We start from the raw sequence: 121,896 nt of genomic DNA on the forward strand, positions 1-121,896 counted from the left end.
AAAAACTTCGGATTCTAGAAGTAAAATCGGGAAATCGGTCTATATGGGGGCTATACCAAAATATTGACCGATACTCACCATTTTCAGCACACCTCTTTATGGTGCTAAAATACCTCTAGATTTCCAATTTCAGACAAATTGGATAAAAACTACGGTTTCTATAAGCCCAAGACCCCAAATCGGGAGGTCGTTTTATATGGGGACCATACCAAAATATGGACCGATACTCACAATTTTTGGCACACTTATTTGTGGTCTTACAAATCTAGATTTCCAATTTCAGGTAAATTGAATAAAAACTGCGGTTTCTATAAGCCCAAGAAGTAAAATCTATATGGGGGCTATACCAAAACATGGAACGATACTCACCATTTTTGGCACACCTCTTTATGGTCATAAAATACCTCTAGATTTCAAATTTCAGGCAAATTGGATAAAAACTACGATTTCTTTAAGCGCAAGACCCCAAATCGGGAGGTCGGTTTATATGGGGACTATATCAAAACCTGGACCGATATAGCCCATCTTCGAACTTGACCTGCCTGCAGACAAAAGACGAGTTTGTGCAAATTTCAGCACGATTGCTTCATTAGTGAAGACTGTAGCGTGATTACAACAGACGGACATCGTTATATCGTCTTAGAATTTCTCCCTGATCAATAATATATACTTTATATAGTTGGAAATCGATATTTCGATGTGTTACAAACGGAATGACAAACTTATTATACTATGGTTGTGGGTATAAAAATAGTTTGAAATCAAATCTTCTGTGTTTTTAACACTTACTAAATTTGTTACGTTCTAGATAAGTGTATGGCGTTTTCGATGTTTACAACTTTTTGACAGAAGAAACCCAAAACAAAAATTGCAACTCGAGCCATGTCTGCTCCCAATGAATATTTATCTTAATGATGATAAATGAATTATCGCGTACACTGAAAAACAGTGAACGCACCGGGAAAGAAAATTTTAGTTAATTTTAGAGAAATTAGATTAATTTTAGAAAATTTTAACTAAATTGTAATAGAAACGCAGATGTCACGCCGATTTCACAAAAATAAGTACATAAATAACTTTCAACAAATTCAAGAAAATTTATTATTATAAAAAATAATATTTGTTAATGATTAAGACAATTTCGTAGTCTGTCTTTAGTGCCGTACGAAGTTGATGATGGGTGCATTATTGGTAAAATTTACAACTTTTAAGAAATTCTGAATTATTTTGCGATAGACACGAATTTAGTTATTCTTTATGCTTCATTTGTGCATAATTTTGCCTCTGTTTTAGTTAATTTAACTAACGTACGCAAAATATTAAATAAAATATTAAAGTGACGCAAACTTTCTTAAAACGTATTAATTCCATGAAATAAAATAGAATTAAATCGGCTTTAGTGAAATATAGGGTTCACTTCTTTTTTATTTATTTATATATTTACAATCATAATGAATTATGAAAATAAACAGGTAATATAGGTGCTAACAACATAGGTTTTCGACCTGTCACTTCTTTTTTGAGTGTAATAATAACAACAAAAAGAAACATAATCTGCGCGGACGGTTGTGCACTACAAAGATTATAGATTTGAGGAAGATGGGAGATTGGCTTGCGTCATACCAAATGTTGCATTTGCCAGATTAGTTTAATACATGTTTGTAATCTTTTAGTTGTTTTTAGTTTTTATTTTTTAAATGAAAAATTTAAATTTCTTTATAAAACAATGTTAAATTTTAGACAACAACAAAAAACTACATTTCCCCCTTTATGGAAATTAATTTCGTGCTCTTAATTTCTTTTTATTTGCATTTTAATGCTATGTCAATACTAGTCGTATACGCGTTTGTTTCGAGTATTAAACTAATGTTGTAAATGGTGTTATGTGCTCAGTAGCCAATCTCCCATCTTCCTCTTCTATAATCTTTGGTGCACTATATTTGCAGCTGTTTTTAGCAGACTTTTTTCTATGAGTGGATTATTGCATAATCAAAAAAAACATTTATTGTTTGTAGTTTACTAAAGGTCAAATGTCATTTCATTTATTTATTTGTACCATTCGACAATTTTGGGCTTATTGCAACAGTAATTCTGCTATCAGATAGACCGGAGAGAATTTATAATTTCGAATCAACGGAAAATTTCAGCAAACTTCTGACTTTTCACCAGTTTGTCTGTCATTCCAAAAAACTGCTAAAATAGCTAGATTTGTCGGTGAAACAGCAGTCAGTGTTTACTATTGACATCAGTCTTTTTTCTATGAGTGCAGATGTTCCCAGTGGTAAAAACGTCATTACCAAATCGATTACATCCTACCGATTTTGTCCAGACAACTACTCCACTACTCCGACCAATTTTCCTTATTACTTTACGATGACGTGTCATAAACATTCAAGTACTTCCCAATCTACATGACAAAAAAAAAACGAAAACATAATGATAACCCATTACAACGTCATTACCAAATGCGTAAGGATTTCGGATGCCGTTTATTGAATATTGTGTTTTACTCAGTAATGAGAATGATGGAACAAACCAGTTTTACTTTCTATTTAAAGCAGTAATCTAGAGCTAAACACCCCCATTTACCACCCGATTTTTGAATTTTCTTTGCAGTCGTAAGCACTAGTTATCCCACTATGTAACAACTAGATGACAATGTCGTAGCATTTATTTGTTTAATTTTTGTGGGCATTATGTTCTGTTCGATTTTAATAATAACAATTTCAACTCAATTTTCACTTATACAGAACATATTTACTTAATCTTTTAAGTTTCGCAAGAACATAATCGATTTTTTGGTAAGTGGTTTGAATTTTTACCACTGGAATATTTCTTACGAATATATAAATAGGGTTATTTAGAGTATTTGTTTATATACACCCCATATAGACCTATTTTGAAATTTTAATTTAATATTTTCGATTTTTTCTCATTCGATGATCTTTTATATTCTCGCCATTTGCGTTCCCTGTCCTCTAAGTTTTTTTGTTAATGGGCTTCGGATTTTTGTGTTGTGTGCAAGCAAATTTCAAAAATCATATGTGCACTTCGTAAATGGCACTTTGGCCTTGATATGTAGTGTAATAATTTAAAAACATTCAGTAACTCAAATGCAACCAAGATTTTCAGCCTAATCATAAACTTTTCAAAATTTTAAATTTCCATTTCCCCAATTTAAAGGGATATTAAATCTCTAAGATTGGGTTTAGGTATTTAAGAATTATTGGATTATACTTAAAAAAAACCCTTCTGTTAATCGCCATTCTCCGATTATCCATAAATGAGATTTGTCTTTAATAGCGTTCCTTAACAAATTTAAAAAGTTCAACGCTTACGTGTACAAACATAAAACTAAAGTTCGCATTTATTTGGTGTCTTATAATACATTCATACAGTACTTCTAAATTCCACAAATGTCACATCTCAGTAATAGCCATTTAATAATTTAAATAATTCAACTAAAATGTGCAGTGTATTTATTTGCCACTACAGCACATACAATTTTCGATAGCCTTGAGTCGGATGATGATCTTCTCACAATTCAGTATGGATATATTCAGTCTCTTTCTCTTTAGGTACAATGAAGAGACCTTCAGCTGTTGTCCATCTTGTACCATGCTGGGGATTGCTTACACCCACTACTTCCATTTGGCCAGAAATTGGGCGACCAAATGTTCTTCCAGATATCGATAAATATGCACCGGTATCTACGTGCCTAAAACGCACATGGGCATCACGCATCCAGCTATCGTTTGAGCATATAAGTTCCCAGTGATCACCAGAATCTCCTACACCATTTTCACCATATGCAGACACTTCTTGTTCTCCCGACAATGGTGACGAGAAGAAATGAGAATGGAGATTTTTATGCGTACTTAGGTGTTCCAGTCTTATGATATCTCCACATTTAATAGGTTCACCCCTCTCACAGTGCTTATTTGTAGCTGCTTTTATGGTCCAATGGCTGTTTACGTCTTCCTTCAATTCTATTGCTGTGACCGATTGTTGTCCCGAGCCGGAACCGTATTTCACATCATGAGAATGAAGACGCATACTGTAATCGGAGTTTAGTAATTTTACAATGGAACCACATGTTACGAAGTTCTTTTTGGCCGCTGTAAATATAAAAGGAAGGAAAACAATCACGATTTTCATTGATAACAAAGACACATTTTGTTTGAGCTAAAAGGGGGCCGACAACAACCAATCAGAACAGACCACAACACATATGAACTCAACTACGGAAGATAAACTCACCAAAAGCCGCTGGAAATTTAGAGAGAAGTGCAACTATTGTAAAAAGCGCTATTTGATATTGTTCGTATTTCATTTTCTTAAAGATAATAATAAACTATGTCGATATAAAATTATCGTATACCGTCTCGAATTTAGCAGAAATCTAAAAACACTTTTAGCAATGCGAAGACACGACGCAAACAACTTGTCAAATTTTGTTATGACATAAACAACAAATCCAGTGTTGGGTAGCGAAAATCTATAACGAGGCGAAATGTTTGTATTGAACATCTATGATGAGGCGTAAAATGAACAATAGATAACACCGTCTCTAGGAAATTACGGTAGAAAGGTAGGTGAACATTTCTTAAGAGTAGCGAATATTTGGTTAAAGGTGCATAACAGGGTACACTTTTGGTGTACCCTGGGTTCATACAGCCTTCATATAATTGGATGATGTTATACATTTTCTTTTATGAGAAAAACAAGAGCCAGAATTGCATAATCGTTATGCAAGTTAAGTGAAAGTAATGTCAACACTCATTTATATACACAAATCATTCAAACAAGATATTTCTTGTCATAGTACAAATATCGAAAACGGAATAGCACAAAAATAAAAATCCCTTCGTCTTGAAAGCCCGGTATGTTCCCTAGCGAAAATTCCTATTATACACCGATAATATAGCAGAACCGTGTTATTGGCAAGCAAACAAAACCCGCTGTGCCAAAAATTGGGAGCAAATTCAATATGATCGATAATAACACCTCACGGAATTGTTGGTACCAAAAGTGCGAATGGACTTCTCAAAGACAGACGATTGTGTTGGAGGTGCATACCAGACTTAAAGATGCATTCCGGCCTTAAGTCCAATATACACGCCATTAAAGCAGTTTTGAAATGTATTTTTTATTTAAAAAATTTAAGCAGAAATTTCACCAGACCTACATACCGGTTCTTAACCCAGAAATGTGCTACAATTTGTTTTACATGAACGTACATCAACGGCTCATGAACTGCTTGCCTACCGACGCTACAATTTAGGCAGCGACACTGTTTGAATGGAATCAGCTGTTTATTACATTGTTCGTGTAGGACGACGATATCCCCAACTCTATATTGGCGTTTCGACGCACACATACAACAAACAAAGATTTTTATTTGCACTTGTCTAAATTTTACTTTTTTTAAGATTTACCTTTTTCGCAAGTTAATGGAGTATAAACGCCTTTTTCTGTTTACGGTCTTTTTGGCGATATGTTATTTAATTGGCGTGACATGGGTGAGTGGAAATATATCCAGTATTAATGAATCCCTATATATTCTAGTCGAACAATATTTCAGGCTGACACAGGCATTACACCCAATAATGCCACTAAAAGCAAATCGCCAAAACCTACAACAGCGACTCCCCTACCAAAAGTATTAAGTTCTGCTGTTGTTCCTTCAGCGAATACAACTTCAGCTCCGAAATGGTAAGTTTTACCAATATATGATAATAATCGGTTAATACATAGTATAAGCATATGTGTATGGATGGATGTATGTTTAATAGTGCTAATTGACAAACGTACCGAATACCAGTCATTTACCATATAGGTGATCTGCGCTATAAAGTTAACATTTCTATTTTCAGTGTATGCGATGGTGCTTTGCTGCCCCGATTAGGGGAAAATGGCAAGGAATTGGAAATATGTCCAGAATGCAAGTGCAAACATGAAGCCCGAAATACCACTTTGATCAAGGTATAGTATACATCAATTTATTACAATTTGTAAGGGCGTATTGTTTTCAGGATGTTGATACAAATAGACTTGGATAAATTTGTATTTTTTAGGATAAACATGTAGAATATCACTTTAAAAGAGGTAGAAAACGCCTCTGATACTAATGGAGCATTTTCAATCGTTTGTCCTCATTATAAAGAGAACTGAATCACTTTATTTATATAGGATAACACTTTTGTCAAATTTGTTTCGATTTGCAAAATAAACCAAATTGATTTACTCAGGGTGCCTAATAATAATAATGACTACTAAACATGAACAAAAATATACTTAAGATCTTCTTAAGTGTTCACAAATGTAAGTTAGATTATTTTAAAAGCTCTGTTGACGAAAATTTATTTGTCCTGCTTGTACAGGACTGATTGCAGAGATAGAAACAACTTTTCATTAGAAATAGTATATGGATAGTTCTTGGCTTTATCTTTCTCGGAATTCTAAACAAATTGTTGATTGAACATTCGTTATTCGTTGTGCTTCATAAAAGCCTTTTGTAACTAAGATTTTCTTGAGAAATCCTTTAGCACTTCCATTACAATAAAATATTTTCCAAGAGGTGTTATTTTGAAAAACCCGATTTTTCGGAAATTCGGAAACTTGTCTCCGAAATTTGAAAAATAGAAACTATGCAATTACTAGAAATAGAAAATTCACTGCAAAATTACTGAAATTTGCAAAATTAAAGCATGCAAATATGGAATCTAAAACCACAGGAATAATTCTTCTGAAGCCTCTCCATACGAAATATGTGCCCATTACGCGTGGTTTATAGTCCGGCGACATTACATTATATACGACATAGGACAGAATTAAACCTAAACAATAAATTGACAATGTGATTGCGTTGGCTAAAATCAACTAATCGACATTTAATGAAAAAGAGAAATACGATGCAAGTATTTTTTTGGTATCGCTGAGAGCGTGTGCAAACCAATTCATTTATTTTAAAGAGGATATATCGATGTCTACATTCCAAAGTGCGCTAAGTCTAAAAAGTGAATTTTACAGGAAACAAGTTTTTTTTTGAAATTTCTCAAAACTCGTATAAGATAGAAATTCCCTTATTTTCGGTCTTAAAATCATATTTTTTATAATTTTTTTTAGTATGTACGAACTCAAAATAGTGATAGTAGAACATGGCTAAAAATGACTTACACCACTTTAGACCGAACAAAGCTTTTTGCCCTTTTTGGATTGGACATTTTTTACGTACAATATTAACCATAACTTTTGATACAAATGTCCAATTAATTCGAACTTTTGACAGGATGCAATTCGCATCAATCCGAATAAAAAACAGCGAACACCATCAAAACATGCTTAGTCGACTTAGCGTACTCTGGAATGAGAGCATGGATATATACGTACAACATTCGAAGAAAAAAATTAAATAATGGAGTTATTTTATTTAAAAAATATCGAAAAATCCACGCTTTCAAATTTAAAAAAGTCGAAAGATCGAACTTTTCCATATTTTGAAAAGTCGAAAACTCGAAAAGTTGGCTTCCAAATTTTGGACAATTTGAGAGGTCAACTTATTCAGATTTTAAAAGAGTCTAATTTTTCAAACTTTGAAAACTCGAGAAATTAGCTTTCGGAATCTGATTGCAATCGTCTTCAATTTATTTAAGCAATTAAAGGATTTCAAGGTCCGATTTAGCGAATTAGAATGAACTAATCTAATGACGTTGGCTATAATCGCCTATTCGACTTTTAATGAAAAATTTAACAAGTCGACATTGGATCAAAAGAATATGATGAAAATATTTCCATTGTATCTCTGAGAGTCTACAGACGAATTCATTTATTAAAAAATATATATATTAAAGGGATATATATGTACAATACAATATACCGTGAATAAGTAAATATGCAAAATTAGTCAGATCAAAAATTTTAAAAAGTCGACTTTTTCAGATTTTGAAAATGCTGATAGCTGGAAAAGTCTACTTTTGCATAATGTGAAAAAATCGAAAACTCAAAAAGTCGGATTTACCAAATTTCGAAAAATTTGAAAAATTAACTTTTCAAAATTTTGAAAACTCCTAAGATCGAAAGTCGTCTTTTTGAATCTGATTACAATCCATATCAAAGATGCCATTTAAGAAATTAATGGATTTAATAAAATGTATTTATTCAATTAATTTAAACAATACGATTCAAAAGGTTCCACTTCGTAATTGGAAATATTTTTAGGAGTTTACACCGTTGAATGTCATCACCATCAAGTCCATTAGCTGATTTAGGCCAACATGAAAAAATGAATCGTATATTTGGTAGGTCTATTAAAAAAAGAGAACACAGTTGATTTGCTGCCTTGTAAAGATTTATTAGTTTGCCATTCATTGCCAGAAAGAGATGCTCGCTGTGAGCCATCATTACACTGTAGTTGGACAGAAATAATAGTTTATATCAAACCAAGTTTCTTAGAGAGTTATCATAAAAACCTCACATTAACAATGCAACTCATAAAGTGATGAAATGAATTTCGTCCAAACATTTTTGGGGTCTTTGAAAATTTTATATTCCTCCCATTAAGCAATTCATCTATTTGATTTTGTTTTCACATACTTATACATAAATCTTATAATTATAGTATGTGAATACTAGTGGTAGAAATAAAATTGGGGGTGTTATTTTAGTATTCAATGAAAAATTAATTTTTTTAAATAGATCTAAAAGGTCATCATTATTTGATGGTCACCACGGACACTTTTACTTTTTCATGGCCAAATAGCAATGTAGCTTTCGCAAAAGTAAGGTCCAATGACTCCGCCGGACCAAGCGATTATATTGACAGAATGTGTCTTTAATCTTAATTTTTTTATTTATTTTCATTCCAGGTGGTCGTCATCATTGTTATATGGATAATATCAATTCTTGTAATATATATGCTATTCCTGATGTGCCTGGATCCACTGCTCAATAAACGTGTGAAAGCCAACTATCAGGAGCACACAAACGAAGATGTACATATGAACCGTTATTCTAACGTTAAATATAGTTTATTAGTAGATGACAATAAAGATTCCGACTGATTTTTTGTTTCCACTTTTTGGTTATTTGTTAAAAAATCAACATCATTTTAGTATTATTGTTATTATTTTGGTCGTAGTTTTCTTCCAATTCCTATTACCCTTTCTGTTGTATTAACTGCATTTCTTGGTGTCATCATATCGTTTTGTTTTTATTTGTTTTTCTATTAACACTCTACCAAATTACTTGCTATCATCATCGTTACAGTTTTTCCGAAATTATTAAACGAAATTTTTCTCTTCAATTTTCTTCCTCATTTAGGATGATACCACTTCTGCCTCTCCTCCTATGACTTCGACGGCAAATCAAGAGCTCAATTCGAGGGCCAATGTTCTTAATCGGGTGGGCCATCAACAGGACAAGTGGAAGAGACAAGTTCGAGAACAACGTCGTCACATCTACGACAGGCGTACAATGCTTAATTAAGGCAATAAAATAAAAATATTAAAATAGTTTGTCCGGTAATGGCAAAATACATACGTATATGAAAATCTTTCAACATAGATTTAATAGATATAATCGCTTCCTTTCGATATAATTTAAATAAATAGAAGAAATATTTTTGTTACAAATTTTTCGTTGTGGAATAACTAACTGTCCGCAAATCAAAAGAATTTCAAATCTAAATTACTCTTGCATAAATCGGAAGTTATTTTACTAACGTTTTTGGATTTGTATAATTATTTTGTGTTTGTAGCAAAAAATGCTTTCTTACTTTTTTCGATATTCAAATTTTGTCCAAATAGTTCATTTATTATGGATCCTTTTGGTTACAAAATTTCTTTAGAAAAATTCTTCCCTATTTCGAACAATAGTAATTATAAAGATCGTTTAGGTATTACGGCAAAATAAGTATCGGAAAAATACAATAAACAATAATGTAGAATGTATATTTAATAAACAAAAACCAAATTTATTAAAATTATCTTTTGAGTGTGGTGGGACGATTTTTTTTTCAAATCTTAACCAGATTATTAAGTCGATACGACAGGCAATTAGAACAATTACTATTTCTTTGATTTTTTGTTTAAGTTTTCCTTTTACCGCGGATTCCAAAAACATGGAAAAAGAACAAGAATGGTAGGATTCCTTCGATGTCTTGGTTTTGGAGGATAAATCGCTTAGCGAAACCAAATGAATGCTACATATGTTGGTTCTTCGACTTCGAGGGCTACCGTCAAAATTTTGATTTAAGCAATTTTATCGTGGTTGGGCGTAGTTTCCAGGAGCTTCGTTGTCACAGATGATGAAAGGTAACTATCAGGAGCCAATTTCCGGTAGCATTGTGCCGGAGTGGTGTTGGCAAAAATAAATAAGATTAACTGCCTGTTCATGGAATTTTCGTTCGCCTCTAGACGAACGATTCGTCAAAAATCCCATATTGATATCTCGAAAACCAGAGTCTTCTGTGGAATACCAATTATTTCGGTGTTCGATAGTAAATCATTAATAATGAGTTCATGACAAATTTCAGTATTTTCTAGCAAATATATCTAAAGTTATTTTAGTTTCAATCTAGACGAACGATTCGTCTCGAGTCGATTTTGGGTTTCATGAACAGGCAATAAAAATAGACTACCAAAAACGGGGTAAGTAGTTGAGGTGAATAACTGCTTACCAGCAGTATTTATGCCATACACCCAGCATTACGACGTGCCTGTGAATAATGACCTACCACTTCATGAGTACTACCACGTAACCATTAGCGTAGCTAGACAATTTTCCTAGGGGGGGGCTATAGCCCCCCTAGCTGAAAATTTATAGGCTGAACTTATAGGTTCAATTAATGTTTTATTTCATAAAAATGAATACCAATATAGGCATCAAAATAGCTCGACAATTAATTTATAATAAAGCAACTAAAAGTAGTTCCACACTTTTCCCAGCAAAAAAATTGGGAGTTGTTCTAAAGGCACACCTTTAAAACCACTTCCAAAAATGTCCTCACGAAGAAGTTAATTATTTTAACTACACAGGAAGTTTTTTTACTTAATTTTTTCATATTTTAATGCGTAATTTTTTGTTTTCTTTAAAAAAAAGTAAGAATAAATAAAATGGTACAAATTATTCAAATTTTGCCACAAAAATGCTAAATTCATTATAGAAATTTTTATAGAATTTTTGCAAATATTCGAGGGAAACGTTTCAAACAAGCGTTAGAATGCATTAAAAATCATAAAAAATATAAAAATTAATTATTTGGGAAAATATAACAAAATTTTTTAATTCACATTCAAAACACTGAATTTGGATCACAACTAAGAAGTGATGCAAATTCATTGAAACGGTGGACATTCGTTCTATGACAATTTCATATTACATTCATCGCTTCTCCGCCAATTTTGCACCACTTCCGGACCCAAAAAGAACATTTTCACTTTTTTTGGCTATGCTTTTTTGCAGCATTATTAAGATATTAATTTATGAAAGAATAGTATCAATTACTATTTTTTAAATTAAATTGACTAAACCAGGCTAAACAAAATAATAAAGGAGCTTTAGTTATTCAACTAAATCAAAAGTTCAACCACAGATTTATTTTATAAATATCAGATTTCAACATTGCCATCGGCAACTGCTACCACAACCAAAGTAATTCGATTGTGCATGAAAGTCTTTAGCGGAACTTTGTACGGTTCTATATACTTGTTTAATTTTTAGAAAAATGTAAAATCGTAAATAGGTTTTCAAATTCTGGGGGGGGGGGGGCTAAAATTTTTCTGGGGGGGTCTAAGCCCCCTCCCCAGAGGCCTTCCTACGCTTATGCACGTAACTAATAGATTTGTACTTTTTTTCTCGGAAGCCATGTTCTTTGCTCACATATCGTTTGTTTAAAATTTAGCTCTTTTAATGCAGCAGAGAAGTACTTTCCCCAATAGACGTATCCTTGTGAAAGTAACCAATATTTCCTTTTAATGGTAATTGCTTACCAATTTTGAACTAAGTTAACACCAAGGTTATTTGGAATTTTGTGCTGGAATGGTAGATGCAACTCTAGTGGACAATTGTGGGAAACGCATCATGAGCTTATGGTGGGTACTAAGTTCGAAAAATCTGCAAAAACATAATAAAATAATATTTTGTTGCAAATTTTATTATAACTTTATGTGGCATGATCCAATGCAACAATTGGAAATTTTTATTTTCTGTGAAATGAGTTATTAAAGAAAAGTAACCGTGAAAAAATTGCAAATTTAGCGCGATAATGCCAACTTAATACTGTCCTTTAGGGATTACCACATCAGCTTCTCCAAGATGATACACAACAACAACGTAAATAAAAATCCAAAAAAACAACTATCTCTTATGCTATGGTCACACTGGGCAAATATTTGACAGAAATCAAAAAAGAATCCGTCGCCACAGCCAAACCAGATAACATATTAAGCTCATATTGGATATATAACGTCATGGTACCAAAAACGGTATACAGATATTTGGAAACTGGTTCTGGAAAAATGTTTGACACTCCGTTTGATCAAATATTTGCCTAGTGGCAGACCGCCGATTGGAAGTGCTCTGCTTCGGTTGGTTCATAACGAAATTTTGGGTATGAGAAAATTTGCGGTGCAATTATTACTCGTTCCGGACAACGAGCGCAACCACCGGATGACAGCGGATTCTCTATACACACAAAAAATTTTTTTTTTGATTTCAATCACGAAAATCGCGGATTCAATCATTTTTTTAATTGAAATGTCTTCAATCACGAAAATGATAGTATCAATCACCCATTTTGATTGAAAACCAACACGATTTTCAATTAAAAATTTAATTGACTTTTGTCACGGAATCAATTAATTGTGTGATTGAATCAATTAAAAACGTGATTGATTTTTAACATAAAATTCAATCACAGTTTTAATTGAATCAATTAAAATTTTAATTAATTTCGCGACAAAAATCAATCAACTATTTGATTCATTCAATTAAATAATTAATTGAAATTGGCTATAAATTTCAATCAAAAAATTTATATATTGCGACCCCCAAATTGTATTTAATTTTATTTGAAATAAAAGAAAATATGTGTTTCTTATAAAACATATTTAATATTTTATTATTTTTTGAATTATGCAATAGACAAATAAATTTGGTTTTTGTCATTTGTGGTTTGTTCTAACATAACTTACAAATACAATTACATAAATTATATAAATCATTATCTTCCTTATAATAATAACCATGTTAGCATGGTCCTTCTAAAGGGTGATTCTTTTGAGGTTAGGATTTTCATGCATTAGTATTTGACAGATCACGTGTGATTTCAGACATGGTGTCAAAGAGAAAGATGCTCAGTATGCTTTGACATTTCATCATGAATAGACTTACTAACGAGCCACAACGTCGAATTTTCAGTGAATGGGCCCTAGAAAAGTTGGCAGAAAATCCGCTTTTTTATCGACAAATTTTGTTCAGCGATGAGGCTCATTTCTGGTTGAATGGCTACGTAAATAAGCAAAATTGCCGCATTTGGAGTGAAGAGCAACCAGAAGCCGTTCAAGAACTGCCCATGCATCCCGAAAAATGCACTGTTTGGTGTGGTTTGTACGCTGGTGGAATCATTGGACCGTATTTTTTCAAAGATGCTGTTGGACGCAACGTTACGGTGAATGGCGATCGCTATCGTTCGATGCTAACAAACTTTTTGTTGCCAAAAATGGAAGAACTGAACTTGGTTGACATGTGGTTTCAACAAGATGGCGCTACATGCCACACAGCTCGCGATTCTATGGCCATTTTGAGGGAAAACTTCGGAGAACAATTCATCTCAAGAAATGGACCGGTAAGTTGGCCACCAAGATCATGCGATTTGACGCCTTTAGACTATTTTTTGTGGGGCTACGTCAAGTCTAAAGTCTACAGAAATAAGCCAGCAACTATTCCAGCTTTGGAAGACAACATTTCCGAAGAAATTCGGGCTATTCCGGCCGAAATGCTCGAAAAAGTTGCCCAAAATTGGACTTTCCGAATGGACCACCTAAGACGCAGCCGCGTCTAACGTTTCAAATAAAGAACCGATGAGATTTTGCAAATTTTATGCGTTTTTTTTTTAAAAAAAGTTATCAAGCTCTTAACAAATCACCCTTTAATATGTAGATGCGCCTAGATTTCCAATAAATCAGCAGCCTGTAAGCTAAATTAGTTTTTCTGAAAGTAAACAGAATAATTCGAATTTAATTTTGTTCAATTAAAAGTTAATTTTGTTAAACATTACCTGCATAGAATATCAAGTTCAATTCTTAGTTCCAGGTTGCAGATTTATAATCTTCTTTTGCTGTTGTAGTCTTTTAGCATAAAAAGGTGTATTAAGGAGCTCGGTAATTTAATTTTAGTAGCAATTCCTTTCCAAAATTTCCGCACATTGAAATCGTCTATTAAAATTTGAACCAATCATAGACAAAAATAATGGGAAAGCAATGTAATATTTGGTATTATATTGATGATACTTTGCAAATTCTAAAAATAGAAAAAAAATATATAAATGGGAAATACATATTTTTATTATTTTCGGATATTTTTCATATTTTTAAATCCAAAAGAAAGAACTTTTTTACCATTACATATTTCAGCTCATTAGTTTATATATCAGATATACTGCTCTCTACTTGGGTTCAAACTGAAAAAGGCAGGTAAAACAAAAATACAATTTATTCCCAACGCCACTTCGCAACTTCAAGATGAATCTTCACTTTTCACTTTTTTGTTGCAAACATATTCTTACATATTTGATAAAATGATGGAGTTGATTGGTCAATTTCACGAAATAAAATTGGTTACTAAAAGAAATGAATAAAAAATATATTATTTTAGTCCGTTTAATGTAAACAGGATTCAATGGAAAACGGTATTCACATTTCACAATTTCTTACCTTCAATAAACGTAGATTGTTTTCCATTTTTACAATACCACAAAACACAAACACAGGTCATTTCAAATGCGTTCTCTCATATATTTTTTCAAACCTTTACCACGTGGCCATTTGTTGTTGCACACTTTATTTATTTCAACCCTTTGCTATGATTTGTTGTTGCGTTCAAAATATTTATGTACACATTTTAAATGCAGCAGACAGAATGTCGCCAATCATGTTTTTCAATTTACGCGAAAAACAAAAACCCAACCGTTCGTTACAAGTTACTTCTACAGACTGATCTCTCCATCATACATTGTTGAATAAATACCCATTCTCTTGTTCTCTCTTCGCTCTTTCCATTGCTCAATATTTTTCAATTTCAATCACAAAGGTGATTGGATCAATCACATGTGTAATTGGAAACGGAAAAAATTTCAATCACGTTTGTAATTGAAAATTATTTCCGAATTGATTAACAAATTGATTGAATCAATTAATATTTTAATTGGAAACGTAACAAATATCACTCATTTTTTAATTGGTTTTTATTCGGATTTGATTAAATAATTAATTGAATCAATTAACATATTAATTGAATCCGTTTCCAAATTCAATTAAGTGTTTAATGTTGGTGATAATTTTTTGTGTGTACTGAATTGACCTGATGGGTGCAGTTAATCAAATAGTGGCAATTCATGGTAGTAACCTGGTTTTCTTTGTATATTTTCAGGCAGTAAACAAGTCCGCGTTAATACCGTATGGTATAAAATGTGATCCGAAGAAGACGAAGACTGTCGAAACGATCGATAATCTCATGTTGACAGTGTTCCACAAGGATAAAAACGATCGTATTGGTGTGTGCTAATTATTTAGTAATTTAATCTCTACAATTAAAAAAAAATACGACTCTATTTAGTGAATCTCATACGTTCACCCCTCCCGACACGGTCGAATAAAGCTATAAATTGTTGCCCCATTCAATGATTTGGTTAGGTTAGGTTAGGTGGCAGCCCGATGTATCAGGCTCACTTAGACTATTCAGTCCATTGTGATAACACTTTTTTGAACTTCTCTCTTATCACTGAGTGCTGCCCGATTCCATATTAAGCTCAATGACAAGGGACCTTCATTTTCTAGCCGAGTCCGAACGGCGTTCTACATTGTAGTGAAACCACTTAGAGAAGCTTCAGAAATGTCACCAGCATTACTGAGGTGGGATAATCCACCGCTGAAAAACTTTTTGGTGTTCGGTCGAAGCAGGAATCGAACCCACGACCTTGTGTATGCAAGGCGGGCATGCTAACCATTGCACCACGGTGGCTCCCGTGGTTAGGTTAGGGTAATGTGGCATCCCGATTTAGTTTCATGCTCACTCGACTCGAAAAAATCGACGCCGGTGGTGGTCACAAATATAAGTTGAATAAAAAGGCCATCGCCACCCCGGAGACTGTACCACATCTCAAGAAAACACATTTTCCAAACGTGTTAACCCTTTCACTACCGAAATAAACCTAATGTTAAAAACTTTAATTTTTCTTCTGTTTTTACTTGTACTAACGGCATGTAGAACAAAAATTGCCATTTTGAAAACCGACCTCAATTACTTCAAGAGCTTGTTCTGAAAACTTGATTCTTGAATTGTGACCAAATGGCCTTACGAAAATAAACGCTATTTGGCCTATAATATCCTTCAAAGTGTGAGAAAAAATACAAAAAAGAATCCGAAAAAGTATCAGTTATAGTTTTTGTATGAATGTCCATTTACTAGAAACATGCAGTATAAAAACTGTCTCAAATTTTTGCATTTTCCGTTTATTGCTAAAGAAGTTTATAAAAATGTATTTTAAACCTCACCAATATGGAAAATATTTATAGCTTATTTTGATTAAAACCTCCACTTTAAAATAACATCGAGAAATAAATCGAAACTAAGTGGAAAAATAGAATTTTGTGTCTTTCGAATGTCCTTCTAAGTGGACATCGGTACACACAAAAAATTATCACCAACATTTTTTCAATTAAACACTTAATTGAATTTGGAAACGGATTCAATTAATATGTTAATTGATTCAATTAATTATTTAATCAAATCCGAATAAAAACCAATTAAAAAATGAGTGATATTTGTTACGTTTCCAATTAAAATATTAATTGATTCAATCAATTTGTTAATCAATTCGGAAATAATTTTCAATTACAAACGTGATTGAAATTTTTTCCGTTTCCAATTACACATGTGATTGATCCAATCACCTTTGTGATTGAAATTGAAAAATATTGAGCAATGGAAAGAGCGAAGAGAGAACAAGAGAATGGGTATTTATTCAACAATGTATGATGGAGAGATCAGTCTGTAGAAGTAACTTGTAACGAACGGTTGGGTTTTTGTTTTTCGCGTAAATTGAAAAACATGATTGGCGACATTCTGTCTGCTGCATTTAAAATGTGTACATAAATATTTTGAACGCAACAACAAATCATAGCAAAGGGTTGAAATAAATAAAGTGTGCAACAACAAATGGCCACGTGGTAAAGGTTTGAAAAAATATATGAGAGAACGCATTTGAAATGACCTGTGTTTGTGTTTTGTGGTATTGTAAAAATGGAAAACAATCTACGTTTATTGAAGGTAAGAAATTGTGAAATGTGAATACCGTTTTCCATTGAATCCTGTTTACATTAAACGGACTAAAATAATATATTTTTTATTCATTTCTTTTAGTAACCAATTTTATTTCGTGAAATTGACCAATCAACTCCATCATTTTATCAAATATGTAAGAATATGTTTGCAACAAAAAAGTGAAAAGTGAAGATTCATCTTGAAGTTGCGAAGTGGCGTTGGGAATAAATTGTATTTTTGTTTTACCTGCCTTTTTCAGTTTGAACCCAAGTAGAGAGCAGTATATCTGATATATAAACTAATGAGCTGAAATATGTAATGGTAAAAAAGTTCTTTCTTTTGGATTTAAAAATATGAAAAATATCCGAAAATAATAAAAATATGTATTTCCCATTTATATATTTTTTTTCTATTTTTAGAATTTGCAAAGTATCATCAATATAATACCAAATATTACATTGCTTTCCCATTATTTTTGTCTATGATTGGTTCAAATTTTAATAGACGATTTCAATGTGCGGAAATTTTGGAAAGGAATTGCTACTAAAATTAAATTACCGAGCTCCTTAATACACCTTTTTATGCTAAAAGACTACAACAGCAAAAGAAGATTATAAATCTGCAACCTGGAACTAAGAATTGAACTTGATATTCTATGCAGGTAATGTTTAACAAAATTAACTTTTAATTGAACAAAATTAAATTCGAATTATTCTGTTTACTTTCAGAAAAACTAATTTAGCTTACAGGCTGCTGATTTATTGGAAATCTAGGCGCATCTACATATTAAAGGGTGATTTGTTAAGAGCTTGATAACTTTTTAAAAAAAAAAAACGCATAAAATTTGCAAAATCTCATCGGTTCTTTATTTGAAACGTTAGACGCGGCTGCGTCTTAGGTGGTCCATTCGGAAAGTCCAATTTTGGGCAACTTTTTCGAGCATTTCGGCCGGAATAGCCCGAATTTCTTCGGAAATGTTGTCTTCCAAAGCTGGAATAGTTGCTGGCTTATTTCTGTAGACTTTAGACTTGACGTAGCCCCACAAAAAATAGTCTAAAGGCGTCAAATCGCATGATCTTGGTGGCCAACTTACCGGTCCATTTCTTGAGATGAATTGTTCTCCGAAGTTTTCCCTCAAAATGGCCATAGAATCGCGAGCTGTGTGGCATGTAGCGCCATCTTGTTGAAACCACATGTCAACCAAGTTCAGTTCTTCCATTTTTGGCAACAAAAAGTTTGTTAGCATCGAACGATAGCGATCGCCATTCACCGTAACGTTGCGTCCAACAGCATCTTTGAAAAAATACGGTCCAATGATTCCACCAGCGTACAAACCACACCAAACAGTGCATTTTTCGGGATGCATGGGCAGTTCTTGAACGGCTTCTGGTTGCTCTTCACTCCAAATGCGGCAATTTTGCTTATTTACGTAGCCATTCAACCAGAAATGAGCCTCATCGCTGAACAAAATTTGTCGATAAAAAAGCGGATTTTCTGCCAACTTTTCTAGGGCCCATTCACTGAAAATTCGACGTTGTGGCTCGTTAGTAAGTCTATTCATGATGAAATGTCAAAGCATACTGAGCATCTTTCTCTTTGACACCATGTCTGAAATCACACGTGATCTGTCAAATACTAATGCATGAAAATCCTAACCTCAAAAGAATCACCCTTTAGAAGGACCATGCTAACATGGTTATTATTATAAGGAAGATAATGATTTATATAATTTATGTAATTGTATTTGTAAGTTATGTTAGAACAAACCACAAATGACAAAAACCAAATTTATTTGTCTATTGCATAATTCAAAAAATAATAAAATATTAAATATGTTTTATAAGAAACACATATTTTCTTTTATTTCAAATAAAATTAAATACAATTTGGGGGTCGCAATATATAAATTTTTTGATTGAAATTTATAGCCAATTTCAATTAATTATTTAATTGAATGAATCAAATAGTTGATTGATTTTTGTCGCGAAATTAATTAAAATTTTAATTGATTCAATTAAAACTGTGATTGAATTTTATGTTAAAAATCAATCACGTTTTTAATTGATTCAATCACACAATTAATTGATTCCGTGACAAAAGTCAATTAAATTTTTAATTGAAAATCGTGTTGGTTTTCAATCAAAATGGGTGATTGATACTATCATTTTCGTGATTGAAGACATTTCAATTAAAAAAATGATTGAATCCGCGATTTTCGTGATTGAAATCAAAAAAAAATTTTTTGTGTGTAGTGAAAGGGTTAAAAAAATTCAATATCGATTGATAAAAACCAACAAAAAAACTTAGTTTTCATAAAAAAACTTTATTTTAATTAAATTTTATCACGCTCCAATGTTGCTTTGTATATAATTAAAACTGATGAGAAAAATATTTAATAACCCGAAACCATAGATGCCAACTGCCAGTTCTCATTTACATTGAATGGACCCTGTACAATACTTCCATCTTTAGTGCAAACAGCGACAGTATACTTGGGCATAGATCTACAATCGCGATAGTACAAAACCTCCATACATTTGCGAAGCTGAAATTAGCGAAAACAAAGTGAGATATAAATAAATTCCTTCTCATTAGCTTAGTGTTTATTACCACTTCCGAAGCTTGAGCTTGTGTAAGTTTTTGGCCCTCGACTAGATGCTCTCTGACCAAAGGTAATGCCAAATGTTTTCCAAATCCAGTGGCAACAACATCGTCTTGATATGCACGACCTCGTAGGTCAACATGTCCCAAGAAAGGCTCGCCATTGTCCAAACCTCCTACAACCACCTCCAACCACAATGGATTGATGCGACTACGTCTGTTATACAATACGCGAGTCAGCCAGTTGTATAAAGCTTTTGGTTTCATTTCAAGCTCGTCCTCGTGACACATGTCTTCAACCATTTTCTGATCAATAGATCGTTTAAGGCTTTGGAAATCGGCAAAATCACCTCCAGCCCCAATGACTGTCTTATTGTTCACTTTGAAAACACGCTGAACATCTTGGTAACGGGCCATTGAGCCATATGAAACCAAATTGTCGGCAGCGATCATAACACCACCATCAAATTTGATTCCTACCACTGAGGTACCGGTGGTAATTGGAGAGCTATCAAAGAAGTGTGTCAAAGTTAACGATAACCAACTTTGTTATTATTAATTTCAAAACTTACGAACTATGTTGGGTTCCAAAAAGACCAGGTGCTGTGTATTCCTTGCAATTGTTATTGCCTGCAGCAGTGGCTGCACCATTATAACCTCCTGTGAAATTGTAGAATTGTCCGGGGACTGGTCCATTTCCCCAAAGTTGCTGTGAAAAAATTTGATTACCACCGTACATTCTGCTCTTGAAAAATCCGCAATTTAATTTTGTTTGAATTTATGAAAATTGCAAGTTGTCGGCAAAGATGTTGATATTGGATGACAAACAGAAATTAAAATCCATAGATGCAAAATTTAGGCATAATAACTGATGAACCTAAATACGAACGTTTCAATGTTACTACGGCCGCAGTGTTTTATAATATTTGCAATAGCTGTGTTCCCCAAGGCATATTAATTAATATGCCTTGTGTGTTCCCATCAAAGACTTTGTAATTATAACAAGATGTCCAAATCAAAGACAATAAACTTGAGGAAGATAGGAAATTGGCTTGCGTCATACCAAATGTTGCATTTACCATATTAGTTCCATACATGTTTGTAATTTTTTATTTGTTTGTGTTCGGGGGACCAGTAATGTGTAATAATTTGTGACTCTTAAATTTTTCGTTTGGACAAAAACACGAACAAAAAGAGATAAAAAACAACAATTGACAAATAAAGAAGTTAAAAGAGGGAAGGTTAGGTTAAAGTGGCAGCCCGATTAAGATTCAGGCTCACTTAGACTATTCAGTCCATTGTGATAGGGACTGAATAGTCTAAGTGAATAGTCTAAGTGAAAGAGGGAAACATTTTGAATTGGCCGCTTCTACGGGCGTGTTTCCAAAATTAAAACTGTAAAGTAAAAATTCCTATTTTCTTAGAAAAACTGTAGAAAACTTAACGCAGAAAGAACACCAGGAAACATAATAGACATCTCTTAATGATTTACATGTTAAGGTGGGTATTAAATTCCAGTTTATCCGTTAAAATTGCCATTTTTTCATCGTATAATTATAAATAAACCATATTAGGCATTATGTCTTGTATGGCAATGCAATACGGTACCAATAAAGACACAACAAAATAAAAATAAGCACAATTTACTTGAAGTAATTTCTTTTGGCATAAATGTTGAATGAAAAGAGTGCAGAAACAGGCCTATTAACCAAATTGAAAATTCTTCATTTTCTTTTCTTTTTTAAATTCGTAACATCATACCCATATTTTTTCCAACTCTCTCATACATGTATGGACCTAAACTCATGAGTCTATTGGAAAAAAGAGGAAGCATATAGACATCTTGTTATTTCAGATAATCTTTGGTTCCCATGTTTGTCCCTTATAAAATTTATGGTGTGATTCCATAGTGGTGAATTGCTTCCTGGTAAATCGAACTTTGCAATGCTGGCAGGTGTTTCACAAAAACTTCAAAATTTTACTACTAACAATAGAGATGGCAAAATATTTTAAAAATTGTATGGTACTTTTCGCATCACAACTGACGATTATTTTGGGATAGCGATGTGGATAAAATATAACTCTGATATGCTGACTGAACATAAGGACATTCTAAACCATCTGCATTATTACATTACAATGATCTAAAGGCAATATTTTTTATAGATTTTGATATTTATAGTTTTACAAGCTGATTATATAGTACACTTCAATGTTTGCATAATAAAAATACTAAAACAACACTCAAAATTTTTTGTTAATCAGCAAAAAAAAAAAAATTGCTAAAACAGCAGAATTTGTTTTCTGAAAAAAACAAGAAAGCTGTCAAAGTAGTTGTTTCACCTAACATTCATCCGTAAGTTGATACAGCAAACAGTGTTTTGATGAAATAGCAAATAAATTCCGAAATAGCAAACAATTTCTAAATTAGCAAAAAACACTAAAAGTTTTTGACAAACATCGCTGCTGAAATGCGAAACTGCATTAGTTGGAATAGCTGAACATTTTCATAGAGGCATTGTGTATGAAAATCTCACACTTTTAACTAAAATGTAGATTGCGTTCTCCATGTGTGTCACATATCAAACATGGCGATTTTCAACAAATCTTATTGCATAATCTTTTAATGTTTGACTTTTTTGGCTAACTGCAATAGTAATTATCTTATCAGATAGAACGGAGTGAATTTAGAAATTTATACGGATCAGCAGAAAATTTCAGCAAACTCACTTTTCAGCATTATGTCTGCTGTTCCACTTTTTTTTGCTGTTATTGCAAAACAAACTGCTAAAACAGCAATTTTTGTCTGCTGAAAAACAGCGGTATGTGTTTGTTTATTTAGATCATAACTACACCCAAAGAAATTTGTTAGTAGAGACAGCAGAAAAGTCTGCTAAAACAGCAGAAAGTCTGCTGAAAAAGGGACAGCAGTTATTGTTTGCTGAAATAGCAAACATTTCCTGCTATTTTTGAAGCTCGATTACAATAAAAAAGTTTTATTTTGGCTAAAACAAATAAAAATGTCTACTTAGGAGCTATCCTAACATAATTAACATAATATTTTATGAATATCTATAGTATTTGACCAAAAAATCTGAATATTTATCGAATTGAGGCATAACAGCAAACAAAATGTTTGCTGATCGTATTTAGGAGCTTGTAAGTATATTACAGTGCAAAAATATACCAAAAACTACTTTTGGTTCTTAAATAGGCTTTGGCGAAAATTTTATAACCTAAAAATTTTATAAATTGTTGTTCATTACGCCCTGAAGTACAAAAATATAACAGCAGACATCGACTGCTGTTTTAAGCAGACTTTTTTCTATGAGTGTAGATATCCCCTGCGGTTGTTTTGTTAGATTTTTCTTCTGTAAGTCGGTACTACGATCGGCTTTTTGTTAATATCAAATTTGAGCGAAGATGAAATATCCAACATTTCATCCAGTTTCAAATAGCAGTAATTTTCAGCAAAATACCGTCATTTTAATATCAAGTCCGCGCCGAAATTTCAGATGTGTTGCAGTTACAATAGCTGCTATTTTTAGCAAAGAGTTACTGCTTTTGCTTGGTGAATTTCCGAACTCCGTGTTCTCTCACGAGCAAATCGTAGCCTCCTAAAATGATCGTGTTTACTTAACATATGAGAATTTGAACGTATATACAGTCAGCCAAAGTAACTTTCCATATTTAGAGTGGGCATTCAAATATTTCGGTCATAGACCACGAAGGTACTTACCAATACGACTCAGCACTGGCTAGAAAACATGCTGTTCGCAGCTAGTTTAGTCCACGCAGCGACTTCTTAATTCGCCATATGCCAAATAGATCCATTTGGGTATGACTTACGTTGATCTTTTATTAAATTTTTAGCGTTTCTTTGAAGATTTCAAACTTTGCAAAAGCAATATTTTTTACCGATTTTAAATGGAAAAAGCTATTCATCTGCCAAAATATTTTAATCACTCATAGCTATAGTCAAAGCCGGATGTTGTTATATCGGGCAAACAAAAACGGATTTTGAACCAATCAAAAATATTGAGCAGATAACACTTCGTGCTACCCTGTATTAAAATAAAACAAGATTTTCAAAATTAATTTTACAAACATTTATTGATACATAAAATAAAGTCAACACATATAATTTGGAATGTTACAACTGTAAGTAATATAAATATATAGTAAGTTACAGTATTTTATTGATTCGACCCATTCACGTTTTATGTTTTTCTTTCGTCGTATAGTGTAGTAGAGCGGAAAAAAAGAAATATTGCTTTAAGTGTAAATTATAAAGGGTATGAACCCAATTGGCATCTTTTCTATGTAATTAATATCAATAGGATCATGTGTCGTTTTTTTGTTGTTTTTTTTCTTTGATGCATATAAATATCGTTAATTATGATACAGTGAATAAAATAAAAGCAAATCACCACAAACATGTTTGGATATAAAATAATCTAAAATTTACTTTGCTAGGATATTTCACTTATTAACCAATCTATATAAACAATGAAGTAAAAACAGCCTTAACATGTATCACACATCAATACTTAGTATTATTTTTAATAATATATTCTCAAGGGTCCAATACCCTCCATTCGTATGTTTGTGCAGTGAAAATCCTTATGTGTCCGAGCGACAGCAACAGAAAATCGATGTATTGTCTGTATTATTTGATGTTTTGCTATAAATATAGGGACCACGCATGAAGACATCGATTAGCTGCCTATGAGACCTAAAAAATAAAACAGAGTATATGAAAGATAGCAATTACCAAAGAATTTTGTTAACCAATTTTTGAGCAAAAAACTTTCGTAGACAGCAATAAAATCAGATATAATTCCTACTCTGCTCTCAAATATATTTTTGCATTTTTCAAAGAAATTTATTAGTAAACACAGCAAAAACTTCTGCTAAAAAAGCAGATTTTTTTTTCTCAAATTAAAAGATAATGGTCAAGAGAATAACACTTTTAACAATTTTAGGTTTTAAATGTTAAACTATTTTTTTTTTTTTGTAAATTCCAAATCTCTAAAAACACTTTGAATCCTTGTCTTACGCAGTGGTGTGACTAAAGTTCCTTTGGGGATATAACCGAATTTCAAATAACTATTAAATAGCTTTGGAAGAGTCAGGCCCTCAGAATGGGTATTGCAATTCCCTTTGGTGAGTGTGCAAAATACCTTGGCGTTATTCTGAACTTTAGGCTAAATATTGAAGCTGAACTTTAGGCTAAATATTGAAGAAAGGGCGAGAAAAGCCACAGTAGCTTTGTACTCGTGCAAAAAGGCAATAGGAAAAAAGTGGGGCCTAAAACCAAAAATTGTGCATTGGCTATACATGGCAGTGGTTAGACCTATAATGCTATATGGTGTTGTAGTCTGGTGGCCGGCACTTCACCAGCCGATATGTTTAGACAAAGTTCAGCGTATGGCGTGCTTGTGTATCTCAGGCGCATATAGTAAGACAGGAACAAATTCCCTTAATGTCATGCTGCATCTATTGCCTTCAGACATTTTGGCCAAACAGGCAGCTGCCACAACGACTGCGCGGTTGCGCGAGCAATAACTGTGGTCGGAAAAAAGGTACGGCCACAGTTCGGTCCTCAAAATAATGTCAGATGTGCCTAACGTAGTGGATTACACTCTGGCGAAACCACTTTTCGACAAAAAGTTTGAGACTCTAATTCCCAATAGTGAGGCGTGGTGTACACAGACCCCGGGGAATAAAAGATATATAGATTTCTTTACTGATGGCTCCAAATGGGTGGACAAGTGGGTTTCGGAGTATATTCTAAAGATCTGGAACTGCGAATACTTTCGGTATTCGCAGTTCCAGTTACCTATTCACTGTAGGGTTTTCAGGCTGAAATATTAGCAATGAGAGAGGTGACGAATTGGCTGAGAAGTAATGCTCCAAAAAATGTTGACATTAATATATACTCAGACAGTCAACCTGCAATAAAATCCTTGGACTCTATGTTCCTTAACTCGAAAACGGTCGTCGACTGTCGCAAATCTCTCAATGAGATGGCTGAGCAGCACACAATATTCACCATATATGGGTGCCTGGCCATAAGAACATACCGGGGAACTGCGAAGCGGATGAGTTAGCAAGGCTAGGGACTACCTTACATATTCCAGGGGAACTAGAATCTGTTGGTATGCCTCTGGCTACCTGCAAGCTCTTACAGCGTGAGAAGGCTGTTATGATGGCAAATGTTCGATGGGAGAATTGCAAGGGTTGTAACGACACCAAGCAAATATGGCCCCATTTAAACTTAAACCGAACACTATATATGCTAGTGTTCGCAAGACATCAGCTATCACTCCTGATATCTGCTATAACGGGTCGCTGCCTGATAGGCGATTTTGCAAAAACTATTGGCGCGAAGTATAATGACTATTGTATGAGCTGTCATGATGCGGAGGAAAAAGAATCAATTAAACACCTCTTGTGTGAGTGTCCTGCATTTTGTATGAGGCGTAAGCAAATTTTAGGGACATATAGCTTTAGATTACTGGCGGACCTGGAAAATATTAACTTAAGCAGTCTGCTAATGTTTTTGGAACAATCTGGTTGGTTCAACAGAAGAAAATAATGGAGAAGGTTCAGCGGTTAAAACTAGAAGTGCCCATATGTAATAGGTACTTGGTATCACAATGGACTAAATAGTCTAAGTGAGCCTGAAAATTAATCGGGCTGCCGTTTTAACTTAACCTAACCTACAACGATTAGGGATTATGTTTTAGTAGACTCGTAAACCCGATGTTCTCAACATCTCCAAACACTGCATTTTTTGTTTATTTGTAATGACAATACAATTAGATTTTCTTTTAAAAACTAACCGGCCATGTTGGTTACTTTCTGTTTTAGAACCGAATAAATCTGGCTTACGGTCGGTCACTCTATACAGGACCTACCTTGGTGGAAGATTCACCACTGCTTTCCCATAAAAGGCACTGCATATATTTTTAAAGCATTTTATTTGAGTTAGAAACGATTTGTATTCCCTTGCTTTTCCTTATGGAATGGAAGTGCGATCACAGGTAAATGATTCAGCAGACACTCGAACATATGATGAACTTAATGATTCCGTTACCTTCGTCTTGCAAGACTTACGTACTTCCATAGTTGTGTTATATAAAGCAATAGAGACCATCGATTTCGAGCACCACACTTGGAGATGGTTTAAAACACTCAGAAATTGGACACACACAACTACAGATTACAACTACAGAAAAAATAACAAAAATCTGCTAAAAAAGAGAAATTGCTAACATTGTCTGTCTATTTTCTAATTTCAGATATATTAAGAATGACATGCATTTGTTCAACATTTATCTCTTTTGGATAACATTTTACACCCAAAAAATTGTTATTCATAACAGGAAAAATGTTTGGTAAAACAACAGTTTTTGTCTGCTGAAAAAGGGAAAGTAGTCACATTGCATTAGTTGAAATAACTGACATTTTTTGTCCTGGCAACAACTTCTGTGATATTTTATGTGAAATAAAATCAGACTTTTGTAGACCAGCAATATTTGTGACTACCGAAGAATGTGACACGTGAGATTTTTGGGTCAAGAACAAATAATTCTGCTTGACACATTTTCATTTATATGGCCATACTTATGCTGACCACATAAATTACGATATCCGTGTGGTTCATAAATTAAAAGGGCCAATTGTTTACAAATATTATAGCATAATAAAAAAAGTACTAATTGTTCGATTTTTTGATGTTTTTTAGTCCAATGTGTACCATTCGCAGTAATTCTATTATCTATTATTATATAGATAAACCGGAAATATATAGTTTTATTCGGATCAGCAAAAATTTTCAGCAAACTACTGGCTTTTCAGCAGCATGTCTGCTAATCTAAATACCCACCACCGGGCCGAATCATAAATACCCACCACCTTTGAAAATTTCAAGGGAGTTTGATGACAGATATTTTCCCAAGCAGATCAGTTCATTCAGTACGCTTCCCTCAGATAAATGTAAAGATTTTACCTATGAAGACTATACAAGATTCTGAATTTATAAGAACCATTTTTGTATCAGTTTTAGACGATGAAATAATGCCTTGATTTGAAATCTATAATCTGTGGATTTTCATCCCAATTATTTAAATGACTACGAGAAGTAAAATCTGGAAATTTTGCATTCAGTTTCAAGCAGTTTTCATGATCAGTGCGCCTTCTGTGAAATCGGTCAATATGGAGGCCTTACCAAATGGACCGATAAAACTAAATCATATACACTTTGTTATGGGTCTAAAATGCCAGTATATTTAGGAGTTAAATCGGGAGTTCGGTGTAATGAGGGCTATACCAAAACATGGAAAGATACACACAGTATTCAGCACATTTAATTGTAGTTCTAGAACCTAAACACCAAATCGGAGGGCCGGTTTATAAGGGGGCTATATCAAAAACTGTACCAATACTCAATATATTCGGCACACCCCTTTATGGTCCTAGAATACCTCTAGATTTCCAATTTCAGGCAAATTGGATAAAAACTACGGATTCTAGAAGCCCAAGAAGTAAATCTGGAGATCGGTCTATATGGAGGCTATATCGAAACATGGTCCGATAATCACCATTTTCGGCACATCTCTTTATTGTCCTAGAATACCTCTACATTACAATTTCAGGCAAATTGGATAAAAACTACGGTTTCTAGAAGCCCAAGAAGTAAAATCGGGAGATCGGTTTATATGGGGGCTATACCAAAACATGGACCGATACGGACCATATCGGATAGAAAATACAGTTTCTAGACGCCCAAGAAGCAAAATCGAGAGATTGGTCTATATGGAGGCTATACCAAAACATGGACCGATACACCCCATTTTCAACACACCTCTTTAAGGTCCAAAAATACTTCCAGATTTCCAATTTCAGGCAAGTCAGATAGAAAATACACTATCTAGACGCCCAAGAAGCAAACTCGGGAAATCGGTCCATATGGGGGCTATACCAAAACATGGACCGATAGGCACCATTTTCGGTACACTTTTTGATGGTCCTAAAATACCTCTGGAAATCTAATTTCAGGCAAATTGATTAAAACTACAGTTTTTATAAGCCCAAGACCCCAAATCGGGAGGTCGGTTTATATGGGGACTATATAAAAACTTGGACCGATATAGCCCATCTTCGATCTTGACCTGCCTGCAAACAAAAGACGAATCTGTGGCAAATTTCAGGACGATAGCGCAGTTATTGAAGGCTGTAGCGTGATTACAATAGACAGACAGACAGACGGACAGACGGATATGCTTATATCGTCTTTGAATTTCTCCCTGATCAAGAATATATATACTTTATATAGTCGGAAATCGATATTTCGATGTGTTACAAACGGAATGACAAACTTATTATACCCCCGTCACCATTCTATGGTGGTGGGTATAAAAAAATAGCAATCAGTGTTTTCTGTTAACAGTAGTCTGTTTTTTCTATGAGTTTAAAAATTTTACGAATTGTTATTCGCAAGAATCGCCATAGATCACAAAAATATGCTGTTTTTAATATATGCACTTTTACATGTGTAGTGGTCTAAATAAGAATTGCGAATTTATATGGAAAATTCTTCGACCAGTTGGGATTATTTGCAAACAAGCTTTTGGTACTTTAGCTGTAACAGCATCAAAACTTACGATATTGTAATTTCAAGATCGTTTATCACTTCACCATCACAATTCCACGATGAGTAAGAACTATCCGTTCTATTTGTATCTGATCCGGCATATGAGTCGGCAATGGGTTGGCAAGATCCGCGAATACTATTGTAGTCTTGGTGTGTTATATTGGGCTTAGCTTTGAAGATGAATTGTTTCGTACGATAAACTTCAATAAAAGGCAAGTTACGCTAAAAACACAATTAGAATAATTAGAAATTTTCTCGCTGTGATTGACCTATTGGAATACTTACTATGTCACCATTTCGTCCCATTGTATTGATGACAAATCGTATATTATTAAGGAGACTTGTTTTTCGTACCAATACAACATCCAAATGACCATCGCCTAAATGGCAATATTTTGACATGCCATTTGGACTTCGACTGCAGGCACATGTAATATTTGTGGCGGTGATCATGAAAAACTCTCCACGAATGATACGCCATTTTTGAGCATTATTAGCTCTTTGTAGGCTAGTTGGGTCAATCTGTACATCGTGGTTTTGTTGAACATTATCACTACTTGTTGAAATACTGCTGGGTGATGTGGGCCTTTCTTGGTCCGCAGTTATTACATCATCATAATCCTTTTTTATTAAATCCTTTATCTGTGTTTGTTTTTCTATGGGTTTCTTGGAATAATCCTTAACGCAGTTATTACGATCAAGATTACGGGAATGTTCTACGTCCATAGATTGGTCCGTTTCATACTTCGTCCCAAGATTTAATGAGGAATGTGATGATGACGGTCCATCAACATAAATATCGCACTTTTCCTCTTTGCGACAGGTTGCACAATTCACATGACATATCACCTCACCTGGCGATGGTGATAAAGTCCCGTGAGATTCATCATCTGTAAGCAGCATTTTTACTTCGGCTTCATAGCCACGATTGGCTAGGAATGCTTTAACACCTGCGGGGAAAACTACGACATTATAGTATACCTCGGGGAATTCAATGATATCGATAAATACCTGTGTACTCATAGCGTTTTGTACCCATCCAACGATATTTCTCACTTTTAGCAGCCACATCACCCAAATATCCATAGCCCATAGCACTGGTGCAAAAACGAATTATTCCTTCATTATTCCTGATACTGCAAACGTCTAGTCCTCGTCTTTGGCCCAGGACCATATGAATAGCTGCTGTCTGGGGATCGGCAGTGCCATGTAAACTGTAGACTATGGCATCAGTGCTGCCAGCGGGTATAATGGCTATTGGTAAATGTGGTTTAGGAATGTTTTCCGGTTGTCGCAAACAAACATTGCTATCCTGCATCGATCTAAATATGAGACCATTGATCATTTCAGCAACGGTACCATCGCCTCCTACACAGCAAACTGCATCGAAGGGCGTTAGGTCATGAGACATTAAAATATCACGTATCTGGTTAGCTCTCTGGGTAATAATACAGGAGGCATCAATTCCGGCCAATTGTATGGTAGGTTTGCAAGATCGCTCAAATATTTGCAAACCCATTTTACGACCGCCATAGGGATTAATAAAAACCAATAAACGTTTTACTCGTGTTCCACTGTATCTTTGCATTAGACTTTCCAAGTTGTCATACCATTTGGCCACAACATAGGGATCATTGTTATGCAGTGTAAGACGCCTAACATGCCAACGATTGCAATCAGTTGGTGAGGCTACAATCCTTTCGGCATAATATATTGACAAATACTGGTCTGTAGGTGTTGGCATGGCATGATTTTGTGATTCTGTGTTAACTTTCAATGGTTGATGGGCATTGCGTATGCTAGCCGATTTTGAGCTGCCCTTGGAGACACGTATGACTTCGCGTAAATGGACTATATTACTAAGATTTCCATATGTGCCTTTTTGTGAGAGTTGTTCTCGCTCGTATTCCTCTTCTAAAATTAAAAATTGAAGAAATGAAATGAAATATTTATTGCAAATTTTTATATTATAGAGCTATATACACTGAAAGGAATTTGTTTGTGAATACAGCAAAAAATCTGCTAAAAACAAACAGTCTGCTGAAAAAGGGTAAGCAGTCACTGTTTGCTAAAATAGCAAACTTTGAATGAATATTAATTTATTTAAAACTATTTTTGGTTCTTTAAAATTCTTTTATTTATTTTTTATTTTATTTTTATTTAACTCATTTTACAACCAAGCCGAAATGGCCATATACGGTTACAGGGATACTCAAAATAAGGAATTACATTAAATTTACTTAAAAAAGAAATTATAAAAATAATTAGGACTACAATCAAGGACTGCAAAAACTTGACATTATTACACCTTATTACTAAGTATATATCTTACTACTATATGTAGGCTACGTTACAAAAACCATTTGATATATAAATATAAAAATTTAGGAATTGATTACTACTCTCAATATTTTGAATCGTAAAAATTTTACGAATTGTTTTTCGGTCGACCAAGAATTACAAAACTATAATAGCTGACACCGACAGCTGTTTTTGCAGACTTTTTTCAATGAATGTACGAAAACTGGCCTACCACAATATCCGAACTCTACAATCATAGAAAAAAAGTCAGCTAAAACGGAATCGAACGCTAATACTCGTAATACTTCCATCACTCGGCGGTATTGATTATTTATCTAAACCCAAAGAAATTTGTTAGTAGGGACATCAGAAAATTCTGCTAAAACAGCAAAATGTCTGCTGAAAAAAGGAAATCAGTCACTGTTTGCTGCAATAGCAAAGTTAACTTCTGAGCTATCCTAACACAATTAAAACAATATTTTATGAATATCTATCTATCTGAATATTTGTATAATTGAGGCATAACAGCAAACAAAATGTTTGCTCATCGTATTTAGGAGCTTGTAGGTATATTACAGTGAAAAAATATACCAAAAAATTACTTTTGGTTCTTAAATATGCTTTGGGGAAAAATGTATAACTTAAACATTTTATAATTTGTTGTTCCTTAAACCCTGAAGTACAAAAATGTAACAGCATACATCGACTGCTGTTTTTAGCAGACTGATCTGATAAACAAACCAAGAACGCTTATCTGTCCCTATTTCAGAGAATGAAGCCGCCGAGTCGCGCCGCCGATTTCAGTCGCCGCCGACCATTTTTTGCCAGTCGACGCCGCCGCCGAATATGTCGACTCATCTCGACTCAAATTTAGCCGCCAAGTAATCAAAAATATCGATTTAAATCAGAAAAATGTTTATTAAATTGTCGTATTTTTTCCAAAATTTTGAACACAACCAATCATATTTAATCTGCTATAATAATTTAGCAAAAATTTAGCTCAGAAAATTTGAACGAAAAGTAAATTTGTTTGTAAGATAGGTTGTACAACTAATCTCATTACCATTCGATTAACTTCAAATTGATTTTATAATGGACAATTGTCCGCCGCCGAGTGAACAAATTTATATCGGCTCAGCCGTCAAGCCGCCGCCGCCGGAGGCAAAAATTTAGTGTCCGCCGCCGCCGACAAAAATGGGTCGGCTTCATTCTCTGCCCTATTTACACAAATCAGGTATTTATTGATATGAGTAATATTTTTTGTGTACACCCAAAGAAATTTGTTAGTAGGGACAGCAGAAAAGTCTGCTAAAACTGCAGAAAGTCTGCTGAAAAAGGGACAGCAATCACTGTTTGCTGAAATAGCAAACATTTGTTGCTATTTTTTAAGCTCGATTACACTAAAACATGTTTTATTTTGGCTAAAACAAATAAAAATTTCAACTTAGGAGCTAACCTAACATAATTAAAACAATATTTTATGAATATGTATAGTATTTGGCAAAAAATCTGAATATTTATCGGATTGAGGCTAACAGCAAACAAAATGTTTGCTGATCGTATTTAGGAGCTTGTAAGTATATTACTGTGCAAAAATATACCAAAAATTACTTTTGGTTCTTAAATACGCTTTGAGGAAACATTTATAACCTAAACATTTTATAAATTGTTGTTCATTAGGCCCTGCAGTACAAAAATATAACAGCAAACATCGACTGCTGTTTTTAGCAGACTTTTTCCTATGAGTGTACGTTAGGTCAGGTTGAAAAGAGGATTCAATTTACCATGCCCCATGTCGCCTGACATACACCTAAGCCGGTATTCGACTTGTTGTGCGTTCTAACTTTTTCTTTCCATCGTAACCTAATTTTATGCCAGGAACTCTGTGTCTAATGCATTTCCTAATTTGTTTTTAGTCCCCATTTCTAAGCTGGACCAGGTCCCGAAACATTTCTTCGCCAATATGGTTAACTCTATGCCTAGTAAAGGCAGGGCATTGACAAATGTAGTAGGTCTCATCATCTTCAAAATACGCCTTACATGTTACACCCTCTGCTGCTCCTTTATGACACAGATGAGCTCTCAAGGTGGCAGCCAGACATTTCAGGCTCACTTAGACTATTTAGTCTAGGTGAACTTCTCTCTTATAACTGAGTGCTGCCCAATTCCAAGTTAGTTCAATGACAAGGGACCTCCTTTTTATAGCCGAGTCCGAACGGCATTTCACATTGCTTTGAGAAACTTTGAAACACTCAGAAATGTCACCAGCATTACTGAGAGGGGATAATCCACCGCTGAAAACTTTTCGGTGTTCGGTCAAAGCAGGTATCGAACCACAGATAGTCTGTCGTAAACTGTAAGGTATTTGACATACATTTACGATGTATTTTACCATAGGTCAAAAATGTCGGAAACCTTTGTAAAATACGTAGTTTTTGACAGAATAACAATTTGAATAGTATAAGTTTTTTAGAACCATTTACGAGTATTCCACACTTTTTCCATATTTTTTACGAATGCCTTTTTCTTATTGAAAAAGAGTAACAAATTCTAATATCAAAATTTTCTATAGAAATAAAATTTTGACAAAATTTTCTATAAAAATAAAATTTTGACAAAATTTTCTATAGAAATAAAATTTCGACAAAATTTTATAAAAATAAATTTTTGACAAAATTTTCTAAATATAAAAAAAAATAAAATTTCGACAAAATTTTCTATAAAACAAAATTTTGACAAAATTTTCTATAGAAATAATATTTTGACAAAATTTTCTATAGAAATAAAATTTTGACAAAATTTTCTATAGAAATAAAATTTTGACAAAATTTTCTATAGAATTAAAATTTTGACAAAATTTTCTATAGAAATAAAATTTTGACAAAATTTTCTATAGAAATAAAATTTTGACAAAATTTTCTATAGAAATCAAATGTTGATAAAATTTTCTATGGAAATAAAATTTTGACAAAATTTTCTATAGAAATCAAATTTTGACAAAATTTTTCTATAGAAATAAAATTTTGACAAAATTTTCTATAGAAATCAAATTTTGACAAAATTTTCGATAGAAATAAAATTTTGACAAAATTTTCAGGAAATAAAATTTTGAAAAATTTTCTAGAAATAAAATTTTGACAAAATTTTCTATAAAAATAAAACTTTGACAAAATTTCTATAGAAATAAATTTTTGAGAAAATTTTCTATAGAAATAAAATTTTGATTTTCTATAGAAATAATAAAATTTTGAAAAAATTTTCTCTAGAAATAAAATTTTGGTAGATTATTTTTGGCGATATAGACCAATTTTTGCATGGCTGTTAGCGGCCATATACCAGCGCAATTTACCAAATTTCAACCGAATCGGATGAATTTTGCTCCTCCAAGAGGTTCCGGAGGTCAAATCTGGGAATCGATTATATGGGGGCTATACATAATTATGAACCGATATGGATCAATTTTTGCATGGTTGTTAGAGACCATATACTAACACCACGTACCAAATTTCAACCGGGTCGGATTTGCTCCTCCAGGAGGCTCCAGAGGTCAAATCTGGGGATCGGTTTATATGGGGGCTATATATAATTATGGACCGATATGGACCAATTTTTGCCCATTTGCAATACCATCCGACCTACATCAATAACAACTACTTATGCCAAGTTTCAAGTCTATAGCTTGATTCGTTCGGAAGTTAGTGTGATTTCAACAGACGGAAGGACGGACGGACGGACATGCTTAGATGGACTCAGAATTTCACCACGACCCACAATATATATACTTTATGGGGTCTTAGAACAATATTTCGATGTGTTACAAACGGAATTATATATTTTTCAATATGGCGTTTTCATACACGCAAAAAAAATAATTCTTTCCTCCCAAACGAAATTTTAGACAAACAAAGTTCGTTTCTCATTTGCTTTTCGCTGTAAGGAAGTGTATTTGGAAGAAAAGTATATACTTTTTGTGATAAACGTTTATTCTTTTCCAGGATGTAAAAACAATTTCATAAAGACAAACTCAAAAAAAATTTGTTTTCTTGCTAATTGCATTTTCCCTCACATCCACGAGGTTTGTTAGTTCTTAACACCTTTTCCTGTAATACCAACAATGTAGAAGAAATTATACGATTTTATAAATTTTTTTACCTTTCGCCTGGACGGAGAATCGAACCGCGGACCATGCACTTTGTAAGCCAACACACTAACCACTGAGCTATGTACCTGTTATGGTCATCAATAGATAATTATCCATATAAGTTATATTTATATAGCATAGCTTGCGGCGCCCACGAGCCGAATAAACAAAGTTTATTTAACAGAAACAAACATTTAGTTTGGCACCGTGGAGCAGTGGTTGCTACGTCCGACTTGCATGCCAAGGGTCGTGGGTTCGATCCCTGCTTCGACCAAAGTTTTTTTGTTTTTGTTTTTTTTTTTTTTACATATATTCCAGATATGTTCAGAAGATTCCGAAAAAATGTTCAACATTACATTGTACTATATTAAATTTTGAACTGTAAAAAGTGTCTTATTAAAGACCTAAAGTCAGAAAAGAACAGTGTTTGATATAAACGAAATGGACTGTGCTGTTGTTTCAAAAATAACTTTTTTTATTGAAAAAATAAAAATTTTGTAACAAACGAATTTTTTTGGTGATAAAAGTTTAAAATTTTCGAAGCAATTCAAAAAACTCTAACAAAAGAAAAACGTTTTCGGTACACGTTTTCCAAACGTTTTTTTCTTTGCGTGTACTAAGGTATATTAACAAAAATAGTTTGAAATCAAATCTGAGTATTCTGTAAGTATTTTTGACATTTACTACGTTTTATACAAGAATATGACGTTTTCGACGTTTACAACTTTTTGACAGTGTAAAACCAAAAAATTGTTACTCGGACCATCTCTGGATCGAACCCACGACCCTTTGTATGCAAGGCGGGCATGCTAACCATTTCACCACGGTGGCTCAATCCTAAGTTCTACGTAATTATTCCCACGGACATCCTGATTGTCACCCTAATCTCTTGAGTAGTTCTGTGTCACCCACATTATTTTCGTCCGTTTTCCGACCGTTCAATTGACCCACGTCGCTTTATGTGTCTTTATGTTTATCACAATGGACTGAATAGTCTAAGTGAGCCTGAATCTTAATCGGGCTGCCACTTTAACCTTTATGTGTCTCCCCGTGCCCTTTCATCCAACTCGGCTCGCGTTGCCTGTATGGGCTGTGCCTTTTCTAAGTTTACTTCCCTATGTGTCCAGTTCATTTGCCGTAATAAGAGGAAACTTACTCCGGCATGTCCCGGCACCCAAATGTGTCGGATCCTGCCGTATTTTGAATTTCTTTGATCATTCTTTTGCATCCTAATAGGGTTCACTATCGAACCGTAATGTTTGCTATTGCATTCATTTTCCTCTGGAAATCTGTGAAAATGTTCACGTTTTTAGCTCATTCCATGATTGTGTTGTAGTCCGGTAATCGGAATAGGATCTAGATGGCTGGTCCCCACATATATGCCCAGTTTCGTCCTCTCGGTATAGTAGTTATTTCCCTCTGGTCTGACGTCAGAATGTCACACTCGGCAGTTGTAGCCACCTCAGTTATACAATCACGGATAGTTGCGATATCCGCCATTATACCCACCGTCCCTCTATTATCCTTTGATGATTCCTCATGTTTTGTGTTTCCCTACATTTTCCCAACATCTTCAATATCATCGCAGCCATAGCGATCTCTTAAGGTCTTTAGTCCAGTATCGTCTCCAAGGTTCTGATTGACGTGGTCTTCATTGCCCCAGTTATGCCAATATAACATGTCAGTTGGACGCGTTGTAAAATTTCTATGTTGCACTTCGTCTCCATTTATATCCATCAGAATATCGATGCGTATGTCAGGATTGGATTTATTACATTCCATTATATCTTAGTACATCACCTTTAGATTTAGGCCCCGTTTAGAGCCTAACACTGTTCCCAACATCTATAGGCTTCCTCAGACCTTTCTTTGATGTACCTCTTCCAGTTGGACCCGTTGTAAAATTTCTATGTTGCACTTCCTCTCCATTTACATCCATCAGAATATCGACGCGTATGTCAGGATTGGACTTATTACATTCCATTATATCTTAGTACATTACCTTTAGACTCAGGCACCATTTAGAGCACAACACTGTTCCCAACATCTATAGGCTTCCTCAGACCTCTCTTTGATGTACCTCTTCCAATTCAGTTTCCTAGGTACTTTTGTTTTATTAGACACTGGTATCACCTAGCTCAAAAACTTAGTTTCGGTATATTGGGAAATTGTAGTCCTTTCGGTGAATAGCTATAATTCTGTCTTCTCTGAAACATTCTGCGTTAAAATTTCTTCATAAAAAGTGCGAAACATTTTCTTAAAATAACGAAGAAGTTTCATTGAATTTGTAAAATTTCCGTTCGCGGCATAAAATTGTCTTTGATAATGTGCTTGAGTGTATTCCTTTATTCTACTTTTTATACCCTAAACAACATAGTGGTCAGGGTATAATAACTTTGAACTGCCAAAAAATGTGCCTACCAGAAATATTGATTTTAAACCCATTAAAATATATACCGATCGACTCAGAATCACCTCCTGAGTCGATCTAGCCCTTGGTGTCCGTCCGTCTTTCCATGTATTTGTTGTTCGCAGGATTCCGGTCGCAATTGTTAACCGATTTTGATTAAATTTATTTCAGAGTGTTTTTTAGGCACAAGGACGAACTATTGAATTTGGAAGAAATCGGATCAAATTTAGATATAGCTCCCATAACATATAACATATATGTATCGCCCGATTTCGACAAAGGGGGTCAGATTTCGTTCATTTACTAACCGATCGGCAAAATTGCCACAAAGTAATCCAATTAACCACCCTTTAAGTGTGCCAAATTTCATCGAAGTCGGTCCCGATTTTCAAAAATTTGCTTCTTATATCCTTATTTTTTGAACACAGTGATCTCATTTATTAACCGACCTTACTCAAATTTAGCAAATTTTTGTGATATCGGCATTTGTTATACGGTTTAGTTAAAAGTTTGTAAAATTAAATTTTCCTTCCTGGTGGGTTCTCTTTGTTTTGAGTGAGGGAGACTTCCCAATCTCAGTTTTAATTCTGAATCCGAATTTTGTATTATATATGCAATGTTAAAATTATCTACACTCAAAAAAAAGTTTACTTGGATCCAAAGATTTTGACCTTCCCTTAAGTATTTTGGTATTGATTCCGAGCCAAAGATGCGGCATCTTTAAAATAAAGACATTTTTTAGCGACCTATCTGGCCTTAAACCTGGGATCAATAAAATTAAAATTAGTATGCAGAACTCATTTATCGAATTTTCTTTCTCCTTTCGCAGTATATTAATAAAGCTATTCACGTACAAACAAATGCCAGTTTAAAAATCCAAATTATAACAGATACTTCGAAGTAAACAGCGATTTCTTAATTCCAAAAAAACTTTAAACCGAAGATGCTAAATCCTCAAAATAAGTCTTAGCCTATATTCGAAGCGATTTTATCTTAAATTTAAAGATTCAATATTTCAGTTAATTTAAGGACGATTTCTTTAAATCAAAAATATGTTTCTTTACCTTAAGGAAATTTTGCCTTGGTTTAAAGACACGCGACTTTAACGGAGGGACGCAAATTTCCAAAATGTTCGTACTTAATAAAAAAAGCAAATATTATCAAATTTATTTTAATTAAATTTGCATTATTTTAAAGAAATTTGTCCTTAATATTTTGTAAATTGCACATCCTAAAATTTAGGCTGCGTAATCTTTAATATCAGGTAAATATTTTTTTCAGTGTATATAGATAGATATCCGAAGAACAATCAGATTATCACCTACCTTTTTGAGTTGTCGTACCATTGGCCTGTTGTACCGTTGATGTTGTTGTTTTTCCATTATGATTGGAATCTTTTTTTTTTCTATAGAAATAAAATTTTGACAAAATTTTCAGGAAATAAAATTTTGAAAAAATTTTCTAGAAATAAAATTTTGACAAAATTTTCTATAAAAATAAAATTTTGACAAAATTTCTATAGAAATAAATTTTTGAGAAAATTTTCTATAGAAATAAAATTTTGACAAAATTTTCTCTAGAAATAAAATTTTGGTAGATTATTTTTGGCGATATAGACCAATTTTTGCATGGCTGTTAGCGGCCATATAACAGCGCAATGTACCAAATTTCAACCGAATCGGATGGTCAAATCTGGGAATCGATTATATGGGGGCTATATATAATTATGAACCGATATGGATCAATTTTTGCATGGTTGTTAGAGACCATATACTAACACCACGTACCAAATTTCAACGGGGTCGGATTTGCTACTCCAGGAGGCTCCAGAGGTCAAATCTGGGGATCGGTTTATATGGGGGCTATATATAATTATGGACCGATATGGACCAATTTTTGCCCATTTGCAATACCATCCGACCTACATCAATAACAACTACTTATGCCATGTTTCAAGCCGATAGCTTGATTCGTTCGGAAGTTAGCGTGATTTCAACAGACGGAAGGACGGACGGACATGCTTAGATCGACTCAGAATTTCACCCCGACGCAGAATATACATATATACTTTATGGGGTCTTAGAGCAATATTTCGATGTGTTACAAACGGAATTATATTTTTTTCAATATGGCGTTTTCATACTAAGGTATATTAACAAAAAAAGTTTGAAATCAAATCTGAGTATTCTGTAAGTATTTGTGACATTTACTACGTTTTATACAAGTATATGACGTTTGCAACTTTTTGACAGGGCATGCTAACTATTTCACCACGGTGGCTCAATCCTAAGTTCTACGTAATTATTCCCACGGCCATTCTGATTGTCACCCTAAACTCTTTGAGTTAAATGCATATTATTTTTATATAGTACCAACCTTCAAATGATTCGTGTCAAAATTTGACGTCTGTAAGTCAATTAGTTTGTGAGATAGAGCGTCCTTTGTGAAGCAACTTTTGTTATTGTGAAAAAAAAAAGGAATTTAGTGTTTTGATAAAATACTGTTTTCTGAAGGGGAAAAATGCGGTGGAAGCAAAAACTTGGCTTGAGAATGAGTTTCCGGACTCTGCCCCAGGGAAACAAACCATAATTGATTGGTATGCAAAATTCAAGCGTGGTGAAATGAGCACGGAGGACGTTGAACGCAGTGGACGCCCGAAAGAGGTGGTTACCGACGACAACATCAAAAAAATCCACAAAATGATTTTTAATGACCGTAAAATGAAGTTGATCGAGATATCAGAGGCATTAAAGATATCAAACGAACGTGTTGGTCATATCATTCATCAATATTTGGATATGCGGAAGCTCTGTGCAAAATGGGTGCCGCGCGAGCTCACATTTGACCAAAAACAACAACGTGTTGATGATTCTGAGCGGTGTTTGCAGCTGTTAACTCGTAAGACACTCGAGTTTTTCCGTCGATATGTGACAATGGATGAAACATGGCTCCATCACTATACTCCTGAGTCCAATCGACAGTCGGCTGAGTGGACAGCGAACGGTGAACCGTCTCCGAAGCGTGGAAAGACTCAAAAGTCCACTGGCAAAGTAATGGGCTCTGTTTTTTGGGATGCGCATAGAATATTTTTTATCGATTATCTTGAGAAAGGAAAAACCATCAACAGTGACTATTATATGGCGTTATTGGAGCGTTTGAAGGTCGAAATCGCGGCAAAACGGCCCCATATGAAGAAGAAAAAAGTATTGTTCCACCAAGACAACGCACCGTGCCACAAGTCATTGAGAACGATGGCAAAAATTCATGAATTGGACTTCGAATTGCTTCCCAACCCACCGTATTCTCCAGATGTGGCCCCCAGCGACGTTTTCTTGTTCTCAGACCTCAAAAGGATGCTCGCAGGGAAAAAATATGGCTGCAATGAAGAGGTGATCGCCGAAACTGAGGCCTATTTTGAGACAAAACCGAAGGAATACTACCAAAATGGTATCAAAAAATTGGAAGGTCGTTATAATCGTTGTATCGCTCTTGAAGGGAACTATGTTGAATAATAAAAACGAATTTTGACAAAAAAATGTGTTTTTCTTTGTTAGACCGGGGACTTATCAGCCAAAACTGTTAATTTAAGGACGATTTCTTTAAATCAAAAATGTGTTTCTTTCTTTAAATCAAAAATGTTTTTCTGTTTTGTCTTGGTTTAAAGACACGCGACTTTAACGGAGGGACGCAAATTTCCAAAATTTTCGTAATAAATTTAATAAAAAAAAATTTTTTTGAAGCAAATATTATCAACTTTATTTTAATTAAATTTGCATTATTTTAAAGAAATTTGTCCTTAATATTTTGTAAATTAATTGCACATCCTAAAATTTAGATTGCGTTATCTTTAATATCAGGTAAATATTTTTTTCAGTGTATATAGATAGATATCCGAAGAATAATCAGAATATCACCTACCTTTTTGAGTTGTCGTACCATTGGCCTGTTGTACCGTTGATGTTGTTGTTTTTCCATTATGATTGGAATCTTTTGGAGAATTGTTTCGTTTCGTATTCAATTTCTCCCACACGATATGATCGTAGTTAAGCAGTACTTTATAGCGTTTCTTTTTAATTTGAAAATTATTCAAAAGTATGTCATAGTCGCACTGATGATTTCTCTGCTTATTCTCCACATTTTCTATGTGGCTGTAGTTATTCGAAACCATTTTGCCTTTCACAGCGAATTCGTCATCGCCAACAGATGCTGGATTACTACTGATCATTATCTTTGTGGCGGGCAGGTGTGTTATGATTGAATTATGGATTTCTCCCTCGCATTTCGGATTTGAGTCTCAAAGTGAGTGTTGTTAAATATTATAAATATGTGCTAAAAATAAATGTAAAGAGTAAAACGTGAATAAGTCGTAATTTCATTAGTGATATTACAAAGTAAATACAATACACGGAAAAACAGTCAGTTTTCAAACTGATGCTAAAACAGTCATATGTTTATGTAAAGCAATTTTCATACAATTCTCAAAATAGTAAAAATGAACAAATATGCATTCAAAAACTTTTATATTGGATCCAGATTTTGACCTTCCCTTGAGGATTTTGGCATTGGTTCCGACCCAAAAATAAGGTTTCTTTAAAATAAAGACAATTTGTAGGGAGCTATCTAACTTTAAATATAGGATTTCTAAAAATAAAATTGGAATACAGATCTAATTTTTTTGAATTTTCGAATTATTTTTTTTTAATTTAATTTTTTTTAATCCAAATTATAACAGTTGCTTTAAAAAAATGATTTTTAAGTCCACAAAAAACTGCACTCAAATCCATGATTTGACTTGGGCAAAGGAAAAGTGTAATATTTGTACAGAATTTATTTAGGCAAAGTCGACTATCGAAAACTTTTTTTCGGGAGGTTCGAGTGTCATTCACTTTGGGTTTAGTGAATTACCCGAATTTATTCTGATAATTGGTTGATAGTTTTACTGCCAGTAGAGGATCCTGATGAGGAATGTAGTAATTCCGAAACGGCCGTCCATCCAACCATCTTGCAGACTATAGGGCTTTGTCCAAATAAATTTGGCAAATATAATTTTCCTCTGTTGGTTAAGCTACTTTTGTAGTTTGGTTTTTATGGTTTTATGCTGAAATCAAAACAACAAATATGTCCACAAAAAAAAGCTATTTATTCTTTATAACTTCAGTCGATACCCGTCCACTGAGCCCAGAAGTTACCAACCCAGTTGATGACTTTGAACTTCGCATCAAAGTGGCATAACTTCCCACCACACTTGAAATTCGTAATAAGTACTTATTACGATGAGATGTTGGGAGCCACCGTGGTGCAATGGTTAGCATGCCCGCCTTGCATACACAAGGTCGTGGGTTCGATTCCTGCTTCGACCGAACACCAAAAAGTTTTTCAGCGGTGGTTTATCCCACTTCAGTAATGCTGGTGACATTTCTGAGGGTTTCAAAACTTCTCCAAGTGGTTTCACTGCAATGTGGAACGCCGTTCGGACTTGGCTATAAAAAGGAGGTCCCTTGTCATTGAGCTTAACATGGAATCGTGCAGCACTCAGTGATAAGAGAGGAGTTCACCAATGTGGTATCACAATGGACTGAATAGTCTAAGTGAGCCTGATACATCGGGCTGCCACATAACCTAACCTAACATCTCATCGTAATAAGTACTTATTACGAATTTCAAGTGTGGTAGGAAGTTAAGCCACCACGTTGCGAAATTCAAAGTCATTCACTGGGTTGCTAACTTCTGGGCTCAGTGGACGGGTATCGACTGAAGTTATAAATTTGGGCAATGACCAAGAGTTAGGCCCAATTAGTCGACCTGCAGACGGGTTGCGATAATTTGACAAGTCGAACCCTACCTATGGTAACGGCATCAAAAGGAGGTAATCCCTCAAAACAAGAGATTTAAGGAACGCAGAAATGCCAAGCACGTTGTTGACTGAGCAAAGCAATTCCTTAAAATGGGTGCAAGGAATTCTTGAAGCTGGAAAGAGAGAAAGATCACCGGGTGAATTGCCATCTTCCAAAAGGGATCAAAGATCGTTTGCCTCTGTGGCAAAAAACGGTCTTGTGATGGCGTTTGTTAATAGGGGAGCAGTGGACGGTATTGTTCCAAATACAAGTGGGGGAAATTGAGATTGCTTTGTCTGGCGTCTACTCACAGGTGCTAGAAAAGTTTCCCGGCCCAGATCCTCGACACCAAGAGGCTGGTTGGTATCAAGGACGATTTAACCTAGTCGCATTTGAAGACCAGAGGTCTATAGAATGTTTTAAAGCTGCGTTGATACTAATTGATGAAGTTTGGGAAGGAGCTGCTCTAGAGTTAGTCGAGAAGAGACATACCGGCTACACTTAGAGCACATGCGTGGATACCTGCAAACTCTCCTGACCCTGAATCTATTTTAAATAGACTGAAACAATGCAATCCAGATCTTCCAACAGATGCTTGGAAGGTTGGCCGTTTGGAATCTTAAGACACGCAATTTACACAATATTATGTAGGTTAGGTTAACGTGGCTGTCCGATTAAATGTCAGGCTCACTATTCAGTCCATTGTGATACCATATAAACTAAAAGTACCTATTACATATGGGCACTTCTAGTTTTAACCGCTGAACCTTCTCGATTAGTTTCTTCTGTTGAACCAACCAGATTGTTCCAAAAACGTTAGCAGACTGCTTAAGTTAACGTTTTCCAGGTCCGCCAGTAATCTAAAGCTAAAATGTACTTACGTCTTATACAAAATTCATGACACTCACACAAGAGGTGCTTAATTGATTCCTTTTCCTCCGCATCATGACAGCTCATACAATAGTCATTATACTTCGCGTCAATAGTTTTTGCAAAATCGCCTATCAGGCAGCGACCCGTTATAGCAGATATCAGGAGTGATATCTGATGTCTCGAGAACACTTGCATATCTAGTGCGTAGTTTAAGTTTAAATCGGGCCATATTTGCTTGGTGTCGTTACAACCCTTGCAATTCTCCCATCGAAAATTCGCCATCATAACAGCCTTCTCACGCAGTAAGAGCTTACAGGTAGCCAGAGGCATACCAACAGATTCTAGTTCCCCTGGAATATGTAAGGTAGTCCCTAGCCATCCGCTTCGCAATTTTCCGGTATGTTCCTATGGCCAGGCACCCATATTTAGTGAACTTTGTGCTACTCAGCCATCTCGTTGAGATTTGCGGCAGTCGATGGCCGTTTTCGAGTTAAGGAACACAGAGTCCAAGGATTTTATTGCAGGTTGACTGTCTGAGTATATATTAACGCCAACATTTTTTGGAAATGTAGCCTTATTATAGAAAATTTTAACTAAACTATTTTGCTAATTGCAATATGACACAAATAAGTTTATAATTTTTATCAAATTTAAGAAAATTTATTAAAACAATAATATTTTTTTTAGGAAAATATGAATTATTTTCAACTACATGTAAAAAAAATTCATTAACTTTTTTATGAGGGACACAATTTTAAAATATTCGTATCCAAGATTTCATTAAAATTTCTTTACTTTAAAGGAATTCATCCTTAATACTGTGTAAATTGCATGTCCCTTAGGTTGCATAATCTTTCATATTAGGTCAATATTTGTCTGAGTTTAAGAGGTAATAATCCATTTTCGATTTTTAGAATCTTGCTGGTTTTCCATTTATCAATTTTGTATTGATTGAATTATCGAAATAAGACTTTTCCCAGTGTCATATTTCGAATATTTAAAAGTGATATGATTAAAAATGTGATAACAAAGTACAAATTATTTCACATGTAAGCAAGCGTTCTGTGTAATCACGCAATTATAAAAACAAAGTGTAATTTCAGATTTCTAAAATGTTTGCCATTAAAATTAAAATAATTGCATTAAGAGATAAGCAAAAAACAATACAATTTTTAATAGTAATAATTGTTGAGTTTTTGTTGCACACAATAATTAGACACGTTTTGCATTTTATTATTTTTGTTTTTATTTTTTTTTTTGAAAATTATTTGATAGACATAAATGGATGTGATTCTAAGTCGAGATATTGGATTGATTCTAAACCGTGATATTTCTAAACCGAGATATTGGATATTTGAGAATCGGACTAAGGCTTGCGAAGGCATCTGCCAAAAACCGATTGTGCAAAACAAAAAATGCATAAAAACTTCAATGAAAGAAGAGTTTTCTTTTCTGAGGAGTGAAATTTAAATAATCGAATTTATCGTTTGACGATAAGAAATTTTCTTTCAAAGCAAATAAACGCTTGTTATAAATTACTAGCTCTTGACGAAAATTCTTTATAAAAAGAAAAATACTTTCTTCCGGAACGAAATTTTAGACAAATAAAATTCTTCCTTGTTATAAATCCTTTTTTTTTTTTAACAGCGAACATGCCTGAGTTTATAACAAGCGTTGTAACGAATGTCTCTAATCTTTTTATTTGCTTTTAAGCTTAATTTTTGCCAAAATAAAACTTTCTTTGTCTACACGCAAAGAAAAAAAAAACGTTTGGAAAACGTGTACCGAAAACATTTTTCTTTTGTTAGAGTTTTTTGAATTGCTTCGAAAATTTTAAACTTTTATCACCAAAAAAATTCGTTTGTTACAAAATTTTTATTTTTTTTTTCAATAAAAAAAAATATTTTTGAACCAACAACACAGTCCATTTCGTTTAAATCAAGCACTGTTCTTTTCTGACTTTAATAAGACACATTTTACAGTTCCTAGTAAAAATTAATATAGTGGTATGTAATGTTGAACATATTTTGGAATCTTCCGATCATATCTGGAATATATGTAAAAAAAAAAAACAAAAAAAAAACTTTTTGGTGTTCGGTCGAAGCAGGGATCGAACCTACGACTCTTGGCATGCAAGGCGGACGTAGCAACCACTGATCCACGGTGCCCAACTAAATGTTTGTTTCTGTTAAATAAAGTTTGCTTAATCGGCTCGTGGGCGCCGCAAGCTATGCTATATAAATATATCTTATATGGATAGTTATCTATTGATGACAAAAACAGCTACATAGCTCAGTGGATAGTGTGCTGGCTTACAAATTGCATGGTCCGCGATTCGATTCTCCGTCCAGGCGAAAGGTAAAATTTAAAAAAATTATAAAATCGAATAATTTCTTCTACATTGTTTGTATTATAGAAAAAGGTGCTAAGAACTAAAAAAACCTCGTGGAAGTGAGAAAGATGTGAGGGCAAATGCAATCAGTTAGAAAAGATTTTTTTCTTTTTTTTTTGAGTTAGTCTTTATGGAATTATTTTTACTTCCTGGAAAAGAATAATCGTTTATCACAAAAAGTATATATTTTTCTTCCAAATAAACTTCCTTAAAGCAAAAAGCAAATCGGAAACGAACTTTGTTTATCTAAAATTTCGTTTGGGAGGAAAGAATTATCTTTTTGTGTGTAGAACTTCGTTCGTTTTGCAGTGTATACAGACAATTTTTTAGTTGTGATAACTTGTTTATCAGAGTTCTGGTTTATGAATTCATAAACGCAATGTAATACCCCCATTGCGTTTATGAATTCATAAACCAATTGTTAATTCAGAATGGAGTATGAATATTGTTTGCTTTATGAATTCGTTAACCAGAAAATTGGGACATTCAGCGCTAGAATCATCTTCATCAAAATTGGGTCGAGTTCTTTGAAATCTCATAGTTGAAATATTCGTCCAACTCCTATGGTATGCCCTTTAAAAAAGTGTCAACGACAACTTCAATTTTTTTTACCTTTGACCAAGAAAATTTTCTTTCATCTTACGACTTTCATCTTTTGAGCAGAGAAAAAAATTATATTAGATAAATGTGTCTTCTATGCTAAGCAAAATTTTCATTCGTATTTTAAGGACATGAAATGTTTTGCCTTACGACAGTATTTTTTTCAGGGCAGTGACCACTGGAGGTAAATCTTAGGATGTTTTCGTTTCGCAAAATATATGTTGCCCTGGTGTTACAATACTTGTGTCATTCCAAAGTTATTGTTAATTCATAATATTGTGACAGGATCCAAAACCTTTGACAGCATCCGCATTACATGAACTAGTCAGCTTTATTGAAAGCTCACTATCTGCCAAGGAATACACAATCGTGGCGTTTCTAGACATCGAAGGGGCGTCCAACAAATGATGTAGCGCTAGCAGTCAGGGGAAAATTCCCAGCCACAATCAGAGATATTATTCAGAGAGCCCTCGGGATGACTGAGAAATGGGCGAAAGATAATGGTCTTGGGCTAAATCCTGCAAAGACAGAACTAGTCATGTACTGCAAAGATCGCAAAACTCCCACGGTTAAGCCCATTTCCTTAGGGGGTATTGAAATTCCCTTTGCTGAGTGTGCAAAATAACTTGGCGTTATTTTGGACAAGAAGCTGAACTTTAAACTTGGTATTGAAGAAAGGGAGAGGAAAGCAACGGTAGCTTTGTACTCGTGCAAAACCAAAAATTCTGCATTGCCTATACACGGCAGTGGTTAGACCTATAATGCTATATGGTGTTGTAGTCTGGTGGCCGGCACTTCAGCAACCGACAGGTTTAGATAAAGTTCAGCGTATGTCGTGCTTGGTGCATTCAGCAAGACAGGAACAAATTTCCTTTTATGTCATGCTGTATTGCCTTTAGACATTTTAGCCAAACAGTCAGCTGCAACAACTGCTGTGCGGTTGCGCGAGCTATCGCTTTGTTCGGAAAAAAGTTACGGTCACAGTTCGGTCCTCAAAATAATGCCAGATGTGCCTAACGTAGTGGATTATATTTTGGCGACACCACTTTTCTACTTCTTCTGATAATAGAAATCCAAGTTCGGTTGAACAACGAGTCGTGCATTTTGAAACCGATGAAGACGAACTCGAACGTGAAACAAATTGGATCGTTCAGCGATCCAGAAAATCTAAATCAAAAGCAAAAAACAAGCAAATACAATTGCAAAACAATAACAACCATGAAAATGCTACTTCACAAAATGCAGAACATATAAAAAATACTAATAATGTACGTCAAAACAATCATTCGATACAACATAAACCACCCCCAATAATTATAACAAGTATTGGAACATACTCTGGACTAAAAGAAGTACTAAAATGTGCACAAATCAAAGAATACAAGGTCGTGTCCTTAAATAATAATATCTGGAAAGTGAACACAGCTGATGCTGAAAATTACCGATCACTTTCAGCATATCTAAATGCTTCAGAAATTGAATGGAACACATATGAAAATAAAATTGATAGACCACACAAAGTAATGGCTCGGGGTCTCCATCATTCGTGTACTAAAGAAGAAATAATCGAAGATTTATGTGCTCAAGGTTTCAATCCGATCGATGCGGTAAATATAATAAAAAAAGAAAGAAATGAAAGTGGATATGTCTTTAGAAGGCTACCACTCTTTAGAATATCTTTCTCTAATAAAGATGATATAAATAAAATTAATCAAATTGAGTTTATCAATCAATTAAAAGTTAAAATTGAGCCGCTAAAGCAAAACACAAATCTAATACCGCAATGTAAGCGCTGTCAAGGCTTTAACCATACAAAGCATTATTGCAAAAGAGAACCACGATGTGTGAAGTGTGCTGGAAAACATAACACAAATGAGTGTACCTATCAAAATATAGAATTGCCCAAATGTGTAAATTGTGGAGGAACTCACCCTGCCAATTACAGAGGATGTGAAGTGGCTAAAGAATTACAAAAACTGGGAAAGCAATCACGCTCGACGAACAGATATAAACATGCAGAACAGAGAGAAGAAATTCAACAACCCATGCAGAACACATATGCAAATCATAAACATACCTCGTTAATGGAAAATCATACAAAAACCCCAGTAAGTGCAAGGGCAACATACGCCAATATTACAGGTGGACAAAATATAAATATTTTTTCAGAAATTATGAATAGTATAGAAAAAATAAACCGACGTTTAGACGCTCAAAACGAAATTAACGAAAAAATTCTTGATAAACTAAACGAAATCCACTTCGCATAAAATATATATATCATGCCGTTTCTTCGAATATCCATATGGAACTGTAATGGTTTACTACAACATTTGAACGAAATTGAGCTGTTTTTAATTGAGGAAAAAATAGATATACTTCTGATATCTGAAAGTCATTTCACGAAATCCACATTTGCCAATATTAAAGGATATAATTTATATAATTCTATTCACCCTTCGCAGCGTGCAAGAGGTGGCGCCACTGTTATAATAAAGGAAAACCTTCAACATTTTGAGGATATAAAAATTGAGACTGATATATTTCAGGTAGTTACTGTAGCCGTCAGACTTAAGAAAAATAATATATTCAAAATAGGGGCCTTATATTCCCCACCAAGACATTCCATAAAAGAATCGCAGTACAATGAGCTACTAAATTCCATGGGTGACCATTTTATATTGGGTGGTGATTTCAACGCCAAAAACAAGTTATGGGGTTCTAGACTAACAAATCCCAAAGGATATGAACTTTATAAATCAATAAAGAGCAAAGGATGTAGAGCATACTCTGGAAATGAACCAACTTATTGGCCAACTAATACGTGTTTAATACCAGATCTAATAGATTTTTTTGTAGTGAAAAACATCTCACACAATTACATCAATATTGAAAACTATACTGGTTTATCGTCAGATCATACGCCTGTTATAATGACAGTTGGAGATAGTATACTAGTAAAACCTGAACCAGCTTCATTATCAACGAGAAGAACAAATTGGAATATTTTTAAAACTCTGCTTGATCAAAAGATAAATCTTCGAACACCACTAAAAACAGCAACCGACATAGAAGCTGAAGTAGACAAATTAGTGCAAGATATTCAAACATCGGCATGGCAAAGTGCTCCTCCAACATCAGAGGTCAAGTACAATTGCAATAATTATCCGAAAGTCGTCAGAGATCTTGTCTTAAAAAAACGAAGAGCTCGAAAAACATGGCAAAGAAACAGAACTTCTGAAAACAAAAAAATATTCAACCAACTAACTACCGAACTTAAACAGTTATTAAAAAATATTGAAAACAAAAATATGGAAAACTACCTTAATAGTCTCTCAGCCAGCAAAGAATCTAACTATAGCCTCTGGAAAGCCACTAAAAACTTCAATCAAAACAAACCGCAGATACCACCACTTAAAAGTAAATCTGATACATGGGTTAGGAACACAAAGGAAAAAACTGAACTATTTGCAGACCATTATGAAGCGACATTTACGCCACTACCGCAACAAACAAGGAATGAAAATGTTAACATTTATTCAAAACTAGATTCTGAACTAATAAGAAAAGTAACATTCACTGAACTGAGATCTGTTATACAAAAAGACTTGAGTAACAAAAAGGCACCAGGTTACGATTTAATTACTGGTAAAATTGTGAAAAAGTTAACCGACAAAGCACAGCGAAAATTGATGTACATAATAAATGCATGTTTCAGACTAAAATACGTTCCGTTACAGTGGAAAGTAGGAGAAGTAATTGTAATCGAAAAACCTGGCAAGCCGCCAAATGATGTTGCATCATATAGACCCATATCGATACTACCAGTACTGTCAAAAGTTTTTGAGAAACTTTTTGTTACACGACTTAAAAGTATAATGAATCGAAGAAATTTGATTCCTTCCCATCAATTCGGTTTCAGGGAAAACCATTCAACTATCCAACAAGTACATAGAATTGTTAATATTGCAGAAAATGCTATTAAGAGAAAAGAGGTGTGTTCGGCAATCTTCTTAGACGTTAGTCAAGCATTTGATAGAGTGTGGCATGAAGGATTATTGTATAAACTTCATCATTATCTACCAAACGAGTTTTACGAAATTTTAAAATCATACTTGAGCGACCGATATTTTCGAGTGAAAATAGAAGATGAATACTCATCACTGAGAAAAATCAAAGCTGGGGTTCCTCAAGGCAGTGTACTTGGCCCATTATTATATCTCTTGTATACATGTGATTTGCCAACTACAAGAAATACCATAACAGCAACATTTGCAGATGATACGTCTATATTAGCATCGGCGAAAACCGAGCAGCAAGCAACATTTTATTTGCAAAAGGCTCTTGATGACATTGATACCTGGATGAAAAAATGGAGAATGTATCTTAATGAAAACAAATCTCTTCACATGATATTTACTAATAGGAATACTGTTAATCACTCCCCGATATATATAAACAATATGCAAGTATCTTACGCAAATACCGCAAAATATTTGGGAATGACACTGGATACAAAAATCAGGTGGAAAGAACACGTCAAAAAAAAGGTTCAAGAAGTAAAACTCAAATACAAACAAATGAGTTGGATATTCTCAACAAAATCAAATATTTCAATTGGCAATAAATTGCTTCTCTATAATCAAATCATTAAACCCATATGGTTATATGGAATACAACTATGGGGTTGTGCGAGCCTAAATGAGGTTAATAAAATACAAAAATTACAAAACAAAATACTACGCGCCATAGTGCAAGCTCCCTGGTATATAAGGAACACTGACCTTCATCGTGACCTTAAGATGAACTATGTATCAGATGAAATAAGAATTCAAACATGGAAGCACTATAATAAGCTTCGTCTCCATTCAAATGCTGAACTAAAAGAGATATTTAATAACAACTACTCACAAAATTCTTACTGAAGAATGCCCCATTGAATCAACTAAATCCATCTAAATGATGAATCATTAGAGTGTAATTACTGAATTACTTACTCAAAATTCTTAATGTTATGTATATTCTTTATATAACAAAATGTATTATAGAAAAATTGCTTAATGAGTTGAACTCAGTTGTAGTAAAACCCATAATAAAAAAAAAAAAAAAAAAAAAAAACTTTTCTACAAGTAGTTTGAAACTCTAATTCCCAACAGTGAGGCGTGGTGCACATAGGCCCCGGGGAATAAACGATATATAGATTTCTACACTGATGGCTCTAAAGGTCTGGAACTTCGAATAGCGAAAAGATTACCTAATCACTGTAGTGTTTTTCAGGCTGAAATATTAGCAATACGAGAGGTGGCGAATTGGCTGAGAAGTAATGTTCCAAGAAATGTTGGCATTAATATATACTCAGACAGTCAACCTGCAATAAAATCCTTAGACTCTGTGTTCCTTAACTCGAAAACGGCCATCGACTGCCGCAAATCTCTCAATGAGATGGCTGGGCAGCACAATATTCACCTAATATGGGTGCCTGGCCATAGGAACATACCGGGGAACTGCGAAGCGGATGAGTTGGCGAGGCTGGGGACTACCTTACATATTCCACGGGAACTAGAATCTGTTGGTATGCCCCTGGCTACCTGGAAGCTCATACTGCGTGAGAAGGCTGTTCTGATGCCAAATGTTCGATGGGAGAATTGCAAGGGTTGTAACGACACCAAACAAATATGGCCTCATATAAACTTAAACCGCACACTAGACATGCTAGAGTTCTCGAGACGTCAGATATCACTCCTGATATCTGCTATAACGGGTCGCGATTTTACAAAAACTATTTGTGCGAAGTATAATGACTATTGTACTCGTATGAGCTGTTATGATGCGGAGGAAAAGGAATCAATTAAACACCTCTTGTGTGAGTGTCCTGCATTTTGTGTAAGGCGTAAGCGAATTTTAGGGGCATATAGCTTTAGATTACTGGCGGACCTAGAAAACGTTAACTTAAGCACTCTGCTAATGTTTTTGGAACAATCTGGTTGGTTCAACAGAAGAAAATAATGGAGAAGGTTCAGCGGTTAAAACTAGAAGTGCCCATATGTAATAGGTACTTTTGTATATTTGTATATTTGACATTTGAATACAATTTTAAGTAGTCGACTGTGGTCTCTTGAGGGTGGTACCTCGTAGATTTTATCAGACTTTAAATAATTTTATGGCTGTAAAACGAAATTAATTTGAGATAAAATTTAAAAAGTACCGATATATTCATGACTAGCAAATGCTAACCGTTAGACTAAAATTAAAATAATATTTGTTTTGAATTAAATTTGTTTTTGTATACAAAACGATGAATGGATGACAAATTTTTATTGTGTATTTATCTGGCATGAGTGCCAACATCCAACATTGAATATATGCTAAAAACGAATAAAAGATCTCATAAACAATCGAGAGTTAGTACAAGTTCAAGTTCAGTATGGTTCATCTTACCTTCAAAAACTCACAACTGGTTTGTAAATATGGAAGAGTGAGTGTCTGTATACACTACAGTCATCTATTTCATGGTTTAGTAAATTGGTACTGTGCGGAAATGTTTTACATTAGTTAGGCTCACACAATATTCGAAATGTTGGGAAGGGTTTGTGAAATGATAACACATAGAAAACAATTCAATTTATATATTACTAAACCCAATTTAATTTAGTTTATGAAAATTAGATACACACAAAAACTTTTGTTACGAGTTTTTAGAATTTCGAAAATCGTTTGTTACAAAATTTTTACCTTTTCAATAAAAAAATTATTTTTGAACCAAAAACGCAGTCCATTTCGTTTATATCAAGCACTGTTCTTTTTTGAATTTAAGTCTTTAATAAGAAACATTTCACAGTTTCATAGTAAAAATTTAATATAGTAGTACCCACCAAAATAAGAGCTTCCTAAAAACTAGTTTGGATCCCCAATCTGTGATCCGGAAGTAGTGCAAACTTGGATCATCTCCAATGAATTTTACATGGGCTTGTCATAGGACGGAAGTACAATTTTTTTGCTGGGTATATAATGTTGAACATCTTATTGATTCTCCGTCCAGGCAAAGGGTTAAATTTAAACAAGTATATACGGCCGTAAGTTCGGCCAGGCCGAACCTTATGTACCCTCCATCATGGATTGCGTAGAAACTTCTTTTAAACACTGCCATCCACAATCGAATTACTTAAGTTTCGGTAACGCTTGCCGATGGCAAGGTATCTTAAAACCTCCTAACACCATCTTCTAAATTGTATGTAAGTCCATACGTGGTATATATTAAATCACAAAAGATCGATCCAATACGTATATAATTCAGTTTGACAAAGTAGACATAAAATTTTGACAAAATTTTCTACAGAAATAAAATTTTAACAAAATTTTCTATAGAAATAAAATTTTCACAAAATTTTCTATAGAAATAAAAATTTTGATAAAATTTTCTATAGAAAGAAAATTTTTACAAAAATTTCTACAGAAATAAAATTTTAACAAAATTTTCTATAGAAATAAACTTTTGACAAAATTTTCTATAGAAATAAAATCTTGGTAGATTATTTTTGGCTCGAGTGGCAACCATGATTATGAACCGAATAAAATTTGAACAAAATTTTCTATAGAAATAAAATTATGACAAAATTTTCTATAGAAATAAAATTTTGACAATGATGAAAATTTTATTATGAACGGAATAAGATTTTTAAAAAAATTTTCTCTAGAAATAAAATTTTGACAAAATTTTCTATAGAAATAAAATTTTGGTAGATTATTTTTGGCTCTAGTAGCAACCATGATTATGAACCGATATGGACCAATTTTTGTGTGATTGGACCAATTTTGGTATGGTTTTTAGCGACCATATACTAACACCAAGTTCCTAATTTGAACCGGATCGGATGAATTTTGCTCTTCCAAGAGGCTCTGGAGGTCAAATCTGGAGAATGTTTTATATGGGGGCTATATATAATTATGGACCGATATGGACCAATTCTGGCACGGTTGTTAAAGATCATATACTAACACCATGTTCCAAATTACAACCGGATTGGATGAAATTTGCTTCTCTTGGAGACTTCGCAAGCCAAATCTGGGGATCGGTTTATATGGGGGCTATATATAATTATGAACCGATGTGGACCAATTTTTGCACGGTTGTTAGAGACCATATACCAATACCATGTACCAAATTTCAGTCGGATCGGATGCAATTTGCTTCTCTTTGAGGCTTCGCAAGCCAAATCTGGAGATCGGTTTATATGGGGTCTATATATAATTGTGGACCGATGTGGACCAATTTTTGCATGGTTGTTAGAGATCATATACCAACACCATGTACCAAATTTCAGCCGGATCGGATAAAATTTTCTTTCCTTTGAGGCTCCGCAAGCCAATTCTGGGGATCGGTTTATATGGGGGCTATATATAATTATGGACCGATGTGGACCAATTTTTGCATGATTGTTAGAGACCATATACCAACACCATGTACCAAATTTCAGCCGGATCGGATGAAATATGCTTCTCTTAGAGGCTCCACAAGCCAAATCTGGGGATCGGTTTATATGGGGGCTATATATAATTGTGGACCGATGTGGACCAATTTTTGCATGGTTGTTAGAGATCATATACCAACACCATGTACCAAATTTCAGCCGGATCGGATGAAATTTGCTTCTCTTTTGGGCTCCGCAAGCTAAATCTGGGGATCGGTTTATATGGGGGCTATATATAATTATGGACCGATGTGGACCAATTTTTGCATGGTTGTTAGAGACCATATACTAACACCATGTACCAAATTTCAGCCGGATCGGATGAAATATGCTTCTGTTAGAGGCTCCACAAGCCAAATCTGAGGGTCCCTTTATATGGGGGCTATACGTAAAAGTGGACCGATATGGCCCATTTTCAATACCATCCGACCTACATCGATAACAACTACTTGTGCCAAGTTTCAAGTGGATAGCTTGTTTCGTTCGGAAGTTAGCGTGATTTCAACAGACGGACGGACGGACGGACGGACGGACATGCTTAGATCGACTCAGAATATCACCACGACCCAGAATATATATACTTTATGGGGTCTTAGAGCAATATTTCGATGTGTTACAAACGGAATGACAAAGTTAATATACCCCCATCCTATGATGGAGGGTATAAAAAATATAATAACGAATAATTTCTCCTACATTGTTTGTATTACAGAAAAAGGTGCTAAGAACTAAACAAACCTAGTGGAAGTGAGAAAGATGTGAGGGAAAATGCAAATAGAAAAAGGTTTTGACTTAAAGACTTATTAAGAGGATTTAGCATCTTTGATTTAAGTTTTTTTTTTTTTGGAATTAAGAAAACTTTTTTACTTTAAAGTCCGTTATAATTCGGATTTTTAAACTGGCATTTGTTTGTTCGTGAATAGCGTTATTACTATACCGCGAAAAGAGAACGAAAATTCGAGAAATGAGATCTATACCCTAATTTTAATTTTATTAGTCCTAGATTTGAAGCCAGATATGTCGCTAAAAATGTCTTTATTTTGGCTCGGAATCAATACCAAAATCTTTAAGGGAAGGTCAATACTTTGGATCCAAGTTAACTTTTTTTTTGAGTGTAGTACACAGTTTTAATAAATTCGAATTTAAGTGTGTCTCAAACATTTTATGAACTAAAAGTGGGTAAAAAGTTCAATGACCGTACACATAAGTTCAATATGAACTAAAGCAAAAGAAAATTTCGTGCAATCCCCCAAAATAGTAAGAATGAACTACTGTATGGTTAAAATAGTCATGATTTGGCGCCAATGATTATTTCTTTACTTTTAGTTCATTTTTTTCTATGAGAGGGTGTAATTTCGTGAACTACAGTTAAAAATTACAACTGCGTATTAAACTTCCCCGGTTTTAACAACTCTTTGTGGAAATCTCAAAATGTGGTGTACAATTTAGTTCAATTTTCGTGCGAGGTAGTTCATTCTTCCTAAACAACTGTTTACTTTTTTCTGTGTAGTCATTATTTTTAATGTACATCCAAGATTGCTCTTCGATACACTAAAACAAGTAAGGAAAGTCTAAAGTCGGGAGGGGCCGACTATATTATACCCTGCACCACTTTGTAGATCCAAATTTTCGATACCATATCACATCCGTCAAATGTGTTGGGGGCTGTATATAAAGGTTTGTCCCAAATACATACATTTAAATATCACTCGATCTGGACAGAATTTGATAGACTTCTACAAAATCTACAGACTCAAAATTTAAGTCGGCTAATGCACTAGGGTGGAACACAATGTTAGTAAAAAAATATGGGAAACATTTAAATGTGAAGCAATTTTAAGGAAACTTCGCAAAAGTTTATTTATGATTTATCGCTCGATATACATGTACTAGAAGTTTAGGAAAATTAGAGTCATTTTTACAACTTTTCGACTAAACAGTGGCGATTTTACAAGGAAAATGTTGGTATTTTGACCATTTTTGTCGAAATCAGAAAAACATGTATATGGGAGCTATATCTAAATCTGAACCGATTTCAACCAAATTTGGCACGCATAGCTACAATGCTAATTCTACTCTCTGTGCAAAATTTTCACTAAATCGGAGCAAAAAATTGGCCTCTGTAGTCATATGAGTGTAAATCGGGCGAAAGCTATATATGGGAGCTATATCTAAATCTGAACCGATTTCAACCAAATTTGGCACGCATAGCTACAATGCTAATTCTACTCCCAGTGCAAAATTTCAACTAAATCGGAGCTAAAGATTGGCCTCTGTGGTCATATGAGTGTAAATCGGGCGAACGATATATATGGGAGCTATATCTAAATCTGAACCGATTTCAATAAAATTTTGCACACTTGACTACACTGCTAATTCTACTCCCTGTGCAAAATTTCAACCTAATTGGGGTAAAACTCTGGCTTCTGGGACCGTATTAGTGCATATCGGGCGAAAAATATATACGGGAGCTATATCTAAATCTGAACCGATTTCAATGAAATTTGGCACACTTGACTATAGTACTAATTGTTCTTCTTGTGCAAAATTTTAAGCCAATCAGGGTAAAACTCTGGCTTCTGGGGCCATATAAGTCCATATCGGGCGAAATATATATATGGGAGCTATATCTAAATCTGAACCGATTTCTTCCAAAATCAATAGGGATCTATTCTGAGCCAAGACACATACTTGTGCCAAATTTGAAGTCGATTGGACTAAAACTGCGACCTAGACTTTGATTACAAAATGTGTTCACGGACAGACGGACATGGCTATATCGACTCAGGAGCCCACCCTGACCATTTTTGCCAAAGACACCATGTGTCTATCTCGTCTCCTTCTGGGTGTTGCAAACATATGCACTAACTTATAATACCCTGTTCCACAATGTGGAGCAGGGTATAAAAAGTTATTTTTCGATACACTAAAAAAAGTTATTTATAACAGATACGAGGGCAGTTCGGAAACTTCTTGGACTAGCACAAAAAGCGCGGTATAAACAGAAAAAAGTTAAGTGTTTTGGAAACTTCCATCTCTGTTATGAACACATGTTAAATTTTGTTTCGATCTGGCAACTCCTCCATATAGAAACAGGTGTTCAAAAAAGACGCATCCGTAATTTTTTTACAATGGAAAAATTAGAAAAGCGTGCTGTCTGAATTTAAACGTGGTCGTACAAGCAATGAAGATGAACCACGTAGTGGACGTCCAAAAACAGCAACAACGACAGAAATTGTAACCAAAGTGCATGATATGGTATTAGATGATCGACGAATAAAAGTGCGTGAAATTGCTAACTTCATAACTGTTGATGAGACATGGATCCACCACTATACTCCAGAGAAAAAAGAACAATCCAAACAATGGACTGAAGCTGGAGGAAGTGCCCCAAAAAAGACAAAAACATTCAATCGGCTGGTAAGGTTATGGCAACGATTTTTTGGGACTTCAAAGGTATTTTATTGATTGACTATCTGCAAAAGGGTAAAACAACAAATTCAGAGTACTATTGCAACCTTTTGGATCAATTAAATGTACAAATTCGAGAAAAACGTCCTGGCTTACAACAAAAAAAAAAAAATAATAATTTTTCATCAAGACAACGCACCAGCGCACAAGAGTGTTTTTACAATGGCTAAAACCAACGATTTAAAGTACGAGTTGCTTGACCACACACCTTATTCTCCTGATTTAGCTCCCAGTGACTTTTACTCGTTCCCAAATCTAAAAAAATTCCTTGCTGGCAAGCGTTTTACCTCAAATGAAGATGCAATTACAGTTGTAAACCACTATTTTGAAGATCTTGAGGAAAACTATTTTAATCAAGGGATAGAATTGCTAGAAAAGCGTTGGACTAAGTGCATTGAAGTTTCAGGTGATTATATTGAAAAATTAAAATATTTTTGAAAAACGAACTATTCTCTTTCATTGATAGGCTAAGAAGTTTCCGAACCGCCCTCGTACTTCCAAGTAAAAAATGGTCTCCTTATTCCTATATTTAAAGCGTTTTTATCTTAAATCTTAAGATTCAATATTTCACTTAATTTAAAGACGATTTCTTTAACTTAAAAACGTTTTCTTTACTTTAAAGAAAATGTGCCTAAGCAGGGACGCACATTTTCAAAATTTGTGTGCTAAATTTAATAATTTTTTTAAGCAAGGATTATAAACGTTCTTTTAATTAAAATTTCATTATTTTAAAGAAGTTTGTCAGTAATGTTGTGTAAATTATGCATCCTTAAATTTTGGTTGCATAAAGGATGATACGGCCAAAATTTGGTCAATATAAACTTGACGTATTTCTTTCAATTTTGCATTTAAAAAACCTGAACACCCCTCATTTTGAAGGTGTGTGTGTGTAGAATGTTGCTCCTATTTTGATTTTGGAATTCACTCTTCAGTTGTCAAAATGCCGTCCAAGCAAGAAGAGCAGCGCATCGCGAAAATCCGAGCTACTCGCACGCAAAGCTGGCAAAATCGCTAAAAGTTGCCAAATCGTTTGTCGTTTGTCGACAGCCAGGAAGTCTGGATCGGGGGGAAATCGAAAACCGGAAGCCGCTGAGACGACAAAGAGAGTTGCCGGTAGTTTCAAGCGAAACCCTAACCTCTCTCTCCGAGATGCCGCAAATAAGCTGGGTGTATCGTCTACAACCGTGCATCGAGCCAAAAAACGAGCCGGACTATCGACTTACAAGAAGGTAGTGACTCCAAATCGCGATGATAAACAAAATACGACGGCCAAAACGCGATCCCGGAGGCTGTACACGACGATGCTGACGAAGGTTGACTGCGTGGTAATGGACGACGAAACCTACGTCAAAGCCGACTACAAGCAGCTTCCGGGACTGGAGTTTTATACGGCAAAAGGAAGGGGAAAGGTAGCAGATATTTTCAAGCACATAAAACTGTCAAAGTTCGCAAAGAAATATCTGGTTTGGCAAGCCATCTGTACCTGTGGCTTGAAAAACAGCATTTTCATAGCTTCCGGGACTGTCAACCAAGAAATTTACGTGAAAGAGTGTTTGAATAAACGTCTGCTGCCTTTCCTGAAGAAACACGGTTGTTCCGTACTGTTTTGGCCGGATTTGGCATCTTGCCATTACGGTAAAAAGGCCATGGAGTGGTACGCCGCCAACAACGTGCAGGTGGTTCCCAAGGACAAGAACCCTCCCAACACGCCAGAGCTCCGCCCAATTGAGAAATACTGGGCTATTGTCAAGCGGAACCTAAAGAAGACCAAAAAAACTGCTAAAGACGAGCAGCAGTTCAAGGCAAACTGGCTTTCTGCGGCGAAGAAGGTGGACAAGGTGGCTGTACAAAATCTGATGGCAGGTGTCAAGCGTGAGGCCCGGCAATTCGGATTTGGAAAAGCGAAAGCCTAACTGAATATTTTTCCTGAATTTTATACTAATTGAACTTGAAAAAGAAATTTAATTTGATTTTTTAAATAAACGATTTCACCGATTTACACGCGTTTTCCCTTGACCAAATTTTGACCGTATCACTCTTTAATCTTTAATACTACGTACATATTTTTTCAATGTACATGTAAACACTAAATTTATTTTTGTTTTAATGTTACTGCATATAAAAGATCAGAAATGCAAATAAAAACTGTGATTTAAAAAATTCCTTTTGAAAAGTGTCCCGATAGATTTCTTGACCCATTCACACAAATATGTGCCAAAGTATTTCAGCACGTCTTTGGCTAGCGATTAAAATCGGAAAGGTTTAGAAAATGTTTGATTTTTTAGTTTTCTCTTATTTTTTTTTTTTGTTTGAAAACCTCTCATGAACCTAAGAACAGAATGTATGGATGTTTAAAAAAGTGATTTGTACACTCAAAAAAAAGTGAACTCTCTATTTCACTAAAGCCAATTTAACTTTATATTAGTTCATAGAATCATTATGTTTGGAAAAAGTTTACTTTACTCAAATAATTTTTTGCGTACGTTAGTTAAATGAACTAAAAAACAGGAAAAAATTATACAAAAATAAAGCATAAAGGTTTCCTAATTTCGTATTTCTCACAAAATAGTTCATTATTTCTTTAAATTTGTAAATTTTACCAAAAATGTGTCCATCATGAACTTCGTATGGCACTAAAGACATTCTTGCAATTTTGAACTCCAAGATTTCTCTTAAAACTACAAAATTGTCTTTAACAAGTGCAAAAACTTAGTTATGTCTAATAAATTTTCTTGAATTTGTCGAAAAATATTTACTTATTTTTACCATATCGGAGTGATGCCAGCGCTTGTAATACTGTTTAGTTAAAATTTTCTAAAAAAAATCAAAATTTTCTAAAATTAATCGAAAGTTATCTTTCCTGGTGGGTTCACTGTTTTTTCAGTGTAGCCTATGGTCAGCCCGAGTAAAATGCTTTGCGGCTGATCCAGGTTTGCATAACTTCTGTACCAAGCAATAAAACTTTTTGGCGACGCTTTTTTTGTATTGTAGTTAAAATTTTCTAAATTAAAATAAAATAATAAAGTCAACTTCTTTTACTCATAAATATGATTGGTACACAGTCTGTGAGGCGGTTTAATATTGACATCTCAGAGTTACTTACATAAAATCCCCAAATAATGTACAATGAAAACGGAAGTAAATTGTTGTTTTTCGGGCTGTCATTTTCGCAGATTGTGAATGTATTATTCACTAAAAAAAATGTGTAATTACCAGCAAAAGTTAAATTAACTAAAAATATTGAGGAAGTCCAAAACCATTCACCCTTCTATATGACGACAGTTATGTATGTTATTTTTTCAGATATAATACAATGAGAACCTTTGTTTGAAATGTTAAACACATGCCTGATAAATATTGTTAAAATGTTATTGCAAACAATAAAGAAGTTAATATCTTTAGAATGCATTAAAATTTAATTAATTTCCTTTTTTGCGTGTTGACTAAAGTCACTTATCTCACTGCAATAAATTGGTAAAATCTTTTTACGTCGTTTCTCGGTGTAGTTGATTATTAACTAAGTTCAAAAACCACAGCCACCGACAACAATTATAAGCGAAACGAAATGTTTTGTGAATGCGCAAAACACTTGTGTTATCTTAATTTTTTTTTGTATGTGATATTTGAAATTAATCGATATAAGTAAAACGAATATGGTTTCAATAGTCTGATGGATTTCAAAATAGGTCTACCAGACCAATAGTAGACCCAGAAAAAATTATTACCATATGGGCTCAAATCAGAACCACATGACAATAATACGGAACAGTAAGGGCGGTACTCATAGAATCTCATAGTATGATACATATGTCATTATTAGAATACCAATAGGGTATTAAAAATATTACCATGAAAGTATTGATATATTAACTGTGCACACAGACGAAAAATTCTGTTTTTCATAAGTTTCGGTGTAAAAATTATATGTTTGGAACTCAAATTTTTAGCACTTTATTATTTTATGTGCAAACATATGATGTTCATATACCAGCATAACAGGTTTGGGATATATATGTTAATATGTTAGAACATATTATGTTTGGGACATAAATTTTTATACTCTGCGCCACACTGTGGAACAATCGATTTCAATTTAAGTCCAATCGACTTCAAATTTGGCACAAGTATGTATTTTGGGCCAGAATAGAACCCTATTGATTTTGGAAGAAATCGGTTAAGTTTTACATATAGCTCCCATATATATCTTTCGCCCGATATCTACTAATAGGGCCCCAGAAGCCAGAATTTCAGCCTGATTTACTTTAAATTTTGCACAAGAAGTGCAATTGATAGTGTCGTAAAGTGTGTCGAATTTTGTTGCAATTGGTTCAGATTTAGATATAGCTCCTATATATATCTTTCGCCCGATATGCACTTATAAGGCCCAGATGCCAGAGTTTTGCCCCAATTTGCTTTAAATTTTGCACAGGGAGTAGAAATAACATTGTAACTATGCATACCAAATTTTGTTGAAATCGGTTCAGATTTAGATAACTTCCATATATATCTTTCGCCCGATATGCATTTATATGCCCTCAGAAGCCAGAGTTTTGCCCCAATTTGCTTTAAATTTTTCACAGGGAGTGGAATTGATATTGTATGCCAAATTTGGTTGAAATCGGTTCAGATTTAGATATAACTCTCATATATATCTTTCCCCCGATTTTCACTCATATGACAACAGAGGTCAAAGTTGTAATCCGTTTTAGATGATATTTTGCACAGGGAGTAGAAATAACATTATAACTATGCATACCAAATTTGGTTGAAATCGGTTCAGATTTAGATATAGCTCCCATATATATGTGTTTCTTATTTCGACAAAAATTGCCAAAATACCCAAATTTTCCTTGTAAACTCACTGATGCTAAGTCGAAAACGTGTAAAAATAACTTTAATTTTCCTATACTTGCAATACATACACGCAAAGAAAAAAAACGTTTGGAAAACGTGTACCGAAAACGTTTTTCTTTTGTTAGAGTTTTTTGAATTGCTTCGAAAAGTTTACACGTTTATCACCAAAAATATTCGTTTGTTACAAAATTTTTATTTTTTCAATAAAAAAAGTTATTTTTGAACCAACAACACAGTCCATTTCGTTTATATCAAACACTGTTCTTTTCTGACTTTAGGTCTTTAATAAGACACATTTTACAGTTCATAGTAAAAAATTAATATAGTAGAATGTAATGTTGAACATTTTTTCGGAATCTTGCGACCATATCTGGAATATATGTAAAAAAAAAAAACTTTGGTCGAAGCGGGGATCGAACCCACGACCCTTGGCATGCAAGTCGAACGTAGCAACCACTGCTCCACGGTGCCCAACTAAATGTATTTTTCTGTTAAATAAACTTTGTTTAATCGGCTCGTGGGCGCCGCAAGCTATGCTATATAAATATAACTTATATGGGTAATTGTCTATTGATGACAATAATTGCTACATAGCTCAGTGCATAGTGTGTTGGCTTACAAATTGCATGGTCTGCGGTTCTATTCTCCGTCCAGGCGAAAGGTAAAAATTAAAAAAAAAATTTAAAATTTATAAAATCGTATAATTTCTTCTACATTGTTTGTATTACAGAAAAAGGTAATACAATTCGTGGAAAATTCGTGGAAGTGAGAAAGATGTGAGGAAAAATGCAATTAGCTAGAAAAAAATTTTTTTGAGGTAGTCTTTATGAAATTGTTTTTACATCCTGCAAAAGAATAAACGTTTATCACAAAAAGTATATACTTTTCTTCCAAATACATTTCCTTTCAACGAAAAGCAAATGAGAAACGAACTTTGTTTGTCTAAAATTTCGTTTGGGAGGAAAGAATTTTTTTTTTGCGTGTAGCTATTGACCGATAAATCATAAATACATTTTTGCTAAGTTGCCTAAAAATTACTTCAGATTTAAATGTTTTCCATATTTTTTTTACTAACATTGTATGTTATTCCACCCCAGGGGTGGACAAATTTTGTCCAGGTCAAATCAGATTTAAATGCATGTATAGGGGACCAGAAATCTTTATATATAGCACCCAACACATTTGACGGATTTAATATAGCGAAAATGTGGCTCTACAAAGAGGTGCAGGGTATAATATAGTCGGCACCGCCCGACTTTAAACTTTCCTTACTTGCTTTTAAATATAATATGTGTGGATGCAAACATATATTAATTTAGAAATTACCTATAAACAAATATGTGTTTAGAAAGAGAGAATATAAGGAAAAAATAAAGGTGGCGAATGAGAGAGATAACGAAAGACATCAACACAACACAAAGAAGCTAAATGTCCATCATTAAAGGATATTGAAAATGTAAATGTTCGTGATTGCTTGTTGAATTTTATATTTTGTTTAAAGGGTGATACGGTCAAAATTTGGTCAATATAAACTTGACGTATTTCTTTCAATTTTGCATTTAAAAAACCTGAACACCCCTCATTTTGAAGGTGTGTGCAGAATGTTGTTCCTATTTTGATTTTGGAATTCACTCTTCAGTTGTCAAAATGCCGTCCAAGCAAGAAGAGCAGCGTATCAAAATTTTGATCGCGCATCGCGAAAATCCGAGCTACTCGCACGCAAAGCTGGCAAAATCGCAAAAAGTTGCCAAATCAACCGCTACAAAAGTAATTAAAGTATTTGGGGAACGTTTGTCGACAGCCAGGAAGTCTGGATCGGGGGGAAATCGAAAACCAGAAGCCGCTGAGACGACAAAGAGAGTTGCCGGTAGTTTCAAGCGAAACCCTAACCTCTCTCTCCGAGATGCCGCAAATAAGCTGGGTGTATCGTCTACAACCGTGCATCGAGCCAAAAAACGAGCCGGACTATCGACTTACAAGAAGGTAGTGACTCCAAATCGCGATGATAAACAAAATACGACGGCCAAAGCGCGATCCCGGAGGCTGTACACGACGATGCTAACGAAGTTTGACTGCGTGGTAATGGACGACGAAACCTACGTCAAAGCCGACTACAAGCAGCTTCCGGGACAGGAGTTTTATACGGCAAAAGGAAGGGGAAAGGTAGCAGATATTTTCAAGCACATAAAACTGTCAAAATTCGCAAAGAAATATCTGGTTTGGCAAGCCATCTGTACCTGTGGCTTGAAAAGCAGCATTTTCATAGCTTCCGGGACTGTCAACCAAGAAATTTACGTGAAAGAGTGTTTGAATAAACGTCTGCTGCCTTTCCTGAAGAAACACGGTTGTTCCGTACTGTTTTGGCCGGATTTGGCATCTTGCCATTACGGTAAAAAGGCCATGGAGTGGTACGCCGACAACAACGTGCAGGTGGTTCCCAAGGACAAGAACCCTCCCAACACGCCAGAGCTCCGTCCAATTGAGAAATACTGGGCTATTGTCAAGCGGAACCTAAATAAGACCAAAAAACTGCTAAGGACGAGCAGCAGTTCAAGGCAAACGGCTTTCTGCGGCGAAGAAGGTGGACAAGGTGGCTGTACAAAATCTGATGGCAGGTGTCAAGCGTGAGGCCCGGCAATTCGGATTTGGAAAAGCGAAAGCCTAACTGAATATTTTTCCTGAATTTTATACTAATTGAACTTGAAAAAGAAATTTAATTTGATTTTTTAAATAAACGACTTCACCGATTTACACGCGTTTTCCCTTGACCAAATTTTGACCGTATCACCCTTTATAAATAAATAGTTGGAAAATTAATTGTTTTCTTTGCTTTGCATTTAAGATGCAAAAACACAACAAATTCAAAGACAATTTCTCTAATTTCGAAGAATTTTTCAAAATTATTCGATAATTCAGTCGACCTTAGTCAAACAAAATGTTCTTTCATATAAAGATACCCAGTTTTAAGTCGAATCACTTAAGTACAAAACGAATTCATTGAAAAGTTCATGGGCTTTTGGAAAATGAAATAAACTTTATATCAGAGAAAGGCGTCATCTATGCTAAGTAAAATTCGCATTCGTTTTGTAAGGACATGAAATTTTTGGCCACACTACAATATTTTTTTCAGTGTACATAATAACGGAATGACAAACTTATTATATCCCCATCACCATCCTATTGTGGTGCACGGACGAAAAAGACTGTTTTTCATATGTTTGGGTGTAAAAATTATATGTTTGAAACTCAAAATTTTTTAACACAATATTTTTAAGTGCAAGCATATAATGTTCATAAACTACCATAACCTGTTTGGCACATAAATGTTAATTTGTTAGAATATATTATGTTTGGGACATAGGTTAGGTTAGGTGGAAGCCCGATGTATCAGGCTCACTTAGACTATTCAGTCCATTGTGATACCACATTGTTTCAAAAACTCAAAATTTTTTAACACAATATTTTTAAGTGCAAGCATATAATGTTCATAAACTACCATAACCTGTTTGGCACATAAATGTTAATTTGTTAGAATATATTATGTTTGGGACATAGGTTAGGTTAGGTGGAAGCCCGATGTATCAGGCTCACTTAGACTATTCAGTCCATTGTGATACCACATTGTTTGGGACATAAAATGTTTGTAAATATAATATGCTTAGATGCAAACATATATTAATTTGGAAATAGCCTATAAACATATGTGTGTTTAGAAAGAGAGACCTAGAGAGTATACTGCAACTAAAATAATGGAAGTAACCAATTGGCGCCTTAAAAATATAGCCACACAAAGAAACTTTCATTTCATTTTTTACTACCAGTGCATGCCCTAAGGTGAAACATAATATGTTTGAACAATACAAACAATATTTTGTTTTACCAATCCTGAAAATATATGCTTGAAGCAAAATGTGTTTGGAGTAAATGTTACAGAAGCGATTTTTTTGAGGGTTTGGGTATAACCCAGCTACGTGACGCCTTTTTTCTATCAGTGTAAAAGTATACTTTTAATGATTGTATTCCAAAAAATGATTAAGTGTGGAAAAATTAGGTCTCTTAGGTAAAAGTGATTATTGTAGCTCATATTGCGTGTAGTCAAGATGGAGCTTGTAGACCCTTGTGATTCATATCAAAGAGTGCTTATTCTACTCAAAAATATTGGTTTTGCCATGTAGGTATTAAAGATTACGCTTGAAATATACATATATCTGCTTCTACATATTTGTTTAATTCTCTAAATTACATGTGTAATATAACCTAAAAGTTAGCTTAAGACCCTAGCAGTCAAAGTTTACATTTATATTTATAATTTAATTGTAATTATCAATATATAAATAAATAAATAACCTAAAAATGTATTCGTTTATAAAAAATATATTTTTGTCGGTTAGTTTAATAATATAAGAATAAATATCTTATGACTTCAGTCATGGTATTAGTGGATCCAATTAACCAATGAAAAAAAAATAAAGGATCTAATTAAAAATTTAATTCGTGTTTATTAAAATGATTAAATGGTTCAATTGGATATTTTTGCAAATGCAATTAGAATATTAATGTCGCTCTACGTTTTCTTTTGTGGAGTAAGATGATTTATGCACACGAAATAGCGTGTACATGTCGTATGCCAATACCAACCCAGTGTCCCTCGGGACCACTTTCGTATATCTGCTATGTGGACACCATGGTAGATCGTGCCCTCTCCGAGCATTCCGTTGCAAGTCATTGAGTTAAACAAAGTGATAACAGAGAAGTTCACCACTGTGGTATCACAATGGGCTGAATATTTTAGGTGAGTCTAATATATAGTGCTGCCACTATACCTAACCTAATAGTTTTAGGATGATTTTCCTTGACTTGCTGGATATTACCAACACTGCAATGGGGCTAGCATTGCCAGAATTATTTCACCAAAACCCAAAAGCTAAAAATCCAGAAAAAATGCAAAATATTTTTTATATCAAAAGTTTCTGATTGAAATTTAAAAAAATAAATGCATTTTCCACTTAAAATGCATATTAATTAAATTATATTCATTTTAATTGTATTTTTATGACACTATGATAATATTTAAGTCATATAGGCTCCGCTCGCGTACCCGATAAATTTTGATTGTTATCACTAAATTTTGCTGGAAAAAACCCAAAAAACAGCAAAAATTTTGAGAGATAGGAGGTGATCATATTCCTCCTCTGGGTGTAATAAATAATAACATATATACGCCTATGGCGATCACACTCTTTGTAAATGAAACTGCTTTGACAGTATTTCTTTTTCTTGCATTTCTCGATCCTTATTTGGAGATTAGCTTTACCAATATGTCTACTAACATAATTAGTATCCGCACTGAAAAGAAGCGTCTTTACACTAATTATCTTGGTATTGATTCCGAGCCAAAGAAGCGGAGAATTGAGGATACTCATTTTTAAGTCGAATCACTCAACTATAAGGACAAAACGTTGTCATTTACCATCTATGATAACAACACAAGTTTGACTGTGATATTAGATTAAGTTAATTATTCTTGCAATTAGTAAATATGTGTTCTATGTCGTGCTGTAATAGTGTCGTATTAATAGACGTATATATTTTTTTGCATAAGTAATTGACTAAAATTGAATATCCAATAAATAAATCATCCCTGATGAGGCTGGAAATAATCCCAGCGAAACGTTTGATGGAAATAATGGAATAATTCAATTTTTGCTTTATTCGCATTTTAAAGTGACCTTGAAAGCCCATTAAAAAACAAAAGCTAACAAAACGACTTCATTGAAAAGTTGATCAACTTTTGGACAAGAAAAAAAATTATATCAGAGAAATGTGTCTTCTATGCTAAGCAATATTCGCATTCGTAGTTTTAGGACATGAAATCTTTGGCCTCAAGACAATAATTTGTTCAGTGTGTACTTTATCCGTAAGAATGCGAATATCGGAAACACCTATCATGCCGACATTTCCAATATTTCCCTTCTTTCGTAACACCCTGATATCATATCAACATTTCTTTGTGTCACACGCACAGAAAAAACATGTTTGGACATGGTTGCCGCATCCATTTAATGCTTATCTAGAGTATGTAATTGTCGCGAAAACCATGTATTTTGTCTTTGTAAAAATAATTTTCGAGCGAAGAAAAATATATGTTGGCAATAAGCATTTAAATGGTTCTCAAATGCCGCAAAAATGTTCTATTATATAAACGATAGAATTTGAGACCATTACATGGTCGGGAAAATCATGTACCTGACCATCACATTTTTTTACTTTTTGCAGGGAAAAAAGTATTTTTATGGGTTACGTATAGACATGTCTAGAACCATTACATGGCCATAAAGACTATGTACATTTTTTTCGTGGCCATTTAATTTTTTAACTTCTTTGCAGCGAAAAGAATTTTATAAAAGCATTGAACAGGTAACACGATTTCCATTTTGCGCGTCAGTCGTGTGTTGATTGTTTCTTGGAATGGACGGAGAATACGGAATTACTGTGTTTTGTGTTAATTTATTTATTCAGAAGTGACACGTTGTTTTATATGAACACAAAAAAAGGAAAGTGTAATTGAAAAAAATGTACCTGTTTTTTGTTCTGCTTTTTGATATATGGTATAATTTATTTTTATTTGCAGTTACATGATGTCTGCGTTGGTACATTTGATGGGCACGAAGTAAATATGGAATGATTACTTATTGTTGAAATTGAATCAAAATAGAGTGTTTAAAAATATGTGATGTTTGCTTGCACGACATTATAAATACAAATAAACAATGAATTAGTTTATAAATAAATAAAGTTAATTTTGTGTTTCTTTTCTCAAGTGGCGTCCTTTTCTCGACGACGAAAAAAGTTTTTTCATAAAGATCAAAACATTTTAGGTTGTGACCATGTTCTTTTAACTGGAAGAAAAACTTTTTTGACGAATACCATAACATTTTAGATCCTGACCATTGTCTTTTAATGGAAACAAAATTTTTTTATCAATATAAAAACATTTTAGATGAGGACAATTTTATTTTTCTTAGAACCATGTTCACTGAGCCAACATGGTTGCAGGTGAGAATGTTACATGGTCGCTGATGTAAAGGGTGATTCTTTTGAGGTTAGGATTTTCATGCATTAGTATTTGACAGATCACGTGGGATTTCAGACATGGTGTCAAAGAGAAAGATGCTCAGTATGCTTTGACATTTCATCATGAATAGACTTACTAACGAGCCACAACGTCGAATTTTCAGTGAATGGGCCCTAGAAAAGTTGGCAGAAAATCCGCTTTTTTATCGACAAATTTTGTTCAGCGATGAGGCTCATTTCTGGTTGAATGGCTACGTAAATAAGCAAAATTGCCGCATTTGGAGTGAAGAGCAACCAGAAGCCGTTCAAGAACTGCCCATGCATCCCGAAAAATGCACTGTTTGGTGTGGTTTGTACGCTGGTGGAATCATTGGACCGTATTTTTTCAAAGATGCTGTTGGACGCAACGTTACGGTGAATGGCGATCGCTATCGTTCGATGCTAACAAACTTTTTGTTGCCAAAAATGGAAGAACTGAACTTGGTTGACATGTGGTTTCAACAAGATGGCGCTACATGCCACACAGCTCGCGATTCTATGGCCATTTTGAGGGAAAACTTCGGAGAACAATTCATCTCAAGAAATGGACCGGTAAGTTGGCCACCAAGATCATGCGATTTGACGCCTTTAGACTATTTTTTGTGGGGCTACGTCAAGTCTAAAGTCTACAGAAATAAGCCAGCAACTATTCCAGCTTTGGAAGACAACATTTCCGAAGAAATTCGGGCTATTCCGGCCGAAATGCTCGAAAAAGTTGCCCAAAATTGGACTTTCCGAATGGACCACCTAAGACGCAGCCGCGGTCAACATTTAAATGAAATTATCTTTAAAAAGTAAATGTCATGGACCAATCTAACGTTTCAAATAAAGAACCGATGAGATTTTGCAAATTTTATGCGTTTTTTTTTAAAAAAAAGTTATCAAGCTCTTAACAAATCACCCTTTACTAGCCGATCGTACTTATACGTACTTGTAGCTCTTACATAAGAATATTGCTCGATTTTTACAAATTTGTATTTATTACCCACACTAATTTCACGATTTTCTCTTTTTTAATAATGGGCTCAATATCAGTGGCATACTAACTCCGTAGGTGCAATATCAACAAATCCAGTGTTGCTAGAAGTAGGGGAAATTCCCTATATGTAGGGTTTTTCTAATATTTAGCGTCTTGTAGGGACGTAGGGCCACAATGTAGGACATTTTCACTCAACACAATTTGTAATAATTTTTACATTTTGGTGGCTCTAGAGAAGGAAATTAGAAGCCGGCAAGGCTTGATCTTTAACAATGTGTGGTAAACTTTATTCCTGTAGAAAATTTTGTCAACATTTTATTTCTATAGAACATTTTGTCAAAATTGTATTTCTATAGAAATTTTTTTCAAAATATTATTTCTATAAAAAATTTTCTCAAAATTTTATTTCTGTAGAATTTTTTCTCAAAATTTTATTTCTATAGAATTTATTGTCAAAATTTCATTTCTATAGAAAAATTTCTCACAAAAATTTGTTTATAGAAACTTTTTCCAAAATTTTATTTTTATAGAGATTTAACAAAAAAGATTACTAATTTGGGCAACCGTGGTGGTAATACAAATTTATATTCTAAGTTATATACGTTGCATATTAATGTTTTAAGATAATAAAGTACTTAGAACCATTTTTGTTTTGTAAAATTTTTTAAATTTAACGAAACATATAGTAGGGAAAATTGTTTGGGAATGTATGGGAAAGTAGGGAACTTTTTTTTGTCCTTGTAAGGTAAACCGAACATTTTCCCTGGCAACATTGACTATGAGCTATAGTCAGATTGACACAAAGCACCCTTAATTTTCTTAAATATGCAACTGCGGTTTATCTCCCAGACCTATATGTTACCCCACAAATGCTTATGATTACTAATTCTGTAATGGTGGTTTAGGGTATGATATAGTCGGCCCCGCCCGACTTTCTACTTTACTTACTTGTTTTTTTATATAAATCTTTTCATTCTATTAAAGTTTTTGGCAGACAATTTGAAATTATAACTGCCGATGCGTTTATAAAGAATTTATCAAAACAGCGCTTCGACCGCAACGTCGGTAATACCAAAGCTGCAGGCATTGTGCGACATCTATACGGTTGACATTTGTTGTTTTTGTAGAAGAGAAATTTTCGTCCTCTTGTATTTTTATTCTCTCTGCTGTTATGACAATCGTATTAAACAAAATATCATTGTATGTCCATTTGAAATTCTAAAAATTAAAATTAAATGTCTTTGGAAGACAATTTTCGTTTGCAATAAACGTGGTTAAGCAAGATTTTTTTTATGTTACATATGAAAATTTTAATTACGATTTCTATGGTATAGAATAGCAGACTATGACAAATTATAAAACACAAAAATTTATATCTGGACTATGGTTGAACTTTCCGCTCTAGTTATTTATGGTGGGGTTAAAGGTCTAGTTAACAATGGAAATTACTTTTTCAAGGCTCGTATACCAATAATCCATTAAGTATAGAATAATTAGTAACCATAGCAAACAATTAAATCCATTATTTTGTATCATAACGATGAATACACTCCATGGCTTAAATTTAAATTTGGCTTATTATTTATTTATTTAGATTATACTAAACTCATAGTAACTATATAGGATGAGTATGAAAATAATAGGGAGAAGCTTTGGTAATTGAGGCCATCAGCTAATAAATATGGTTTATAAATATACGATGTTTTTGAATCGAATCGACAAATTAGTTTTGGCTAAAATCTAATTTTTAGATTAGTTGACAAAAAAACCTGTCATTCCTGTCAAACTTCCGCAAGGGAGTTTGTTTAGAAGGGAAAGAAGATGTGAAACCAATTTAATAAAGACTAACATAGACACATTTTTTTATTTTCTAACTAATTGCTTTTTCGATCATATTTTATTTATTCTGTAATACAAACGATGCAGAAATATTCGATTTTATAAATTTTACCGCGGACCATATACATCCTCACATAAACCCATATCCACTAACGATTACTTGAACATAATCTGACAAAGACGGAATGTTATTTAAATTTCTATTTAGAAACAGGTCTTAATCAACTTGAAGCACCCATTTCGATTTACGACCCTTAGGTAAGGGAATAGCCGCAGCCAGGTTTTTTGGATCTCTTAAGTCAATCTTGATACCACCTGTGGTGAACTTATCTCTTATCAATAAGTGCCGCCCGTTTATGGTCAAAAGCTAGATTTAAATATAGATAGGTCTCTAAAAATTGTTAAAATGTTATTTTAAAGAAGCTGCATATTTGGCTCGGAAACAATACAAAAAAATTTTAAGGGTAGTTAAAAATCTTCGAATCCAAGTAAACTTGTTTTTGAGTGATGAAACATTCTTGTTTAATTTTCGCATATTCACATTAGCATTCCTAAATAATATTGATTTCAAACAATTGAATTTATTTCACTAAGCCAATACGAGGGCGGTTCGGAAACTTCTTAGCCTATCAATGAAAGAGAATTGTTAGTTTTTCAAAAATATTTTTTATTTTCAATATAATCTCCTGAAACTTCAATATACTTAGTCCAACGTTTTTCTAGCAATTCTATCCCTTGATTAAAATAGTTTTCCTCAAGGTCTTCAAAATAGTGGTTTACAACTGTAATTGCATCTTCATTTGAGGTAAAACGCTTGCCAGCAAGGAATTTTTGTAGATTTTGGAACAAGAATTTGTACATTTAATTGATCCAAAAGTTTGCAATAGTACTCTGAATTTATTGTTTTACCCTTTTGCAGATATTTAGTCAATAAATAAAATACCTTTGAAGTCCCAAAAAACCGTTGCCATAACCTTACCAGCCGATTCAATTGTTTTTGCCTTCTTTGGGGCACTTCCTCCAGCTTCAGTCCATTCTTTGGATTGTTCTTTTCTCTCTGGAGTATATTGGTGGTTCCATGTCTCATCAACAGTTATGAAACGACGCTTAAAATCCATTTTATTTCGCATAAAACGATCTAAACAAACTCATGTTCATTCTTATGCGTTTTTGATCGACTGTTAACAAATGCGGAACCCACCTTGCAGAAAGCTTTTTCATCTGTAGTTCTTCATGCAAAATGAAATGGACTCGATCATTTGAGATGCCCATGATATTAGCAATGTCACGCACTTTTATTCGTCGATCATTTAATACCTATCATGCACTTTGGCTACAATTTCTGTTGTTGTTGCTGTTTTTGGACGTCCACTACGTGGATCATCTTCGACGCTTGTACGACCACGTTTAAATTCAGCAACCCAATTTTTTACTGTTGCATATGAAGGAGCACTTTCACCTAACACATTCACCATATCCTTATGAATTTCTTGTCCCGATAAACCTTTTTTATGTAAATATTTAATTACAGCACATCTTTCTAAGTTTTCCATTGTAAAAAAATTGAGGATGCGTCTTTTTTGAACACCTGTTTCTATATGAAAGAGTTGCCAGATCGAAAAAAATTTAACATGTGTTCATAACAGAGATGGAAGTTTCCAAAACACTTAACTTTTTTCTGTTTATACCGCGCTTTTGTGCTAAGCTTAGAAGTTTCCGAACTGCCCTCGTATTCTGGTTTGAACTTCTTTGAAATACATACAATGTTACACTCACTCAAAATTGTATGTTACACTGAAAAAACAGTGAACCCACCAGGAAGAAAACTTTTGATTAATTTTAGAAAATTTTGAATAGTTTTAGAAATTTTTAACTAAACAGTATTACAAACGCTGGCATCACGCCGATATCACAAAAATAAGTAAATATTTTTCGACAAATTCAAGAAAATTTATTAGACATAAATAATTTTTTTCACTTTTTAAAGAAAATTTTGTAGTTTGAAGGAAAAAATTGGAGTTCAAAATTGCAAGAATTTCTTTAGTGACATACGAAGTTCATGATGGACACTGTTGTGGTAAAATTTACAAATTTAAAGAAATAATGAACTATTTTGTGAGAAGTACGAATTTAGTAAAACTTTTTACTTCATTTGTGTATAATTTTTTCCCGTCTTTTAGTTCATTTAACTAACGTACGCAAAAAATTATTTGAGTAAATGAAACTTTCTCCAAATATAATAATTTCATGAACTAAAATATAGTTAAATTGGCTTTAGTGAAATAGTGAGTTCACTTTTTTTTGAGTGTATATAGACAATTACTATTATTTTTTTTTATCGAGTTCTGTTGTTCAGAAGGAATGATTTACACACTCGAACAAATTTGTTATTAGATTTATCAATAAAGTCAGCTACAAAAACTCTGCTGTAATAGGAAAGAAGTCATTGTATGCGCACTGAAAAAATTTTGGTTTAATAAGAAAGATGATTTTCCGTTAAAGCCGTATGTCTTTGAAGTAAGGAAATTTATCCTTAATGTAAAAACATAATATTGGTTCAAAGAACTAATCTTTAAATCGATTGAGATTTTGAATCTTTGAGTTACAGCAGTTTCAACACAAAAAAAACTTTCAGATTCAATGACAAAATTAATTGATCCAATTAATTTTTTAATTGAAATGTCTTCGATTACGAAAATGATAGTATCAATCACAGTTTTAATTGAGCATCAAAAAATACTTGATTTAAAAATTAATTGATTTCATTAGCAAATTTCAATTCATTTTTTAATTGATTCAATTAAATTTTTTAATTGATGTTGATTGCAAGATTCAATAATTGTTTTAATTAAAAACTAAACTACTTGTAATCGCTATACTATATTTCAATCACTTTCTATAACTATTTTTAATCCTTTTTAGTTTGATTCAAAAATGTATAGTTTCAAAAAGAAAAATAATTAAGAATTTAAAAATGTATCCATAATTTTTTAACTGTCTTATTCTTCCGAGTTTGATTAAAAAGTTTATTGTATCAATTAATTTTTTAATTGAAAATTTAAAAAATTTCAATCATTGACTTAATGTTTCTACTTTGATTAAAAGGTTAATAGTATCAATTAATTTTTTAATTGAAAAAGTTTTCAACTTCAATCAACTTTTTAATTGAGAATATTTTGGTTATATTTTTTTCTGTGTAACATGGACTAACATTTTAGTTTAGATTATATATCCTTGATTTTTTATTAATATGGAATTTAAGAAAAAGTATTTTATCTTGAATATTCTATGGTAGTTTGGTACCATTGATCTATATGTGAATACCATCGTTAATATATTTCGCAAAATTGAAAATTCGACAAATGGGATCTGTTTATAAATTTTAATTTTATAAAATCTAGGTAAAAAACTGAACTGCTTCTTTAATGTCATTTTTACAACCTGAATATTTGGCTCATTGATAAAACACCTATGGATTTTTTAATCCAGGTAAACTTATTTTTATATTTCGGTTTAGATAAATGTGTATTTAAAAGCAAAGAAATCTTTGTGCTTGCCAAAAAAACTTTCAGTGTACGTATAAATATAAAAAAGCACATTATTTATGTGGCTACATTGCATTATTCTTTTTTGAATTAGAATAACATTTAATAGTTTGTATAATATATCATATTATTTTTAAAGTTGATTGTATATAACGAAAATATACTTCAATTAGAATTGATAATAGACCGAAAAATATGATCATACCAATGAAAAAAATTAAAAATTTTGAATTATAAACACACATAAAAATGTTTTGATAGTGTTAGATGATACTACATAATAATAATGAAAAAATTATACAAAAGGCATCCAGAAGCAAAAGTTCTAAAAGGTGAATGATAACATACTCATTTTTGCAAAATCTCATAAAAATACGAGGGAAATATTAAATCAATTCAGTATTATAGCTTCCCCATCATAGGATGATAGAAGGTACAATAAGTTTATTTTTCCACACTGAAAAAACTATTGTCATGAGGCCAAAGATTTCGCACCCTTAAAATACGAATGGACATTTTGCTTAGCATAGGGGTCGTGATGTCCATATAGTTAAGTGATTCGACTTGAAAATGGGTATCTTTATATAAGCGAAAATTTTGATTGACTAAGGTCAACTTGATTTCATCTTTAAATTTGTTGACTTTTCGATCTCTACTACAATGAAATCAAGCGTTCAAAAAAAAGAGAAGCTTTATTTTAAAGAAGTTTTTTACTTGAAACATAACATAATTTCCGCATGAATTCGAGACTGAATTTGAAAATTTAAATTATCGTTAACACGTTTTTAGAAGACTATGATAGAATATGAAGAAAAAAGCTGAAAAAACGAATATATTATAATTTGTTTTCTATAATCAAGTACGCCAAAGTCAAATTGTGTCTTAAATGTATGCTTACACTCAAAAAAAGTTTACTTGGATCCAAAGATTTTGACCTTCCCTTAAGGATTTTGGTATTGATTCCGAGCCAAAGATGCGGCTTCTTTAAAATAAAGACCTCCTGGCTTTAAATCTAGGATCGATAAAATTAAAATTGGATACAGATCTCATTCATCGAAATTTTATTCTCTTTTGCGATATATTAATAAACCCAGCAAACAAAGCGTCGCCAAAAAAGTAATGAAAATGTTCTTTTTGGATCCGGAAGTGGTGCAAAATTGACGCAGAAGCGATGAATTTACCATGGGCTTGTCATAGGACGGAAGTCCTCCATTAAAACAGCCGGTGCACTGAGTTTGCATCACTTCTTTAGGTGTGATCCGAATTCAATGTTTTGGATGTAGATTAAAAAATTCTGTGATATTTTGTGAAATAAATAATTTTTATAATTTTTTATAATTTTTAATGGATTCTAACGCTTGTCTGAAACGTTTGACCTCAAATATTTTCAAAAATTCAAAATTTTTCAGATTAGATTTAGCATTCTTTCGATAAAATTTTAATAATTTGTACTATTTTATGAATTCTTAAACTGTTTTTAACCAATTTGAAACAAAAAAGTTAAAATTACCCATTAAAAAAGCATGTTATAAAAATTGGATGAAAAAAACTTCCTGCGTAATTAAAATAAAGAACATCATTGGGGTACATCTTCTGGAAGTGCTTTTAAAGTTGTGCCTGTGAAAGAACTTCCAATTTTTTTGCTGGGAAGGTATTCATGTACAAACAAATTCAAGTTTCAAAATTCAAATTATGCCAGGTACTTCAAAGTAAAAACTGTTTTCTTAATGCTAAAAAAAACTTTAAACCAAAGATGTAAATCCTTAAAATAAGTCGTAGACTATATTTGAAGCTTTTTTATCTTAAATTTAAAAATTCAATATGTCAGTGGAGTTAAAGACGATTTCTTTAAATTAAAAATGTTTTTCTTTATTTTAAGGAACATTTGCCTTACTTCAAAGATCTACAACTTCAACAGAGGGACGCACAATTTAAAGATTTGTGTCCTAAATTTAATGAAAAAAAATTTTGAAGCAAGGATTATAAACTTTCTTTTAATTAAAATGTCCTTATTTTAAAGAATTTTGTCCTTAGCATTGCGTAAATTTCGAGTCCTAAAATTTAAGTTGCATAATCTTCCATATTAGGTCAATATTTTTTTCAGTGTACTTAAAATCTCCGCATTTTCGGCTCGAAATCAAATCCAAAATCATTAGTATAAAGACAAACTTTTTGGAACAGGGTAGACCTTTTTTCAGTGCATTTCACTCAAAAAAATGGAACCCTTCTATTTCACTAAAGCCAATTTAACTTTATTTTAGTTCATGGAATTATTAAGTTTGGACAAAGTTTCCTTTACTCTAATAACACTAGTTTACACTCAAAATGTACACTTGATGATAATCAACTTATGTACTTTGAGCTGCTGAATTCGAAAAAAAGTTTAAAAAATTTTTATGGAACTGTTTTTGAGATATCCCGTTATTTTTAAATTTTCGCTCTTTTTTCACAAAACACAATATATTTCGAGGTAGAAATGTCCGATTATAACGTCGTTGGTACTTAAGTGAAAGGTAATAAGATGACGAATAATCGTGTGTAATTGGATCTGTGATAAGTTATGTGGTTCAAAATATCAATGCGAAAAGTCAAAATTTAAAAAAAATCTTATTTTTCAATGGACCTTTTCCGCCAGAAAAGTATAAACAATTAAAAAAATAATTTTCTCTTCATGGTCGTATAGACGATACTGTAACGTAAGTAATAAGACCAACTAGAAGAAAAACGACCGAAAAATGACAAAGTTATATTTTTTAAACATTTTTTCGAATTCAGCAGCTCAAAATACATAAGAAAAGTTGTTAAGTGAACTAAAAAACGAGAAAAATTATATACAAATGAAGCATAAAGATTTAATTAATTCGTACTTCTCACAAGGTAGTTCATTACTTCTTTAAATTTGTAAATTTTACTATAAATGCGCCCATCTTAAACTTCGGATGGCACTAAAGACATTCATGCAATTTTGAACTCCAATTTTTCCTGGTGGGTTCACTGTTTTTTTTAGTGTTGCTACAGATCGAAATATTGCTTTTCGGCTATACACTCAAGGAAAGAATAATTTACTCTGGAACGGAAATTTTTAGAGCATTTTTTAAAAGAGCATATAAAACATTTATTACAAGTGTTGCAAATATTGTCTATAATATTTTTTATTATCTTGTAAAGATTTTTTTTGAGGAGTCAAAAGAAAACTTCGTTTTGTCTAAAGTTTTGTTCCTCAGAAAAGAAAACTCCTCCTTGAATGTATAAAGTAAATATTTTTTGTTGAGGGTGCCATTCTGGGAAGATTGAGCAATGATGATCACGCTGCAGTCTACATTAATGGCATTAAAGTTCTGAAAATTAGTACAAATTATTTATTTATTTTTTTTGAGATTCGAAGAAGAGCAATATCGGTATTCCTCACTACACGCAAAAAAATAATTCTTTCCTCCCAAACGAAATTTTAGACAAACAAAGTTCGTCTCCCATTTGCTTTTCGCTACACTGAAAAGATGGTTCCAAAGATTTTGTCTTTACTTTAAAAAATTTGGTATTGATTCCGAGCCAAAGAAGCGGAGAATACAAGTAAGGATACTTTTAAGACACAATTCTCTTTTAAATTTAGGTTTTGTGTACTTGCTTCCAAGAAGCAAATTTTAATTTTTCGCTTTCTCAGCTTTTTTTCTTCATATGCTATCAAAGTCCTTTAAAAGCGAGTTAACGGCGACTTTATTTTCCAAATTAGGACTCGACTTCCAGTAGAAATTATGCTATGTTTGAAGTAAAAAACTTCTTTAAAATAAAGTTTTGAAAAACATGTCCTATATTTGAACGATTTTTTGCTTTGTAGTCAAGATGCAAAAAGACAACAAATTTAAAGACAATTTCATTAAATTTAAAGAATTTTTCTGAATTATTAATGTCAAGTGGACCTTAGCCTATAAATTTTTTCTTTCATGTTAAGATACCCATTTTTAAGTCAAATCACTTAATTATAAGGACAATACGACTTCATTGACTTTTGGACAAGGAAAATAACTTTATTTTAGAAAAATGCGTCTTCTATGCTAAGCAAAATTTGTATTCGTATTTTAAAGACATGAAATCTTTGACCTCACGACAATATTTTTTTCAGTGTATAAGGAAGTTTTTTTGGAAGAAAAGTATATACTTTTTGTGATAAACGATTATTCTTTTTCAGGAAGTCTATATTCTTTTCCAAGTCTATTTGTCGATTTGACTCGATTTGCAAGAAAATCTAAAGTAGATTATTCGAATTTGAAGATTACAAAAAGACTCTGACTTTTTTGAAAATAAATCGACTAGCAGGATTTTCGCATTTTGTATTCCTAGGTTAGGTAGGTGGCAGCCCGATGTATCAGGCTCACTTAGACTATTCAGTCCATTGTGATACCACATTGGTGAACTTCTCTCTTATCACCGAGTGCTGCCCGATTCCATGTTAAGCTCAATGACAAGGGACCTCCTTTTTATAGCCGAGTCCGAACGGCGTTCCACATTGCAGTGAAACCACTTAGAGAAGCTTTGAAACCCTCAGAAATGTCACCAGCATTACTGAGGTGGGATAATCCACCGCTGAAAAACTTTTTGGTGTTCGGTCGAAGCAGGAATCGAACCCACGACCTTGTGTATGCAAGTCGGGCATGCTAATCATTGCACCACGGTCGCATATATATCTTCTAACAACCGTGCAATTATACGTCCAGATCGGTCAATAACTATATAAAGCCCCCATATAAACCAGATTTGGCTTTTTGAGTTTTCTGGAATCGAAGTAAAAAAAAAAAACATTTTGCAAAATGCAAATAACAGGCAAATACCTGTACCTATCATGTTCCACCAATTCGCTCTATTGACATTCACTGACCATAGCCGATTGCTGATAAATACATTCAAATTCGTATACCTAAAAATATGATTACCTACTGTTATAATATTGTAAGTACATTTTGTTAAACGGGCCAAATTAGACGGGGATAATCAGGATTGCAAGTACATCTAGCCCAACTGAAGAAATTTTGAGATTTGAGAAAAGAATTTTTTTTGTACAAATATCGTTAATTTTATCATGAGTATAAATGTCTTATTTTCAATAAAGTCGCATTTATGGCTGGAATTTGGAATATTTTCTCCTTTTTACCTTTTATTTTACGACAATATTGTTCAGACCAGAATCGATGAACGCCTAAAGATTTTGTGAAAAGAAAAAACAAAGACATGGTATTTGGATTATTCATGCCATAGATTCAGTGGTGGATGCAACGAGAATAAACAAATCAATAGGTGACCTTATTACATGGGCTGATTGCCAGAATTCCGTGTAGTGGAAGTGTGGATGCATTGTTACTAGGGCTGTCACCAGGGATTAATCCCGAATGCCGGGATTTGTTATTTCAGTGCAAATGGTCCTTAGATTTCATACCCGAAAATTGAGTTAACCCTTTCACTACCGAAATAAACCTAATTATAAAAGCTTTTATTTTTCTTCTGTTTTTACTTGTACTACACCCTCAAAAAAAATCGCTTCTTTAACATATGTTCCAAACATATTTTGCAGGAAGCACATATATTATTGCATACTGCCGAAACATTAATATGTTTGTTTTATGTGAACATATTATATGTTTGGAAGCATTTTGAGCCAAAAATATTATATGCTTGGAAGAATTTTTCCCAAACACGATTGTGCTCATTCCCTAACATACTCGTAATTTTCACTTCCACGAAATTTTTTAGTTATTGGAACCTTTCTCTGTAATACAAATAATGTTGAAGAAATTATTCACTTTTATAAATTTTTTAAATTTTACCTTTCGCCTGCACGGAGAATCGAACCGAGGACCATACAGTTTGTAAGCCAACACACTATCCACTGGGCTACGTAGCTGTTATAGTCACCAGTAGATAATTATCGTTTTAAGTTACATTTATATAGCATAGTTTGCAGCGCCCACGAGCCCATGCAAACATAACATTATTTAACAGAAACATACATTTGTTTGCCACGTGGAGCAGTGGTTAGCATTTCTGCCTTGTATGCAAAGGGTCGTGGGTTCAATCCCTGCTCCAACCGAACATTTTTTTTTTTTTTAATTTACACATTTATATTTATACTATATTAATTTTTTTTAAATGAAACTTCGAAATGTGTGTTATTAAAGATTTATAGTCAGTAACAGTGCTTGATATAAACGAAATTGACTGATTTTTGGATAAAATATTATTTTTTATTGCAAAAATAACTATCTTGTAATAAAAAACTGTTTTTGTACAAAACTTTAAAATTTGGAAGGAATTCAAAAACTAACAAAAGAAGAACGTGGAGTCGAGTATAAACATACATACATAATTTTATAATATAAAAATAAATTTATTTAGGAGTGAACAGTTTTTTACTAGCATTTAACACCATCGCTCTAAAATTCCTTTTATTTTTCTTTAATAATTCATTTTAAAGAAAATAAACTTTTTAAATTGTTTTAGCTGCAAAACTCGAACCTAATGCCCGCTTTTATATTTGATGGTGTCCGTCAACTCCTCGTGGACTACTTTTTAATAAAGAGGAACTAAAGTTTGTTTTTTTACATTTTACTGTGTAATTTTTCACTATTTCCTCCTTATTTCATTTTACTGTCCCAACTCTAAAAAGAGTATAGTGCCCTTTCGTTATTTTTATGAAGACCCCTGATTTCTTTTAACGAACCAAGAAAAAAATTGTGCCCATAATGCCAAAATGATAAACAAAACACATGTCCACACATACATAAAATGCTGCTCTCAAGGCGAAAACATAAGCTGTTTGTTTTTCAAATGTCTATTCTCTTGGTTCAGAATGTATATTCTCTTTATTCAAATTAAATAATATTTAGACTTAAACATATCAAATTTTTGGCCTTATCATAAAACAGTTTTCCGAAACAACATACAAGCGGTTTCACAGAAATTGTTCTCTTTTGACTCTTTTGCTGTGTTATATTGATATCTTTCGTAAACTCTCCCGGTTTCCATCTCTATTTCTCTCTATACTCTCTCTGTCGCTTTGAATAAAATATCACAACATATGTAAAGGGTGATTCTTTTGAGGTTAGGATTTTCATGCATTAGTATTTGACAGATCACGTGGGATTTCAGACATGGTGTCAAAGAGAAAGATGCTCAGTATGCTTTGACATTTCATCATGAATAGACTTACTAACGAGCAACGCTTGCAAATCATTGAATTTTATTACCAAAATCAGTGGCAGAAAATCCGCTTTTTTATCGACAAATTTTGTTCAGCGATGAGGCTCATTTCTGGTTGAATGGCTACGTAAATAAGCAAAATTGCCGCATTTGGAGTGAAGAGCAACCAGAAGCCGTTCAAGAACTGCCCATGCATCCCGAAAAATGCACTGTTTGGTGTGGTTTGTACGCTGGTGGAATCATTGGACCGTATTTTTTCAAAGATGCTGTTGGACGCAACGTTACGGTGAATGGCGATCGCTATCGTTCGATGCTAACAAACTTTTTGTTGCCAAAAATGGAAGAACTGAACTTGGTTGACATGTGGTTTCAACAAGATGGCGCTACATGCCACACAGCTCGCGATTCTATGGCCATTTTGAGGGAAAACTTCGGAGAACAATTCATCTCAAGAAATGGACCGGTAAGTTGGCCACCAAGATCATGCGATTTGACGCCTTTAGACTATTTTTTGTGGGGCTACGTCAAGTCTAAAGTCTACAGAAATAAGCCAGCAACTATTCCAGCTTTGGAAGACAACATTTCCGAAGAAATTCGGGCTATTCCGGCCGAAATGCTCGAAAAAGTTGCCCAAAATTGGACTTTCCGAATGGACCACCTAAGACGCAGCCGCGGTCAACATTTAAATGAAATTATCTTAAAAAAGTAAATGTCATGGACCAATCTAACGTTTCAAATAAAGAACCGATGAGATTTTGCAAATTTTATGCGTTTTTTTTTTAAAAAAGTTATCAAGCTCTTAACAAATCACCCTTTATGTTTAGTCGAAATTTGTAAATTTATATATGTTTGTATTCACACATATGATTTTTATGAAACATTGATGCCCCAAACATAATATATTCTAACATATTAACATAGATGTCCCAAACATTTAGTGTTAGTTTAGGAACATTACATGTTCGCACTTAAATATATTGTGGTTTAAAATCGTGCCCGAAACACATTTTGTTTATATCGGAACATATGAAAAACATATTTTTCTAACAGTGTAACAGCATGTATAACAAAAATTTTCATTTTGAAAACCTACCTCAATTACTTCAAGAGCTGTATGAGCTTGTTCTGAAAACTTGATTCTTGAATTGTGACCAAATAGCCTTACGAAAATAAGCGCTATATCTTTCAAAGTGTGCACAGAAAAAGTTTCCGTAGTTAAACTAACGCTAAATTTAACTTATTTGTATTGGAAAAAAATTATTTGCTTGTAGTTAAATTTTATTATTTTTGTCGACATTTTCACAGTTTAATGAAATTTTACTTTTTTAAGTATGTCTCAAAAATGTTATGAACTAAACGTGAGTATAGAGTTCAATGACCGTATAAATAAGTTCAATATGAACTAAAACAAATGAAAATTTTCGTACGATTCCCAAAAATAGTAAGAATGAACTACTACTGAAAATTTTTTTGTGTGTGGTTAAAATGGTCATGATTTGGCGCGAATGATTTTCTTCTTTATTTTTAGTTAATTTTTTCTTCTATGAGATGATGTAATTTCGTGAGCTGCAGTTAAAAAGTATAACAGGGCATAAAAATTTCCTGGTTTTAACAACGCTTTGTGGAAATCTCAAAATGTGGAGTAAAATTTAGTTCAATTTTCGTGCGTGGTAGTTCATTCTTCCTATAAAACAGTTCACTTTTTTCGGCGTGAGAAACAATACAAAAAAGAACCCGTAAATTTAACAGCTATAGTTTTTGTATAAATGTCCATTTACTAGAAACATACAGTACAAAAATTGTCTCAAATTTTCGTATTTTTCGTTTATTGTTAAAGAAGTTTATAAAAATGTATTTTTGACCTCACCAATATGGACAATATTTATAGCTTATTTAGATTAAAGCCTTAAAATAACATCGATAAATAAATCGAAACTAAGTGGGAAAATAGAATTTGGTGTCTTTTTCGAATGTCCTTCTAAGTGGACATCGGTAGTGAAAGGGTTAATAAACATTATACTATAAAAAGCAGAATTTCATCAAAAATTGAAGTAAACGATAAGGTCCTCAAACAATAGGGCTGTTTTCTTTTAGCACTGGGCTGTTTTCTTTTAGCACATTTGTATGGGCTATACAGAACATCGTTGCACTGGTGTTCTATCCAGAACATCTCATCAGTGCAAGTCGCGACGATGTTGCCAGATTGTATTTTGATAAAGTGATGCTTCTTCGATTCACAATAAAAATGCAAGATTTCACTTCTTTTCTGTGATTGTTTTTAAACAGCTGATAACAATGTAGCATTTTTTTGGAGATGTCCTGGATGAACGAGTACTCGTTTTCTTTTAGACCTTCACGGCTTAGGGTATCCAGTGATAGAAAACAGCTCTAATGATAGCTCCGTCGATAAAATGACAAGGTCGCGTTTATCTGTTACATAAAACCATGATGTACAAAAGGATTAACACAAGTGTTTTGCTGAATAAGATAGCGATATGAAATTGCTTTTTTGTCATAATTTTTATTTTTTGAAATTGCTTTTTAATTTTCTCTTATGTTCTTTTGTTAATAAAATTGAATTAAATTAAATTGGTTTAATGTACAGCAATTTTTGGCGCTGTAGATTTTTATTACTTAAAATATTTTAAAAACCTCGAAAATGTCGGGATCCAAAAAAAAAATCCCGAGATTCTATATTTTAAAATCTCGAATCCCGGAATTTATAAAAATCGATTCCGAATGACAGCCCTAATTGGTACATTCGAAATCAAAGATACTTGAAATAACACCACCCATAAAAGTTCAAATAGGTTTCAATGTTTGCTCCTCATCCCCCCATACTTTTATAAAAAGACATATGAGTAAAGATATGTTTGTGTATAATTGAAAAGGGTTGATTGGATTTTTGTTTTGTGTGTTGTGTTTTTCTAGAACTGACTGCAACTACAATTAACAATCCAGCAGCGGTATAAATTTATCCAAGCATATGATGGGAAGGCCTTTTCGTTCCAGCGAACCTCATGTCTGTGCAATAACGATGACCTATACTTTCAAGGTTGAATATAAAATGTAGATATTTAGAAACAAAATATGATATTTGGATGGAGGAAAAGGATTTTGATGTTCATTTTGTTTCTTCAAAAGTAAATGTTTTGAAATTTGCCACCAGTTATTTGGCATTAACGAAACAGCGTTAACAACCAAGGAGAACTTTATTGGTTTATAGTCTTAATCCAGTTTACTATCTCTTTGTGATTTACAATCTGTTTTCAAAATAGGTTATTGTTAGATAGATAGATGTGTATCGGTCTACACTGAAAAAAATATTGTCGTAAGGTCAAAGATTTCATGTCTTTAAAATACGAATGCAAATTTTGCGTTGCACGGAAGACGCATTTCTCTAATATAGAGTTTTTTCCTTGTCAAAAAGTCGATAAACTTTTCAATGAAGTCGTAATATCCTTATAATATCACAATGGGTATCATAACATGAAAGAAAAAATGTTTGGCCTAAGGTCAACTTGACTTTAATAAATTCAGAAATATTCTTTAAATTTAATTAAATTGTCTTTAAATTTGTTGCCTTTTTGCATCTTGACTACAAAGCAAAAAATTGTTCAAAATAGGACATGTTTTTCAACACTTTATTTTAAAGACGTTTTTAACTTGAAACATACCATAATTTCTACTGGAAGTCGAGTCTTAATTTGGAAAATAAAGTTGTCGTTAACTCGTTTTTAAAGGACTTTGATAGCATATGAAGAAAAAAGCTGACAAAGCGAAAAATTAAAAATTGCTTCCTAGAAGCAAGTACACAAAACCTAAATTTAAAAGAGAATTGTGTCTTAAATGTATGCTTTTTTTCAGTGTATGTTTTGGTAATTGAAAATTTGGAAATTACAAATTTAGATGTATTTTATGTTTAAAAAAGAAAACGTGTGCACTGATCATGCAAATTGCACGAAACTAAAAGGAAAAATTCCCGATTTTACTTCTCGAGCCTACACGCAAAAAAATAATTCTTTCCTCCCAAACGAAATTTTAGACAAAGTTCGTTTCTCATTTGCTTTTCGCTGTAAGGGAGTGTATTTGGAAGAAAAGTATATACTTTTTGTGATAAACGTTTATTCTTTTCCAGGATGTAGAAACAATTTCATAAAGACAAACTCAAAAAAAAAAACATTGTTTTATTGCTGCTAATTGCATTTTCCCTCACATCTTTCTCACATCCACGAGGTTTTTTAGTTCTTAACACCTTTTCCTGTAAACAACAATGTAGAAGAAATTATACGATTTTATAATTTTTTAAAATTTTTTTACCTTTCGCCTGGACGGAGAATCGAACCGCGGACCATGCACTTTGTAAGCCAACACACTAACCACTGAGCTATGTACCTGTTATGGTCATCAATAGATAAATATTCATATAAGTTATATTTACATAGCATAGCTTGCGGCGCCCACGAACCGAATAAACAAAGTTTATTTAACAGAAACAAACATTTAGTTTGGCACCGTGGAGCAGTGGTTGCTACGTCCGACTTGCATGCCAAGGGTCGTGGGTTCAATCCCTGCTCGACCTAAGTTTTTTTACATATATTCCAGATATGTTCGGAAGATTCCGAAAAAATGTTCAACATTACATTGTAGTATATTAAATTTTGAACTGTAAAATGTGTCTTATTAAAGACCTAAAGTCAGAAAAGAACAGTGTTTGATATAAACGAAATGGACTGTGTTGTTGTTTCAAAAAAAAACTTTTTTTATTGAAAAAATAAAAATTTTGTAACAAACGAATTTTTTTGGTGATAAAAGTTTAAAATTTTCGAAGCAATTCAAAAAACTCTAACAAAAGAAAAATGTTTTCGGTACACGTTTTCCAAACGTTTTTTTTTCTTTGCGTATATGTGGGTAAAAATTAATAGAATTTAGGTTTCAAATCATATTAGGGCTTTATTTCATCTTGTACGCTTTGACGAGATTTTTAAAATTCTTCTAAAACTCAAACAAAAATGTTCTTATAAATCCAGAATGTTATATAGTCTCCATGTTGTCGCTTTAAGTTTATCTTTGGGAGGCGTACCATTTGAACCGATCTATTTGGGAAAGTATCTGTCATCAAATTTTCTCGAATTCTATGCATTTCCAAGTAACTCGTGGTGATGGATATATAAGATTCGGCTTTTTATATTAAGACTCCCATTTTAAAATCGAATGACCTACACGGACGAAAAAAACTGTTTTTCATATGTTTGGGTTTAGGTTAGGTTAGGTGAGGTGGCAGCCCGATGTATCAGGCTCACTTAGATTATTCAGTCCATTGTGAACATTGGTGAACTTCTCTCTTATCACTGAGTGCTGCCCGATTCCACGTTAAGCTCAATGACAAGGGACCTCCTTTTTATAGCCGAGTCCGAACGGCGTTCCACATTGCTGTGAAACCACTTAGAGAAGCTTTGAAACCCTCAGAAATGTCACCAGCATTACTGAGGTGGGATAATCCACCGCTGAAAAACTTTTTGGTGTTCGGTCGAAGTAGGAATCGAACCCACGACCTTGTGTATGCAAGGCGGGCATGCTAACCATTGCACCCGGTGGCTCCCTATGTTTGGGTGTAAAAATTATATGTTTGGAACTCAAATTTTGTAACACAATATTTTTAAGTGCAAGCATATAATGTTCATAAACTAGCATAACATGTTTGGAACATATATGTTAATATGTTAGAACATATTATGTTTGGGACATAAAATGTTTGTAAATATAATATGCTTAGATGCAAACATATATTAATTTAGAAATAGCCTATAAACATATATGTGTTTAGAAAGAGAGACCTAGAGTGTTTGCTGCAAGTAAAATAATGGAAGTAACCAATTGGCGCCTTAAAAATATATCCACACAAAGAAAATTTCATTAGAATTTGTATGCTCTAAGTTGAAAAGTAATATGTTTGAACAATACAAAAAGTATTTTGTTTGGACCAATCCTGAAAATATATATGCTTGAAGCAAAATGTGTTTGGGGTATATGTTACAGAAGCGATTTTTTTGAGGGTGTAACTAACTAACTAATTGCCTTCATCGAAAAGTTAATCTTCTGTCTGTTAAATACATACGTCTTCTGTTCTACGCAAACAGACATTCACAATTTAAGGTGCATGCAGATGATTTTCTTTTTTAATACAAGTTAAAGCTTTACACCCATATATAAAAACGTTAAAGAAAAGTTCAAGTCTACTTTTAACATATAAAATCCTTCGATAAACTGTCAATAAATTGTTGTCTGCACTAGTACTTCATCCTTATGATTGTTCTAAATCCTTATGATTTTACTAACTCCCGATGTTTTATGTACAAGCTTTTGTTCAAGAATATAAAGAGGTCCACAGTTTCTTGTTGCGTCCGAAATTATTTCGAAATTTGAACCTTCGCCTTCACTTCAACAGAATATTATTATGAATTAACAATTCTTTTCATTACATAAGTATTATTGGATAAACTGAATTTATAGTGATTTTTGTACAATTTTCTATCAATAGTAAATGAAATAAAGCCCAAAAAATCAATTTTGGAATATTATTCATCCCAATCTTAAATTTGAATCAAAGCCCCAAAAAATGAAATAATACCGCAACATTTCTCGTTTGCTTCATACATATATAAACTTTTGATTCACTAATTTAGGAACGAAAACTGGTTTCCAAATTATAAATTATGCAAACTTATTTGCCATACAAAATAGATCCATGCATTTTTTAAATATCACATAGCTGAAATTAAGCGACAACGAATGTTTACTAATAGAAAACTTGTTTATTTTGTTGCTTATACTTTTTAACAATGCGATTATCGTTAAAAACAGAACATTGTTGTTCCGGTTTTCTACATAGAATAGGTCATCAGTACAAACTAACCAGTTAGTGTGAATAACTTGTAAAATAAGAAAACAAGTCTATTAATTTGGCCAAAAACTAGGCAATACACCGAAAAAAAAAAATAAACTATTAAACTGTTTTGTAAGAAATATAAACTAACTCGTGCGAAAATTGAACTAAATTGTTCTCCACATTTTGAGATTTCCACAAACCAGGAAAATTTAAGGCTCTGTTGTACTTTTTACAGTTACACGAAATTACACCCTCTCATATAAGAAAAAATTTACTAAAAGTAAAGAAAAATATTGGCGCCAAATCATGACCATTTTAACCATACAGTAGTTCATTCTTACTATTTTTGAGAATCGTATGAAAATTTTCTTTTGCTTTAGTTCACATTGAACTTATGTGTACGGCCATTTTTAGTTCATAAAATGTTTGAAACATACTTAAAAAAGTAAGATTTTATTAAGATGTGTAAAGTTTCGAAAATAATAATGACATTTAACTAAAGGGTGATTTGTTAAGAGCTTGATAACTTTTTTTTAAAAAAAACGCATAAAATTTGCAAAATCTCATCGGTTCTTTATTTGAAACGTTAGATTGGTCCATGACATTTACTTTTTGAAGATAATTTCATTTAAATGTTGACCGCGGCTGCGTCTTAGGTGGTCCATTCGGAAAGTCCAATTTTGGGCAACTTTTTCGAGCATTTCGGCCGGAATAGCCCGAATTTCTTCGGAAATGTTGTCTTCCAAAGCTGGAATAGTTGCTGGCTTATTTCTGTAGACTTTAGACTTGACGTAGCCCCACAAAAAATAGTCTAAAGGCGTCAAATCGCATGATCTTGGTGGCCAACTTACCGGTCCATTTCTTGAGATGAATTGTTCTCCGAAGTTTTCCCTCAAAATGGCCATAGAATCGCGAGCTGTGTGGCATGTAGCGCCATCTTGTTGAAACCACATGTCAACCAAGTTCTGTTCTTCCATTTTTGGCAACAAAAAGTTTGTTAGCATCGAACGATAGCGATCGCCATTCACCGTAACGTTGCGTCCAACAGCATCTTTGAAAAAATACGGTCCAATGATTCCACCAGCGTACAAACCACACCAAACAGTGCATTTTTCGGGATGCATGGGCAGTTCTTGAACGGCTTCTGGTTGCTCTTCACTCCAAATGCGGCAATTTTGCTTATTTACGTAGCCATTCAACCAGAAATGAGCCTCATCGCTGAACAAAATTTGTCGATAAAAAAGCGGATTTTCTGCCAACTTTTCTAGGGCCCATTCACTGAAAATTCGACGTTGTGGCAGATCGTTCGTCTATTCATGATGAAATGTCAAAGCATTCTGAGCATCTTTCTCTTTGACACCATGTCTGAAATCCCACGTGATCTGTCAAATACTAATGCATGAAAATCCTAACCTCAAAAGAATCACCCTTTACAAATATTTTTTTAGCAATAAACATAAGTTAAATTTAGAGTTAGTTTAACTACTGTTAGGCTGTCCATTACATCTCTTTTAAAGAGAACATGTTCTCTTTTTGTGTTTGTATCTTTTTGTTCACTCTCTTTTTTTGGTGCCGTATTTTTATGTCCAACAGTGCTCTTTATGTACTCTATTTCAAAAAAAATCCTAGATTGATGGAATTTTATTTATTTAGTAGGAATTCGCCACAATTATTCGCCACTAATTGTTTACTGGGTTAAATCTGTTGTCAAATTAAAGGCCGGAACACAATTGCGACGTTTCGACGTACGGCGTTAAAATTAGAAATATATGTAATTGAACGTACGACGTAAATACGCCAATACGTTGTCGTCGTCAATTGTGGGCGAGATCATAGGAACATGTGTGTTTTATTTTTTGAATTTATTTTTGAATTTATTTTGTTTATTTTTTAAGAAAATGTGATTCTTTTTGTTTTTTATTGTTTTATTATATATTTATTTCGTTGTTTCTATCATTAGAAACTATTATTATTTTAATTTTAACATCAATAAAATTATTCATTATTTAATAAAGAATTTTTTTATTGTAAACTCTTTTTTGTTAAAATGTTCTCTTTTTTTAAAGCGAAAGTTCTCTTTTGAAAATTATCCATATGGAAACCCTAACTACTGTGTACAATCCTCAATTTTAGCAAGTGATGGTATGACTCCATATTTTTACTTGTTCTGGATAAGTATGATTGTGCTTTAGTTCGTTACAGCTTAGGTATCCAGCACTAAAAGAAAACTTTGCTATTACAGCAATCCCGCTTAATTATGTCGCACATAATCTCCAAGCTTTTGTGTAGTTATCCGAGTGAGGCTTAATTCCCTCAAAGAGGTAAATAACAACAAGCCAATAAACGGCCGAAAGTTCCACATCACGTTAAAAATATTAGCCTGATCGGTTGAATTTTACTCTTCCAAAGGGCTGCGCAGGTTAAATCTGGATATGGGTTTATATTAATTTATGGAGCCTTATGGACCAATTTTGGCATGGTTGTTGAGGGCGTAACTAAAATTATATACCAAAATTTAAGCCTGATTGTGAAAAATTTTCTCTTCCAAGAGGCTCCGGATGTCATATCTGAGGATCGGTTTATATGGGGGCTATCTATATTAATTACCGTTATGAACCATTTTTGTATGGTGGTTAGGAAATATATACAAACATCGCGTACCAAATTTTAAACGGATTGGATGATGGGGACAATATTCAATATATTTTGTCATTTTTTATACCCTCCACCATAGGATGGGGGTATATTAACTTTGTCATTCCATTTGTAACACATCGAAATATTGCTCTAAGACCCCATAAAGTATATATATTCTGGGTCGTGGTAAAATTCTGAGTCGATCTGAGCATGTCCGTCCGTCCGTCCGTCTGTTGAAATCACGCTAACTTCCGAACGAAACAAGCTATCGACTTGAAACTTGGCACAAGTAGTTGTTATTGATGTAGGTCGGACGGTATTGCAAATGGGCCATATCGGTCCACTTTTACGTATAGGCCCCATATAAACGGACCCCCAAATTTGGCTTGCGATTGCTCTAAACGAATCAAATTTCATCCGATCCGGCTGAAATTTGGTACATGTTGTAAGTATATGGTCTCTAACAACAATGCAAAAATTGGTCCACATCGGTTCATAATTATATATAGCCCCCATATAAACCGATCCCCCGATTTGGTTTGCGGAGCCTCTAAGAGAAGAAAAATTCATCCGATCCGGCTGAAATTTGGTACATTGTGTTAGTATATGGTCTCTAACAACCATGCAATAATTGGTCCACATCGGTTCATAATTATATATAGCCCCCATATAAACCGATCCCCCGATTTGGTTTGCGGAGCCTGTAAGAGAAGCAAATTTCATCCGACCAAGCTGAAATTTGGTACATGGTGTTAGAATGTGGTCTCTAACAAACACGCAAGAATTGGTCCATATCGGTCCATAATTATATATAGCCCCCATATAAACCGTTCCCGAGATTTGATCTCCGGAGCCTCTTGGAGGAGCAAAATTCATCCGATCCGGTTGTTAGTATAAGGCCGCTAATAACCATGCCAAAATTGGTCCATATCGGTCTATAGTTATATATAGCCGATCCCCAATCACACAAAAATTGGTCCATATCGGTTCATAATCATGGTTGCCACCCGAGCCAAAAATAATCGACCAAAATTTTATTTTTATAGAAAACATTGTCAAAATGTTATTTCTATAGAAAATTTTGTCAACATTTTATTTCTATAGAAAATTTTATCAAAATTTTATTTCTATAGAAAATTTTTTTCCAAATTTTATTTCTATAGAAAATTTTGCCCAAATTTTACTTCTATAGAAAATTTCAAAATTTTATTTTGTCAAAATTTTATTTCTATAGAAATTTTAAACTTAATTATATACGTATTTAATCGGCCTTTTTTAGTTTAATATATACCACGTATGGACTATGTGGTATATATTACGGTGTTAGGAAGTTTTAAGATACCCTGCCATCGGCTTCAGTAGAAGTTTCTACGCAATCCATGGTGGAGGGTACATAAGCTTCGGCCTGGCCGAACTTACGGCCGTATATACTTGTTAATATGCTTAGATGCAAACATATATTAATTTAGAAATGTCCTATAAACACATATGTGTTTAGAAAGAGAGACCTAGAGATTATGCTGCAAGTAAAATAATGGAAGTAACCAATTGGCACCTTAAAAATATATCCACACAAAGGTGAAACATAATATGTTTGAACAATACAAACAATATTTTGTTTGGACCAATCCTGAAAATATATATCCTTGAAGCAAAATGTGTTTGGGGTATATGCTACAGAAGTGATTTTTTTTTTTGAGAGTGTGGTCTTATTACTTACGTTAGAGTATCATCTATACTATATTTTTTGAACCACTTAACTTATCAATTGTAAACGATTATTCCTCATCTTAATACCTTTCATTTAAGTACCAACAACGATATAATCGGACATTTGTAACTCGAGATATAATTTGTTTAGTGAAAAAAGAGCGAAAAACGAAAAATAACGGGATATCTCAAAAACTGCTCCATTAAAAAAATTTTAAATTTTTTTCGAATTCAGCAGATCAAAATACATAAGAAAAGTAGCCTCTCATCAAGTGTAAATGAAATTTATTTTTTAACTAGTGTTATGGATCGTAGCTCAAATAATGAGGCTATATATAATTGGTAAGGTATTTATCCGTAGTGGAAAGTGATTTATTTATTTACACAGCTATTATCAGCCGGGATTTAACAAAATATAACTTTGAATTATTTAATCAAATATAATCTTACACTTAAAATGGGCTAGAAAGGACCCCCGGGGTCAGAGGGGACCCTTTGGGTCAATAAGGACCCCATTGAGTCAATAAGGGCTCCCCAACATATATAAACTGATGGGTCAGTAGGGACCCCAGTGACCAGACAAAGTTTAAGAATTGCATCGGAGACAGTAAGGGCGCGGAACACAGGATCATAGGAACATCAATCGGATGAATAGAGCAGGATCAAATTTTCATTGTTGGCAAGAATCAATTCAGTTAAAAAGAAAGCAATGTATACACCGATATATAGTTTCTACACACAACATTAAGTGCATTAAATAATTCATAGTTATACACCCAGAAAAAAGAGCCTTCGAAACTAAAGGAAAAAATTTTCATCAATATAGTTTATCCATTTTATTTCCATTAAGGTAAATTTTTGTGAAAAATAATAAAATTTACTCGTTACAGTAAAAAAATCCTAAACTGTAAGCAGTTAGGAATAGTTCATTAACTAGAATAAGGCATGGAATTTTACTCATACTATTTTCTTCGCTGGGTATAAGAATTTACTAATGAAAAAGAAAATTTTATTCACCGATAACAAAGCATTCGTAAAAATAAACAAAAACCGAACTAAAACCAAGTTTCTTCAAAATTAGTAAAATTTCTTATAAAATGATAATTGCGACTTCCTTTATAATAGAAAGTTTTTCATACATACGAACAACACTTGGCATAGAAAAATATTTTAGTTCATTCGTGCTAAGACGTATGCAATCCTTTCAAAACTTAAGGAAACACACTTGTTAGAATATAGGAAATTTTCCTAAATTTCTATTGTCTACCTGTAATCGATACCTGTCATCGTAATCGATGTGTTTGCGCGTGGGTGTAATCGATATGTTTGCGCGTGGGTTGTTTTTTAGTTGGAATCGCGTTGTTGTGGTATACGGAGAGATTGTTAAAAAATAATATGGTAAAATAATATAATAAATAACAAATAAAATATATAAAATATTTGTTATTTTAAATTAGTGAGAAAATTTTTCGTGTTTTTGAAAATAAATCTATCAATGTTCGTGATGGTGTATAAAGAAAGAAAACACCAGCAGAATAACAACCCTTTCATTTGTCTTCATTTTGGAATCTTCAATTATCAGGTAATATTCAGTGACGCTAACCTTTTGTCACAAAAATGGTTTATGATTTTTTATATTTGTAGGTATTGAAATTGTAAAAGGAGGACAAAATCGTTAGGCAGCAACTTATTAAAAGTGAAAAGTACAAAAGAAGAAGAAGTGCGGTTTACAGTTGACAATTTCACATGGAAATTGGAAATAGTGGAATAATAAACTAATATTTCAATAACAGTCGATGCCGTTGATTCTTAATAAATGTATTCAATATATTAATAAAACATGTCTTTTATTGAAGATAAAATTGCTTATATAAATAAATAAAATTGTATTTAAAAACGAAGGTAAGCAGTTCTAATTATGAAGTAAAAGTTTTACCACAAATATGTAAGATTTGTCCAAATGAATGAAAAAAGTTCAATAAAATCATCCCATATATGAATTCAATTCAGTTAAATTTTTTTCATTCTGTAGGATAGTGGTACATAAATATAGGAAAACGTTAACTAATATATGGAATCCATTATACCTAATTTCTACGAAAATCACATCGTTCAAACAAATAAAAATGTCTTTGGCGCTATACGAAGTTCAACTTTTTTCACAATGAGTTCATTTTAACTTAAAGAAGGGGTCACTTTTTTCTGGGTGTAATGAGTCTACCTCATACTCAAAAATTATTGGCAAAGAAATTCTTAAAAGCAGGAGTAAAAAACAAATTCGCCACTGGGAAAAAAACAGAAAGCGAAGTAGAAACCGCTGACTATACAATTAAACTCATTCTGTTGCTGTTGTACGTCGAATATACATAAGTGGGTAAGTGCTGATTGATGTTCGTTTGGAAAGAGGCATTTGTTCTGGTTTTCATTATTTCGTAAGGGAAAGATATTGAAAGAATATCCCCTTTTTGACAAACTGCTAAGGTTCGTTCAAACATTGATACTTTTTGATAGCATTGTATTTCTGTTTTTCCCATTTTTATCGATTTGGCTTAAAGGCCTTAAAAATAATTACTTGTGTGATAGCGTTGGTAGATTGGGGTGCTGGGTAATGGTGTAAACGAAATCGATTGTTTTTGACAACGCTATCACTTATCTACAACACTAGGCTTTAATTGATAACTTACTTTGTTTAACTAGTTGTTTAGTCACCTCTCTCCCTCTCACTCTTTCTCTTGGTTTATATTTTCAGCTTTCTACTTCTCTTTCAATGTTTGGCAAATATTCGCATATCTCCTCAGCTGTTTTGTGCACACGAAGAGACCGGTTATGGTTATTTGTCTATGTTCAGGTAATGTAATCCGCAATGTAACAATGAAGTTTTCGTCAAATAATAATGATGTGTTATTCGCTAACTTGTTTAACTACTGTTATTATCTTTATTGCTGCTTCATACACTACGAATGTAGTATATCTTCTAGCAAATAAATTTCATCGTCAGAACATCGGTCGTTAGTTAAGACGTACGTATTCAATTATTGCAAATTTAACCTGAATTTTGTTTAACGAGTATAGTTCTTTGTATTTGTATTGAATTAACTTGTACCGACAAGTGTTTTTTTATTTTTCATGGAAGTAGATAGACAAATGCATTTGACGTAGTCGAGTTTTTAAAATGCTGTAAAATTCTTTATATAGAAACGTTCTCAGCCAAGTTTATCGTTCTAGACTTGAAGACAACTATTTAATTTTGTTTCAATGGTGTATCACACTAGAAAAAACTTCCACCTAAGGCCACACACTTTGATTTTTATTTATTAGGATTCGTTGTATCTGATTTATTGATTAATTCCTTAAGAGATTAAGATTTGTATCAGCTTTTGTTACTAAAATTTATTGATGACCATTCATTTAATTATCCGCTTGCAAAAAAAAAAAATATTTTCATATTACGTTGACCTTTTCCATTAAATTTAAACATACAAAATTGTATTTGCTTCCCTTAAAGCCAGCAGAACATAAATGCACAACACCTCACTCATTCACGCGATAGACGGACAAACGAATACATTTCACACCGCACGATTTCCATCATCGACATCACAGTCGGAGAGTAAGAACTAAACTAACAGAGTATTTGTACTGTGCAAAACCCAATGGTTTCATGTGTTATGTTTCAGAGTTGGGACTTCTGTTGAATAACGTATGCCCTGTTAGCCTAAAGTAGCAACTAACATCGAAAAAAAGAAAATAAAAATTTCAACTTGTAATAGAAAAAAAAATATACTGAAAAATTTTGAATTTAAGGAAACATTTCTTTTATACAAAGAAAAGAAAAGAAATGTTTAAATTTTTTAAATCGTCCTTTAATTAAGGTTAAATTAGTTTCCATTAAGCCAATGTGTAATAAAAAACCATTTGTAGGTTAGAGAAATGTCTCTACACTGAAAAAGTATTGTCGTAATAGGAAAGATTACGCAAAAATAATTGTTTCATTAAAATTAGGATACTCGTCATTGAAATGTGTATCCTTCCGTTAAAATCGAATGTCATAGACAAATTGTGCAAAAGAAAGATTCAAAATTCGAAACAATGGTCAAATAAACGGCACCCACTCTTCTCTCCTCCGGAACGAAATTTTAGACAAACTAAAATTATCTTTTGCTACAATGTATTTTTTGAAGGGCAAATAAATCTGAATTTATGGCAAGCGTTGCAAAGATTGACTCTAATCTAAGATTTTAAGTAATTTTATCAAAGGCATTGAGCCTTTGTATTCAAAATAAAAATGTTTGAAATAAGTATAGACGGCCAAAAGTTCGACCAGGCCCAATCTTATGTACCATCCACTATGGATTGCGTACACTCAAACAAACAATTAACGCATCAATAAGGAAAAACGTTAAAACTATTTCAAAAAAAAAATAAGTAAATATTTATCGATAAAAGAAGTTTTTCAATTTTTTTTCCAAAATCGAATTTTAATCGCATATATCTAATAAATGTATGCTTATAAGCATGTGCCGTTAACACCCTGGTTGAGGAGTCGCTCAAAACAAAGACAAAACTCATTATGGGATGTGATGCAAATGCACATCATAGTATTTGGGGAAGTAGTGATACTAATGCAAAGGGACAGACGCTAAAAGAGTTTATTTTGCGTACTAACCTGGTAGTTTGCAATAAGGGAGATGCACCAACCTTTGTCACCAAAAATAGGCAAGAGGTTTTGGACATCACTTTGCCCTCTCCGGAACTGAATGATAAGATATCTGAGTGGCAAGTTGTGAGGGAACATAACTTCTCAGATCATCGATACATCAGTTTCAAATTTGATGTTCGTACCACCAAGACCATATTTACGCCAAATGTTAGGAAAGCTGATTGGAATAAGTATAAGCAATCCTTCAATATGATGATACCGGAAATACCAGAGACAAATATGAGCACTGTTCAAGATATCGAACAGGCAATGGAGCGGGTTACTAAGGCCTTTAACATCTCACTGAAAGCTGTAAGCCCTTGAGGAAAACCAAGGTGGAAAAATCGACCGCCATGGTTGTCTACGGAGTTAAGTAATATGAGGAAATCCTGCAGGAAGCTCTTTAACAAAGCAAAGTCCACAAGAGCTCCGGAGGATTGGGACACTAACAAGATGAATCTGAGAGAATATAAACGAGAATTGAGAAGGGTTCAGCACAACTCTTGGAATGATTACTGCAGCAGTATTGAGTAGACGTCCGAGGCTTCCAGACTACGGAATGTACTAGCATCCACTAACTCCGCTCCAGGTTTCAATAAAACATCGGAAGGCGCAGTGCCACTGCCGCTCAGTGGTCATTTCCTATTGAGGAAATTGAATCAGAATCTAAAATAAAATGGGCTTTAAATAGTTTTGGACCATTCAAATCCCCCGGAGCTGATGGAATTACTCTACCGGAGTTACAAACGGTGACTGACGGAATTATCCCGTGGTTGTCGGCGATATATACAGGATTTATCATATAGCATATATTCCAGGAAAGTGGTGGGAAATAAAAGTCGTCTTCATACCTAAAGCGGGAAAAGCCTCTCATTCGAGTGCGAAGGATTTGCGACCAATCAGCTTATCCTCATTCCTTCTCAAGACTCTGAGAGGATGATAGATATTTATCTTAGAACTAGCGTCGATTCCAGTTTGCTCTCAAAACGACAGCATGCATACTCGAAGGGCAGGTCTACTGAGACCGCTTTGCATGAACTAGTCAGCTTTATTGAAAGCTTACTATCTGTCAATGAATACACAATCGTTGCGTTTTTCGACATCGAATGGAATAGGGGAAAAATGGGGATTAAACCGAAAATTGTGCATTGGCTGTACACCGCAGTGGTTGGACATGTTATGCTATATGGTGTTGTGGACTGGTAGCCGGCACTTCAGCAGCCGACAAGCTTAGAAGCAGATTATCTTAATGTCATTCTGCATGTATTACCTTTAGACATATTAGTCAAACAGTCAGCAGCAACAACATCTGTACGGTTGCGTGAACTATCGCTGTGGTTGAAAAAAAAAACGCATGGTCACAGTTTGGTCCTCGAAATAATGCCAGATGTGCCTAATGTAGTGGATTGCGCTCTGGCGAAACCACTTCTCGACAAAAAGTTTGACATTCTAATTCCCAAAAGTAGTGGACAGATGGAAGGACAAATGGGTTTCGGAATAGATTCTAAAGACCTGGAACTTCGAACGGCGAAAAGTTTACCTAACCACTGTAGTGTTTTCAAGCTGAAATATTAGCAATAAGAGAGGTGGCGAATTGGCCTAGCAGTAATGTTCCAACAAATGTTGGCATTACTATATTCTCAGATAGCCAACCTGCAATAAAATCCTTGGACTCTGTGTTCCTTAACTCGAAAACGGCCATCGACTGCCACAAATCTCTCAACGAGATGACTGAGCAGTACAATATTCACCTAATATGGGTGCCTGGCCTTAGGTACATACCGGAGAACTGCGAAGCAGATGAGCTAGCAAGGAACTACCTTACATATTCCAGGGGAACTGGAATCCGTTGGTATGCCCCTGCCTACCTGCAAGCTCATACTGCGTGAGAAGGGTGTTATGATGGCGAAAGTCCGATGGTAGGATTGTAAGAGTTGCAACGACACTAGGCAAACATTGAACCATCGAAACTTAAACCACACACTAGATAACAGGTTGGCTGATAAGTCCCCGGTCTGACAAAGAAAAACCATTTTTTTTCTTAAAATTCGTTTTTATTATTCAACATAGTTCCCTTCAAGAGCGATACAACGATTATAACAACCTTCCAATTTTGTTATACCATTTTGGTAGTACTTTTTCGGTTTTGCCTCAAAATAGGCCTCAGTTTCGGCGATCACCTCTTCATTGCAGCCAAATTTTTTCCCTGCGAGCATCCTTTTGAGGTGGGTGGGGATCTCCAGATCTGGAGAATACGGTTCGTGGGGAAGCAATTCGAAACCCAATTCATGAATTTTTCCATCGTTCTCAATGACTTGTGGCACGGTGCGTTGTCTTGGTGGAACCACACTTTTTATACCCTCCACCATAGGATGGGGGTATATTAACTTTGTCATTCCGTTTGTAACACATCGAAATATTGCTCTAAGACCCCATAAAGTATATATATTCTGGGTCGTGGTGAAACTTTGAGTCGATCTGAGCATGTCCGTCCGTCCGTCAGTCTGTTGAAATCACGCTAACTTCCGAACGAAACAAGCTATCGACTTGAAACTTGGCACAAGTAGTTGTTATTGATATATGTCGGATGGTATTGCAAATGGGCCATATCGGTCCACTTTTACGTATAGCCCCCATATAAACGAACCCCCAAATTTGGCTTGCGATTGCTCTAAGAGAAGCAAAATTCATCCGATCCGTCTGAAATTTGGTACATGGTGTTAGTATATGGTCTCTAAAAACCATGCAAAAATTGGTCCATATCGGTCCACTTTTACGTATAGCCCCCATATAACCGGACCCCCAAATTTGGCTTGCGATTGCTCTAAGAGAAGCAAATTTCATCCGATCCGGTTGAAATTTGGAACGTGGTGTAAGTATATGGTCTCTAACAACCATGCAAGAATTGGTCCATATCGGTCTATAATTATATATAGCCTCCATATAAATCGATCCCCAGATTTGATCTCCGGAGGCTCTTGGAGGAGCAAAATTCACCCGATCTGGTTGAAATTTGCAACGTGGTGTTAGTATAAGGCCGCTAATAACCATGCCAAAATTGGTCCATATCGGTCTATAGTTATATATAGCCGATCCCCAATCACACAAAAATTGGTCCTTATCGGTTCATAATCATGGTTGCTATTCGAGCCAAAAATAATCTACCAAAATTTTATTTTTATAGAAAACATTGTCGAAATGTTATTTCTATAGAAAATTTTGTAAAAATTTTATTTCTGTAGAAAATTTTGTCAAAATTTTAATTCTATAGAAATTTTTTTCCAAATTTTATTTCTATAGACAATTTTTTCCAAATTTTACTTCTATAGAAAATGTTGTCAAAATTTTAGAAATAAAATTTTGACAAAAAATTTTATTTCTATAGAAACTTTAAACTTAATTATATACGTATAATTTAGTTTAATATATACCACGTATGGACTATGTGGTATATACTACGGTGTTAGGAAGTTTTAAGATACCTTGCCATCGGCAAGTGTTACCGCAACCCAAGTTATTCGATTGTAGATGACAGTCTTCAGTAGAAGTTTCTACGCAATCCATGGTGGAGGGTGTATAAGCTTCGGCTACGTTCGCACTAGGCACTCGGAATTTAGAACTAAAATTTCATTACAAATCTCAACTATTCGGACTGGCAAAATAACGAAATTTCGTTGATTTGCAGTAAGGGGATTTTGAATGGAAAAAGTTTCAAACCCCAAAACATGCTTGGTGAGAACGCCGTATTAATTTTCATTACGCGCGCATCGCAAAAGTAATTGTTTAGTGCGGTCCCTTAAATGGTATTCACAAATCGATTAAAATTAATCGATAACTCACTGTTCTATCGATTACTAAAATATTCCTCGATTTCACATTCATATTTTAACGCGTTCTGGCTTGTTGTTGAAATTGTTTTAAAACTTTTTTTATTTATCAGTTTAATACTAATTTGAAACTTAATAATGGATGATGGAGATTATGACAATGACGAGTAAGTTTTAAATGTAAAAGACGTAATACTTACCGCTGTTGGCAACATACAAATATTGATGCGGTTAATTGACGACACGTTTTCTGGTTCTTTCTAACAAAAATCGTTCATTATTTTAGTGTCGGTGGAGATGAATTCGATGATGTTGACGAAGAGGATAATATCGATGAAATCAATCAAGAAGAGGAGGTAGATAACATTGAAATCATTGCACCCGGAGCTGCAGGTGGTGGTGTTCCAAAATCAAAACGGATCACCACAAAATATATGACGAAATACGAAAGAGCGCGTGTTTTGGGAACAAGAGCACTGCAAATTGCCATGTGTGCACCTATAATGGTCGAACTGGAAGGTGAAACAGATCCACTTCAAATCGCCATGAAAGAACTGAAACAAAAGAAAATTCCCATTATTATAAGGCGATTCCTTCCGGATCATTCGTACGAAGATTGGAGTATAGATGAGTTAATTATTGTAGATCACTAAAGTTACATGGAGACGAAGAAGTTGTAGAGCTTAAGATTAGTTTTAATTGAAATAAAACAAAACTATTTTGTACAAAATTCCTATCACTTCGGGAAATGCAAATGACGCGTAACTTATATTTCTTTAAAATACTATAAGGAACTCGGGACAAGTATGAAATTCTTGAATCTATTTCGAATGCAATATTTTAATTTTGTGCCGTGCACTTCCGGATTGTGTGTTATTTTTTACTTACGTCTTCGATTAAACCGGGTTAGGTGGCAAACATATTTCAGGCTAACTTAGACTATTAAGTCCATTGTGATAGTACAAGTCGGGAACTTCCATGCAATTAAATGTCTTCGGGGCCTTCCGCAACGAGTGTCAATTTCCGTCTATGATGTTAAAAAAGATTCGTTTTGATTGTTGTTGTTTTTGATTTCAGCTTGAAACCATGCATTGACTACAGGTGTAGCTTAACCAACAGAGGAAAAGAATGTTTGTCAAATTTATTTGGGCAAAGCAAGATGGTTGGATGGACGCACGTTTCGGAATTACCACATTCCTCATCAGCATCCTCTACTTGCAGCAAAACTATCAACCAATTATCAGAATAAATTCAGGCAGTTCACTAAACCCAAAAGTGAACCACAGTTGAACCCTCCGAACCTTGCCATCTTCCACAAGCTATTGTTTGGACAATAAATCGTTGTTCTCCTTTGAGACAGCAATCGATTCTGAATCTTTCCAGGCACTACGTCCCCATTGAAACCATATCACTCTTAAGCTCAGTCAGAACGGATTTGTTGCTAACCGTAACAAGTGCATTGATAATTTTGCAGTCAAACAATTTGTTCACATTGTGCTCTCATAAGAAATGCCTAGTTTGAAAAATTAAAACCCCAAAATGGTAACGAAATCTTGAGGACCCATAGCCCGCTGCAAACACTTTCAGACTCACTGCGAATGAAAAATTTGCCGGAGGAAAATGTTTGCTATCCTCCCCATCACCAGCCAATTAATAATATTCCAAACTTGAAAAAATCTTTTTTGTAACAGAGCAGTCTTGGATAGATGCACATTTATTGCCAACATTGAAATTTCACGAAACAAAATGCCTTAAGCAAAAATTAGCTCCACGCATAACCATATTCTCTATCGTAGCAAACACGTTCCAATAGTGTAACAGCTTTATTTCCAGTGCGACACATATTCTCTACTACATACTCTTGCAGACCACAATCCGAGAGATTCTCTTTGCCAAAAACTTGACCCGCAGCATTGTCTTCCTTATTTTGTTCCTCATCTGTAGTTTTAATATCTTGATTCTGGCCAGCAGAATCTTCAATTAACAACTTATGCGTGGCTTTACTAAATGCCAAAGTATTCATTGACGATGCCAACGTGGCGCTGAATGTATCTTTGGTTTCTCCCAACAAGTGACAAACGTATGGGAGAAACGAAGGCAATATTGTGCCTTTTACCTCTATACTACAATAATCCACACCGTCCATGCGTACTTTGCTGGAACGTGCCTGCATATGCTGCATTGTGGCTTTGGGAAACGCCACCGGCGACAAAAGCGTTGGCGGTACTCCTGCTAACCGTCCTACGGAGCTAATTGTACTTTTTGCATTCAAGAGAAAACTAAAGAAACCTTGGCACTCGACACCCTCAATTAATAGCAAAGAGTTGTCACTGAAATCCTCAGTCATTTCTTGGGCTTTTAGCTTACGCTGATGCGCTGTTTGTATTTTACGAATTTCTTTTTCGTCGACTCCAAGACTTTGTAGCCAATCGTCGCCTTCTTCTTCATCATCATCGTCATCCTCGTCCCCATCAATAAGCTTTTCGGATATTTCCTCCTCATTGTTGGTTTCCGCTTTGGTTTGGTTACGGTTTGTAGGTGATGTACTGTTGCTATCTTCTCCTTCCACAGATTTATTGAGACCTCCTGGACCATCTTTCTTTAAAGGCATGCTATATTCAATACCCTCCTGACGTAAGGCTTGGCGCATTCCTCTTGTGGAAGGAGACATCAGGGCATGTATTTCAGCCCTTCCTCCTGTGCCGGCGGCTCTAAATAAAACCGTAAACCCATTCGCGCACAAATAAAAATAAGCACATTGCCTAGCTCGGAGCAATTGAAAGAGTCCCCTGAAACTGTAGTCCCAATCTTCGGCTAGAGCTTTTCTTTCCTTTTCGCCTATTGTAATGCCTGCATTCTCACGAGCATTTCTTGGGAACAGAGTCATCCATGGAATATGCGGATGTTGCCAATAGTACGTAGCCTGATTGAATCGAGTAGCAGGAGATATGTCTAGACCGTTTTCCTCCTCTTTCTGTGTATCTAGGCAACGAACAAAACTGGTTAAGCCACTAGCCATTTGACTTGTCTTCAATTGTGTGGCAGGTAATTCAGAACGACAAAAGAAACGCACCCGAGTTTTTATGCTCCAGTCCATCGGCAAGTGCTTGGTTATATTCTGCTCGACCACATCTGCATCTTCATCATCAGCTACACCAACAGTTTGCTGTAACAATTTAGCAAATGAATTTGGATCGAAGGGTTGTAGTACTAACTTTGCAGGAGGAGGACGAGTTGGGGTTTCTTTAACAAATGTTTCGCTTTTGGGAACGACTGGAGAATTAATGAAACCCATTAAGGGGTCTTCCGCATCCAATTTTATGTCGGTTTTTGCCTTTTTGACATTTTCTGTGGACCTAAATAAAGATTATTTGTAAAGACCCAACTTGACGTTAAATAAAAATTTACTCACTTGGCAAATGGATTTTTTCTCTTCTGTGCCATCTTTGCCTCCAGGAGGGAAGCTTTATCAGATTCTGTGACTGAATATTTAGCATTGTTATTATTGTTGTTAGAATTAAAACGTGCTGCAAGTTGTTTCTTCTTTTGCTTTAATCTTTGCAAACGCATGAGCTAAAACAAAAACAAAATAGTTATAACTCGTAGACAACAAATGCCACTTTTTATTTCATACCTCATCTGGCCTCTTCCAATTTTGCGGTTGACTCCCCTCTCTGGTTGCCATTTTTGCTCTTAAATATCGTAATGACCGAAACTAACGTAATGATGTATTCTTTGTATAAATCAATAGAAAGATAATAAATAAATAAATACGCGCGCAAAATTGCGAAAAGTTTGTCCTAGTCGTCAAAACATTGGGTTACACTCAGAAAAAAAATAAAGTTTAAATAGATACAACAAGTAATCGTTGAACGAATATAGGTTATTGGTATACCGTCTGAGTACAACTAAGACGGTGGACGCTAGGCGTCAAATCCATTTTTGGTTTGCTTGAAAATTTCTAAATAAAGCCTAGTACTAAGATCACGTTTTCGCTCGAAAAACATTTATACTCCATATAAAAAACGTTAAGCCTAAAGGCCGGTACTATGTTCATTCTTGCGAAAAATTTTTATGGAAACTATTATTTCGCACATAGAAAGCGGCGTTTTTTTAGGTAGCTTGGAGCGCTATTTTACAGGGAGCGATATTGGATTAAGTTGGTGGTTGTTGCTTGTTTTACAAAATAACATTTTATTTTTCCTTGGGCAATTGATCTGCTATTCCTTTGATCCTTTGTATAGTTTCGGAACAAAAATATGGTCCGTGTTTGATTTATAAACCCGCACAAATAGTTTTTAATAAATAAATTATTTCTTAATTCACATTGCAAATGGCGCCGTGCTATAAACGTCAGTTTTTCAACACGAAAAAACAAAGTATCACAAATGGAAAAAATTTCGCAAATTTTTCGCATTTTTTGGTTTTGTATGGAGTTTCAACGCGAAAACCGAACAGAGTACCGGCCTTAATACTAAGATCACGTTTTCGCACGAAAAACTGTTATACTCCATACAAAAAACGTTAGCGCGGGATAAATGCGAAATCTTTGTTTTGGGGATTTTCAAACACATATTTATACAACCCTGGATTTTTCGCACGAAATATTTTTTCGCATAAATAAGTTAACATTCCTGGGTTTGAAACCCTATTTGCGGAGATAGATGAAGATATTCGTCTTTCACAGGAACGAACTTAGTACTAAGCATTAAGGTAGGTACTACGTTCGCTTTTCGCGTTGAAATTTTCGCGGTTAAGGTGTGTACTATGTTCGATTTCCGAGTTGAAAATCACTTTATTTTCGCGATTACTTTTCCTGAAATAATCAAAATTATAAATGAAAACAGACATATTTCTGTACAGTCTAGCCGAAATCTAGAGGAACAAGAAATTGCACATCAATTTAGTTAATTTATCTGCTTTATATTGAACTGTTTTAATAAAGTAACCGCGAAAATTTCAACGCGAAAAGCGAACATAGTACTTACCTTTACTTTATTAAAACAGTTCAATATAAAACAGATAGATTAACTCAATTGATGTGCAATTTTTTGTTCCTCTAGATTTCGCCAAGACTTTACAGGAATATGTGTGTTTTCATTTATAATATTGATTATTTCTAGAAAAGTAATCGCGAAAATAAAGTGATTTTCAGCTCGAAAACCGAACATAGTACACACCTTTAAGCCTAGTACTAAGATCACGTTTTCGCGCGAAAAACTGTTATACTCCATATAAAAAAGTTAGTGCGGAATAAATGCGAAATCTTTGTTTTAAGCATTTTCAAACACATATTTATATAACCCTAGGGTTTTCGCACGAAATAATAGGCAGGCATATTATTTCGCATAAATAAGTTAATATCCCTGCCTTTGAGACCCTATTTAGGGAGATGGATGAAGATATTCGTTTTTCGCAGAAACGAACTTAGTACTAAGCATAAAAGTAAAATATGAATATAACATCTTTAAAAACAGAACAAAATTATATATGTTTTTGCCAAATTTTATTATGACTTGTTAGGGAATGATCCAAAGAAACAACTGAAAAAGTTTATTTTCGGTTGTTGTGATAATACCAACTTAATACCGGCCTAAAACCAGAAATTAACATTTGTCCAGAAATCAGAAATATGCTAGATTTAATATTATCAATAATTTCAAGAATGTGTGTGGGTCCATTGAGAACAAATTTCAAATTAGGGATATTCACATCCTATATTTTCTATATATTTGAGTATGAGGAAAAAGACTCGTTTTAAAATAACCATGAAATACAAAATATGCTTGTCGTGAATGCGAATACCCTCTATGCGACGTTCATGTTACATATACTATTTCTTGCTTTTTGGGCGGTTCAAATTTAAGTCCAATTCCGCAATGATTTTACTACGAATGTATTAGGAATCCCTTTGAACGTATTTTAATTGTGTTGCTTTTGTATATGATTACTCGGTACTCCCTAAAGTATGCAACATATTTTTGCCACTGAATACACACACTTGTTGGCAAAGTTTCTTAAAACCCGGAAAATCAATAACGGTAAGATTGTAAAAATGAATATAAATGTTTGTCGTTAAGAAGAAAACATTAGATTTAAACACTATAAGAGTTCGTGATATTTAAAAATTGTTATTAATCTATTTTGTCCACATTTTAAAGGAGCGGATATGGTTATAAAAATTATCAGTCTTTTGGTGGTTCTGACAGCTGGCCAGTTAGTTTTGGCATATGCTCCTACAATTTCTAAGGAGAGCATTTTTGCCGATGTCCTTCTTACAGAACTATTGAATCGCATGGAAAAGGAAAATGACCCTCTTAATAATTATTTCGATATAGATTCTGATTTGCCAAAGAGTTTGGATTTGGTGTCACGCTCTTCAAGTCAAAATGTACCCGAAGATTACGAGTATCGCAATATATTCCCAGGTGCTCCAAATCCTTCCATACGCGATCAAGAATTAATGCAACATAGTTCATTGTGGGGACACCAGTATGTGTCCGGTGGAATGGGAGAAGCACCAAATCATTTCCCTGGTCTAATTAAAACAGATACACTACCAGCCTATTGCAATCCACCGAATCCTTGTCCCCAAGGATATGACCAGAGTGCCGGATGTATTTCGGAATTTGAGAATACCGCCTTGTTTAGCCGAGAGTATCAAGCAGCCCAAGATTGTACTTGTGATAGTGAACATATGTTTGATTGTGCTGGCCAAGATTCTAGTTCGAGCAACAGTGAGATGGCTTCAACAATGGAGAAATTTTTAATGCATCAATTCCAAAGTGACAACACTATCGATAATTCAAATACACCAGTAAAGAAGCACTTTGGTTTCGGCTCTCCGGCTGCAGTAGGCCCAAATCCATTTTTGGAGGGCGACAAACTTCCAATTGCAGCTAAAAAAGGCAATCATAATCATTTTAAAGTCTAAAAGATATATCGTTGTTAACAATATCTCATAGTCGTAATTTCCCAACTAAAATGTGGTATTAATAGACATAACAAATGATGTTATTTCATGTATATATCAAAGCCAATCATAAGCACTATGACACGTTAAGGGTTTGACAAGAAAAAAAAATAAATGTATGTATCGAGTGCATTCGACTCGATTCCTCCCACAACAATATTTAATCAAAAACACTTAAAGAACTACGCACTTTGTTATTGATCCCTATTAGTAGAAAACCTTATATCATTTTCAAATTAAGTAAAAACTTGAGATGCTTTTGTTTAATATCTATGTATATGTAGTTGATTTTAATTTAACATGTTGAGCTATTCAAAAATATACCATATATCAATAAATCGTATCGTAAATATATTTGCTTTGTTTTTGTTGAATTTTGATAGGAGAACAGATAGTGAAATGTGCGTAATCCAATATTAGATTTCAGTTTTTTGCATTCTTTTTGGATTAGAATTATTACACTTTATTAATACAAACGAGAATGAGTAAAATCGATTTGATCGCATGTATGATAGAGCATTTCTGATTCGATTCTATATTGAATTGAAATCAGAAAAAACAGATTTTTATTACTCATTGGGCTTTACCTAAAATTGTTACCTCTAGATCTGTTGTTGCAGACATACTTAAGCTAACAAGTCCATTGTGATACCACAGTTTGGATGCATGTTGGCCGATTTTAGATATGTAAATGCTGGAGATTATTATATGTAGGGGATGTATTAAATATTATCCCACGACAATGGTCAACATGTATATTTAGTTAGCTTAAAGGACATCAAGCGAATTTCGGGCAAATCAAGATTACCAAAAAATAAATTTGGAAGGATGTATTTTTATTAGGATTATACAAAAATAAACTGTATAGAAATGAAAAAAAAAACTATTAAAAAATTTAACACCTACACTAATGTGGCAACCGCTTTGTACCGGGTCAATCCGGTACAAAGAACTCGCCGCCGTGCGATCACGCTACAAAGGAGAGCCTCAAGATCAAGCAGAGTACCAGGCAGGTTTGGTCAGGATTCATGAAGATACTGTAGCTAAAGCGGTGAGAAGCTACAAGGTTAATCCTGTTCCGACCACCGCCCATAGTACCGGAGAAAAAAAGACCTCCCACGGCAGACTAGGGTAGTTTTAGCCCAATTAAGATCAGGCAAATGCAGCCGCCTCAATTCCTACTTATCAGTGATTGATAGCAGCGTAGCTCACGTATGTCCAATTTGCAATCAAGGGCCACAAGACACGCGTCATCTTTTCTCTTGCCCAGCTAAACCAACCCGACTTACCACCTCTGGACACACCCCACCTCAGTCGCAGAGTTCCTCGAACTGGCCACAAGCTGAAGTACCAAAGCGTATAACATAAAATGGATAAAATCAAAATAAACTGTTACAACAGCAACATTAAAAAATCCGATGAAGCTTCCGCTCATTTCAACTTTCACAAAAAGCTAATGTAATGAAAAGTCAATAGAAAATATACTAAAAGAGTAGAGTAGATATTGTAATTCGTTAAATTGGCATTTTAAAGGCTTTGAATTGCTTAAATAAATGGAAAATAAATAAATAAAATAAAATCGACAGAATTGATATGTGTATTTCATGAAATCTGTCTTAACCATTAAAGGTGGGTATTAAGTCCGAGTTTAAATAGACGTATCCATTTTTGCTTTGGACCATTCTCCATCAAGTTATAATAAAATTTGTCAAAATAATTGTAATTTTATAATGCTTTTACAGATATATTTTAGCGACCAAAATCGAAGTTAGGTTAGATTAGGTGGCAGCCCGATGTATCAGGCTCACTTAAACTATTCAGTCCATTGTGATATCACATTGGTGAACTTCTCTCTTATCACGGAGTGCTGCCCGATTCCATGTTAAGCTCAATGACAAGGGACCTCCTTTTTATAGCCGAGTCCGAACGGCGTTCCACATTGCAGTGAAACCACTTAGAGAAGCTTTGAAACCCTCAGAAACGTCACCAGCATTACTGAGGTGGGATAATCCACCGCTGAAAAACTTTTTGGTGTTCGGTCGAAGCAGGAATCGAACCCACGACCTTGTATATGCAAGGCGGGCATGCTAACCATTGCACCACGGTGGCTCCCAAATATCGAAGTTAGTACTCACCTTTAAGATGGGTATTAATTTCGAGTTTAACCGCTAAAATCGCTAAAGTGAGAACTAAATCAGTAAGAAAAATGCATGAAATTATACATATTTGTTGCAAATTTTATTATAACTTGATGGGGAAAAGCCCAAAGCAAATGTTCACAAAGTTTGTATTCCTTAAAATGGATTGTTAAAGAAAAGTAATCGTGAAAAAATGACGTATTTAGCGGCTAAACTCGAACTTAATACCCACCTTTAGGGAAAATATTACTATGTGTACACATGTCGCTGTGCCTCGGGGGCGGGTTTAACTCCCAAAAGGGATAGTGCCTACCTAATTAATCAAACCTATTTTTTCATTTCGGAAATTTGACATTTTTTTCAGTGGAGAAAATTTATTAGCTCCACCAATGAATACAAGCACTTTTTATAACCATTTACGAATGTAGCACTCCAAAAAGTTTACGCGATTAAATGAAAAATCTTTCGGTGTTCAGCCGAAACTGGAATTGAACGATGACATCTTGTATGCAAGGATATGAACCCATTTGTATTCCAGGGGGACTTGCTAATCATACCGCAATGGAAGCTTCAATCTTAATCCAAATCACTTATATTTTGCACTTGTGGAGCCATCTCGTTGTAATGATTAGCATGCCCGGGTGGGCCAATACGATATTTCCCCTCAGTAAACCTGATGACAGTAAAATTGTTTGCATTTAAAAATAATAAACCAGAATTGAGAAACATTTAATTGTAGAAATACTAAAATGTAGAATTTCCCAAATTTTAGACTAATCGAAAGCAGACTTCCAAAAATTTACATCCCGTTGATTGCCATTCACAAATAGTGGATTTCGTTTTATTACACCCAATTGATATATAGCACCTAAGTCAAGAAGAATCGCAACGAACTAGTCCAATCCCATATTTCTCTTCTTGTAGTTCTTACCTCAAAATCATGTCGAATTACATTCATTAGCAAATCATATATTCCATGTTATTTAATTTCATTGTTTTTTTTTTATTAATTCTGTTCATTTAATTCTTGTTGTTGTTGCATTGTAACACTAAGTGTTTCAGACTTATTTTTGCACATGATTTAAATGATAGAGGCGGCGACTTCCATAGTTTGGCCTTCTTATTGCATTGCAGAGATGCTGCATTTGTTGTCCATGGCTAATGAATAGCTACTAATCGCTACTCTAGTAATTCACGTATGACGATATATAAAGATATAAAGAAATGGGGATACTAACTTTGGATTTATCTACGTGAAAGCATAATGCTGATTACATTTCCAGTGTTATTTAATACTTGGTGTGCTTCGCTTAGGCTAATACTTGTAAAATCATTTCCATCTACATCGAGTAGTTTATCATATAAACACAAAAGGCGTGCAGCTTCGGTGCCCGAAGTGATGGATGTGACATAGATTCCTTCCTTATTGGGCATGGAATCTATATCGAATCCACGTTGTATTTCCCATTTCAATGAGATCTGCTTAACGGTTGGATTTTTGTGCACTCCAAAAAGCCAAGGTGTCTTACTTTTGGCAGTATTTGTAATCTCCATTGGGGCATGCGTTGTGTTCGCTGAAGCATTATTATTTTCACTATGTGCGTTTGGACCTACACCATCTGGAGTTTCATCGCTATGATTATTGGTTTGTTGGCTTGTTGAAGTCTGTGAGATTACTTGGTTATCGTTATTTGTTATATGTGCAGTTTTTAAGTTATTCTGATAGTCCGTTTCCTTTTTTACCGATTGTATCATTTGGTATATATCTTGGGAATGTACGTCAATATTTTCTGTCGTCATGTTTGTATGCTGTTGATGTTGCTTTTGACGTATTACCTCATAGTTTGTCAAGTCTTCTTGGGTCTTCTTAGTAAAACTTCGGGCAATATGATAAGGCGGGGGATCCACTAAACCATTGCCGTTGGAAGGTCTTAATGTTAAATTCTCCATCATTGGCATGATGTTGGAATGATAGTAAATCTGTTCTGGGCTCTGAGATTGTAACTGTGTCGGTTCTTGTTGTTGATGGTAATAATACTCGTTTTGTGAGTGTATAGATGGTGGTACTTGTTGGTATATGGACCCATTGAAAGTGGCCATATTGTAGCCATTTTCGTAATACAGATTTCCATTTGGCACTGCCACGCTACTGCGATGTTCGTTCTCATTCAGAGACTGCTGCCAATTGATATTGGATGTATGTGGTTGAAAAACATGTTGTGTGCCTTCTCCGGCTGCGTGGTGTAGGGCGTAATTGGTTACGTATGTGGCAGATTGGCTACTTGGGACGAATTCAATTTCCTGTTGGGCCTCAGTCATTGTAATGGGCTCTCCAGTATTAACAACTTGTTGGTATTGTTGATTGCGGCGAAGATATTTCGCCATAAGACGTAATTCCTTTGGATATGGTGTTGGCGACCTCACCAGATCCTTATGACCTGTAGGTACAAGGTTAATGTCTCTCGTTTGTGATGTACCACTACCACTACTATTACTGTACGCATTTGAGGGCATAGGAAGAAGGGATGGCGAAACTGGCCTTGGCATTGATTGAGGGGCGGCCTCATCGCCATTGTAATTGTTTGGCTTTCGAGTGGCTTCGCTAGCTGTAGGCAATGTCTGATTCGTATTGAGTATTGTTGTTTCTTCGGCAAAACATATCCGTCTGGTAGGGCTTACACAATTATTGGGCGGAGCCGTGTGAGCCGGTTGCCGCCTTATGCTATTGTACAATTCGTCGGTTTCTTCATTATTCTTATTGGCTTGTTTGGAGCCCACTTGGGGCAACATGAAACAAGTTAAATGCGTTTTCTTTGTAGCATCAACATATTGTAATGGTACCAATGGTTGACTTTGATTAGTGCTTATCCATAATGATGTCAAATTAACCAAACTAAATACCGAAACTGGTAATGTGGCTATGTGATTCTGTACAATATTTAAAACTTTTAATTGGCGCAAATGACCAATGTTACTGGGTAATTCTGAAATTTTATTTCGACTTATACTTAAAACACTCAAGTTTGAGCAGGAGCATATTTCCTCCGGGAGCTGACGAAGATCATTGTCATCGGCAAAAAGGTATCTTAACTTCCTTAGCATTCCTATTGTATTGGGCAAGCGTTTGACTTTGTTATGGCTTATTACCAGCTCCTCAAGGTTCTCCAAGTTTGAGATACTGTCAGGTAACTCGGTGAGCTCGTTGGTTTCACACTTAAATGTTACAAGAGATTTTAGCATTCCTATGCTAAAAGGGAATGTGGTAAGGTCATTGGTAGAGATAGATATCACCTCCAAATTGTGCCAATTGCTAATCTCATTTGGCAGAGAGCTTATGAAATTTCCATTTGCTTCAAAGTGCTGCAACTCTCGAAGTTTTCCCACCATTGGTGGTATGAGACGTATTTGATTGAAATCAAACCAGAACTCACGTAATTGTTTCAACTCAAATATGACATCAGGCATTTTAGTGAATTCATTTCCTCCAATATCCAAACGCTGCAGGTTCGTTAAACGTTGCATCGATTTGGGGAGGGAGACCAAGTTATTCAGCCTCAACTCTACAATTCGCAAATTCACTAAACGGCCAAAGTTTGCTGGCAAGAATTCCATATAGGTCTCATTCAATAAAAGCTCCTGCAATGATATCAACGATGTGATGGCATCTGGCAAACGTTGTAGGACATTACAACTCAGATCCAAGTGGGTTAAATTCTTGCACGACTTAATACTTTCTGGTACACTGGAGATGTAGTTGCGATTTAAATTCAATTGCTGCAGCTGCCGCAGTGTGCCCACAGCGTCTGGTATGTTCTCTATATTATTGTTGTTCGCATGTAGGATTTTTAATCCCTGGCAGTAGAATAGTTGTGGTGGTAGATTGTTTATACGCGTGGATGTCAAATATAGTTCTTCCAAAGTCCTCTCATGTTGCCAAACGAGGGGAAAAACCTCGGTGAGTACCGTATTGCTATAGTCTAGTTTGTTTATGACTTCCTCGTTTTTGAATTGAAGGCATGGAAAACATTTCGATAAAGGCATTTTAATTATTAAACGTATACTAACAGGGAAAAGGGATAGTAAGTAGTAGTTTAGTAGAACACAGATCGTATCACACGGAAGGCACAGTGAAAATACGCTCAACGACATCAAATACAAATTGAGCTTGGTGATGTTCCAATAGATGGACTATATTGATTTTTGTCCACTTTTTTCCATTGTTTATTTATGAATCAACGATGTTTCTTCTTTTTGGGTGTACAAAAAGAAATTGTTTTTGTAAAATTTCCAGGAAGGTTGCCAGATTATTACAGTCACAATCCCAATATATAACTTGTATCCTGGGTATATCAGTATTTTAATAGAAGTACGAGATGTTAATTTTTACGCATTTAATTATAAAATACAAAAAATATTCTAGAGTATAATCACAAACATGTTACAGTTGCAGGCATATCCTCTTAAAATTCCCATAGTAATGTGACCATACGTCTTCTGATACGACAACTCTTTCCAATTTGGTGCTGTATGGGGTATGGTTACTTTTTAGCTTTGACCCCGTGTTGCCAAAGCTTCATAAGAAACAAGTGGAGAATATAAATTCTCCCAATAAGCACAAACGTTTAAAAAATGCTAAAATTCAGCAGCATAATTTTTTTAAAGGCCGGTACACTGTTCGGCTTTCGATTTGAAAATCAGTTTATTTTTGCGATTACTTTTTGTGAAATAATCAAAAATATCATGAGAGCAAACATATTCCTGTTAAATCTTGATGAAATCTAGACGACAAAGAAAGGGACTACGACAGCCCTCGTTGCAGTCGGGTCTACTGCTCGGGACGGACACAGGGGTTTAAACCTTGTCCAAGGACTGCAAACCCCCATTATTTCCCGAAAAACTCGAAAACACAAACTCCAACGGGCTACAACGACGACGACAGAGAATGAAGCCGATCCATTTTTGTCAGCGGCGGCTGGTATGAAATTTTTGACTCCGGCAGCGGTCAATTATCCATTATAAAATCAATTTGAAGTTACGTGAATGGCAATCAGATCAGTTGTACAACCAATTTTACAATCAAATTTCCATTTCATTCATATTTTCTGGGCAAATTTTTTGCAAAATTATTGTAGCAACTCGATCCTGATTGATTGTGGGTAGAGGACTATAAGTTTACCCGGACGATAGTGGTCGTGTCGAACATATCCCATATATTGGCCACATTATAAGTTAAGTCCGAAGGCATATTCGATACTGCTGCATGTTTATGGGATCGATAAAGGGGATCTTATACGGTCGGATAAACCCTGCGATACAACACGTTTCGCCGACAAATCCGATAGTATAATGTCATATTCGCGTGTTGCGGGGATGTGTGGGCGTAAAATCAAAACAACTTTGATTTTTTCTGGTTGGGTGGCACAAATCATTAGGTGTAAGGGGATGTTCGACAAACATCAAAAACAAATTTACAATTCCACGGACGCGGGTTCTTCGTACCGGATTGACCGAATGGATCCCACCCATTGGCCAGTGGCTGCCACATCAGTGTACGTGTTGTTTCGTCCATATTTTTGTGTTGGAAAAGGTGCATTCGGGGAGCCTTCTCCGTTTGCTGTTGGTCCGAGCCGGGATAGAGGAAAATCCCGGACCATGGTACTGTTCAGTCTGCCGAATCCTGATCCACAACCGTTCGGTTTCGGTGAGGTGTAACCGGTGCTTGGAGTGGGTGCACTTCCGGAACTGATCTGGCTTAACATCGCTGAGGGAGTATTGTCATACTGACTACGTGGCAGGATGCTGTGCCAACGACAGCAACAGTGGGTCGTCAGACTATGCAACCCCCGACATCTCCCGTGCTACAATATTCTCGACCGAAGCAGCTTACACCCAATATTGTTGTTCCAGTTCATTGTGCATCGTTTTTGCAATTTAATTGCAACGGGCTCCGAGGTAAGATTAGTGAAATAGTGGACTTTATGAATCGGAAAAGGATAAGGGTCGAGGCGATCCAGGAAACTAAGCTGAATTCCACCTGCAGCCTACGCTATTGGATATTGGATACAATGTGCTACGAAAGGTTCGCACAGTGAGAGCCCTCTCGAATCCCACCACGGTGACAGATCCGAAGAGATGCGATTTTTCAACCGACAGTTTGTCGAGCATCCCGAGAGTGATAGAGCGAAAAGGAGGGACACTCGTCGCATACGTGGTCTCCGAGGCGATGACACACCACAATTTACCACAGCCGAAATTACTAATGTCATCAACAGCGCGAAACCTTCCAGGGCGCTAGGCTCCTGGGAATTCTGGGAGTTGAGTACTTGATCAGACTCCTCAATTTGTCCTTAGAATCACTCATTATACGCGATGTCTAGAAGATGGGTAGGGTGATTCCACTACTGAAGCCAGGCAAAGACTCGAGTAAAGGTGAATCGTACAGCCCGATATCCCTTCTTTCGCCAGTTGCCAAGACACTTGAGGCACTACTCCTCCCCAGCATTGTGGAGAATTTTCCGGCTACCCACCATCAACATGGATTCCGTAAGGTACATAGCACGACGACAGCCTTGCATACCATTTCAGCACACATCAATATGGGACTCAATCAGCCCAAGCCGTGTCACAGGACGGTCCTCGTGGCGCTTGACCTATCGAAGACATTCGATACGGTCAACCATGCCACACTATTCGAGGACATCGATAATACGTCCCTACCGGCAGGAACCAAGCGTTGTGTTCTGAATTACCTGTGCGAACCCCAGTCGTACGTGGAATTCAGGGACAAGAAGTTAAACAGGGAGTTCCCCAGGGTGGGGTGATATGTCCGGCACTGTTTAATCTCTACCTCTCCTCGATTCCACCACGTCCTGACGGCGTCGAGATTGTATCATATGCAGACGATTGTACAATCATGGCATCCGGGCCCATTGTTGATGACATTTGCGATCGATTGAAGGTCTACCTCGCTGATCTTACCAGTTATTTCACTGCAAGAAATTTGAGGATATCTCCCACCAATCATCAGCCACACTACTCACTACATGGACGGCGGAAGTGCGCAGGCAGTTGCATGTCAGAGTCGATGGCGAAATAATTCCGACCACAAATACCTCAAGATTCTCGGGGTCACATTCGACAGCCGTTTTAAGTCTTCCGTCCATGCCACTGCAATTTGTGATAAGCTCCGTGGTAGTAACAAGGTCTTCAAGT

At 34.3% G+C, this 121,896-nt stretch overlaps 8 protein-coding genes and 3 long non-coding RNA genes across 13 annotated transcripts; 5 read left to right on the top strand and 6 right to left on the bottom strand.

Annotated features, from left to right (window-relative positions):
- Nucleotides 1-3,334: 3,334 nt before the first annotated feature.
- Nucleotides 3,335-4,457, bottom strand: LOC142221230 (stromal cell-derived factor 2). The gene is made up of 2 exons (XM_075290885.1): nucleotides 4,261-4,457; nucleotides 3,335-4,118 (listed from the first exon to the last, which is right to left on the bottom strand). Exons 1-2 carry the CDS (start codon nucleotides 4,331-4,333, stop codon nucleotides 3,538-3,540), a joined length of 654 nt encoding a protein of 217 aa, XP_075147000.1. The 5' UTR covers nucleotides 4,334-4,457; the 3' UTR covers nucleotides 3,335-3,537.
- An 880-nt stretch (nucleotides 4,458-5,337) lies between these two features.
- LOC142221231 (uncharacterized protein CG1161) lies at nucleotides 5,338-9,632 on the top strand. Its single transcript, XM_075290886.1, has 5 exons — nucleotides 5,338-5,522; nucleotides 5,585-5,715; nucleotides 5,877-5,985; nucleotides 8,868-8,993; nucleotides 9,322-9,632. Exons 1-5 carry the CDS (start codon nucleotides 5,454-5,456, stop codon nucleotides 9,484-9,486), a joined length of 600 nt encoding a protein of 199 aa, XP_075147001.1. The 5' UTR covers nucleotides 5,338-5,453; the 3' UTR covers nucleotides 9,487-9,632.
- Nucleotides 9,633-13,851: 4,219 nt separating this feature from the next.
- LOC142239324 (uncharacterized) lies at nucleotides 13,852-15,197 on the bottom strand. 2 transcript variants are annotated; one of them, XR_012722994.1, is made up of 5 exons: nucleotides 14,934-15,197; nucleotides 14,786-14,840; nucleotides 14,619-14,680; nucleotides 14,279-14,520; nucleotides 13,852-14,211 (listed from the first exon to the last, which is right to left on the bottom strand). It is a non-coding gene; the product is annotated as an uncharacterized LOC142239324 (long non-coding RNA). The 2 variants fall into 2 exon arrangements; XR_012722993.1 differs by having other exon boundaries at nucleotides 14,619-14,840.
- Nucleotides 15,198-17,283: 2,086 nt separating this feature from the next.
- On the top strand, nucleotides 17,284-18,390 carry LOC142239335 (uncharacterized). 2 transcript variants are annotated; one of them, XR_012722999.1, is made up of 5 exons: nucleotides 17,284-17,547; nucleotides 17,641-17,695; nucleotides 17,801-17,862; nucleotides 17,961-18,202; nucleotides 18,270-18,390. It is a non-coding gene; the product is annotated as an uncharacterized LOC142239335 (long non-coding RNA). The 2 variants fall into 2 exon arrangements; XR_012722996.1 differs by having other exon boundaries at nucleotides 17,641-17,862.
- Nucleotides 18,391-19,844: 1,454 nt separating this feature from the next.
- Prosbeta7 (proteasome subunit beta type-4) lies at nucleotides 19,845-20,978 on the bottom strand. Its single transcript, XM_075290887.1, has 3 exons — nucleotides 20,715-20,978; nucleotides 20,152-20,650; nucleotides 19,845-20,086 (listed from the first exon to the last, which is right to left on the bottom strand). Exons 1-3 carry the CDS (start codon nucleotides 20,879-20,881, stop codon nucleotides 19,934-19,936), a joined length of 819 nt encoding a protein of 272 aa, XP_075147002.1. The 5' UTR covers nucleotides 20,882-20,978; the 3' UTR covers nucleotides 19,845-19,933.
- A 3,258-nt stretch (nucleotides 20,979-24,236) lies between these two features.
- On the bottom strand, nucleotides 24,237-100,663 carry Cerk (Ceramide kinase). Its single transcript, XM_075290888.1, has 6 exons — nucleotides 99,732-100,663; nucleotides 42,574-42,984; nucleotides 30,815-31,717; nucleotides 30,089-30,753; nucleotides 29,814-30,025; nucleotides 24,237-24,877 (listed from the first exon to the last, which is right to left on the bottom strand). Exons 2-6 carry the CDS (start codon nucleotides 42,878-42,880, stop codon nucleotides 24,766-24,768), a joined length of 2,199 nt encoding a protein of 732 aa, XP_075147003.1. The 5' UTR covers nucleotides 42,881-42,984; nucleotides 99,732-100,663; the 3' UTR covers nucleotides 24,237-24,765.
- Nucleotides 98,428-98,886, top strand: LOC142239346 (uncharacterized). The gene is made up of 2 exons (XR_012723004.1): nucleotides 98,428-98,629; nucleotides 98,692-98,886. It is a non-coding gene; the product is annotated as an uncharacterized LOC142239346 (long non-coding RNA).
- A 4,937-nt stretch (nucleotides 100,664-105,600) lies between the features above and the next one.
- On the top strand, nucleotides 105,601-106,328 carry Polr2F (RNA polymerase II subunit RpII18). Its single transcript, XM_075290890.1, has 2 exons — nucleotides 105,601-105,740; nucleotides 105,860-106,328. Exons 1-2 carry the CDS (start codon nucleotides 105,712-105,714, stop codon nucleotides 106,224-106,226), a joined length of 396 nt encoding a protein of 131 aa, XP_075147005.1. The 5' UTR covers nucleotides 105,601-105,711; the 3' UTR covers nucleotides 106,227-106,328.
- Nucleotides 106,329-107,232: 904 nt separating this feature from the next.
- On the bottom strand, nucleotides 107,233-109,405 carry hd (humpty dumpty). The gene is made up of 3 exons (XM_075290889.1): nucleotides 109,208-109,405; nucleotides 108,986-109,146; nucleotides 107,233-108,929 (listed from the first exon to the last, which is right to left on the bottom strand). The coding sequence occupies exons 1-3, from the start codon at nucleotides 109,256-109,258 to the stop codon at nucleotides 107,336-107,338; spliced, it is 1,806 nt and encodes a 601-aa protein (XP_075147004.1). The 5' UTR covers nucleotides 109,259-109,405; the 3' UTR covers nucleotides 107,233-107,335.
- Nucleotides 109,406-111,470: 2,065 nt separating this feature from the next.
- On the top strand, nucleotides 111,471-112,900 carry 7B2 (Secretogranin_V domain-containing protein 7B2). The gene is made up of 2 exons (XM_075290891.1): nucleotides 111,471-111,614; nucleotides 111,735-112,900. Exons 1-2 carry the CDS (start codon nucleotides 111,542-111,544, stop codon nucleotides 112,505-112,507), a joined length of 846 nt encoding a protein of 281 aa, XP_075147006.1. The 5' UTR covers nucleotides 111,471-111,541; the 3' UTR covers nucleotides 112,508-112,900.
- Nucleotides 112,901-115,656: 2,756 nt separating this feature from the next.
- Nucleotides 115,657-118,967, bottom strand: Lap1 (leucine rich repeat containing protein 7 lap1). Its single transcript, XM_075290892.1, has one exon. It carries the CDS (start codon nucleotides 118,831-118,833, stop codon nucleotides 115,930-115,932), a length of 2,904 nt encoding a protein of 967 aa, XP_075147007.1. The 5' UTR covers nucleotides 118,834-118,967; the 3' UTR covers nucleotides 115,657-115,929.
- Nucleotides 118,968-121,896: the final 2,929 nt, after the last annotated feature.

This window comes from Haematobia irritans, chromosome 1, assembly GCF_050003625.1.
Source record: "Haematobia irritans isolate KBUSLIRL chromosome 1, ASM5000362v1, whole genome shotgun sequence".
NCBI classification, from domain to species: domain Eukaryota; kingdom Metazoa; phylum Arthropoda; class Insecta; order Diptera; family Muscidae; genus Haematobia; species Haematobia irritans.

Coding starts and splice junctions, on each gene's coding strand:
- LOC142221230 (XM_075290885.1), bottom strand. CDS start 4,333: ATGAAATACGAACAATATCAAATAGCGCTTTTTACAATAGTTGCACTT. Junction 4,119..4,260: donor TAAATTTCCAGCGGCTTTTG/GTGAGTTTATCT, acceptor TTATATTTACAG/CGGCCAAAAAGAACTTCGTA.
- LOC142221231 (XM_075290886.1), top strand. CDS start 5,454: ATGGAGTATAAACGCCTTTTTCTGTTTACGGTCTTTTTGGCGATATGT. Junction 5,523..5,584: donor ATTTAATTGGCGTGACATGG/GTGAGTGGAAAT, acceptor ACAATATTTCAG/GCTGACACAGGCATTACACC. Junction 5,716..5,876: donor ACAACTTCAGCTCCGAAATG/GTAAGTTTTACC, acceptor TTCTATTTTCAG/TGTATGCGATGGTGCTTTGC.
- Prosbeta7 (XM_075290887.1), bottom strand. CDS start 20,881: ATGTACGGTGGTAATCAAATTTTTTCACAGCAACTTTGGGGAAATGGA. Junction 20,651..20,714: donor TTTGGAACCCAACATAGTTC/GTAAGTTTTGAA, acceptor CTTCTTTGATAG/CTCTCCAATTACCACCGGTA. Junction 20,087..20,151: donor AAGCTCAAGCTTCGGAAGTG/GTAATAAACACT, acceptor CGCTAATTTCAG/CTTCGCAAATGTATGGAGGT.
- Cerk (XM_075290888.1), bottom strand. CDS start 42,880: ATGATCAGTAGTAATCCAGCATCTGTTGGCGATGACGAATTCGCTGTG. Junction 30,026..30,088: donor TGGGACGAAATGGTGACATA/GTAAGTATTCCA, acceptor TTGTGTTTTTAG/CGTAACTTGCCTTTTATTGA. Junction 24,878..29,813: donor GATCTTGAAATTACAATATC/GTAAGTTTTGAT, acceptor TTTATTTTTTAG/GTCTCATAGGCAGCTAATCG.
- Polr2F (XM_075290890.1), top strand. CDS start 105,712: ATGGATGATGGAGATTATGACAATGACGA. Junction 105,741..105,859: donor GGAGATTATGACAATGACGA/GTAAGTTTTAAA, acceptor TCATTATTTTAG/TGTCGGTGGAGATGAATTCG.
- hd (XM_075290889.1), bottom strand. CDS start 109,258: ATGGCAACCAGAGAGGGGAGTCAACCGCAAAATTGGAAGAGGCCAGAT. Junction 109,147..109,207: donor ATTGGAAGAGGCCAGATGAG/GTATGAAATAAA, acceptor TTTTTGTTTTAG/CTCATGCGTTTGCAAAGATT. Junction 108,930..108,985: donor AGAAAAAATCCATTTGCCAA/GTGAGTAAATTT, acceptor ATCTTTATTTAG/GTCCACAGAAAATGTCAAAA.
- 7B2 (XM_075290891.1), top strand. CDS start 111,542: ATGCAACATATTTTTGCCACTGAATACACACACTTGTTGGCAAAGTTT. Junction 111,615..111,734: donor AACCCGGAAAATCAATAACG/GTAAGATTGTAA, acceptor CACATTTTAAAG/GAGCGGATATGGTTATAAAA.
- Lap1 (XM_075290892.1), bottom strand. CDS start 118,833: ATGTCGTTGAGCGTATTTTCACTGTGCCTTCCGTGTGATACGATCTGT.